Source organism: Mus musculus, chromosome 2, assembly GCF_000001635.26.
Source record: "Mus musculus strain C57BL/6J chromosome 2, GRCm38.p6 C57BL/6J".
Lineage (NCBI taxonomy): Eukaryota > Metazoa > Chordata > Mammalia > Rodentia > Muridae > Mus > Mus musculus.
The window spans coordinates 11702276-11846454 of NC_000068.7; the positions used below are offsets into that span (position 1 = coordinate 11702276).

The following is a 144179-nucleotide window of genomic DNA, read 5'->3' on the forward strand; positions in this document are numbered from 1 at the left end:
TCATTATATATACATGTAGAGGGAAGATCACTATAAAAAGATCTGAAAATGAAGCTGGTTCCCATGAGGAATTTATACTAGCTAGGTTCAGGAGTCCTATAAATGTTGATCCTGGAGTGCTATAACCTGACACCACACAGCTGTAGCCCTAAACCCGATTGACACATATCCTGTGAGGGAGTTTTCCTCTTCAATGGCCTCTTTGGTCCTGTGAGAGTGCTTCTCTCAGAAACATGTCTTTGTCACTGTACACTCTCAACCCCTGACAGTCTATACTAATTCTTGCTGACTTCTGCTCTGTGTCCTGTGTCTCCTCTGAATTCGTCCTGTAAGAATCACAAGATCCTGAGAACAATAACGGGAAAAACTCTACTTCATTGACTATAGAAAGAAGTCTTTTTGGCAGGGTGGAATGAGATAGGTGAGGGTGGCTTTGAACTCTAGATTCTCCTGCCTCCATTCCCAAGTGTTAGGACTGCAGGCATGTACCACTATGCTCAGCTCAGGAGTCATTATATTTTTCTTATGTGTTCAATAATTGTATTAGTTTTATTGGAGATGTTTGATGTTACTAAGACATATTGTTAATTATTTTCATTTTAATGTATCACCCGCACGTACATGCTTGAATATTTAGGGACAACATAAGATGGCATTCATGTTGGCCTCAGTTGGAGACATTGTTCTGTCCCTGCTTGGATAAAATAGTAGACTTCCTGTGGTCACCATCTGGATGGATGATGAGTGGGTGTGTTTAACTGTCTTGTTTTGTTTGTCTTCTTTTATTTTTGAGGCAGGGTGTCATGCAGTCCAGGCTGGCCTCCAATTCTCTGAATCTGAAGCTAACCTTGAACTCCTGATTCTCTCATCTCTAGCTCCCAGTGCTAAGCTCATGCGCATGTGCCACCATGCCAGGTTTATGCAGTATGGAGGATAAGAATTCGGGGACCCATACATGCTGGGCAAACATTCTACCAACTGAAGTATAACCACAGCCTTTTTTATTTTGTTTTAGATTTTTTTAGACAGAACTTGAGGCAGGTTAGAAAGACAAGCAAAATTAAGGGAACACAAGAAGGAGCCCCACACTGGTTAAAGCTTTACCATCTAGGAAGCAAGAATTCCAACCCAAATGAGATCTTATGTAAATGTTACTGACATAGAAATATCATTCCTTTCATGTATAGATATGTTATATTAAAGTAACAATGACCTTGGCTTAAGGCTTGAGAGAGTGTGTGTGTGTGAGTGACCTGGGGTGAGGACTCATTTCTGCCCTGGACATTGTGGGAGAATCCCCAAAAGACTGTTAGCATTGTGTAGTAAGGGTGTCTTGTCTTCCGATGGTCTAAACCATACTTATCAATAAGGTCCTCAACTTCTCTCGGAAGAACATAGCTTCAACATCCAATAAAACTCTCCATGTGACCATTGTAAAGGCAGTGAAATGTGACTCCCTCTTAGAGAACCCCACACCCATCCCTGTTCTAAGGTGTGCTTTAACTCTCTAAGCTCCTCCTCTGAACCCTGAATTTAAAATATCTTTATTATATTTAATCCTGTGCCACATTGTCCAGTCCTGGCACTTTTTCTACATTGAAGCCACAAATTTCAGTTTGGTTTCAAAAAATTAAGGGCACTTATTGAGTTGCTGAGGGTGACACTAGGAAACTATGTTGCTGTCCCCACACAGCACACACAGAACCTCATGTGACCCGAGCTGGCAATGAAGTTGCTGTGTAGTAAGTCTGGCTTCTAGTCCTCTCGACTCTGCCTCCTATGAGCTGGGACTCAGGAGTGTGTACCACCATGCCTGGCTACCTCTCCTTTTTTGATATTTGAAAATGTCCATCATAAAAGGAGTGTTTCTAAGTTTGAAGCACATAAAATGTTGGCATTCATTATACTTTTTAAAAAACGTGTGTGAATGCTGACTATACATTTGTCTGTGTACTGTGTGCATGCAATGCCCAAAGATGAGGGAGCTGGATCCCCTGAAACCAGAATTATGGACAGTGATGAGCACCATGTGAGTGTTGGAACCCAGTACCTTTGGAAGAGCATACAGTTCTCTCTCTCTCTCTCTCTCTCTCTCTCTCTCTCTCTCTCTCTCTCTCTCTCCATCCAGTACTCTTAACCGCTGAGCTATCTCTCCAGGTTTTTCATTGACTATAAGAGACTGGAATATGTGGTTTCTGATCCTCTCTCTGAATTTTTATTGTGTGTATTTCATATTTATTGTGCCAATCTTAAGACTCTTTAGGGAAGAGGGTCAAGTATAGAGCTCACTGTTGTCCACCATGCCTAGGGGATGGGTGACTTCAATCACACGTCATTCCATTCTTTCCAAACAGAATCAGCATGCGTTCTCTCAGTAGCTTCATTATGGTGCCAGATTGTATTTAGGGACCTATAGACTGAAAGGCAGGCGTGTCTGTCTTCTTACGCCACATCTACATATTTAAGGGCGTTTCTGACTGAGCACTCATGTCCGTCTGTCCCCCCACCCCTTCCCCAGATCTGGTCCTCCACAGTATGGGACTTAAAATTCCAGTAAAGTTTTTTTTGTTTGTTTGTTTTTTGTTTTTAATTAATCCACACACTTAGAAGGGGATGTCTTTCTTAGACTCTGAAGAGTTGTGTATTGACTAAAGAAATTATATGTGAGGTACAAAGATGAATAATGTACCTTCCTTCTTTCTTCCTCCTCCTCTTCCTTTCCTCTTCTTCTCTCCCCTCCCCCTCTCCTCCCTCCTCTTTCTCCTCTTCTCCTTTTCCTTCTCTATATCTTTTTCTCTCCCCCTCTTCCTCTTCCCTGTCTTTCCTCCTTTTTCTATTCTTTCCCCTCCCTCTCCTCTTCACCCCTTCTTCCATTTCAAACACTTGGCACTTTCTTGAGTTGGAAAGGTACAGCCGGAAGAAGGCAAAGTGTCCAAGGCCTGGCCACTGCCAGCACCACTGCAGGCAGGCAGCCAGGAGCAGCTGTGTGGAAGCCAGGAGCAGCTTGGAGCCCGAGTGCACCAGGAAAGTGACCCGGGTGTAGAATCGTCCGCCCAGAACTTCCCGTTGGCTGCACTGGGGCGACACCTATGCAGTCGCCCAAGGACACAGAGCACGGACAGTCAAGCTCAGGGCTACTTAGAGGGAAACTCTGAAAGTTGAAATCTGAAGGTCAGCAGCCAGGACAGATGACAAGTGAACAAGGCTGAAGTCAGGTGTGGGCGCAGAGTGGATTCAAAGGAGTTTGCCTCTGCAGGGAAGACAGCATTAAGGAATGAAAAGGGAGATCGCCGGCTTCTACGGGTGAGGGCCCCCGCGCGCGCTTCGGGGGACAGGAGCAGCCCAACTGGGGAGGGGGCGTCACTGCAGGCTGCCGGGGCTTCTTCCAAAGCAGGGGTGGGGATGCTGAGTCACAGATCTGTCACCACTTCGCACCTCTCTGCAATCCGGGGGCTAAAGCAAAAGCGAAAGCGAATACTCCTTAGCAGCGGTCTGGTCCTGGAGCTGAGCTCGCCACCTCCCAGGGACCCCAGCCTTGCGTCCCGTTGGGTCACTGCTGGGGACAATTGGCCATGGCCTCGCCGCAGCTCCGGGGCTATGGAGTCCAGGCCATTCCTGTGTTGCTGCTGCTGCTGTTGCTACTGTTGCTCCCGCTGAGGGTGACGCCGGGTAGGGAGCATCATGCGCCGGAACAGGGGAGCAGAGGGGGACCCCAACGCCCAGCTGAACTTGATTCGTGTGTGTGTGTGTGTGTGGGGGTCACATCTTCTGGGAACTGAGCCAGGAGTCCAGCTGAGAGGATCGCAGTGGGTCTGGGGGTGATGGAGGGAGCTGGGTGGGGGTGGGGGGACACGTGGAGGGAGCCTGGGAGAGCGCAGATAAGAGAGTGGCCCCTTGCCCTGCTCTAGACTGGCTCCCGGACCATACGTGCAAGGGAGTTGAGCGATCCCACCGGCGTTTCGGCGACTTAGGGAGAGCAGGTCTGACAAGTTCGATAAGACTTAAAGAACTTAGAGAAATGTGTGAGTGTGCCTCTGCCAGCCCACCTGGCGCAGCTGTGGGGTGTCGCGCCTGTGGGGTTCCAGGAGGGGCTTGAGGAAAAACCACCCTTCATGACTTTCAGGTCAAAGTAAATTAGATGGAAGGCACTGGGCAAAGTACTGCGCTCCGCGGGAGGAAAAACAAAACAAAACAAACAAACAAACAAACAAAAACCACGTGTGGAGCAGGCAGGTTGCGCATCTGAACGCTACAAAACAGGTCCAGGTTCTCAAGCGCACTGGCAACTTGGGGCCCGGACGATTGGAGAGGAGGAGAGACTGTTTTCCCATGGAAGAAGGGGTGTCACATGTTCCAGAATGTGTCGTCTAGATCTAATCTCGGGAAGAATGAATTGAGACTCCTAGTTTTGTTCCAATAGGTCTAGAAGGAAAGAGCGAGAACAGTTGGGTCTAGCAACGTCCGGACCCAGGATGTCGCATCTTTTTATAAACATGAAATTCTTCAGAGTCTGTTAAAAAAATCTACGTACTCCCTGCACAGAAATGTGTGTGAAAGCACATGCTTGCAAATGTGCACAGGATTTGGGGACCGAGGACAATGACGTCATCCATGGACTTTCCTGCAAGTTAGCAATTCCTTAGCCCTGAGTGTGTTTTAAAGCAAGATTTCCCAGTGATGGGCGTCTGACTCAGTCTCCTTGGAACTTGGTCATAGTTATCCCACACAGACTTGAGCCTGGGGTTGGCTCTGTAGGGGTGTTACGGGGCTTCATTTATTCTTGGGTCCCCACCCTCCATCTGTAAAGCTGGAGTGTGTTGGTAAATTCCTCTTAACTGGATAGCAAAGAATGGTCCTGAGATTTCAGAAATAGCCTGCAGATATTCCAAATAGTCTGAAAGTGAATGTGGTTTCAGTCCAGCTCAGCTTAGAGGAAGCACCTCCTTGCCTAAAGTTCGGGCTCCACTGGTGCCATCAACTGGCACCTGAATCTTGGTTTTAAGAACAGCCTTATTGGGTCATAACTGACTCCAGGAAAACTGCAAATATTTAAGTTGTATGTTTCTTTGTGTTTCAGGATGAAAGTTACACTCTTGAAACTATCACCAAACCAAAGCAGGGTTACACCCATAACTAAGAAGTTCCCTGTGTCCTCCAAAATTCTTATCTCCTGCTCAACTCAGCAACAATTTAACTTTTTTTCCTTTGGATTTGTTGCACTTTCTAGTATTTTCTATAAGTGGAGTTATAAAGCACGCTACTCTTTCTTGTGTGGCTTATTTAGCTCAATCATTATTCTTTGTTCATGTTGTAATTGCATCAACAGTGAACTAGCACCCAGTGTAATGGAGTATTTTTATAATCCCAGCACTCTGAAGGCTGAGGCAGGAGGATTTCTAGTTAAAAGATAGTCTGGGCTATGTACTAAGACCTAAAAGCATAAACAAACAAACAAACAAAGAGATGGGTGGCTACTGAGGAGATGGCTTAGAGGGTGAAAATTCTTGTCATCCAGATCTGAGGACCTGAATCCATGGGAGTGGATGGACAGCACAATATGTTGGGGTGAGAGAGAGGCAGGGCAAAGAGGGGAGAATTCCAGGGGTGTGTGTATGAGGGGGGTGGGGAGGGAGGGAGAAAGAGAGAGAGAGGCTCAAACAATATGGCAGGTGAAAAATGATTCCCTACTCCCTTCCCCCAGTGCTGGGATTATGGGATGTGTGTGCATCCATACCCAGCTAAACTATGACTTATTTTTAGATCTGTGAATCAGCATTAGTTGCCTCCTGATTGTTGGGTATTTAAGTTGTTTCAGTATGGTAGTATTTAAGAGGCAACATGTTGGGAATCTGTATTCTTTATCCTCCTCTCCCTCCTCCTCCTCCTCCTCTTCCTCCTCCCTCTCCTTCTTTCCTTGAGATAGGGTCTTACTGTGTAGCACTGGCTGGCTTGGAACTCTATGTAGACCAGGCTGTCCATGACAGATATCTGCCTCCCAAGTGTGTGCCTGGCCCTGGTGACTCTCTTTCTTATAGAATCCCTCCATGACCTTGGTGTCATTCATCACCTATGGTAGTAAATGTGAATGGAAGGCTTTCTCCTAGGGAGCCTTAATACTCTTTTGGGCAATACAGTAGGGGACTCTAGGGTCTGTGGAGGAAGTACATTGCTAGGCTGCATGGTGGACATGTGCTCCAGGCATGTAGGGAACAAACCAGTCAGGACAGCCTGACAGCTGCAAGTGAGATTGCAGCTTCTGCAATAGTTCAGTGGGTGACAAAGGAATCCTGAAGCAGAGCTGGTGTCTCTGGGAAACTGGAACCAAGAAGTCCTGCTGAGTCTCCAACTTGTGACCACCCAGCCTTCTGACCCTCGAAGCCGACTAGGCCCTCAACTTAAGGAACTGGAGGAAAGAGGAATGGATGAGTTCTCGGGGCAGTGAGCTGAGTGAGTACAGCCTGTACTTATTGCACCATGAGGAAGTGTGATAGGTTGGCTGGCGCTTCAGCCAGGAAGAAAAAATAGGTTACTGGAAGCCTAGATACCCTGACTGTTTGGGCATGGTGGAGTCAGAGTGAGCCTCTAGAAGGCAAGGGACACATTTTCTCTTCTCCGTGTCTTAGTACCTATCTGCTTTCAAATGGGAGGCTCAGGGAAAGAAAATGCTGAAATGCACACTGACCTCATATAAAGAATGGGAGGGGTGTGTTAACCTGACCACTCTTGAACTCCAGATATAAGAGTAGGCCAGGGATTCCTGCCCATCTTAGACTCTCAACTGACTTGATAAAGAAGCCTGATCCACAGGTTCTGAGAAACAGAAAGAGGTGTCGCCCCATGCTCCATGCTAATGATCATTAGGACTGGCGATGTGAGAACTTTGAAAGTGGCATAACTCTAAGTCCCAGTTTCTATAACTTCATCTGATATATGTATTCATAAGCTCGCAACGTATAAATACCTGCCCTGTATGTGTATGGGGCTTAGCACTGGGGAAGGAGCACTAGGGAACTATGCAATACACTTACAGTCTTCATGGTGCTTGTATTCTTCCAGACAAGATGAGACTTGCTTACATTAGATAGTTCCCATCCAAGTATCAACCAGACTCAACCTTGCTTAGCTTCCAAGACCAGACAAGCCCTATCAAGTTTAGTATGGTATAGCTGTAGACTTACATCGGATATCTAAGGAGATATATATCTCCTTAGATTGTAGTATTAAAAGATGTAACTAAGACTGAAGGAAATTAAAAGTTATCATTGCAATGAAATATATTGCTTCTAATGTAATTGTGAAACCATCTAGCTTTGTAAATTAAATAACTCACCACCACTTGGCAGTTTGGATTGGCTGCGGTATTTTTATAACCTCGTGCATTCAAATATCAACTATTCCTATGTTTATCTCTGAGGACCATTCACTATTGACAGACCTGATATAGGCTTCCTTTCTTAGACGAGACACAAAGTAGCTACTGCAAAGCCCTCTTAGTACAAAACACTCAGAGAATGATCAGAATAACATAAACACTTTAAATTGATTGGTGGCAAAAGATAATTTTGCTCTTCAAAACAAAAATAATAGTGATACATTGGTGTGCTACTGTGAATTTAAAAGGAAAAATGGCTGATAGCAATAACAGCACAAAGGCTGGGAAAGGATGTATAGAGAACAGTCATTAAGGGTGTGTGTGTGTGCGTGTGCATGTGTGTGTGCGTGTGTGTGCCTATGTGCTGCCCAATGGAGAACGTTTGCTGTCCTGTTCAATAACTCCTTGCCTCCCCACCTCCAGTTCTGGGGTTACAGATGCACACAACCATACCTAATATTCTTGCGTGAGTGCTGGGGATATGAACTCAGACCTTCACACTTGGGTGGCAAGAGCTCCTACTGGCTGAGCCATCTCTCTAGCCCTGTTTAAGGCTCTTATGCTGTAGGTGTGAGGTAATATGATATCACTCAGTGGTAAAGCAACCTCTAAAATAATACGATAATGAAGCTGGGTATGGTGGCTCATGCCTATGATCTCCACAAATGCGACCCCTGGTGGCTGCAGAGTCATTTCTATTTATTACTGTAGCCAGAAACTTAGAATACCCAAGATACAAGTTGCAAAACACATGAAACTCAAGATGAACGAAGACCAAAGTGTGGTCACTTTGCCCCTTCTTAGAATTGGGAACAAAACACCCATAGAAGGAGTTACAGAGACAAAGTTTGGAGCTGTGATGAAAGGATGGACCATCTAGAGACTGCTGCACCCAGGGATCCATCCCATAATCAGCCTCCAAATGCAGACACCATTGCATACGCCAGCTAGATTTTGCTGAAAGGACCTTGATATAGCTGTCTCTTGTGAGGTTATGCCGGTGCTGGCAAACACAGAAGTGGATGATCACAGTCAGCTATTGGATGGAACACAGGGCCCCCAATGGAGGAGCTAGAGAAAGTACCCAAGGAGCTAAAGCGGTCTACAACCCTATAGGTGGAACAACAATTTGAATTAGCCAGTACCCCGGAGCTCGTGTCTCTAGCTGCATATGTAGTAGAAGATGGCCTAGTTGGCCATCATTGGGAAGAGAGGCCCCTTTGTCTTGCAAACTTTATATGCCTCAGTACAGGGGAACACCAGGGCCATGAAGTGGGAGTGGGTGGATAGGGGAGTGGTGTGGGGAGCGTGTGGGGGACTTTTGGGATAGCATTTGAAATGTAAATGAAGAAAATACCTAATTAAAAAAATAAAAAAGACTTGCATGCTGGAAGCTCAAGGTGAGACAGCTCAGCTGGTAAAGATGCTTGTTGCTAAGACAGAAGACCTATAAACCCCTGGGGTGGAGAGAACCAAGTCCTGCAAGTTGTCCTCTGACTTACACACACACACACACACACACACACACACACACACACACACACACACACACACATACACACACACACACACATACACACACACACATACACACACACACACACACACACACACACACACACACACTACAATACAACATTTCAATGCTATAAAACACTTTATAGAAAGACATGAAAGACTTAAATCAAGGCAGATCCTAGGTTCCGGTTTTGAGAAGACTCACGGTTACTAAGTATCAGTTTTTCCTGAGCTGACCTATAATTATGACATTGTTGCTGTGGGATTCAGCATGGACTTGATGTTCTGGGTCTACAATTCAATAAAAGGCACAGAATCAAAGAGTCAACTTTGAAAGCAATTAACAAAGATTTACACACACACACAAATAAATAAACAATAAATGTTGAAAAAACCTTTAACAAAACGGAAGGGTTGGAAATGTTGATTTAGACTTAGATATGCTGCAAAATTAATATAGCACCTTCTTAGGAAACTACAGTAGTGAGTTCTTGGTAGGGGCAGGAAATTAAGATGGTCTCATGTAGCCCAGGCTAGCCTCCAATTGGCTATGTAGCTCAAGATACCCTTGGATTTCTGGTCCTCTTGTTTCTACCTCCTGAGTGCTGGGGTCTCGGGCATGCATCACCATACCTGGCGTTAAGGCCAGGCAGTAGTGGTGAACACCTTTAATCTCCCAGGAGAGGTAGGCAGACCTCTGTGAGTTAGAGGCCAGCCTGGTGTACATAGTGAGTTCCAGGATAGACAAAACTACACAGAGAAACCCTGTCTCAAAAACAAAACATACATACCTGGCTTTAATACAGCATTGGGATCAAACCTAGGGCTTTATGTGTGCTGGCCAAGCACTCTACTCATTGGGGGGGGGGGGGGGGGGAAGAATGTGTGATTAAAACCAAGTACAGGAGGAGACTGGAGAGATGGATGCTTGGATGAAGTCTGGGATGGCAACGGGAAGAAGGATTGCAGAGAGGCCATGCTGAGGGCAGGGGAGAAGATGAAGGAGCTACAGCAGACTGTGGTCATGGGCAGACTCTAGGTCCCATTCCCTTCTCTTTCTCTTAGCTCTTTGGCTTCCATCATTCGCTCATTTCTTTTTAAGATTTATGTGTCTCATATTTTATTTGTGTGTCGATAGATGTCTGTGTGAGTGTCTGCCGTGTGCTATGCGCATACTCGAGGCAGACAGAAGACGGTATTAGGTCTTCTGAAGCTGGAGTTACAGGTAGTCGGGTGCTCTGGAAAAACAGGATTTGCTCTGAAGCACTGAGCTATCTTTTCAGCTCTAACTTTAAATATATATATATTCCCATCCTATCAGGCAGGGTTCACAAGGTTCTGACAACGAGAGGAGCTCCTCTCCTTGCCAGCAATGAGCGTGCTCTGCAGAGCCACAGTGATTGAGTCCTCTCACAGGACCATTCTGGAAATGTATCGACTCCTGTTGACCAGACTAGACTGCTTGCTCTGCTTTTCCCTTGAATGTCTGGCTAATTCTTGCTCATCCTTGAACTTTTACACAATGGCACTTTTTTCAGGCATTGCAGTTAAACCACGTCTTATCACTCCCAGCTGTGTCCATCTGCTTCATCTTCTACACCCCGCACACCATGTTCCTGGAGCAGGAGTGCTCCAGATGTGTGGAAAGACCAAGTAGAATTTACAGCAGTGTCAGCCATCAGGAAAAGGATGTTCTGTGCAGAATGTGTTGCCTCTGCAATTGCAAGGCGGGAAATGCCCTGTGTGAGGAAGGGACTCTTAGGCTCCTTTACCTCCAAGGTTTCAAAATGACCCATTGGCAGGGCCTGCCAGTTCTCTGAGGGAAGCAAAATAAACTGTGATCTCATAAGATCCCTGCTGGCCCAAGAAAAGACAATAACAATAACGTTAAGAAGCAGGCTTGGGACAAACAAGAGAAAGGGTAGTTCTTTTAGATGTCTTCCTCTAGCCTTTTCCCTGAAGAGCTCACAAGTCTCTGGAGATACTGATCGATAGCTGGAAAATGTCCAGCCACAAATAATGTAATAGCTCACTCACAGGTCCAAAGGTCCAGGCTTTCTCAGACAGAGGGAACATTTTCTAAAAGGTCAGGCCTAGTATGTTTCACTGAATTCTCCATTCTGGTCTACTGCCAAGTGTCCTTAAGGTCATTTGAATTGGTTTTTATGACAGTTCCTTCCCACCCCACACCATTAATCCATCCCCAAGTATTTCCCAAGCAATGTAACATACGGCTAAGTACCCCAAATGAGGATTTAAAGATTTGGAAACACAGAGCTAAACACATGGGACTGGCAAGCCACACACACACACACACACACACACACACACACACACACACACACACACAAATAAAGAAATAAATAAATGTATTTTTTAAAGTTAAATGAGGCAGAACCTTCCCCTAATGAATAAAGATTTCAAGGGACCAATCACTGGGCAAGTAGGTGGGAATTTCCAGTCAGTGAGAGGAATAGGGAAGTCAGGAGAAAGATACTTCCTTTTGGACCAGAAAGAGCATGGAGACACAATGTGGGTAGCGAGAGGCCCACGATTTAGGTAGGGATCCTCTGGGATGCGCCACTGGAGGATTTATAACTTAAATAGCTAATAAAATTAGGATGTGTCTTAGTTAGAGTTTTACTGCTGTGAACAGACACCATGGCCAAGGCAAGTCTTATAAAAACAACATTTAATTGATGCTGGCTTGCAGGTTCAGAGGTTCAGTCCATTACCATCAAGGTGGGAGCATGGCAGCATTCAGGCAGGCATGGTGCAGGAGGAGCTGAGAGTTCTATGTCTTCATCCAAAGGCTGCTAGTGAAAGACTGACTTTCAGGCAACTAGGATGAGGATCTCAAGCCCACACCCACAGTGACACACCTACTCCAACCAGGTCACACCTATTCCAACAAGGCCACACCTCCAAATGGTGCCACTCCCTGGTCCAAGAATATACAAACCATCACAGGATGCTAGTTTCCGCACCCAGCAATTGTGTTACCTGTAGATTCTAAACTAAGATTGTGTGGTGTTTTCCTTTACTCGGTGACTCAACTGAGTTCCAGAGAAAAGTACGGTGGCAGGGCACCCCAGCCAGCCATGGGAATTTGGAAGTGTAGGGCATGTGTAGCAACACCCCGCCATGGGAACTTAGCGAGCCGGGTGGAGAGATTTTGAAGCTCTGAATCGGAGAGTCTGCTGGGCAGAGAACAGGCTGGGCTGTCCACTGGTGCCTTGCTGGTGGTAGTGTGGATTGCTTTTTTATATATTTCACGCAACAGTTAAAGCCCTAGAGTAGAAGTTTAGGTGATCTTATAAAGACAAATGTGTAAAAGAAATCTCCATTTATGGAGTCAATGCCATGATCTGGAAGATGGTGTGGACAGGCTGCTGTTCACACTTTTGTGTCATAAACAAAGCACCATTTGCTCTGCTGCACTTGTAGACAGCAGCAGTCCCCAAACCACAGTTCCTGGACCTGCAGAGCCTGTACCATCTGGAACTTGGAAATACAGGTTCCCGGGCTCTGCCTCAGATCCTCCAGCTCAGTAGTTCTGGGTTGGAGCCAGCTAGTTTTAACAAGCTCTACAGATGGATCCACACATAACTCCTGAGCATTACTGAAAACATGGACCTGAAGTGACAGGAGGCAGCAGAGGAAGGATGCCACTGCAGCAGTGATAAGCTCGCCCTGGGAGACAAAGCTACGGCTAAGACTCCAAACACAGACCAAGTGGAATTAACAGCACGGGACCCTGGTCTTGAAGGAAGGAGCTCTAAATGTTGTAAATAGGTGGTTAATAAGAAGAGGGAGTGGTGCCAAGTCAGGTATCAAAAGCCACAGCTAGAGGAGTAACTAAAGGAAACTGTCTTCTGCAACTCACAATCTTGGCTGAACTGTCAGTGCCTCTTAGAGGTTCCTTCAAGAAGGATCCTGGCAGAGCACTTGTATAGCATATGCAAGGCCCTGAGTTTGATCCATAGCACTGAAGAGGAGGAGGGGGGAAGAGAAAGAAGAAGAGGAGGAGGAAGAAGAGGAAGAGGAGGAGAAGGAGGTCTAAGAATAGTTAATTTTCTATTGCAATAATAGAATACCTGAGACTCTGTGGTTCATAGAGAGTCAAAATTTATTTAGCTCATGTTGCTACAACCTGGGAAATCCTGGCATGGGACCATCTCCACATATTCTAAATTATATAATGCATTTACAGTTATACGTGGGATAGCTATATAATGTTAAGTGGAATTATGACCTGGCTATTGTTTCCATTTGGAATAATAATAAGGGAATAATAATAAGGGAATGTGAACTGTGTGTCAAGTTGACAAGATTCGGACTTGTGATAAGATACTCTAGGTTGTCAACTTGATGACATCTGAGATTAACTAAAACCCATGCTGCTGGGCACACCTGTGAGGGAGTATCTTGGTTGGCTCTTCTGAGCTGCACCTCTGGGTGGCAGCCCACTTGAAAGAACATGAAGGAAGGAAGGAAGGAAGGAAGGAAGTGTTTGCTTTTTGTCTGCTTGCCCTCACTCTGGCTGGCAAGTTCATCCATTCTGTTTCTCAGTTCGTTTGCTGGTATCTTCAGGGTTCCGTTGTAGACTGAGGACCAGCACCTCTCTAGGACTTCCCTGGGACTCTAGTTCCACATGAGTATGCTGATAACGTTTGGTCTCGTGGACTGAACAACTACCTTTCTCTCAGGAGGTAGCCATTGTTGACTATGTTATAATTACTGCTAACACATTCTCCAGTTTACAGCCTCTCCAATGATAAATTCTGAATGCTTTTATCTGGACGTATGTGATGAGTGCTCAGAGTTGAAAGAATTCTGGAGAAAACTTCAATACTTAGAAGATGTGAAACAACTTGTTGATAAAAAAAAAAAAATCCCTGAGTCTGAAGGCAAAAGAGAAAGCAGTGGAGATGAAAAGGTGGTCCTGAAATCATGGGTGGATTCACACTCAAACTATTTCAAATTCAAACCTGTTGAACCTAAGTAAAAATGTTCTAAAAGGAAGTCAGGCTTGTTCTGTGCGATTGGAGACAAAGAGAAAAGAAAGCCCAAGATGGGCTGGAGAGATAGCTTAGCAGGTAACAGTACTTGCCTCTCTTACAGAGAACCCAGGCTCAGTTCCTTCCATCCACATGGTGGCTCACAGTCATTTCTGACTCTAGATTCCAAGTTCTAGAGCATCCAACACCCTCTTCTGACTTACTGGGCACAGTGCGCACATATAGCACACATACAAACATTCAGGTAAAACACTCAAACATATAAGGTAAAATTTAAAAATCCAAAAGGAATGCCTGGGTAGAGAAATGGCTTGGTGGTTAAGAACACTGGCCGCTTGTCCATAGGACCTGGATTTGATTCCCAGCATCCACAGAGCAGTTTTAAAAAATCATATGTAGCTCCAGCTCTAGGAGATCTGACAACCTCTTCTGGACTCCCTGGGCACCAAGGATACGTGTGGTCCACACGTATTCAGGCAAGGCACTAATGCACATAAAGGTTTTGGTTTTGTTTGTTTTGTTGTTGTTTTGAGACAGGGTCTTTCTGTGTAGTCCTGGCTGTCCTAGAGCTTGCTGTGTAGACCAGGCTAGCTTCTAACTCACAGAAATCCTCCTGCCTCTGCCTCTGGAGTTCTGGGGTTAAAAAGTCAAACACAACTCTGGCATAGAAATAGCCAACATTTTGGACCCCTCATCTATTTCTAGAACCCTCAGACATCATGTTCTAAAACTCCTCACCTCTACCACACAGAATTCTCCCATTGAAGCCAGTTTTAGCTGGAGTTTTGCAGTTTGAGAGCTGACCTATCTAGGCAGTTCATCTTTGGGACAGTTTGTCTCGTTCCTAGTTTCTTCTGAAAAAGTGAAATAATCAGAGAAACTGACTACGTATAGGAAATAAAACAAACCAGACTAAATCACAGCAGGGAGTCAAACTCCAGCTTGTTACTGAAGAAAAGTGTCTATCCATCATCCTTTCCATTGTTTGTTTTAAACAAGGCCTCACTATGTAGCCCTAGCTGGTCTGGAACTCACTAAGTAGACCAGGCTGGCCTCAAACTCACAGAGTTCTGCCTGCCTCTCTGCCTCTGCCTCTGCCTCTGCCTCTTCCTCTGCCTCTGCCTCTGCCTCTGCCTCTGCCTCTGCCTCTGCCTCTGCCTCTGCCTCTGCCTCTGCCTCTGCCTCTGCCTCTGCCGAGTGCTGAGATTAAAGCTTGAGCCTCCACACCAAGCCTAACTATAATTCTTTCCATACATATCTGCACATCTAGTATTTCCAGGTATTGTACTAGGATCAAAAATACAATGTTAAGCAAATTAGGACTGGGCCAAATATAGATGGGAAAGATCATAGAACCTTAGGACTCAGGTTACCAGTAAACAAATACAGGTTTTCTTAGAAGGTAAACATGGCAGTCAGCAAAGAAAGTTGGTGGGAGGTAGTCAGCGGAAAGTGTGGTGGGTTGTGAAAGAGGATCGGGGAGAAACAAAGGTCTTCGATTATGGGGAACCAAAGGGTAAAGACATCTGGAAGGGCAGATTCTGACAAAAACCTTGTAGGCTTCTTCATGAATTTGTGGTTGTATTTTTTTTTTTCCTGTGAGAGTAGCAGGCTCCGAAGGAAGAGTAAAGTCAAGTACACCTGGCTAACAATTATGCTGGTGGCTGGGTGGGGGGTGGCACACAAGGACACAGGTCTATAGACTCTTGCTATTGATCAAAAACAACAATGTGACATCCCTCAAAAAAGCTTGATCCAAATGGGGAAAGATGGATAGCTTCGAGAGCTATCTTGAGCTTGGAGGTGGGTGGGCAGTGGAGGGTAAAGGGAATGTTTGCTGATGGCTCTTGGGTATCCAGCCGCACTGAATGGATGGAATTTAAAGGAAACTCCTACAAGATTTTTGTATAGTGGTGTCCTTTCTCACCATACCCATGTGTTTTTGCCTGGCTTCTACACTCAGGGGCCCCTGGGATATGTTCAACCCTAGCTACAGAGCTGATACTTGGGCTCCCTTGAGGACACCCATGAGTAAACCCAGTCTTCTCGTCTCTCTCCCCTCTCATGCACTTTGCAGGCACCACGTGTCCACCTCCCGTATCTATTGAGCATGCTGACATCCGGGTCAAGAATTACAGTGTGAACTCCAGGGAGAGGTATGTCTGTAACTCTGGCTTTAAGCGGAAAGCTGGAACATCCACCCTGATTGAGTGTGTGATCAACAAGAACACAAATGTTGCCCACTGGACAACTCCCAGCCTCAAGTGCATCAGTAAGTAGCCAGTCTCCACACTGTCCCACACACTCCAGCCAAGGCTGAACAGGGAGCTGTGGGAGCCAGAGACATCTGTTCTGAGATCTGGAGCTAACTAAGCCAGTAGGACATGAAGCATCACGCCCTCCCCCCATGGGAATACATTGGTAGTGGGTTCTGTCACCCAACATTGGTTCATCTCCTATCTCTGCCATTTAGCCATTTTGTGTCCTTGGGCAAATCCCTTAGGCTCTTGGAACTCTGGTTGGTCACTCAAAATATGCACCTGATGTCAACAGTGGTTTGTAGAATTGGGTGGAACCTGGTAAATGTTAACTATTACAGCTGTCAGTGTTTGTTTTGGCATGACAGTAGCAGGAGGTTTGTCTATAGATGATGCTGGGTGTGCAAACTCACCACCCTGAGAGCTTTTTGGATCACTAACAACGCATAAGTCTGTGGGAGAACATAGACTGTTTTTGTTTGCTGGAACCCAGGAAGTTGGGTAAACCTAACAAACAGTATAGCTCTCGAGTACCCACTTCTAGTGTCCAGCAGATGCTCAAGTACAACAATAATAATAAAATAATCTAGGACGTGATGGTGCATGCCTTCAATCCCAGCACTCAGAAGGCAAATGGATCTCTAAGGTCCAGTCCCAGCCTGAACAATAAAGAGCAACAAAGCAATGAAGGTTATGAGAATCAACTTTAAAAAAAAATCACCATGGTTGGATGATGTTGGTTGGCCAACATTTTTGGAATGGAAGCCGCTTGGTGGTGTGCTTCCAAGTAACACTATCCCCCAGTCTGCTTCCTAGAAAAAATAAAAAGTGGCCCGAGTCTTCTAGGAGAGTAAGTACTGCTCAAGCAAGAATCCCATGAATGTGATCTATCTTAGGATGTCCTCCCCTGTCCTTCTCTATCCTGTTTTTTGACACAGGGCCTCTCACTGAATCCAGCACTTACTGACTGACTGAGTAGTGAGCTGTGCAGAGCTGCCTGCCTCCACTCCCTGCCAACAGCACTAAGGCTGCAGACTTGGGCCACCATGCTCAGAGTTTTACAAGTGTATTGAGGATCAGAACCCAGATCCTTATGTGTGTACCACAGCTATCACTCCAGCCTTGTCCTCAGGATCTCATAACCCAAAGACTGGAGGGATCTTTAAGTCAGCCTCATCTAATCCAAAGGTTTTGCTCCACAGTCATTTTACCACCAGCAGCTCTCTTCACTGTTTCCCCCTAGCTCCTGTGCACTCAATAATTTCCCCTAAATAAGTGAACTCCATTGAGTGATATTTTGTTTTTCCCCATGAAAAACTAATAAAACTGATGTTTCGTGTGTGATTCCCATACAAAAATATTTGATGACTGACCCGGGGGAAGATACTAGAAAAAGCAGTTTACAGGCTGTACATTTGAGTCGGGAAACCAGTATTCTTTCTAGCCTTGTCCCAGGAAGCCAGAAATGAATGTGCACCGATTCATTATTTTTATTTGTAGCTAGTTCTGAAACTGCCCAGATACTGCCCTCAGAAATCATAAATGCCATGTGACTATTCTCTCTCTAGGAGACCCCTCCCTAGCTCACTACAGTCCAGTGCCAACAGTAGTGACACCAAAGGTGACCTCACAGCCAGAGAGCCCCTCCCCCTCTGCAAAAGGTAGGAACCCTGGGAAAACGTGAAGAACTAATGCTTACCCCGCCAGCTCCCTTATCATAGATGCCATTGCTCACTGCTGATCACTGCAAACCTAGGCAACAGAACTTTATAAGATTCAGAACTTGTAGCTGGGTGGTGGTGGCATGCACCTTTAATCCCAGCACTGGGGAGGCAGAAACAGATGGATCTCTGAGTTCAAGGTCAGCCTGATCTACAGAGCAAGTTTCAGGAAATACAGCATTATACAGAGAAACCCCTTCTTCCAAAACCCAAAACCAAACCAAAGTAAATAAATAAATAAATAAATAAATAAATAAATAAATAAAAAAAATCAGAACTTATAGTGGCTTAGGGTTTTTCTAGTCAAAGTTATTTGATATCCAGAATTCACATGTGCATAATTTATAATGGCTTAGGATCGGCCATTAACATGTCAGAGCATAGGGAGCTGTAGATGCCCACCTTTATCGAGCACTGAGACTTGATCTCATTATGTTGTCTTCCCAAGGGAGGCTTTCCCACATGGCACAGGAAATCTGAAGCAGATGTATGTGTGTACCAATTCATATCTCTCTGGATTGTGCCAGGGCAGCCTAGGGTCATAGAGCCTGAATGTCTTATACTTGGTGGCAAAGGTGCCTGTGTTTGTTCCAGAGGGAGGTGTGGTGTCTGTCTTCCAAAGCTACCATGCATGTCCTGGGCAAGACAGACCACAGAAAGGGTAATGAGGATGGAGCCCTCTTTTGGCAAAATAAAGACAATGTGAGGGACTCATTGAAGAGCTTTTATTTATTTATTCTTAAGTGGAAGGGTTGGGGGTGGGTTGAGGCAGGGTCTCACTATGTAGCTCTAGCTGTCCTAGAACTCACTGTGTAGACCAGGCTGGCCTCAAAATTACAGAGATTCATCTGCCTCTGCCTCTTGAGCCCTGGGATTAAAGGTGTGAGCCATCAAGTCCAGCTCCCCAATCTTCTTCATTAACACATTAATCTGAATGCTTGTTCTAGTGTCTTTTTTAATGATAGGCTAAAATATCCCAACAGAGAGCAACTTAGGGGAGAAAGGGTTCATTTTATCTTACGTTTCCAGGTGGGAAGCCATCGCTGGGAAAGTCACAGAGGCAGGAGCTTGAAGAAGTCAGTCGCATCACACCCACAGTCAAGAGTGGAAAGAAATGAAAGTGTGCATGTTCATTTGCCTAATTGTGCCCTGCTTTAATTTCTCCACACGTTTTTTTTTTAATAGAATTATTTATTTATTTTATGTGTGTGAGTACACTGTAGCTGTCTTCAGACACACCAGAAGAGAGCATCAGATCCTGTTACCGACGGTAGTGAGCCACCATGTGGTTGCTGGGAATTGAACTCAGGACCTCTGGAAGAGCAGTCAGTGAGTGCTCTTAACCACTGAGCCATCTATCCAGCCTCAGTTTCTCCACTCTTAAGAGCACAGGAGCCCTTGCCTATGGAATGGAGCCACTGACGGGGGAGAGGAGGGTCTTCCCACATCAACTAACTTCGTCAAGACAATCCGCCATAGACATGCTGGACAGCCCAAACCAGTATAGACAATTTAAAGTGTCAAGTTAAAGCCAACCATCACAAGGCTGTCATACAGAAATACTGCATGACCATCACATCTCTCTCAGTCCCTGCCTTCTTTCTTTGCTTCCTTTCTGATAGGGTTTCAATAGGTATCCCAAGCTAGCTTCAAACTCATCCTCCAGAATGCTCAGATTATATGTGCCACTGAACCCAGCTCATTGTTTTGTCCTTCGCTTGAGTGTTGTGTAGGCTAGCTCAATGTCTTTAGCATTTGTCTCCATATTAACATTGGAAACCTGTGCGCTCTATCCTGTGATACTCTCGTTTCCCACTGAGTGCTTTGTTCTCCCTGTTACATGATCCCATTTGTGACTTCTCCTTGTTTCTTCCTTCTACTCCCAAATATGGAAACCTCTTTTTCAATCACCCTAACTCGCTCAACTGGTCAGACTATCCTGTATGCCCCATGTCAGTCTTCAATACACAAGGAACTTACTGTAATGCTCCCGTTTGTTTAGGGTAAGATCTGAGAATCAGCAACGCTGGAAGCTTCCCGGGTGGTTCAGAGGCGTCCCAGCGGAGGAAGTTTGTTCTAAGGAGGATGAGGGGTTTCTGAATTTCATGCCAGCGCACAGCATAGAAGGCTCCAGTTCAGAAGTTAATAGTAATAAAATCGGGCTGGCACTATAGGTCATTGATAGAATGTTTCCCTAGCATGCATGAGGCTCTCCCAGACATTTGGTCAGACATTCCTCTCTGAGACAAACATGTACAATCATAATCTTGGACACTAACTGGTATAGTCGCAGGTGCTTAGATGTGAGTGCTCTGCGGGGTTGGTAGTTGAGGGAGGGAGAGATACAAATGAGTAGTCCCAGTGGACTGAAGGGTCTGAGCATCTCTTACATGGAGAATGGCTAAGAGAGTATGGGAACAGGACACTCCATGCCTCTGGAGCACTAGGATGCCTACCAGGCTTTACTCAGGCTGAATTTCGCAAGTGAGATTTTGCCACAGTGCAAGACCCATTTTCAAGAGAAGGGAATAGAGAATAGGGAAGCGGTAGGCCCCTTTATAGTTTAGGGGCATCCGTTTGCTAATAACGAACAAGGAAGACAGGAACCTAAACCCAGGCATCCTCCATGCCAGCAGGAACTAATGCAGAACAGTCTCCTCAGATACCGCCTAGGGCATCTGGAGAGGCCGGAATAAAGCTGCAGCTTCTTATTTCATAATGTCGTGCCAACGTGTAGATAGTCGGCTGTGATGGAGCACACCTTTGATCTCAGCACTCAGGAGGCAGAGCCAGCTGTCAGAACCTTGTGAGTTTGAAGACATCCTGGTCTACACAACAAGTTCCGGGTCAGCCAGGGATACATAAAAGACTCTGTCTCAAGGAACAACAACAGAACTGGAAGAGAACACCAGCATTCCTGCTATCTTTTGCAAATATAGTTCCACTTGTGTCTTGGCATCGAGTCTTTAAGAATATAACATACCATCTCCAGAGAACAAGGATATCTGTCTGTCTCTCTGTCTCTCCTTCTCTCTCTCTGTCTTTCTCTCTCTCTCTCTCTCAGTGATTATATTATTTAGAGTTATCACAAGTACTATTGTCCAGGGGCTAGCTATGCCATCTACTTAGGGGACCGTTTTTTTTTTTTTTTGAAAGGGTGCTGGCCAGAACAAGCTCATTAAAGTAAGTCCTTGGGTCCCAGGCACTAGTCTGAATTTTTATGTCTCTGTCTTGGAATTTCCTGCAGAGCCAGAAGCTTTCTCTCCCAAATCAGATACCGCAATGACCACAGAGACAGCTATTATGCCTGGCTCCAGGCTGACACCATCCCAAACAACTTCTGCAGGAACTACAGGGACAGGCAGTCACAAGTCCTCCCGAGCCCCATCTCTTGCAGCAACAATGACCTTGGAGCCTACAGCCTCCACCTCCCTCAGGATAACAGGTTAGCCTGAGCTTTGCACAGGGACAGGCCAGTTTCCCACATACTGCTTCTGATACCTGGGTTGGGATCTTACAAGAAGATGTCTACATTAGCTTTGGTCCACTTATGCTCAATTTGGGACTGACTGAGAGGTCCAGTCGCCTGTTGTCAATGGTTAGTTGGTTATTGCAATCCCCACTGTAAGGATATCAGAAAGGAAACCCCTCCTCTCACATATGACATGGCTTATTGATGTGAATGCTAGAGAGTGGCAAACGTATCTGCCAGTGTGGAGCTGTGCTCTGTGGAGTAGAAAAACCACCATCAATTGCTCCTTTCTAAGGCATGGCCAATGCTTAGATGTGACCAAATACCTCAGCAAGTTAACCAGTTTGTTTTGCAAAGACCAATTTGGTTCTAAGATAGTAGCTAATCTCTCCAGCTTCATGAGACACTAATGATCTTGGGAGTCCAGTCCTGATTCATCTCTCCTCTCTCCTCTGCAGAGATTTCTCCCCACAGTTCCAAAATGACGAAAGGTGAGTATTTCTTTTGTTCCATGTGTTTATAACTGGGGCACTACAAAGCAGACCCTGCATGCTCAACAGCCTGATCCAGTACCACTCTACCACAGTAACTAGCACTAACCCGTTGCTTCTCTGAAATGTCTCCATTAGAGAATAATTTGTAGAATATCCTAGTTATTGAATTTGTCATTAGACATGATCATTTAAGATGAGTAGCTTCTAACTGTCACACTAGAGGCATACAAAGCAGGGAGTTAGTACACCACAAAGGAGCTTGATGGTTCAGCTACTCACAGTTAAGTCCCACTGGGATTCACTCACATTCAGGCATAGAAGGAAATCACAGGAGCCTGCCACTGCCACTAAGCTAACTCCATTCGGCCAGAAGCTGCAGGGACCTCACCCAGACTGGAGCATTGTGCATTGTATAGAAAGGTAGCCCAGATGGCTCCATTGTGAAGAAGACATAGTGCCTTACAGAAGAAAATGAAAGCCACATATAAGCCAGGCAGGAGGAAAACAAACAGTGCTTGTGAAAAGGTAGACGGAGATCTTTGAGAAGAAAGAGAAGAGCAGGAGAGAAGGGAGGGCTGGGGTGCAGATCAGTGCAGGGAGCTTGCTCAACAAGTCCAAGGCTCAAACTTAGATCAGGATACTTTGACTTCTTTTCCTATTCCTGTCCCTTTTTATTTCCATGTCTTGTCTTATTGTTCTGGCTATGGTTTCAAAAACTCAGTTGAACGGGAGTGAAGAGAATGGATCTTGATCAGAGAATTGTTTTTGGCCTCCAATGCTGTAAGAAAAAGACTGGGGTGTAAAGAGTATGACGTTAATACTTTAGTCAGACAAGCTTTAAAAGGAACAAAAGGCACTGCAGAGATGGTTCAGGGGTAAAGAGTATCTACTGCTCTTGCAGAGGACCAGCATTCAGTTCCCACCAGCCCAGAGGAATAGGTTACAACCACTTATAACTCCAGCTCCAGGGCATACAATAGCCTTTTCTGTGGGCACCTGCACACTCATGAGTATGTGTACATAGACACACACAGACACACACACACACACACACACACACACACAGAGAGAGACACAGACATACAGAGACACAGACACACAGACACACACACAGACACACATACACACAGACACACATACACACAGAGACACAGACACACACACAGACACACACAGACACACACAGACACACACACACACACACAGAGAGACACAGACACACACACACACAGACACAGACACACACACACACACACACACACACAGACACACACAGACACACACACACCCCACAAATAAATATGTGTAAAGGGATAAAATAATATGATTATAATTTAACATGGACAAAACTCTTTTCACTTTCTATTCATAAGTTTTCCTGCCTAAGAATGGCTCGCTGGCTTTTGTGGTCCTGTTTTTACCTGCACTAAGTAACATCTGAAAATCAAATGTTGCTTTAGATAGATTAGCAGTTTTGTTAGTTTTGTAAATGATCAAATGCAAAGCCAGGCCTGGTGGTGAAGGTTCGTACCCTCAGTTACTCAGGAGGCTGAGGCAAGAGGATTGCAAGTGCAAGACCAACCTGGACAACTCAGTGAAATCCTGTATTAAAGTTAAAATTACAAAAAAGGCTGTGAACTGGCTCAGTGATAGGGGAGTTGGTCAGTCCTCAGCACTGGGGGAAACAGGAGAGAGACAGACAGGCGGGGAATGGACAGATAGATGATAGATGGATGGATGGATGGATAGATAGATAGATAGATAGATAGATAGATAAGATGGATGGATAAAAGCAAGACAATTTAGAAAGACTCTTTGAAGAATATTTTCATGGAAAAATTCACTTACTGACAAGGACATGTAAATAAAACCACATTCATGATTTAAGATCACTACAAGAATTAGCCAAACTCATTTCCCCCTATGACACATAGCACATTACTCTTCCCATGTGGTTTTAGAATTTTTTCTTTGTTTTTCAAATTCTTAATAATTTGCACATGGTCTGAAACCATAAAAACATTAAGCTAAGCATGGAGGCATATGTCTGTAATCTCAGAACTCAGAAGGCCAAGGCAGGAGGATTACTGTCCATTTAAGATCCACCTAGCTACATAAAATGAATAAATCTTAAAATGGGGTGGGGGGGGGCTGGAGAGATGGCTTAGCAGTTAAGAGCACTGACTGCTCTTCCAGAGGACCTGGGTTCAATTCCCAGCAACCACATGGTGACTCACAACCATCTGTAATGGGATCTGATGCCCTCTTCTGGTACTTATATACATAAAATAAATAAATCTTTTTAAAAAAATCCACCTGGTTACATAGTATCAGGACCATCGTAGCTACACAGCAATACCATACCTCAAAAAAAAATTAAAATAAAAACAATCAAAAGTTGGCACAAATTGAACAATAAAAGCTGTTGCCTCTTACTCAAAGCATCCTGGGAGTCAGGAGCAGACTTTTCTGCCTCCTTTTAGATAGGCTGTGCAAAGCCAAGCACACACAGCAAGAGTGTAAGGACAGAGTTTGTCGTTCAAGCACACACAGCAAGAGTGTAAGGACAGAGTTTGTCGTTTCACGTCTCTTCACTTACTGGCTGTCCTGATTTCCTTTTTGTTGCTGTGATAAAAACAATCTAACCAAACTCAACTTGCGTAGGAAAGGGTTTATCTGGCCTATGATTCCAGATCACTGAGCATCACTGAGGCACGTCAGAGCAGAAGCTCGGGTGGAGCTTGAAGATGAAGCCAGAGAGGACTGCTGCTTGCTCATTTACCTTCTGCCTCATGCTTAGATAACTTTCTTAGATTTTTAAAAAATGTTTTTTGAAAGATTAATTTTTATTATGTTAATATTATATTATTTTATCACTTTATTGTTTATTATCTTATTATTTTTATTACTTTATTATTGCTCACACATGTGAGCAAGTGCTCTGGAAGTCCAGAGGCATAAAAACCTCCAGGACCTAGAGTTGCAGGAGATAGTGATGGTGGGATGCAGCCGATGTGGATGCTGGGAACCAAAATCAGATCCTGTACTAGAGCAGTATGTGCTCTTAATGATGAACTATTTATCTCCAATACAGCCAGGACCACAGCCAGGGAACAGCGTGTAACACAGTGGGCTGGGCCTTCTACATCAATCCAATAGTAATTGGAGACTTAGGTGCAAGTATATTCAGATGGAAGTATATTTGGATGAAACAGTCTACACGTACAATTTTTACAGAGAGTTTCAAGAAATTAATGAGCTAACACTCATCTTTCCAGATCATGCAAAGATCAAAAACTATTCTCTTCTCCTCTGAAATGCAAATCGATAAACATTATCTAAACCCCTACAAAGGACAAAGATAATTTTGTGCAAGAGACTGTGGGCAATACAAAGATTTTTAAACTTTAAACATGGCTTCATTTATGAATAAGGTTTTCTTCCTTAAATATAGTCATGAGAATGACTTACTATAAGAGAAGCCAAATTTTTAGCAAAGAAATGAAAATGTGATGTTGAGTTTTTATTGTCTGCTAACAACCCATATGTTGAACTTAAGATCAGTCTAGTTTTGTAAAAGCATTTGTTACAGTGCATTTAAAGTTTGCCATTTACACGCCTTCCATCCCAGCCAGCCAAGATCTGCGAGTACCCTGTCATCGGTTACACACAGCAGATGCTCATTGGCTCCTTAGACAGAAGGTGAGGATCTTTTTCTCCATGTATAAGCAATCATCTGAGCACATCTCTGTAAGGCAATAGCAACAAGGTTTAACCGTAGTTGTTGCTTAATCGTTTAACTGATAACCAATATCCTGGTATTTTGTTTTATTGTTTTTGTTGTTTTTCGCTAAAGACTGACCCAAAGGCATGCTAGACAAGTGCTCCACACTGAGGTATGTCCCCAGCCTATAGTGTTTAAAATGGGTCCTCACTGTTCTTTTAAATTTTTTATTTTTATGTTATGTATATGTACCTGCATGAATGCATGGTAGTGCACCTTGTGTGTACAGGAGCCTGCAGAGGTCAGAAGAGAGCATCACATAGATCTCTTGGAACTGGAGTTACAGGCAGTTGTGAACTACTGTGGGTGCTAAGAACTGAACCTGGAGCCGGGCGTGGTGGCACACACCTTTAATGCCAGCACTCGGGAGGCAGAGGCAGGCGGATTTCTGAGTTCGAGTCTAGCCTGGTCTACAGAGAGAGTTCCAGGATAGCCAGAGCTATACAGAGAAACCCTGTTTTTAAAAAACAAAACAAAAAACAAACAAACAAAAAACCTGAACCTGGGTCCTTGGCAGGAGCAGTGTGTGCTCCTACAAACGGAACCATCTCTCCAGCCCCAGTTATCACTATTTTAAAAAGTTGTTTCTTTTAATCTAACAGAAAACAGCCAATAGCTTATGTTCAATAAGTACTGAATGAATTAGCAAATGAATACCAGAACTTAAAAGACTTCAGTAATTTAATACATAGTAAGAAAATGTGGTTAATATTTTCATTGTCTTAACTATCAACTGGTTCACCTGACAGCCTTTCTTGTCAAAAACTTTATTCAGTTATCCCAGTATCTCTGAGCTTCACCTATGCTGCTATTGGAGACTCCTGACTTTATTTCTAAAATCTTTAGCTCAGAAGACAGTTTGCGGGAGTTGGTTCTCACCTTCCACCTTGTAGTTCCCAGGTACTGAACTCAGGATGTTGGTGACAGATGCCTTTACTCATTGAGCTAACTCTGAGCCCAAGACTTGATTACAAAATGCAAGCCCAACACTTCCACTGCTGTCCTCAGCTCACTAGGCATGAGAAGGTAATTCTTCAGATATGAGTTTGCTGTGGTCAGTGCGGTCTGCATTTGATGGTCACTGCACCACACACACACACACACACACACACACACACACACACACACCATCTTAAATTCATGAAAAATTTTAAGGCTGAGCTAAAACAATCCATTTCTGAGTGTCCAATTTGAACCCAACATCTCTTTAATTTATTTGTTTTTCAGAACCTAGGGTCTCATTGCATGGTAGGCAAATACTCTAACTACATCCTCAAGTCCTGAGCTCAACTCTTCTTAGCAATGTAGGACAATAAGGGAGAAAAAACCCTCAGCCCATGACTAACAAGTGGTCGCTCTCCCTTCAGCACCTTCCTCTGATGCAGACTCACAGCCCCTGCAAAACTGGCCTGGTTTGCCCGGGTCTGCTAAGAAATCTGCTCCCTCTGATTCACACACAGTGATTTCATCTTCCTCCTGGAACACTGGCCCTGGCTGTCTCTGCTGCCTTCGCCATCTTAACTCCAACCTATATTGTGGGCTGATGTGGAGGTGGGACAATGGCTCTGTGGCCCCCTGCACCATAGTCATCTGTTCTCTATCATCTCCTCCTTCTCCTTTCTTATATCAAACTTCTGTTTCTTCCTTTTCCCTTCAGAAACACAAAAGGGTGGAGAACTTGACATATGATCTGTTAATTCATTGTCTCCAGAAGTCTGGTTTCAATTTTTTGTCCAACACTGCGTGGATTAATTGAAACGAGGCTGGGGTTAAGTCTCGGAATTCAAATGGTTTTGTGATATCATCAGCCCAGGAGACTTCTTTCCTGACGATGACTCTGCACATGTCAACTCTTATTCCAAAAGCCATTGTGAAAGTACAGCCACTCCTCACTGCCAGTAACTCCTCTTTTCCAATAAGTCACTCCCCAGCAGTCAATGGGTGCTAAGCCAGCCAGTGTGGAGACAGTCTACATGCAACAAATTTGAAAGAAAAAAAAAGTCAATCTGAGACCTTGAAACATCTTTCATTAATGTATTGTTTCCTAATATTTTTGTAACAACTTTGTGCTGCTGAGTTTATTAACTTTCTGAAACAATGTCTTCCTCCTGTGATTTTACTGCTTCTAATACAGTATCATTACAAAACTCTGAGGGCAAATCCTCTTAATGAAAGTAAAGAGTATCTACAGTCTCATCATGACTTGATATTTTGTAACCAACCCCCATTAGACTCAAGAATTTTCTGTACATATGGTTGTGACTTGTTGGAAATTTCTTAAGTGTGTTTTCAACCAGCTTTCAATTTTTGGTCTATGACTTCTAGATTTATTTTTATTAAATAGGGATTGCATAGGGAGTACGGGGGATAGATATGTGTGTGTGAGAGTAGATAGCCACAGAAGCCAGAAGAGGGTATCCGATTCCCTGGAGCTGGGATTACAGATGGTTGTAATCTGTGTGTGTGGCGGGAAACAGTGTGGGCTCTTAATTGCTGCGCTTCTTTCCAGACCCAAGAAATGTTAATAATGACAAGCTGGCTAGAAGAACATCCGTCCTGGGCAAGAATGGAAATTACCAAGAATTTACTAATTCTTGGCCACGAATGCCTTCATGGCAGTCAAGCGGTTCTAGCTTTAGTTCTGTTCTTTTTCAGTGGCCATCTCTACATCGGTCCTCTTGGTTGGTGCAGGGGTTGTGATGGCTTTCCTGGCCTGGTACATCAAATCAAGGTGAGCAGAAGAACTGCAGGGCATAGTGCTTCCTTTCTACCAAAAAAGCTTGATCATAACGATTCCAAGAGGCCCTCCCGATAGAGGGGTCCCTTTCCTGACTATAAACGCTCTCACTCGGTCACTTCTGTAGCAGCGAGGAGGAGCTCTGTGAGACTGAGCTGGTGGCTATCCACTTCTCACACAGGTCTCAGACCACATGTCAGCAGGCACTGAGCCCTATGATACAGGGGTCAGACCAAAGGCAATATGTATCAGCTCCTTTTGTGGCCCACTCATGAATATACTCTCCAAACACTCATCACACGGGGTACACCTCCTTGAAGGCCTGTTCATGTCAGCCTTGATTCTGTATTTCTAATAGCAGAAATGACACAGCGCAGCTCACTCACCAGTTCCCTCCACTTCCTGACATTTCAGTTTATATCTTTCATTTTTCTCTGAAGTACGTTTATCATTCCTTCCTTTAAAAAAATATTCCTCACGTGACATATTGGCTTTGACCTTGCACTTTTATCATTTAGCAATGAACTGACATAGTTGTTAACTACTGACATAGTTTTTTAACTCTGTACCGTATACGTCTCTAGATCCTGCTTCCGGGTTCTTGCAGGAGTGACTATTAGCATTCTTGAAATGACTATTAGCATGCAGTCACTAGGACTAAAGTGTTAACTAACTATCCATGTAAAAGGATAGGACTTCATCTGGAGATGCAGTCAGTTGACAAAACACAACCTGGCCCTGGATTTTACCACCAGAACTTATATATATATAACTGTTTGAGCCTGGTTTTGTCTCTGTAACTCTCTGAAACATAGTGATGAATTCTGAAAGAAAGCTATTAATCAAAATTCACCATAAGAATTGACAGCTGTTAATGTAAGATCATTTGATACAAATACTGTAAGCCCCAGAAGTCATTAATAAATCACTAAACTAAGATTAGTATATAGTCAAGAATTTTCTTTCTTTCTTTTTTTTTTTTTTTTTTTTGGTTTTTCAAGACAGAGTTTCTCTGTGTAGTCCTGGCTGTCCTGGAACTCACTCTGACCAGGCTGGTCTTAAACTCAGAAATCCTCCTGCCTCTTCCTCGCAAGTGCTGGGATTAAAGGCATGCGCCACCACCGCCCAGCTAAGAATTTTCTTAAAAGGCATAAAAAAAAAATGGTGCTGGAGAGATGGCTCAATGGTTGAGAGCACTGACTGGGGTTCAATTCCCAGCACCCATGCGGCAGCTCACAACTGTCTGTAACTCCATTCCCAGTAATTCCAGTTCCAGAGGATCTGACACCCTCACACAGACATACATGCAGGCTAAACACCAATGCACATGAAATTAAAGTTAAAAATAAATCTTTTTTTTAAAAATCAAAAAAATGCTACATGCTAACGAACATAGAAAGTGATTTTAAAGCATTTTCAAAATATCTTTATAACAGAGTGGTTTTTAATCTAATATCCTGAATTTAGAGTTATAGCCTTGTGAGATAATAATTACTTAATATATCCAGAAATGTATGTGTCATCTTTTTAATAAATAATATATTATATTCTTAAATTAATTGGTAAATTTGGTATATACAGCCAATAAACATCACAATAGAATAATATTATAACAATATTTTAAAGTACATCTCGGTGCATTTTAAAGCAGTAATTGTAACATCTTTGTCATCTGCTGAATCAATTCTTTCCATTGACTGATTTTTTTTTTTTTAACAAATTGGTTGATGGGTAGATTTGCCATTCTACAGACAGGCTTTGGTGTACTCATCCATATTTCTGATTTCTGGTTTATCCATATTTCTGATTTCTGGTTTCTGTCTCACACAAAACTCTTTACTTAATCATGGCTTGAAAATTTATTTATCCATAAGAAAACATTATATGAGCCATGGTAGATATCACTGACCAAGATACTTAGGGCCTAAAAACCAAGGGAACTCCCAGACAGGTAGACACACAGACACAGCCAGACACACAGACACAGCCAGACACACAGACACAGAATACAGAGCCTCCCCCTGCTCTTGCTATCCGGGAGCTTTTCACTGTATTTAATGCTAAATACAAGAATGTTTTTTTAAAAAGCCTTGTGAGTATCTAGCAACCTTCATCCATACCATCAAGCCTGGTCCACCATGGTCCCCGTCTCCTCTCTCCATCCCTTGCTACCCATGCTGGTTTCTAGAGGATGATCAGCGGAGTTGGAGGGAGGGTGGGGTGGCATGGTCTGTTCCAGCAACCTTGCTAAAGCCCTGGTGGATGGATGGCAAGGTTGAAGATCTCTAAATAGGATTCAAACTCTTGCTATGTGCACATTCGGGAAGCCTAGGTTTTCCTAATCTCTAAACAGCACAGACCTCTGAGAGTGGGGGTGGAGGGTGACATTTGCTAATGTAACCCACTCAGTACCGGGCATACATGTTCAGTAAGAGATATGTTGACTGAAGGGTGGTCCTGTCCTCTTTTTAAAACCTGTGAATGAACTGCTTTATAGGCAGCCTTCTCAGCCGTGCCGTGTTGAGGTGGAAACCATGGAAACAGTACCAATGACTGTGAGGGCCAGCAGCAAGGAGGATGAAGACACAGGAGCCTAACCACACGATTTCAGAAACTCAGGGAGACCTGCCCAGCTGATCCTGAAGAGAAGATACAAGGGCAGTTAGTCCAGCTGCGCCTGGACACAGGAGAAAGCCCAATGTGATAATAGAGGTCTCTGGTATGATCTGTTTTACTGAGCCTGGGTGCCTCCCATATTCAGGCCTGGATCCCCGGAGTCCGGAAGGACACCACCTTTCTTCCTGGTTCATCACAGAGGCCAACTTCCCAGAGTACAAGCAGCCTGAGCTCTCCTGGGAGTCTCCATTAAAAGCCTCGAGTTCCACTCAGAGATTAACTCAAAGCAGCTGATCTGCTAGACTCTTTTTCTATTCCCTACTCTGACTTGCAGTTTACAGAGATTGACAAGGCTCCCATTGTCTTCCAAGGCTCCTCTGGCACAGGAGATGTCTGTAAAGAAGACAGCAACATTTGAGCTCCTGAAGACTTGGCCCTTTGCTGCTTTGCACCTATTGGAGGAGAGCAGAGAACAGAAGAAGAGATACTGAGCCAATGAACCCTTTCGTATAGGATTCATGACAAAACCAAACTCAGTGACTATATATGTATGTGTGTGTGTGTGTGTATGTAAAAGTGTATATTTACATATACATTTATATTTATACTTTCTTTTCTATTATATCTACATATTGTATATGATTTATATTTGAAAGTGCTTTGTGTAGACAAAATAAAATATCTATTTTCAGTACAAAAAGCATTAAAATTATCAACAAAAAAAAATGTTCCTCAAAGGAAAAAAGGAGAAAGAGGGGTGAAATGGTTCTAATGTGAAAGAGATCTCAGGTTCTCTTTCAAAAACAGAGTCACACCACCACTGCCCTGCTTTTGGTGGGATTTTTAACCAAATTTCCTAGTGAGTAGAAGCAACGTGAACTAAACAATGGCAAGTCTGAGCCCAGCTAGCATTAGACACATACCTTTCTCTCTCTCTCTCCCCACTCCCTCCCTTTCTCCTCCCTCCCTCCTTCCCACCTTCTTCATTTCTCCCCTTCCTACCCCTTTCCTGTTATCACAACCATTTATAAAATCATAAGACAAATTCCACTTCTTTGTTTTATTTATTTATTTATTATTATTATTTGTTGGAGAGCCGTGGATAAAAAGGGATTTGCCCCTAGTAGGCAAGTATTTCACCACTAAATCATATCCACATATCTACCTTTACAGACAAAATAATAGTAGCCTGGAGAAGTTGATCTGCCCAAAGTCACATAGCTCAACTAATGCTACCACTTGGACAAAACTGGGGTGGGAAGTTGGGTAGGAGAGGAGCTCTGGTCATGAGTCAGCTGCCAATGGGCCTCCTGCATCCCTGGGTAAAGGGGAACCACCATAAGTATTTGGGAGATGAGTTAAACACCTGGTGCACAAGCTACCATTCCTAACTGGCTTCTGCCAGACATCAGTGTATGTGGTTTCTTTCATCAAAACTAAAGGAAGTCTTTCCGCATAGGTCATGGGCTTCCTCAGAACATGGTAGACTAGTTAGGTTGTTTAAATGGTGACCACCCTGCTTTGATTTTCCATTAAGGATCTTTTACTTTTTCTATTGCCTAAGATTGCTCCATTCCCGAGGAATTCGGTTTTGTTTTGGTTTTTTTTTTTTGTTTTTTTTTTTGTTTTTTTGTTTTTTTTTATCTAACAGCCAGAATCTGCCTATAGCCCAGGTTGAATTCATTTCTGAATATCATACTGCCTTCTGGAGTTTGGAGAATTGGACTTTCTTTTGAACATGACACTGGAACCTGCACATTGTTGGAGTACCTCATTGTCCTCTAATATAAAAGCCAGCTGCTCCCTGGTCTATGGCACATAGAGTAGGTCTATCAGAGCATCTCACCTAGTACTTTGGGTTACTCTATATGGAATGAATGAAATACAACAGGCTGTGCCCAGCAATGGCCCTGCTACCAGGGAACTGGCTGGGGTTGTTTTTCTCTGTCAGATGTGGTGGTTTGAAAAGCAATGACCCCTAAAGGGTTCTATATTTGAAGGTAGTACCAAGAGTGGGGCAGTGCTGTGATACAGCTGACCATGTTTCATTTGTTGTTGATTTTGTTTGTTTCGTTGAAGAATATGGAAGGCTTTAGGACTTTGGACTAGGAAGACAGTTGAAAGGTAAACGTGGGTCTTAATGGGTCATTCTAGTAGGTTCTTGGAAGACAGCAGTGCTGGAAAGTGTCACCTATAGAGGTCCAGCTCAAGAGGTTTCAGAAGTTAACAATATTAGCAACTGGGCTAGAAGCCATTCTTGAGGCATTTTAAGGAAGAATGTAGCTGCTTTCTGCCCTTGTCCTATTAATCTGTTTGAGACTGAATTGAATTTTTTATCTAATTTCATTGTCAGATGATATTTCAAGACAGCCAAATACTGAATTTGTCACTTGGTTATTAGTTATGACTCTTATGCCGATCTATAAAGCAAAAGGAGCAAATGGGAAAGAACAAAATGTACAGCTTGGGGAGAAAAAAAAGAGTACTAGGGAACTTGGTGTTCAAGCCAGGATTTGGGCATGAAGAGATAAGAAAAAAAAGTGAATGTCCTTGGGATGAGAGTCCTGCAATAAAAAGAAAAGGCTGTAGGGACTACCGGCTCATAAAGAGCAAAAAGAAAGTTTATGCAAATGTAATCAAGGGTGGGGCTAGGCTCCAGGCCACACAGACAGCAAAACTTAGCAGTTTGGACTGTGTTCTAGGTTTAGAGTCTTGGCCATTTCAGGAAACGGTGAAAGTGAAACCTGAATTGTGTGGGAGATCCTCCGAGCTGTTGGAAGTGGCAGGGCTGTGGGATGCCTGCTAGAGAGAGCAGTGGACAGGAGTGGAACCAGCCTAGGAGAGAGAAGTACGTTGTTGGTATCCGAGGTGGGAAGGTGGAGTCATCTAAACCCTTTTAACATCAGAGATGTCAGGATGTGGCGTTTACCCTGCTAGGTTTTGGTCTTGCTTTTGCCCAGTATTTCATTACCATGTCCTCATTCCTCCCTCCTGGAATGGTAATGTATATTCTGTGCCATTGTAGGTTGGAAGAGAACAATTTGCTTTTTGATTTTGCCAGGGGTTACAATTAAGACATTGCCCTGAGTCTCAGAAGGGACTCTGGACTTCAAAACTATGTTGAGAGTAAAAGGCTATGGGAACTTTTAAAGTTGGGCTTGGCATCTTTTGCATTATGGCATAGTTACAAGTTTATGGAGACCAAGAAGTGGAGTCTGGTGGCTTGAATGAGAATGGCCTCCAAAGGCTCGTGTATTTGAAGGCTTGGTCACCAGTTGGTGGACCTACTTCAGAAGGATTAGTAAGTGTGGCTGTCTTAGTCAGGGTTTCTATTCCTGCATGAGCATCATGACCAAAAAGCAAATTGGGGAAGAAAGGGTTTATTCAGCTTACACTTCCATACTGCTGTTCATCACCAAAGGAAGTCAGGACTGGAACTCAAGCAAGTCAAGAAGCAGGAGCTGATGCAGAAGCCATGGAAGGATGTTATTGGCTTGCTTCCCCTGGCTTGCTTAGCTTGCTGTCTTTTAGGACCCAAGACTACCAGCCCAGTGATGGCACCACCCATAATGGGTCCTTCCACCCTTGATCACTAATTGAGAAAATGCTTTACAGCTGGATCTCATGGAAGCATTTCCTCAAGGGAGGCTCCTTTCTCTGTGATAACTCCAGTTTGTGTCAAGTTGACACACAAAGCCAGTCAGTACAGTGGCCTTGGAGGAGGTGTGTCACTAAGGAATGAGCTTTGAGATTTCAGATGCTCAAGCCAGACTCAAGCCAATGGTGCTCAGATCCCCAGCCTTTTGCAACATCTCGTCCTACAGCTCTTAGGATCAAAGTGTCTGATGCCCTTAGCCCTTAAGGCCTCTAGAGCGCTTCCAGTAACCAGGACACACATCCTGCCAATGGGTAACATCCTCAGAGGAGTAGCAATGATAGAGGTAAAGACAAACAGAAAGTAAATTATCACTATTCAAGAAAGAAAGGACAAAGTGGTTGTGATATTGGCTTTTAAGCATGATAGGCAAATTGGGTGGATTGCAGTTAACTAGGGCCCAACCAGCAGGTTCAGAGCCTTGGACTTCAGGCACACACAAGTGAATTATCCACTAGTTAACTGCAAATTCATTCTGGGTTCTTGACTACACTTGAATACTAGTCTTCACTATTAAAAACCTAGTAAATATTCCCTTCCACAAAAAAAAAAAAAAAAAGAAAGAAAGAAATGCACCCTGGGAACCACCTTGGGAACCAACCGAAGAACATACATGGACCTAGGTCCCCTGCACTTATGTAGCAGATGTGCAGCTTGGTCTTCACAAGAGTCTCCCAACAATTCTTGCCTGCATGTGGATCCTGTCCCCAAAACTGTGCTGCCTTGTCTGGCATCAATGGGAGAGGATGTGCCTAGTCTTGCAGTGACTTGATGTGGCAGGGAAGGTTGGAGTCCAGTGGGGTCCTCTCCCTTCTCAGTGCAGGGAATGGAGGGTAGGGTTTTGTGAGGGGGGGGGGGACTGGGAGGAGAGGAAGAGAGGGCTGTGATGTGTATGTAAAGTGAATAAATAAATAAATGACAGGAATGATCATTTGTGTGGCATACTAGCTCATACATCATTTGCTTCTTACCCTGTGTGTCATCCATCTCATAGATTATCAGACTATAATAACAAATACATGTGTGGTGATTTGAATCGAAATGGCCCCCAAACACTCATGTGTTTGAATGCTTGTCACATAGGGCATGGCACTATTAGGAGTTGTGGCCTTATGGGAGTAGGTGTGGCCTTGTTGGAAGAAGTGTGTCACTGTGGAGGCAGGCTTTGAGATGCTACATATGCTCAATCTATGCCCAGTGTTGCAGTTTCTCCTTGCTGCCTGTAGATGAAGATGTAGAACTCTTAGCTCCATCCCCAACACCATGTCTGTCTGGATGCTGCCATACTTTCTGCCATGACAATAATGGACTAAACCTCTGAAACTGTAAGCCACCCCCAATGAAATGTTTTCCTTTGTAAGAGTTGCCTTGGTCATGGTGTCTCTTCACAGCAATAAAACCCTAAGACAGCAATGTAAGGAAAAAAAATTTGCTTTGAAATTATGCAAACATTTGGTAGAATTAAAAGCTTAAGATTCTCATGAGTGTGGAGCAGGTGCACCATCTGATATAGCTGGAATTGTAACAAAGGAATGTGTTGTGTCACATCAAAGAGGCATCTGTAAAGACACATGTCACCCAGGTTTCAGATTCCCTTTGTATGGCCAGTCCATTTGTCACCGTTCTCTGGGATTCTCCAGATCAACACATTCAGTGTTAGAGTGGTGAGATTTTATCTTAGAACTGTTGCTATTACTCTACAGAGGAAACTGTCAGGGCTTCCCAACACCAAGGCAAGAGCTTGGGCATCAACAACTACTCAGCCTGGAGCCAAACCAGTACAATTCAATTCACACAATCTAGCTTTTATTTATGGATGTTACCTAATAAAAAGGACCCTCCACTGTGCTACTGAGTTGTATTTAAAACATTCTCATTTTGGAGCTGGTCCTAGTGGGGTAAGAGCGGGTGAGTTGGCCCTAACCCTCACCAGCTGTAGCACTAGAGAGAACAGACCCCACTCCTTACCAGGGCAGCAAGGTAGAGCTGGCCTTGGTGGTGTGGATTGGAAGTGTCAGCCCACAGGACTGTAAGAGTGGGAGAGCTGGCCCTGCCCTAGCAGGGCAGTGCTGGACAGCTGGACCTATTGTGGAGAGTGCTCAACAGCTGTCAGGCTGAACACCTCAGCCACTACCCAACCAGATCCCGGGCTTTGGGTTAGCCCAGCCCAACTGTAGCCCGTCTATGAACTGAAGGAGAATTTAATGGCTCATCCTATAGATCCAAAGCTGCAGGATTTCCAGGACACAGGGGAACAACAGGGTATCAGAGAGGAGTCCCTGTGAGGATCCAGTATTGGTGGTGTAGCAGAAGCCAGAGGCCTGGAACCAGATCAATGATTCACGAAGTGAACATTTGTCAAGTAAAGCTGGACAAAAGGGTACACTGTGTGATACACAGCGACACACTGCAGCTTCTGCAGCAAGATGCGTCTTTTGTTCTTTAATTAATTTTGTATTTTTATTTTTTGTTTTCTTTTGAGGGGAGGTTTGAAGGGCAGAGGGCAGATATGGAGGGATAGGGAGATGAGTGGGATTGGGGTATATGATGTGAAATTCACTAATAATTAATAAAAAGTGAGTTAAAAATCCCATTTAAAATGGTTCCATTACTTAATTAAAACAATGCTAAATAAAATGTTGCAAGGGGAGAAAAAAAAGAGGACTTGGAGTGTTACCCACCCATATTCCCAGCTCTTGGGGCAAAGAGAACCAAAAGCTCAAGGCCAGTCTACAGAGGGGGACCTGTGTCACATATGCGTACAATCAGGAAGTTATAAAGCAGAAGTAGTGTGTGCAGCTTAAGTTTCTTTTTAGTTAAGTTACTAGAAGGATTGCTCAATAACTGTTAAGGAAAACTGAAATAAAATCTTACAGGGCAAAGGTTCTGCAAGAATTGTGACCAATCAGCGGGACCTTGGGACAGCAGCTCCTCATCTCTGGCTTCACATGACCAGCTGCTCCCTCTGGTAGATCGCTGTCTTAGTTAGGGTTTTACTGCTGGGAACAGACACCATGACCAAGGCAACTCTTATAAGGACAGCATTTAATTGGGGCTGGCTTACAGGTTCAGAGGTTCAGTCCATTATCAAGGCCAGAGCACAGCAGCATCCTGGCAGGCCTGGCGCAGGGGGAGAGTTCTACACCTTCATCTGAAGACTGCTAGTAGAATACTGACTTCTAGGCAGCTAGGGCGAGGGTCTTAAGAGCACACCCACAGTGACACACCTGTTCCAACCAGGCCACACCTCCTAACAGTGCCACTCCCTGAGCCAAGCACATACAAACCATCACAATCGCCTTACAATGAATGTGGCTGCTAATTACACGAAAAGCACTAATTATAAGAATGTAGTCTTCAAATCCTCCTTTAAAATAGCCTCTGTGGATACTCAATTTTTCTAGGACAAAGTGGTTCCTGCACATGGCTGCTGCTGTTTTCAGTGTTCTATGACGTCTTGGAGATTACAGAGGCAAAAATTCTGAGGATTCTCCATACTGATTTCTACAGTGGTACACTAGGTTACATCCCACCATCCAGACTGTGATGATTAATGTGAATTTGAAGGGAACCGTCATTTAAACCTCCACAGCCACCAAAGGTCCTGAGATGGTAGCACTGTTGGCAGAGATTAAGGAACATTTTTTAAGAGATGGAGCCTTGCTGGAGAAAGTCAAGTCACTGGACTTAGAGAGCTCATAACCTCCCTCCACTTCCTGCTTGTTCTCCGCTTCCTCAGTGTAGACGGAAATGTGACCACCCAGCCTTCTGCAAGAGTTGCCTACTGTCATGTCTTCCTCATCATTATGGCCTCTCCCTCTGGAACTGTGAGCCAACAAGTAAGTAGCTCTTGGTCATGGTGTTTATCACAACTATAAAAGGTAAGATAGTAGCCCTACTCTCAAACTCTGGGACTTGCCTTTTTAAATACTATTTCTGTAGATTCCAGCCATCTCCTTGTATGCTGTTTAGGAATATCTGGTATTACCTTGGTACCCTGTCCTCCCCCTGCACAGTGATTTAATTCGGGATTCCCTCCCCAACCCTGGCTTGTCCCCTCTCTTGTGTCACTCACAGACTCCAGTGCTATTGGTTGCAAGGTGTAGGTGGTGAGGTAGATAAACGGAAGGGCTTCGGTGAACTCATCCGACAAGGCTGTGTAGAACAAGAAGAGCAGAAGTTCACCGCTGCTTAGTTTCCAGCATGAAAGAGTCCTCCATGTAGCCAAGGCTAGCTTGGAACTTGTGCTCATCTGGCCTCTACCTCCTGAATGCTGGGATTACAGGGAGCTGTGTACCCCAGCCTTGCTGGCCTGGTCAGCTGACATCACCACTGACATCTAGTCAGGGGACCTTGCTTCACTTTTCTTTCATGTGGTCTCTTTAAGATACTGATGTCCACTTATTCTCAAACTTCCTTCTCTTGAGCACAGTGACAACCCCACCATGATGCCATTCCCTGAAATCTGCTGTCACCACCTTTGTAGACCGCTTCAGCTCTCTGTACTCCAAGCCCTCCATCTCCCACCTTGCTTTAGACTTCGGCTCTTCTTCCTCATGCCTGGAGGTTGAGTTCACCGAGGCCCTTCAATTTATTTACCTCACCTACCACCTACGCTGCAACCCCCAAACCTCCATTTCTAGCTCGGGGTTCCTTAACAATGTAGAGCTCTTCATACAAATGCTTCCTGGGTGATGCTTCTTGGATTCCTCTGTGAGCCCCACAATCCTACTCAGCACTGCTTTTACGTGTCTCCCATTTTCCCTTTATCAGTGAAAGCTGCCGTCAGCTATCTGGAAAAGCAGGGGGCATGTTGAGACCCTATCACAGTTCCCATGTCCATCTAAGCACTAACAACTGGCTCTACCTTCTTAATAGCAAAAGAAGTTCTCAAAATTCAGTATCTCAGGGTCATTTGTAGGACTTGCTAAACACTGCCTGCTAGGACATGAGCTCAAAGTTCTGACTCTAGAGATCTGGAGTGGCTTAAAAACTAGGGGATGCCTATGGTGGTCACCTGAAAACTATCTGTGCTGTGATAACTAGCCCACTATGTTACCATGGGTTAGCCCATCAGCCGTCATATCCTGCTGACATTCTAACCTTCTCTGACTTCCCTAACATATCATCCAAACTATAACTGGAGGGAGCCCTAAGAGCTGATGCTGGAAGGCCTGAGTTGAGGCTAGCATGGTCAGCTCTCTGGGTGGCCACCAGCCACCAGCATCAGGAATTGCTAGCTGGCAAACATCTCAAACAGTACAGCAATGTACACCAATGTGCTCTGGTCTTTTTGCTGGTCGTTTCTGTATGAACTTACCTTTCTCACAGGTATCACCCCATACCACTGTGTACAGTAATGAGGGAACCAATTTTCCATCTCCCCCTTAGTGACTCCCTGTCCTCTTCTCACTGACTGCTGACCATACCTTTCCTGCAAGTGTTTTTAATCTCCAGCTGTACCAAAAAAAATTCAGAGAGCCAGCTACTGTCACTCTATACCTGTCTTCTGAACACATGCCACTTTCCTGTCTATTCCGTAAACTCTAAATAACAAAGACCCACTATGGCTTGCTCCTGTGTCACTCCTCAGCATGAAGACGATGTGAACAGTGACAGGAGAAAGCTTAAAAATGACAGTACTGAAGCTAGACTTCACAGTGGCACGCCACTGCTCAATACCTGTTTAATTGAAACCTTGTAATAAAAGTTTAAATACATAAAATGATTTTTTTATCAAAAGAACTTCTTCCAGTTCCCTGGCCTGAGGCATTTGGAGGACAGGCAAGTGGGAACTGGCTCTCTGTAAGGAACGGGGAAATGGCAGGTCCAACTCTGGTTGCTATCTTCCTCCTCAGAGATGCTGTGATTGAACTCAGAGTCTCCTGTGAGCAGAAATGCAGCCCAGAATGGCTCCTTTAGCACGTGGAGTCACAGCCTCAGAAGACAAGGAAGAGCAGGGCCTCCTGCCTGGGCAGCACTATGTCTTCCACAGTGCGTTCCATGGCACGCACCTGCTCTGGGGAGGCAGTCAGGAATGCCAAAGGCCCGATGCGCTGCTCTGCACATGAGTGGCAGAGGTAGCCACCCTTGTTTTCCTTCCTGTTGCTCTACAAGGATGGATAAGAAAAAGAGTAAGGGACAATCTAAGGATAAAAATTTTTCACCAAAAAGCGCCGAATTACTGTCACATCTGCTAACATGCTAATTCATTGTGGCTGTGCACACCCACTGATCACTGATCTAGACTCAACTCCATCCCAGTCCTTTAGAGGACTAACACAATCATCCCATCAGGAGATAAAGAACTAGGGACTGCTGAGCGCTGGAGTACACAACTAGCATGCTCAGTTTCTAGCACCAGAGAATAAGAAAGAGATAAAGAACAAAGAAAGATTGAACCAGGTCCTCCAGGCAAACAGCTCCCCTCTGAGGTCTCTCAGCACAGCTCAACCTCCCAGGCTGGAAGTCTTTAGCACACCCAGGAAATAGCAGTCATCCAACCCAACTCACTTTAGATCATTGGTTCCATCTCTGACAAAAAGGCAGAACTCACATCTGCCATGCTTCCATAGAAAACTCTTGGGGAAGGAAGCATTATAGAAACGACTCCATTACCTCCCTCATCCAGAACCTAGACAGACACATAACGCACAAGCAAGAAAAGGTGCTTGAGTGACTTAACTCCCACAGTGAACGTACATAAGTGATAGGCAGTTTCTTCATGGTAAGGATGGTGTCCACAGGGATGGTGTTGTTGCACTGCCCCACACAGCAGTGGACCACTCCTGTTTTCAAAACGTTACTTGTCAACTCTGCTTGCAAGAAATACTCCTGTGAAGGAGAAAGACAGAGAGATGAATGGCAATACTGCTGCCTTCTGCTTGAAACCTCTACCAATGGAGGACCTTCTACACCTTCAGACAGGCAGCAGCAGAGAGCCACTGTCTGTTTCCTCATTTTCTAATGCTCCCAACTCCAGTACTCCAGACAGTCCAATGGCTTTTTGGTAATATTGTTAGGTTTTTATAAAAGAGACTGATAAAACATGATATTTCAGGACTATTTTGGATTCACAGACCCGATTACCAACTGCAATATTATTATTTTGAGATAGAGTCTCACTGCGCAGTGCAGGTTGGGGTTAAACTCCCAATCCCCTGCCTTTCCCTTCCAAGGGCTAAAGTTGTAGGCACACTTATGCTTGACCCAGAGATTTATCTGCATAAATTAGAAACCAGGTGAGCAGAACCTCGGAACTGAAAGAAACACTGCCCCAGGGAAGAAGCAGTTCAGTTACAGCACTGTCTGGTCGCGTTCAAGGCTTGCTTCAATCCCCAGCACCAACGTCCAAACCGACCCAGTGTATTCCTGTCTCCACAGCGTATTCCTGTCTCCACTGCGTGTTCCTGTCTCCACTGCGTGTTCCTGTCTCCACTGCGTATTCCTGTCTCCACTGCGTATTCCTGTGTCCACTGCGTATTCCTGTCTCCACTGCGTATTCCTGTCTCCACTGCATATTCCTGTCTCCACTGCGTGTTCCTGTCTCCACTGCATATTCCAGTCTCCACTGCGTATTCCTGTGTCCACTGCGTATTCCTGTGTCCACTGCGTATTCCTGTCTCCACTGCATATTCCTGTCTCCACTGCGTATTCCTGTGTCCACTGCGTATTCCTGTGTCCACTGCGTATTCCTGTGTCCACTGCGTATTCCTGTCTCCACTGCATATTCCTGTGTCCACTGCGTATTCCTGTGTCCACTGCGTATTCCTGTCTCCACTGCGTATTCCTGTGTCCACTGCGTATTCCTGTGTCCACTGCGTATTCTTGTCTCTACTGCGTATTCCTGTCTCCACTGCGTGTTCCTGTCTCCACTGCATATTCCAGTCTCCACTGCGTATTCCTGTGTCCACTGCGTATTCCTGTGTCCACTGCGTATTCCTGTCTCCACTGCATATTCCTGTCTCCACTGCATATTCCTGTGTCCACTGCGTATTCCTGTGTCCACTGCGTATTCCTGTCTCCACTGCGTATTCCTGTGTCCACTGCGTATTCTTGTCTCCACTGCGTATTCCTGTCTCCACTGCGTATTCCTGTGTCCACTGCGTATTCTTGTCTCTACTGCGTACAGCAGAGAAGGTTCCTGCAGTTTTCTATCTGTACATTGTCTCCATAAAGAGGAAACACCACAGCACAGGGAGGGGTAGAGCCTGGCACACAGCAAGCAAACACCCAACACAACATTAGCCATCTCAAGTGTAGGTGCCACCAGGCCAGGGCCCTTCACCTCAGGTTGGGTGGCTCCAGAGGAGTTCTATACAGTATAGACATATTAGCAGACTGCACATGTTTTCTGACCACTAAAGTGGGACTCCACATTTGCTAGGTAACAACAAGCTACTTACTGAACTTTTCACTATCTGTGACCACTATTTGATTCATTTGGTTCTCTCTTGCAGGACTTTTCTATGTGTTACAGAGGAATAGAAGAAACAGAATCACTGTGATAGTCTTCAGTCTCAGGCTGACTGATAGAGAATCTATTCACTACAACTTAGTGAAGCATGCTGTTGCATGTGTCTGTGAGGGCAATTCTAAAGACAATCTGACCCTGTCTAATCAAAATAGACGGATCCATACTATGACATTCCTGGGGGTGGTGAGAAGTACGAGGTGGGAACCAGCTGGAGCAAGCAGGCCACATCTGGGGCTTACCCTGGCCCTGACCTTCCCTGTATAGCTCTTTCTCTGCTACCTCACTAACAAGGTATGAGCTGCACTGCGGCAATACACCTTTTCCACCATGATGAACCCTCTTAACTGTGAGCTGAAACACAATCACCTTTGGTTCTTTAGTGTATGTCAAGCATTCCATGAAGGCGACAACAACGCTGACACAAACCTTCCGGTTCCAACTGAGTCCTAACAACTGACAGCCTAAACTCCTTAAGTAACAGATTTTTGTCAAGTCCTCCCAGAGCAGCTACACAAATTCATTGTGTCTTTTCGCTTCATAACGATTCTACACACATAAAAGAATGTTAGACAACATTATTAGTGGTATCAGCTGACAGTTTTGGTTCCCTTCTAAGTTATTCACTCCTCCCAGGGCCAAGCTCTGTTACCCACTGAGCTTCCTCTCCAGTCTTCATGAAATCTTTTCTCAACTCTACCGTCTCAACACTTCCAAAGGTAAAATCCTACCTAACTCACAGTGTGAAATGATTATTCTGTTCCGTGAGACTTCTACTGGGAAGCTGTCATATGCCAGAATGGTTTATTAAAGGTCTAAACACTAATGTAACACTGAAGGCGAAAGCACCTCTGTCAGCTTTCACACTTACAGTTTAAACTCCCAACTTAAATCTCTTTGGTTCAGGAAGGATGCATCCTAGGAACTGTTAATACAAACTCAAGGGTGGTTGACTGAACTCATTTATCCTGTGCCTGTGAAAAGCAGGACAGAGACAGAGATAAGGCAGGCAAGGAAAGGAAGTTGTTAATGGCGGGTAAAGCTTGAGGATTACATAAAAGACTGGGTATGAACCAGCTCACTTTCCTCAGTCTCCATACGGGACTTGGCCTCAATGCCTAAAGACTAATGTTCCCCAGAAGGGTGAATTCTTCTTGGAAAGCCTACTGCAAGAAGCAGCTGCCATTTCAGAAGAAGCAGAAGGGAGAAGTGTAGCTTTAGAAAACAAACTTGCCAGTTTTCCCACAGGATACGTGAATTAGCTGAGCACATGCAGAGTTAAGAATGATATGAAAACCGCTGACATTTTAAGCAAGCCTATACAGTCTGGCACAGACCCCATTCTCATACCACTTGTTAGAGCCTACCTGCTTCAGGAACCTTGCCTCTGTACATCCGAGGAGCCGTTCCTTTCCACCCAGCATCCTTCGTTGTTGCTGTGAGACAGGGTTTCTCTGTGTAACAAGCCCTGCTGTCCTGGAACTCTATTTGTGGATCAGGCTGGCCTCAAATTCATAGAGATCAGTCTGTCTCTGTCCTGAGATTAAAGGCGTGCACTGCCACGACAGACTGTCTTAGGGACTCTTTAGGCCTAATGTTGATCCCTCAAATCACGTGTGGCTCAAACACAAGGAAAGTAACTCCTGTTTCCCAGTCCTCTTACCCCAGCCAGAGTCAGGATGTTCTCCAGGGATTTGGTCATTATGAGCCGCTTCTTGGCACGAGTAACAGCAACATACAGTAAATTCCATTCATCCTCAGAAAACGACTCTAAACAAAGGAGGGCAAACAATCAAAAGCCTGCCCGTAAACTCATCTGTCATCCAAATGCTTCTAACTCCCCACTAGCTTCCTTATAAACCTCTCACTGTTTGCTAGCTGTGTATACAAAGGTTTACTACACATGCCAAACGGAAAACAACAAGTCAAACCCGCAATAACTACTTATACAAACTATTTGTTTCTTTTTAGTCTTGCCACAGTAAATCTTAGTTAACTACTCAAAATCTGCAATGAACCCACTGGATACTAACGCGTGCAGTGGAGCCAATGGATACTAATGTTTGTTGTGCCCTTTTCTTCTTGTCTGTGAGGCAGATGGCAAGTCTGAGGTTGACAGAGGTTTTGTCACTCACCATGACCCCACTACTGACCACCGGCTGGAGCTGAACTGAGGTCTGTGCTCCTCCCACTTTCCCACAGTGTCTGTCTGGATGAGTTCACTCTGATCTGGAACTGACTCACATCATAGGATGATAATACACTTATATGCCCACCTCACACCTATCACCTCCAAGTCTCAATACCTAGCAAACTAGATGAGTCAATCTATGAACTGACTAGAAGCCACTGAGCTGTGTGTACACTCTGAATGGATGGACTATGCAATGTGTAAGCCATATCACAACACAGCAGGTGTCTAAAAAAGTATGTAAATACTAAGAGAGCTTTTTGGTTTGTAAACTCAAATGCTTTTATTCTGAGATTTAAAAATCAAAACAAAAGCACCACTGTACAGACTTTAACAATAAGCCTCAAGAATCCACTGAAGCCAGAAACTGAGAAGCAGGTACTCTGCAGGCTGGGATATTGTACCTGAACATGCAAGACTCTTCTTTCAACCACTAGCATTGCAAACAGTAACAAACACACAGAGGTTTTTGCATTGGTAAGTAAACTATTGTTTTGAGTTTGTACGAGGCTAGGACACCTCGTATATGATGCTGATGGGCCGTTGTGTCCACAGGGACATCAAAGTGACTTAATACCTATCAGCCTCCTGAAAGAAAGGCCCGGTGGAAGCCTGAATTCTCTAAAACCACAGTATTAAAAATCAGAAATTTAGGACTAGGCATTACATTTGTTCTAGAACAGGAGGCCATTCTATCCCATCGAAACCAAAGCGGTCACCTCCCAGCTACAAAGCAGGAACATCCCAGGAGCTGTGTCCCCTTCCAGTGTCCTTACCAACTCTGAAGTGAGGAAGCTGGGCAAGATTATGCCTGGCACAAGGCACTTTCACGAAATCATCCAAAACGTGCACAGTGTCAAACTCTAACCCTTTGGCTTTGTGCACGGTGCCCAAAATGTACTCTAAAAAACAAACACGGCAAGTTAGATGGGGGCCCCACAGGGGAAAATCCAAGAGGAGACTTAGCATCTGTGAAGGTGTGCCCAGCACAGGAAAAGAGCACAGGAAAAAGGACTGAGAAAGTAAAAATTTAGTCACAGGAATACCTCAAAGTATGCCATTCAAGTCTGCCCAAAGTAACTCTACCACACCCCATGCTCACTCTATACATAGAAAACGGCTTTCCAGCTTGTCCAAAGTTACACATGGCAGAGCCAGGTCTAGAAAATTCTATTCCAGTGGCTTGAAAGTGGAATAGAAATAAAAAGAGTCAGTGGGAAAAGAACTGCTCCGCTTCCTTATTTACTTATACTCTTAGAGCACAGCTTCTGGCAGGTACAGATGCAAAGATACTTCAAGAAACCATCTACTCCTCCTCTTGGAGGGAAGGTAACAGCCACTTTCCTTACCTGCAAAGTCCAAATCGTCTATGTGGCATCTCTCTATCCTTTCTACCAGTTCTGGAATCCTGATATTGTATTTTTCAACTACCGCAATCTTCGCTTCCAGTTCCTTGTCCTCGGCAGCAGTCACATACCTCTTGAAGCCACTGAAGCCTTCTTTATGCACCCATCTTCTGATGAACCTGTCTTTAATGATGAGGTCTCCTAAGGAGGAGACACATCAGGTGAAATGGTCACTCACTGTGTGTCCATGATCAAGTCAGTTCAGTGGCCTCTTTGTCCTCAATTGAGCATCACAAGCCATATGCTCGAGAATCTCATCAATTAAAAGATCTGAAACAGTACAGTCCAAGGAGGAAAAGTACCGCAGAGAAGATGGAGTGTACAGCTGCCCAGACAGGCAGACGCATGCAGGGGAAGTGGCTGAGAGGAACAACCCTGGCAACTAATGAGACCACCGAGGAGGAGCTGGAGAAACCTGGCATACTTCTAAACACAGGCCCAGGTGCCCCTGAAGGGAGAAGGTAAACTCTCTTCCTCAGAGGGAGATCCAGGCTCAGGCCCTGGCTGAGGGCTGCTCTCCACCCAGCCAGTACTCACGTTTCCTCCGTTCTTCCTCTGGCTGAAGAAGGGTCCAAATGTCAATGATTCTGTCCAATCCAAACGATTTAATCCCCTGAAAAAAATGTTCCAGTGGGATTTTTTGTTTTGTTTGCTTTTCACTAAAGTAAAACAAGTCCAGAGATGAGATCTTGAAATGAGAGAGAGACCACAGAGCATCAGGCTGCCGCCTCAGACTCTACCCCGTGCTTCAGAAAGGAAAGGCCAAGCTGTGCAGCTCTGTCATCAGTGCACAGGCAAGCTCAGCGTGCCCTTCACACTGCACAATGTGGAGACTACGGGCACAACTGAGAACAGAGCTACAGCAAGCCACTCACCGCTGTTTCTCACGATAAATTGCTGGAGCGTCTGCTGTTTTTTTCTGTAATCTAACATCAATTCTTGGAGGAAAGGTCCTGACTGTACCATGTTTGTTCCTGTTCTACCTAAGAAGCTCCTGTTGGATACTGACTGACGCTAGCACTCACAGAGACCCATGCCTGGCACAGGAGACAGCAGTGACAAGGACTCCATTCCTAACAAGCTCTCCTCCTTTGGTGAGGGTCACGGATCTAACACTAACAATGTACACTGTGATTTATATCAAGTGTGTGGTTTAGTGCCATGACACACATCACAGATAGGAGAGGAAGAACGACAAACTCCATTTCCAACATGGATGATATTCCAAAATGACTATCACCGTTCAACCATGAAATCAGCTAAACTGTGACTACTAGCAGAAATCTGAGAGGTGTAAGTACAACGACCAAATAAACTGACAAGCTGAGTGAAAACAACAGTACTTTTATGTATACAATACCAGCCATGATGTAAAAATACACTCTTATAAGGACAAAGACAAAAATAACTAGCAAAACTGAGATTTTTTAAAAGAAATACTGGAATTATATACTACAATATAATAATTATATTATATTATTATATTTTCCCCTTTCGGTGCCAAAATGTCTATGCAGTATTTACAACAAAAGACTGAATACTTTACTAAGAACGTAACACACAGCAGGCTCTGGGAAACATTCCCGGAACCCCCTTTCCTCATGTAGCTTCCTAGTTCATGCACCACAGTGTCACTTATTTGCAGCTGTGCATGAGGGACACAAAGGCGTGGCAGTGCTTCATCTGGAGGCAGAGATGAGCAAACAAAGATGACCTGCCCCCATCATACCAGTTAGCTATGGAGCCAGATGGAGTGCCAGGCAGGCAACTCTCTGTTTTCAGATAACTGGTGCTGCCCAACTGTGCTTATACTAACAGTCAACACACAGCCAGGAGACCCTGGGGCCAGAAGTCTCTAGGCACAGTCACATATAAAAAGAGTTCTCGGGCTGGAGAGATGGCTCCACGGTTAAGAGCACTGAGTGCTCTTCCGAAGGTCCTGAGCTCAAATCCCAGCAACCACATGGTGGCTCACAACCATCTGTAATGAGATCTGACGCCCTCTTCTGGTGTGTCTGAAGACAGCTACAGTGTACTTACACATAATACTAAATAAAGTATTGGGTTGGAATGAGCAGAGGTCCTGTGTTCAATTCCCAGCAACCACATGATAGCTCACAACCATCTGTACAGCTACACTGTACTCATATACATAAAAATAAATAAATAAATCTTAAAAAGATGGAAGCTGTTTGCTTTAAAGAAGAAGAAGAAGAAGAAGATAAAGAGGAGGAGGAGGAGGAGGAAGAAGAAGAAGATGAGAAGGAGGAGGAGGAGGAGGACGAGTTGTTGTTCTCTTTCCTCGCCAGGGGCTCACTCCACAGGACTGTCTCACTAGCACAGAGTGTCTGTCACAGTGTGGCTCAGGGAGAAAAATACAAAACCCAAATAGCTTCCTCTGCAGGAGACCCTAATGTGCATGAGGTTTATTTACGTTATCCACAAATTTACTCTTACCCCAATCAAATGTATCCTTGCAGGGGATTCTCCTTCTGTTACCCGGACAGCCTCGTCAAACACATTGGCATTGGTCCTGGACAGCAGAGCTACTTGTCCCTTTATGTCACCTCTTATGCCACCTTAGGAGAAATCACAAAGTCCATGCAAATCTATATATAGAGCACAAGGAACTTTGGTGGGAAATACAGAAAGACAATCAACAGAGAGCCTTACTCTGATGGTTCCCTCCAACCAACGTCTTCTTCCTGACTCTCTTGCAGACATCCAAAATGGTAGCTCCCACATAGGCTATTTCCACACCAAATCTAAAACTCTGTTGGAGAAACAAGACAACAAACGCACTCAGCCACCTGCCCAGTGATATGTGAGCTCACTTCTGTCACTGCCAATGCCTCCTGGGAAAAGGACGTGAGACTTCCAAAGACACTTGGACACAAACAGGAGCCTGACAAAGGAAAAATTACTGTTTCTATTAACAGCAGCATTTTCTCCTTTTAAGAAAAGACTTATTTTTACTATTTTTAATTAGGTATGTGTTTGTGGCTATGTGAGCAGGTGTGCGTATGTTAACACAGTGTCATCCACAGAAGAAAAGGCAGCAGACCCTCCTGGAGCTGGTGTTACAGGCGGCTGAGACCTAACATGGGTGCTGGAGTCGGAACTGGAGTTCCCTGCAAGAGCACCAAGCACTTGTTCTTCACCTCTGAGCCATCTTTCTAGCCCCACTCTTAGGATTTTCTACATTGGAACCCTGAACAGTTTATCACCCGGGTCGCCCCCCACCACACACCCACACACCCATCATTTCCCTTTCTTACCACTGTCTTCAGCTTCTTGTCTCACCTATGTGACCCGACTTCTGTCCTCACACTCAATTCTGTCTCCCTCTGTCACATTAATCTTGCCCAAACATTTTAATTAACTGCTCTCCTGCTGTGAAAGAGAAGTATAATACAGAGAGGAGGAAATGCCCTGCTCTAAGGATCCTCCACTCTCTGAATAGCGCTTCTCTGCAATGACACTCCAACAGCAACTGCTAACTTCTTTTAAGAAAATCTCCCCTCAGCCCTTTCTCAAGTCACATCTTGTGGGTTTTAAATTATGCAAACGTGAAGAGAGCGCAGAGATTTTGCCCTAGCCTCTAAGACCTCTTCCAACATCAATTTATCACCTGTTTGTCACATGAGGATTTTTAGGCTGGGGATCCAGAGCACACATAGAGTGCCTGTTTGACAAGCCTTGCTCAATCCCGAATAACACAAAAAGAAAAACAGGAACACTTTTAAGTCAGGTGTGGTGGTGCATGCCCACAATCCTTAGCAGTCAAGGTTGAGGCTGGAGGACTGTGGGTTCAAAGCCAGCGTGTGAGACAGACAGACAGACAGACAGACAGACACACACACACACACACACACACACACACAAACAGGGAGTTCCTTTCTGAAAACAAAAGCCACCATGGACAATCGCCATGTTTCTCTGCCTTGGCCCATGCTGTTCCCATCACTCTCTCATCTACCCGAATATGTTCCTATCCTTCAACACTCAGCCCAAGACCATATTTTCTTGACCACTGTACTGGCTGGGTTTGTGTGTCAACTTGACACAGCTGGAGTTATCACAGAAAAAGGAGCTTCAGTTGGGGAAATGCCTCCATGAGATCCAACTGTAAGGCATTTTCTCAATTAGTGATCAAGGGGGAAAGGCCCCTTGTGGGTGGGACCATCTCTGGGCTGGTAGTCTTGGTTCTATAAGAGAGCAGGCTGAGCAAGCCAGGGGAAGCAAGCCAGTAAAAAACATCCCTCCGTGGCCTCTGCATCAGCTCCTGCTTCCTGACCTGTTTGAGTTCCAGTCCTGACTTCCTTTGGTGATGAACAGCAGTATGGAATAGAAACCCTGACTAAGACAAATTGGTACCAGCATAGTTAGGTATTCCTGTGACAACCTGACCATGTTTTGGGGAGGACTGTGGAAGGACTTTGGAACTTTGGGCCAGAAGATCCATTCGTTGTTAAGAGCTCTGTCAGATGTTGTGTAGGAGCTTGGAAGATAATGTTGAGAACATTGCAGAAGATGGAGGCCCGGCTTGTGAAATTTCAGAGGGAAAATTAAAGACTCTTTTCAGGGCCATTGCTATTTTGGAGTCTGATTATTCTGTGGTTCTGGTTAGCTGGGGCTGAAGAATCAGGTGTGATTAACAAGATTCCAGAACTACTAAAGCAAAACCTTTGCATTACTGGGACTATTGATGCTGGTTAGCTGGGGCTAATAAATTAGTGGTGATTAAGAAGAGACCAGCATCATTGAGGTGACATCTTCTGGGAAGTGTTTTCTGAAAGCACAAAGAGGCTGTGTTCCAGAGATAGCCAAGGTTGTACTCCTGCTGCAGCGGGACTTGGTAATGTGGAAGAGTCACCCAGGTAGTACTGGTTTTGAGGGCATGAAGGGGTCACTCAGAGCAGCTGAGGCTCGGCACTGTGAGAGGCCATGGAAGGCCATTGGTGAAGGTGCAGCCTCAGTTGCAATCAACGGCCCAGGACTGAAGGGGTCATGCAGTGTTTTGGAGATGTCAGTACCATGAGATGACCACCAAGAGCAGCAGGGGGAGTGGAGTACAGGCAGAGGACTACACGTCCTAGAGGACTATACGTGTGATACAAAGGGCATGGCTGGAGAAGTGACCCAAGCCCTTGGAGGAGCCCAGAAGATCGTGAGTTGGATCCCAGACATTGGATGGTTGGAGACTGATTTTTGCTTTTGATTGTGACTCTGCCCTGATATTTCCCTCTTGAAGGAAAAAAAAAACTATTTTAGTGGAGCCCACAGTTAAGAGACTTTTAATTGTAACAAGACTTTGGATTTTAAAAGAGATGGATATTTTAAAGAGATTGAAAATTTAAGAATATGTAAAGACTGTGGGACGCTTAAAGTTATTTAGATCTTGGGGATGAATAAGACTGTAAGGGTTGAGGCTTACTAGTGATGTGTTTGTGTGTCAAGTTGACAAGGGGTCAATTATACTGGCTAGTTTCGTGTCAACTTGACACAGCTGGAGTTATCACAGAGAAAGGAGCTTCAGTTGGGGAAATGCCTCCATGAGATCCAACTGTAAGGCATTTTCATCAAGGGGGAAAAGCCCTTTGTGGGTGGGACCATCTCTGGGCTGGTAATCTTGGTTCTATAAGAGAGCAGATTGAGCAAGCCAGGGGAAGCAAGCCAGTAAAGAACATCCCTCCATGGCTTCTGCATCAGCTCCTGCTTTCTGACCTGCTTGAGTTCCAGTCCTGACTTCCTTTGGTGATGAACAGCAGTATGGAAGTGTAAGCCGAATAAACCCTTTCCTCCCATGCTTCTTGGTCATGATGTTTGTGCAGGAATAGAAACCCTGACTAAGACAACCACCTCTGCTGGAAAGATTCCAAACTTCCATTATCCATTTCTTTCCCCAAGCAAGGTATACTTTAGTGAATAGCAATAAAGTTGCCTATTTCATGAACAGCGCAGCTAGTTCATCAACGATGTCTATATCTAAATCATGAACTATGTCACACAGCTGCAACTAATAGGAGAAAAACATGACTTTCAACAGGACTTTGCTGCTATAATCTATTCAGAATGAACCATGATTAAATTATTTGTAAAATAATTCATACATGACTAAAAAGGAAGCAGCCTCAAGCTATCGTGTATGCAAGAGAAGAAATGAATCTCTTTTACATAACTCCAAATAATGTATACAGATGTTTGTAACACCTCTCCCCCACTCCCCAGTGTGTGTGTGGAGGGGGGCTTGGCAGTGGAGGACCCTGAGTGCATCCAGTCACACTGCATATTGATAACACATACCCTGGAAACCCTGAGACAGATGGCTCTTCCGTACTTGTCTAATTTGAGAAAAAGCACTTGACAAGTCTCAGCACACAGACATACCAGAACTACTTGACCAGTACTTCTAAAATTGTCACTGTCATTAAAATCAAGGTTAAGTCTGACAGTATACAATGCTAAGGCTGGAAAAACCAAAGCAACATGAATGACCTGTGGCTTTATCTGTGACCATCTGTGACTAAGCTGTTGTTTGTGGAGAACAAACTATATCTCCCACAGTGCTGGCACAGTAAGGACTAGGAAGGAGACAGAACGCTTGCTTATCTGCTCTGGGCCCGAGGAGGAGGACAGGCTCTTACCTGTGTGAGATAGAAGACGTGGGTGTGGGGAACTGTGAACAGAGCATTCACTGCACCTCGGAAGGTATAGATCTGCTGGTGGGGGTCCCCTACAAAGATCTTCCCACATGGCTGAGACAGAACTATGTTCATGATAGCTGCAACCAATAAGAGGAAAAGTGAGAAATCTGAATGGCAACAATCCATGCAGCGAAAATAAGCCATATCTAAGAAAGAAAACAAACATAAACTAAGCCAGCCCACGACAGACAATAATTTCTTTTCCACAGGGCAGGCTTTCTATTTTACCATGGGCACAGTAATGGTATCTGGTCCTAGGGACGCAGATTAATTTTATTCCTGGGTGAACTGATCATAAGAAAATATATAAGCAAATAAAAATTTCCATTCTAATAGCATAACATCTCCAAAATACCTAGAAAGTTAAAATTTTAATACTGTCTATATTCCCTATTAGTCATGCAGCATAAAATTTCAGTCTAAATTGACCACGTTTCTCACTCAGCATGAGGCTAGGTTCCTGTGACTGATGAGCCGGCTGCTCAGCAACTTAAGACCAACCTTAGTAAAGCATACGGAGGAAGAGGACAACTGTACTTCAGGCGAGGAACAGACAGCTGTGGGAACTTTGGGTCTAATTTCTGAAAGACTAAGAATCATTCACTCCTCTCCTCATCACAAATAAGAATGACTTATTCCATGTGTATGTCCTCTTACATAATCATAACGCTGTCTCTACGGATTTGAGACTACTGACGACCTGAATAGTTTATCACCTGGGGTACAGTCCTGGGCCTCATCCACAAAGATGGCGTCAAAAGAGGCAAGCAAAGGTTTGCTCAGCTGCCAGAGTTTCAAATAGCCTAGAAGAAGTAGGAACCAAGAGTCACAACTCCTAAGCAAAGCCGTTCCACCTAGCCGACCCAGGACATCTTCTACTGGACACAGGAAAGCTGCCCACCATCATGTGTCATTTGGTATGCCTCTTCTTTGCATTCCCCCAGCTTCCGCATGTTGTCCCAGAGTCGGCTTGCTTCAAGGACACCATTCTAAAAAGTAAGTGACACAGGAACCCAAAGTTTAGGACCCTGGAAGAGGCGGGACCCTGAGACCATACTTCTGCTTCCACACAGTGAGGTGGGAGCAAAGTGTCACCCCAGAACATAGAGGGGCCCACCCCTTTCAGCGCTCTCTAGAGTTTTAACCCTGAGATCTCAAGTGCTCGGAGGGCGAGAGGCTGAGGCCCCAGCAGGCACAGCAGAGCAAAGATCAAAGACCCAACTGTTTTTATAGACTTACTACTGACAATTCCTAAGTTAAGGAACACATTTTCTTTCACAAGCAAAATCTGTGAAAAACCATAACCAAAAAACTGAAAAGGGATTTCCAATCACTGCATGAAGTCTAAGCTCTTACAACCTCTGGGCAAGTCCTTTCACATCTGTCCTACATGATAATGGGAAAACTAAAGTACATGATACAATATGCACTTGTCTGTAATCGGAGCACAAGGAAGGGCAGCTGCTGACACAGGAGAGTCTTGAGTTGGAAGTTAGCCTGGGGCACAGAGACCCTTTCCCAAAAATAAAGAGACAAACAAAAACCCAGCGGGCATTATGAGAGTTAAGGGAGATAGATGCCTGTGAGTACTCCTCATAGAAGCAGATGCCACGAGACTCCCAGTTGTCATGACAGACACTTGACTCGCCTACTCCTGTTCGACTTGTAGAAGTGGTGCTGAGGAAATGAAAGAGAGCAATCACACCAGGTCCCTCCTTGTGAGTACACCGGAAACTCACCAGTTTCTCACTCTGCTCCACCATGACTCTCTGCCCGTGGCTATTCTTGCACCAAATGGGCACATGATCGATAGTTAGCTCTTCATCAGCTGATGCAAAGAAGTTTTCTAAAGTCTTACACACTAACTTGGCCCTTATAAATCCACCTTTTCCTTCAGCAAGGACGGAGTTAACCATAAAGGGTGTCAACTTGAAGAGATTCAACTTCTTCTTCAGCTGGTACCTATAATGAATGCATACCCCAAGTGAATGGTATTGAGCTTCACAGGCATTGTGCTATGGACCATATCTCTCATTCTCATAACCAACAAGATAATCCCAGGTATCATACACAGGGAAGGTGGTTTTAGAAGCCACATCTGAACTGGGATAGCCTGCCCTAAACCTTCATGCACTCACAAGTGACAAGCCAGAGTATACAACTAGTATTCAGTCAGTCACAACAGTTGCTACTGGGTTCAGTATGGGTCACTCTCCAGTCACTCCCTGACCCAGTAAGATACACTCAGCTCCTTCAGCTTTCATGGCCATAAAGACTCAGACACATGGGAGGTTTCCCCATTCACCCTCCCCAGGAATGCCTAAAACTCTTCAGAATTTTGACAATATTGAATTTCCATGCCTCAATTCCAGAGAAACAAGAATGCCTTCTCAGGGATAGCTATGTATAAACAAAGTGTTTTGGTGGTGTAGAAGTGTGGTCGTCTAAGCTCTTCCTCTATCTCCAGCTTGTACATGGAGCATGAAATTTTCTCAGTGTAGTGCAGTAAGTGTGATCATAATGACCATCACATGAAAACAGTAACCACGCGATGTGACAGCAGCACTTGAGATGCTCACTTCCGCCCGACGTGACTGTAGGCCATGGAATGGAAGGTCTTGCAGATGACGTTGCTGGGGAAGACAAGCTCTGCCTGCTTTGCGATGCTCTTGTTGAACGTGACATACAGAAACCTGCTCTGAGACCACTTCTCAGCATACTTGACCAGGGTAGAAGTCTTCCCGGTGCCTGTGGAAGCCAAGAGGAAAGACTGTGACCCTCTGATTAGGTAATTGTGCACCAGGACCCCCATTCAGGCCTTTCTAGGGCACATCCACCCTCTGACTAAAGATTAAGGCTGATTTCAAAATTGATTAAAGCTGTGTCTTGAAAGAGGTGGGAGACCAGAAGCAAGAACTAAGTCCCAGCTAGCTGTTGCTGCACTCATGGTTATCCATGCCTCTGAAGCATCATGCACAGGGGACTCAAGGAGTGCTGTGATCCAGCTAATCAACCTGTATTTCTCTAACAAACATTTCCTGAGTACTTTTCACATGGTCACCTATATGCCAAGCATTGAGAAATAATAAAAAGATTACAACCTAGTTAGAAATAAACACCAGTGCAGGGTAAAACTAGGCAACAAAATGACAATATAAAGATAGCACAGGGTATTTAAAAAAGGAGGAGGAGGAGGAAGAGGAGAAGAGTAGTAGTAGCAGTCATAGTACTCGTAACTAGAAACAAAAAAATCTCAAGTGTAAGTGAGAATCCGAGACCACGACTCCTCCTTCCCAGTCTAACAAGGCTGCTCTGAAGATTCTCAAGAACAGGCAGACTCACAGGCCTTCCAGAAAAGTACATGTGCTGGCTACTTCTACTGTACGGTAAATAGGTACAATCACCTACAGATTAGCTACACTAAGAATTCAGCAGTCTATTTGGGATTCAAATGGCTAAAAAAAGCCTTCATCAGGAAGAGACAGCTATGCTGAGAATTATCAACACAGCATGGAACAGGAAGAAAGGAGGAAAAACAGGACGGGGAGGACAAGAAGGCATCCTGGAGAGACAGCATCCAGCAGATTCTGGTCTGCTACTTTCTTACCTAACGTAAACCTCTCTGAACATCAATAAGGCCATCTAAGCAACCTTACGGAATGCTGTGGGGACTAACACTGCAGGCCACTGCAGGTGTTTAATAAATGTCACTAGCCAGAAACCAGAGTAGAAAAGCAGCAGGGAGGGATTACAGCTAGAAAATAACAGGAACAAAAGTTCAGATAAGACTCTAAAGTCTTTCTGGACACTCTAAGATCTGGGCACAAGTGACTCCATGTTTAGGAAAGCAGGCTGAACCAAAGACAGACCTTCAAGATATCACCTATAAACTAAGGAGCTACCGAACACAGTTGAGCAGATTAATATGACCTGCCTCTCCAGAAGACACTGCTGGATGAGAATATACAATGATAAATGAGGGACTCACCCTACTCTGACAGACTCCATAAAGCAATGCCTAGAAACAATCTGTCTAAATAGGAATCCAGTGCAAATACGCAGTGGTAATGGCTGGCTGCTCTGGGGACTGATTAAAGTCATTCTGTAACAGATCGAGGTCAGAGTGCTATGGCAGGGAGTGGGATGGGGGGACACAGAGAGCAGCAGAAGCAACTACATCATGAACCTGAAAATAGATACTCCAGGAACCTGACAGGAGCTCTCTTACCTGCAAATGCCATAATTTTTACCACCTGGAGAGGCTCCATCTTATGGTTCAGAATCAGCTGTTGTTCATGTGTTAGCTGGATAGATGTTTTCTTGCTATAATCATTACAGAAGAAAAATTAGAAAAACAGAAAAGAATTAAAAAGCCCAAGGGATGGCCAGTCCAAAACACCAAACAAGCAAACTGGACACACAACAGTTGACCCCCAATATGCCCTCCTAAGTGGGCTGAATGTTCTGAAACCAGATTTAGATGCTACTGAACAGCTAATAAATCTACTAAAACCACCAAATGCCAAATGGGTAAAATTTGCACAATATAAATCTTGCCTCAGTAAAGTGATCAAAGCAAGCACCTCTTGTCCTCACACATGAGAAGAGTCAAGAAAGGAAGACAAACCAGTGTATTCCTGTCTATAATCTCAACACTCAGAAGCCTGAGGCAGGAGGAATGTGAATTTTTTGAGTTCAAGACCAGCTTGGGCTGCACAGAGACACTGTCTCAAAAAGGAATAGAAGAGCAAGCACACCCCCACATATAGTCCATACGTACCCTGGCCAGACAGATGGCTCCTCTGTAACTTTGGTGGCCTGAGTACAGGAATTCTCCTGAAGATATAGGCAATAGAAAATGTTGTAGTGAATCCTAATGGGGGAAAAAGTAGATTTAGAGACTTCCAAATTTAAGTCATCATCTATCTCATTTTTCCTTGGATGCATTTCAACTCCTTAACATTTCCATCAAAGAATTTTCCTATTACATTTCATTGAAAAAAATGCAAAGAAAAGACTTCAGTCTCTGCAGCTGAGAAAAGCACTTCTGAAACATCCCAGTCCGGAGAAACATGCACTGTTGCTATGTGTAAGGTCACACAAAGGAGACCAGGACATGCTTTTGAGGGAACAAGAGTATACTGTCCGTGACCATAAGAAACACGCCATCAAAACAGCAGAAGCCGCTGGAAAGCAGGCATAAACACCGGTTCTGGTCATTTGAACCCTGCTTAAACAACCTCACTGCCAAATTAAGCCATCTTTCTGAGCCTCAGTTGCTCTTCTACTGAGTTCTTATGCGGTGACATTGGTTTAGAAGCATGAATAACATTCCTCTTTAAAGGTTCCAAAGGAAACTGTGGCTATTAAGAAAAGAACACCAAAGACAAGATGTCAGAAAACTCGGTCAATAGAGGCACAAGAGTCAGTCCACCACAGACAACTGCAAAACCACTCATGTGCATTCTGAGCTCACACTCAGCACCTACAACACTAATTCCCCAACAAGTGCTCTGCTCCACTCCAGAGTGAGGAGGGCTGATCTCAAAGCATTGCTCTTTTTGATGAAAAAGATGCATTTAGTAACATATCAAGGGCTGGACAACCAACCAGATCAGCATATCACACTACTATGAACGGAATTGGGCCCCTTACAATTCAATAGCTGAATCCCTAACTCGAAACAGGACAGTTGGAAGGAAGGAAGGAAGGAAGGAAGGAGAGAATTAAGATTCAATGCAGTGACAAAGCTATGGGTGTGGATCACCAGAACTACCGACTGTATAAGAAGAGACACAGGGCCAAGTGCTCTGCATCCCCTGCTCCCACCTCTCCCGTTGAGGTAGAGAAGGTGACTCACCAGAACCCAATCTTCCCCTACCTTGTTCTTGGATCTCCAGCCTCAAAAAGGACAAGAAAACAAATGTCTGTAGCTTAAGCCACCTGCTCTGTGGTATTTTTATGATGTATACATTTGCTTATGATAACATTGTTTTTCATTTGACCATTTGTCTTGGTGGAATCTTACCTAGAGCTTCTTGCCCAGGGTCTCAATGCCATGGAGTGGGCTACAACATACACCAGCTGAGAAACTGAACCCAGCTTGGGAATAAAGTAACAGGACCCTGCTGGAGAACCATGCTGCACTACCTTACTAAGGATGAAAGGGTCACTGCTATGTTACTCTCGGGGCTCACTAATCTCAGGGGCCAGTCTTTTCCTGGAGGAGAAACCCACTGGGTTTCTGCTTCTCTAGGACTGGCTGCAACATAACTGCCTACCATCCACACTTGGGATTTTAAAGATCTTCCCTCCCCTGGTCCCTAGACATCTTTATAGTCTTGCACTAGTCTCTCCCAAATTCAATGAATGCCTGCCACACTGGGCTCTTTTCTGGTATGTGTCAAATGCGTTACAACTCTGGGTCCTTATATTACCTATTCCGTCTCTTCAAACGCTTCTTCCCATAACTCCAAATAGAGGCTCCTCTGTGACTTTCAGACTTCTGCAAACTCTTTGCTCATGCCATCCAAAACACTGTCCCCACGTCCCTGCTTAGTACTCTGCTCCACTTCCACTATAGCACACGCCATCCCCTAAAGTGCCCCCTCTTGTGTTTGCTTACGCACTGCCTGTCATCTTGCACTAGACAAGTTCCTCGATTAGTATTTCCACAGCAGATTTTCTTATGCCTGGACAATTTCCAGCTCACTAGGTGCTAAACACATATCCCTCTGAAATCGGACTTCTGAATATGTTATCAATGTCAAGATAACTCTGATTTAGCAACCAATACTCTAGGCTTATCTCACATAAGATAGTTGGTAAGATTCCAAAAATCCTACAGTCTACTCCAAAAGTGAGCAAGGGAAAAAGAAAACGCTAATGTTTTCCTAGGAAAATGTAGTCAGGTGGGAATAAATTGAAGCATTTCACCTTCACCTATAGCTTCAATGATGACTCAAGAACATAGAAACTAGGTGAAGAAATCTTAGTCAACTGGCATAGTAGTCACAAAGCACTTGGAACTGCATTTCCACAGCCCAGTGCCCTGCGGGGAAGAGGAGGAGCTAGGACAAGTCTAGGCCTTGCCACGCTATCCTAGCATCTCCCATCCTCCAGGATGTTACCTATTGCTGATGTTAATCCCCTTCTCCCTCATGGCATAAAGGAGCACAGCTATGCAGTATAAGGTCTCGGTGACATCTGGCATGGTCACTGTGGAGCTGGGTCTCCTGAGGCAGAAGAGCAGATGCTGGATGTCGTTCACACAGCTGGAGAGGAGCACCATGGCTGCCACCAAGGCCCAGACGTTAATGCCCTTCAAAGAGAGGTACAGGATAGGAGGAGAAGACCAGACCCAGCCACAATCAGGACTAGGAAGGAAACCGAGGAACATTCCCAGCTTATTTTATTGGGCATCTGTAGTCAAGCCTTCAATTTCTCTGCCCCTTTCAAATTACCCAGTGTGTCAGCAAGAAGAGCCACGTTGAGGGCTAGAGAGATGGCTCAGTGGTTAAGAGCACTTGCTGTTCATGTAGAAGACCCTGTTCAGTTCCCAGCACCAACTTGGCAGCTCACAATTGCCTGTAACTTCAGTTCCATGGGATCTCTTCTGACCTCCACAAGCTCCTGCACATATGTGGTGTACAGATGGATTCTTAGATACACACCCACATTAAGATAATATAAATATATACGTTGGTTTTGGGGCTGGGGCGGGGTGGTGTTTTTGTTGCTGTTGAGAAAGGGTTTCTCTGTGTAGCCCTGATTGTCCTAAAACTCAATCTGTAGGCTGGCCTTGAACTCAGAGATCCACCCGCCTCTGACTTCTGAGTGCTGGGATTAAAGGTATGAACCACCACAGCCTGGTTTATAATTTTTAAAGGGCTATCTTATAAAGTAACCCTATCACTCAAGTGTTCAGAGGCTAGATAACTAGTGTTCAGGAAAACTTCGGAGGTTCCTCAACAGAATGGACTAAATGTTCCTTAAAATTCCTTCCAAATGAAAGAAGCTACAAATAAGTCCTCTGATTTCTCCATCATGCTACTCAGAGATTCAATCAAAAATTTGAAAATAATCTTCAACTAATCTCAATCACTAACACAGTGAAAAATGATGTCACCATTTCCCAGAGTATCCCTCACGGCCTCTCAGTTCACATACCCCAGCAGCTGCATAGAGGTCAGGTAGTTGTTGCCGCATGCACGCCTCAGCCTCCAAAAGTAGAGGATGATCCCTCAGGCTCCACAGCACCCTCTCAGGGTCAACACTTGGGGAGCATTTGGTGGTGGCCGTGTATCTGTAAAATACTCAAGAGATGAGTCCAGAAGGAAGACAATTGTGAGCAAGGATGTACGAGAAAAGACTTTGAAAATTGTTTCCGAAACAATACTCACCGTATGAGGTTCAGCACACATAGGTCCGAATCCTTTTCTATGCCATGGCTCGAGAGAATGCCATCCACTTTGCTGACAGCCTGCTCTTCATTGATCAAGTATCGATGATATAGCTTCTTCCAAGGAATGAACTATGTAGTTAAAAAACAAAATGAAATAACATACATGCCATGATTCTCAGAAGAGCGGGCCACCTATACAGAAAAGCTGCTACCAAGTGAAAAGCAAGTAGAGGAGGACTAACCCCCCAATCCAAAGCTGGACAGACCAAGGAGAGACACTGTGGGAACCTCAGCTGGAAGACAGGACAACTGGGCCTTGGTTTTGGCTCTAACACAAATGTTCCAGGAGCTGGGGAAAACTAGCTCTTTAGTTTCCTTATCTGAAGTGCCAGGTGAGCAAGATCCAAAAGCTGTACTGACCGTAAGTCAACAAATGTCACACGACAAAAGGAAGACATTATGGAATGATGATGCTACCCAGAGACATTTTCACCAAGATGTGATAGCAGGGCAGGTACCACCACACACCACACACATGTAGTTACACAAAGCAAAACTGAGAACAGAAGGAAGAAAGGCAGCAGGCATGTAAGGAGATGCTGGATTTAAATAGCACTACAGACTACTGAGCCTAACAGATCCACACAGATGCTCCATCCAACAGCAGCAAAATCCATACTCATCCCAAGCCACAATATGTTACATCATTTATTGGTTCACAAAGCCAGTCAATCGATTAAGATGGCTGAAGTTATGCCATGAGTCTTTTCAGTAAAATGAGGACACTCTAAGTTAAGGCAGCAGGAAAGCTGAGCTACCCACAACGTAAATCAGGCTTTCCTGTTCTAGAGATAAGGTGTCACCAAGTAGCTGAGGCTGGTCTTACACTCATGATACTCCTACCTCCACCTTCCTAGTACTGGGATACAGGCATGTATCGGTGCATCTGGCTACACAGTGCACCCTTAGAAGGGTCAAAGAAGCAATCATAGAGCACCTTAAGACAAGTAAGACGAAGACACAACACAACTTAACCGACACCGTGGAAACAGCGAGCAGCTAGCTTACAGGGAGGAGGCTTCTGTTTAGAACAGAAAGGGATCGCGCGCTCAGTAGAGCGTCTGTGGCCGAGTGTTTGCCTAGAACATGCAGGGCATAGGTTCAATCCCTAGCACTAAAAGAAAAGATCTAAAAACACCCAGACTACCTTCATACCTCAAAGAGGGAAAAAAAGGAACTAAGGTCAAAATTAGCAGAAGAAAGGAAATTACAAAGAGCAGAGCAGACGTGGGCATAGAAGTGCTTGTCTGTAACCAAGCGGAGCAGGCAGCAGCAGGAGGATGGACGATCTGAAGCTACTCTGGGATACGCAGTGAAACTGCACAAAAATAACAGTAACAGTAATAACAATAATTAAAAACCCTCGGCTAGATCAACTAAGAAAAATGAAAGGGACATTAAAATTAATGCCACAGAAGTAAAAGAACTACAAGGGGCAAAAATGGATAAATTCCTAGAAACCCACATCCCACCAAGTCTGCATAACAGAAACAGAATGACAGAAAGATAAAGAGTGAAGAGACAGAATCAAACAGCAAAACTTGCACCAGAGAAAAGCCCGGGACCAGATGGCTTCAGTGGGGAATCCTACAGAACATTTAACGAACAATCAACACCAGCATGCCTCAGACTCTGCCAAAAGACTGAAGAGGAGGGAAAGTGCCAAGTTCCTTTGGTGAGGCCAGCACTGCCATAACATGAGAGCAACTACTGAAAACACCCTGCTGTTGTCGATGACCAGAGTGACATCACTGTAACATTTTAAGAGAGAAAGACAAGCTTGGATATGGTCCCAAGAACTCTGTGTAACCCAGCCCCTCCCTATCCCCACCCCACAGCGCTCAGTGCATACAACAGCTTGCCATTTAGCTGACAGACACAGTGTCAGCAAGCAGGGCTCACATCTAAACTCATAGACATTGTTCTGAAATCAGCAACTAAGATGCCATGGTGGAAAGCTAGTGACATTTCTCCTGACCTCTTTCATAATTAGAAGAAAAATTTCGCTTTCCTCTTTTAGGCTGTATGAAGCTCAATGTATGGGTGCCTGAGATCTAAGATAGAGATCTAAGCTAGTGTGAAGACTGTACTTAGCAGCTGTCACTATGCTACAAAATAACGTACTAATTGTACCACAAATGCTACTGATAGTGTTTGGGTCACCACAAGGAAAAGAGAAAGACAATTCAAGAGTCATGGATGTGCTAAGAAAATGTCCAAAGGAGGGTCTCAGGCCTAAGCTTCCCATAAACAACGTTACATACGCTGAGAAAACACAAACTATAAAGATTATCAAGACCCAGATAAATAAGAGAATAATGCTTATTCTACAGGGAGCAGATACCTGCCTCCCTAACAGAGGAGAGTCTTTTCTAGAAAAGTACTGTTCTAGAACGATTAGGCAAAAAAGGAGAGAAGGCAGGAAAACAGGCAGTCACTCTGCCCAGTCTGAGCACAGAAAATGGAAGTATTAAGTTATCCAAAGAGGGAAATGAAAGAAGGCATAGAAGAGAACGGGTTATTAAGACCAAATGCAGAACCGTAATTACACTAACAGAGCTATAAAATGCTGAAATGGTAAAGAGGAAATAATGGACTTCAATGGGACAGGATGGGAAGGCACAGTTTGTACAATATGAAGTCTTGAAGAACATGCAAGATGGTAATGGACATACAGTGACCTTAATCTAAGTGGGTCGTGTGATTACACCACATGGTGCCAGACATACACAGTCTAAGGAAGGTCAGGGCACAGATAAAAGCAGATGTGAGAAGAAGGAAGGAAGGGTTCTAGAAGATTTGGTGGGGCATGCCTGGATGGCCCCAGATACCTGGGTAGTCTGTTCTTCATTCATGAGGCAAAGGGAAACCACCACTTTGAAAAGGTCCTCTCCTCAGAAATCCCCATTAAGTGAAGCTAATCTGTATGCTGTTTGAGGACTGAGCAATTAACTTACCAGCGGGTCATTGATTATTTCCCTCCACAGGTGGCACACCAGGCTGAGATTCCAGTAGAGGTCCTCCACTGGCAGGAAAGCAAAGATGTGTCTCAGCACTTCACTTGGCAGCCTGCAAATGTGGCTGGGCACTTCCTGACAAGGCAACATTCCAAGAAGCCCATAGTATGAGTCAGGCAAGGGATCAGGACCAATGTCCTCAATGTCTCGGCCAGCTTCCCCCGGCACTGGGGAGCACTGGGACAAACTGTCCTCTGCCCCTTGCCTGGCCTCCCTAAGCCTTGAACACGATGGGAACAAACGATGGCGCGGTGTCTTCTTAGTAACGCCATCCCACTGGCCGCTCTCTGTGGCTTCCTCAAAGCAGTGAGCCCGCTTCCTGGCAGGCTGTGCAGATCCTGATGAGCCCAGCCTCGCTTCTCCATTATCCACCTGAGGCAGAGTACAACTGCTCTCTGCAGTTAAAATCATGTCACCCTCAGCGTCCTGACAGCTGTCCTGGCCAACAGAATTGCTTTTGGCCATGTCATTGGTACAGTGCTGGTGGCCAGCTAGGAAGAACTCAGAAATATATCTCTGACATCCTCGACCTATAGAGAAAACCCAAAAAAGAAGAAAAAGAAAAAAATTCAGTGGCTGCTGACCCACTGAAGACCTGAGTAATACTATTTAATTTATCTATGCTAACGGAGAAAAGACACACCGGTGTGCTTATGGGTCAAGTGGTTGTATAAATAGCTAATATAAAATTAATCTGACCCATATTTAGCATGAGACAACTGTGTGCACTGGTCAACACTCTAGCCTGTAAGCACATATATGCATACGTTTAGATGCTGCACACTGGACACCTGAGTGGGCAGAGACACAAGAAATGGCTGCTCATAGTCACATGGCAGGCACAATGCAGCTCTCTCTTGGTCCCGCAACAGCAATTCTAAGTCTGTATAAGCAGAAAGAAACATGCTTTATCAGGTCCAGAGTATCTATTCTTCATCTGATCCTGCAAGTAAGTTTATTTTATTTTTATTTCCTATGGTGAATCTGTCATTTTTAAAACAAAGAGCTGAACTTTTCTCCCTTTATTAGCCTGATCCCATCTCTTCTTCACATGCACTCAGTCAGTGTTTTCTAAGGACAGTTACTTTTGAGAAGACTATGAAACGACATTCCCTGACCTCATCACCTTGAAGACAGAGCCCAAACAACTGCGATCTCAAACATCACTGCAGTATTTTCTTAAGAAAGTATCAATATACAACAATATATACAGTTCCTTTCTAAATAGTAAAGCCAAAATCCTTACTTTGAAAAGAAAGAATGGTCAAAGCCAGAATTAGCCTTTAAATGAATGAATGGACATGAAAACACTGTCACGCTGGGGAGAGGAAACATCAACTATAATTGCTCCACAGCAGTTTAAGAGACAGTGTCCTTTAGTCAGGCCTGGGTGAATCTGGACACTTCCTAGTTGGCGAAGCCAGCCACACAGCAGTGAAACAGTGCTGTGCACTCAGCCTCAGAGGCCTGAGGAACTTCTGCCTGCCAAAGGCAGGTAGAAGCTGGCTTATCCACAGACAAGCTAAGCATTAGAACTTGTAATTAGGTCTGAAACAGCCTCACGGAATGGTCACACTAGTCCCCAAATTGAGAAATATGGGTTATTTAAACTATATTGGATTCTGAAATTAGATGTATTAAGAAGAAAAGGCAATGTAAAATATGTTAAAATATGTGTTTGCATAAGAAATTTGTCTGATATAAAGAGGGTGACAAGAAAAATCAAACTGCTAGAAGCCGACTTTCATGTATTAATGATATCAAAATTGAAGATTAATTAATAACCTGTACTTGATCATTACACATTGCACACTATAAAACTATCATACTGTACTCCATTAATAAGGACAAATACTATGTGCCAATCAATCCTTTACAGTAACAGGGAAACACTTTAATAGGCTCTGAGAAATAGCTGTGACAAGATAGAGCGTCATGTTTAAGACCATTAGGTCAATAATACACATTCAGTTGATGGAGGAAAACTGAAGTCTTGTTACGGAGAAGGCTTATTGAGACAGCCTAGGTGCCACGAAGCATGGGAGAAGCGCAGGCCTGTAAGCACAGCCATCTGGAGGCTGAGGCAGGAGGATCTCAAGTTTACGTAATCCTCTCAGAAGCTTCATGAGCACTCCATCTCAAGATAAAAGCAGAGAGGGCTGGGAGCTGGGGTAAAGCTCCCAGTACAGTGGTAGCCGAGCGAGCACACAGGGCCAGGGTTCAATCCCCAGTCCTCAGTACAACACCAAAAGAAGCGAGTGCACTGTAGGAGGGAACATTTTAAAGGGAAATCACTATCCTGTGGCTCTCCTGACAGTAAGCCGTGGTGCCTGCAGACTGGATGACTGCAGAACACCGACTGACTGTGGGCCACGTCTTTTATTACTTTATAATTAGGTACGCTGACAGGCTTACTTGGGCTCTAACATTAGAGAAGGACAGAATTTCAATGGAAAACATACAAATAATGAATACAAGTGTCATCCTGTTGTAACAGGTCAGGAAAATCAAGCGGTGACATTTACAAACACTTATATGAAACCGGAAGACATTCAAAGGCACACTAACCACAGATTTTGAAACAGAAGCCATACCCCTATTCCGTCCTTTTGTTCTGGGTCTAGGATAGAGACCATGGTTAGGGTCTCTGTTTGTCCATCTCTGACTGAAGGGCTGAGTCACAGCCAAATGACTCCGGGCCAAATGATGGCAGTCGACCACTGTAAGATGCTTCCGCTTAAACCGTCTCACTGTTTTGGAACAGGAAGAAGAAATGGGAGTGCTTGTTAGTTCTTCCCAAACACTGGCCCGCCAGTGAGTTATACGCAAATTATAGAAAAATGCTGAGGACTGAATTTGAAGACCACTACAATGTCCAATGTTCAATGTCTTAAGTATCATCTCTTTTAGCATTTAAGAACATTTATGGCCACCACCCCCTTGAACAAACCCAACTTGTTGGGCTTGTTTAATACTTAGATAGGATTTAATCCCAGTACTTGGGAGGCAGAGGCAGGCAGATTTCTGAGTTTGAGGCCAGACTGGTCTACAGAGCGAGTTCTAGGACAGCCAGGGCTACACAGAGAAACCTTGTCTCAAAAAAAAAAAAAAAAAAAAAAAAAAAAAAGAGAAAGAAGACCTTAGGAGAATTTTTGTTGTTGTTGGGTATTTTTGGTTTGGGTTCTTTTGAGACAGAGTTTCCCTGGGTAGCCTTAGCTGTTCTAGAAATCACTCTGTAGACCAGGCTGGCCTCAAACTCATAGAGATCCACCTGCCTCTGCCTCTGTCTCTGCCTCCTGAGTACTGGGATTTAAGGCGTGTGGCACGACACCCCAGCAAGATAGGAGAGTTTAAAGCAGCCCTCCCAGATGACATTTTAAGATCCTAAATTTTTTTAATCTATTTGAAATGTTTAAACTTATACTTTATAGAAGCTTTGATCATGAACTATTCAAAAGAAGTTGTCCAGCCTATAAACACTGCATACTGCTCTCATATGTGGCTCCTCCATTTAAACCCTCAGAGCCTGTAGAGGTCAGGAAGATAGAAAGGGCCCAAGAGAGGAAACAGGGAAGAGACCATAAGGGGCAAAGGAATGTGATTAATAAATAATGGATAACAGACTTGGCAAGTTACAGCCTTCATTTAAGCCACATTCATACAATAATCATAGAAAATTAAGAGCTGGCTATAACTTCACTCTAAGAATAAAAACTTGTTATTTTCTGCTTGCTTGCTTTGTGTAGAAAATAGGATCTTATCATGTTGCCTTGGCTGGCCTGAACGCAGACATCCTCCTGTCTGCCAAAACGAAAATTTTTACAGCTTACTTTCTATCAATGGAATGAGTAAAACGACTTCTTTTATATCACAACTTTTCAAAAGACAAGCATGAGGACCTGAGCTCAAATCCCCAGAACCCATGTTGAGAGAGGTGGATGGAGCACAGCAGCCTAGGTCTGTGGTCCCAACCTGGGAAGCTGAAAATCAGCAAACTCTAGGTTCAGTGGAGACTGTATCACAAAGTAAGGTAGAGTGTGATATCTGCCATCAACATCTGGTTTATGTGAATGCCTGTGTGTGTGCACAACACACACACACACAAACACACACACACACACACACACACACAGCACTGAATACAGGGCAGAGAAAGGTAAAGCACTCTGCCTAGCATGCACATACTATAAGGCCCCAGGTTCAGGATGGACACACACACACACTAAGGCCCTAGGTTAGCATCAATATATAACACTGAGTATAACTACAGATTATGTAACTATTTCTGCTCAGTACCCAAGCAGTTGAGAAATAACCCATCTATTTTCAGCTAATTCTTTGAAGTTGGTTCTCCCCCTACCCCCCACAAGGTTTCTCTGTATAGCCCTGGCTGTCCTGGAATTCACTTTGTAGACCAGGCTGGCCTCCCGAGTGCTGGGATTAAAGGCATGCGCTACCACGCCTGGTTTCTCTGAAGTTTTAATCTGTCTTTAAAAATTAAAAGTCCATGACTAGTGTAACATTCCTAAAAAATTACTTGCATACACATTAATGCCTAAAAGGATACCGGAGACCTTATGGCCATCTCATTCAGAAGGCGCAGCACTACCATGTTAGGCACCACAACAGAATGTACACAGGGCTCCTAGGAAGGAAGGAAGCGCTGGGTAGCTCTGGGCAGTCAATTTGATCTTAGAGCTGACTATTGAGAAAACACAGAGAAATGTCAACATCCTATGCAAAGCTACTTCTCCTGTTTAGCAAAGCTTATCCAACTTGAGGAAAACATGGAACTATGAAGACAGGAAGTACACAGCAGGCCAACTGCAGCCAATCCTGTGTTCCCGTGTTCCTACAAACACTTTTATCACAGCAAGCAATAAATCTCATTCACATACTTAGAATGGAAAATCTAACATTTACTCCCAGTACTGAGAAGCAGAGGTTGGGGTTTGATGAATTAAAAACCAACCTAGTCTACGTACTGAGCCCAGGCTAGCCAGGGTTACATAGTAAACTCTGTCTCAAAAATACAAAGCAGCCGGCCAGTGGTGGCACACGCCTTTAATCCCAGTACTTGATTCATTTTTTACTTTTTATTAAAAATCAACTTGTAAAACAAGTCACAAAAGTGAAACTTTAGGGTTTTGTGGCTCAAGCTATTACTTCTCCTCCTTAGCACAAACCCTCTGCACTTCTTGGTTCTGATGCAATGGGTCTCGCTTTAAGCCTGGGCCCTTATCAATGCCGAGCACATAAAAGGATGTGCATCTTATGTGCTCTGTTTCCCCCCACAACCAAGTTAAACAGGCAGCTGATTCTCTTGGATGCTAATAGAACATTCTAGACTATGATGTGGCTTTGTGTTCTAAAGACACCCTGGGGAAGAATTCTCCTAGCAGCCTGAGTACTTAAGATTACTGCTTTAAAAAGAACCTCCTCCACCAAACACCCATGTGCATACACAAACACCCATGAGCTACCACCACCTGGAACCTTTTTAGATTGTTATGTAATTAAAAAAAAAAGTTCTACCATTCGGTCATTCTATGTTTGGAGCTATTGGTTATTGCAACAAACGTTATGCTAATTATTCCAGGATTACTTGAAATTGACACCAAATAATCTCTTTGTCCTTTAATCTTTACTAAATAAAACTCATGCTAAAAAATCCTCTAAAACTTACAGTTTATAGACCTACATAGACAAGATGAAGACTAATTTCTTAGAACTCCTAGAGAAGTTGATTAAATAACTGCTCTTAAAATTAGAAAACAAACAAACAAACAAGCCAGCTCCCTCCTACAAGGTTCCTCACTGGAGAGAATAATGCTCTGAAGCCAAATTTAACTTTGCTAATTAGATAATGTGCCACCCTCCTCACCTCCAAAGCTTTGAAGATGCACAAGCAGACGGGTGAGGTACTGTATGATAGAGACCATTATTACTATGACTCTGGCATTTGAACCGTCCAATGACAGCCAGTAAAACTGAGAGTCCAAATAAATATAGCCAAGTGTTATCCCTCAACTCTATCATTCTAAGTTGCCACTCAAGCCAGGAAGTACTTAGCTGTGATACAACCACTCTGCACATTTCTGAGACACTTACAATGCTTTCATAAATGTCTATTAAAGTATACCTTATAGATTATTGTCTTAATATATATTTGTTGTGTTGTATTAATAGTGATTATTTATATAATGATGATTTGTTTTGGCTCTGAGGCTAAATGTTTTCTGTAAGGTATATAGGAAAGAGAAATGAAGAACATATTTCTACCCAGTATTCTCTGTTTATAACTTCATAAATAACTGCTAATTAGATGAAAAGCTGCACAGCTATGGGGCTGCCTTTTAAAGTTGGGCTGTGGTGGCTTCAACTATCTCACAGTTCCTTAAGCTTCTTACAGCCCACAGCCTGCTTTACAGAGCAGTGCCTTTCCTAAGTTCTCATTTCATCTGCAAAATAACCCCATGATTATTCAATTAAAGTAGGGCTTAGAAAAGACCTGCTTCAAGCCACAACTTAGCTCCTAAGCAACAGCACCAGGGGCTGGAAAGATAGATCAGTGGTAAGAGCCCTTGCTGCTCTAGGAGACGACCAGGATTCAGTTCCCAGCATCCACGTGTGGGCAGCTCACAATAGCTTGTAACTCCAGCTCCAGGGGGATCAATGATTTTCTGGCCTCTGCAAGTACTTGCATACTCTGCTGTACACATGCACACATGAATTTCTTTCTTTTTTTTAAACTAATAACATCACCAGAAGAACTTGGCTTTTCTGACTACTTAGTCTGGTGTGTTTTCGACTTTAGGCCCAGAAAGCTTTACAGGAGGTTGGAAAAATCTCACATTAGTGGAACATAAAGATATATAACTAATCCCAGCACTCAGGGATTGTGGATCAGCCTGGATGCAAAACTTTATTAAAAACAAAACAAACATCCTCAAGTTGAATTCTTATACCAGTTTTAAAGAGCAGTTATATCTCACAAAGACAGTTAGTAGCAAATATTCAGAAAAAAATGAACTATAAGAGAAATGTCACTATACAGTCTACAGTATAGACTCAAAATGGGAAAAAAACTTTTAAATATTTTGTCCCATTTAACTCAAAGGAAAACAGACAGACAAACACCAAACACAAAGAGTGCACACTGGTTCTCATTCCTCTTTCTGTCACTCGGTCTTCATGGAAAGACCTACCAGCCACTCCCTGCTTCTCTAAGTCCACAGGTCTGCATCAGGTAGCCCAAACTTTGCTACGGGGAGTGTGATAGGAAAGGATACATGCATCAGGAGGCCAGGTCAAGCTCAGGTGTCATTTCTCAGAATCTGTCCTGTTTCTCTAACTGGGCCCCAGGGCTTACCCGATTCAGCTGCACTCGCTGGCTTGCGCTGGCAAGCTCAGGTAGCCGCCTTGCCTCCCAGTGCTGACATTACAAGGCTCGCATTCTCATGCGGGTGTTTTATGTGGTGCTAACTAAGGATCCTCATGCTTGACTGGCAAGCACTTGACCAATTGAGCCACCTTCCCTGCCCAGCAGCCCCAGTCTCTTGCGGTCACCTCATGCCCTAAAACACCGACTACTTCTGTAAGTACAGCCCCCATTTATTACTGCAAGAAAAGATGGGCTGAACGGCTCATTCTGTGTTCCTCAGACAGAATGACAGAAAACAAACAAACAAACAAACGAGAAATCACTACTTACTGTCCACAATATATCTTCATATATCTGATAACCATTTTCTATTATTTATTCACTCATTCCTCAACCTCTTCATTTTTCTCCATTTCCCAGATTTACTATGAACTCCATGAGGGCTTTCCTTATGGTATCCCTGTTGCTAATGCTATTTTAGACATTGGAGAGCATACAAAAATAAGTAAGCCTGACCATAAGGCAGCTACCAAAACAAACACAAATTGCTAAACACACAGCAATCCAAGCACTACATAAATATACACATAAGGGCCTACGGTAGTAAATATAATTAGGACTGTTACAAGAATCTCCATAAAGGGATGGGCCTTAAGTGATGAATGGGATTCAGTTAGGCACAAGAAAACAATATGAATGAAAAACAAAGGAATGGCACAATGTGTGACAGAAACGTTTCCTTTCTTCAGAACAAAACGCTAACTGACAGGCTGGAAAATGAATTTGGATCCAGAGACTACAACGGTCCTCTTACATACTGCTAAAGACACTGTCCTTTACTCATTGCATAGGCAATTCAGAGTAACGTGCTGTTTTTAAAAGCAAGGCCATTACACAGCCAAGGGTAGCTAGGCATGGAGATTGTCAGCAAAATAAGTCAGAAAGTCATGGTACCAGCTGGGCAAGAGTTGGAGAAGGCCGGAGAACAGAAGTTGGGTAGCAAGGACAGGTGAGTATCAACAAGGTGTGAAGACCAAGAGGAAAATGGAGGACAACTGACTCTGCTTGTGTAACATTAAGGGAGCTGATTTTAGCTATGTTAAAAAGCAAAGGAAGAAATGGCTGCTCTAATAATTTTTCATACACTGAAAGGCCTAAAGTTTCCATTTTAAAAATAATTTTCAGGGTTTCTTCTTGTGGTTTGGTTGTTGTTTTGATTGGTGGTTGGTCTGCTTTGTTTTGCTGAAGTAGGGTCTTAGGCCAACTAAATGCTAGGCTGATCAACTGTGTGCCATCATGTCCAGATTATTTTAAGAGGTTCTGTAGAACACCCAGTTAAAGCTCCCTCGAGTTCTATGAAACATCAAAAGTCTTCAAAGAGCATGCGAATAACTATTGACAATGTAAGAGCTGGCTTTGGTGATAATTTCTACAAGTTTTGTCAAAACCAGAACAGCAAAGAAAAAATCTAAATTTTTCTAAACTAAAGTCAGCCTGGGGGAACAGAGAAATATAAGATGGGCGTGTGTGTGTGTGTGTGTGTGTGTGTATGCGACAGTAACACATTTGAAATTAGAATTCAAATACTTTTATGTATTCATAAACCAGGAAACATGTTAAAGGACTGATCCCTTGATCCCTCAACGACATCTAAGTACCAAAGATCCATGAAACACAGCAAAAGTCAGATCGAATATCCCAATTCCATTGACAGTTAGTTACAAGGGAATTGAAGGCCTCCAAAGACCTTCACTGAAGAAATGGGCAGCTCAACCAGACAGAGAGAGAAGTACTAGCCCTACTCATAAACTTAAAGCATAAATACCCACCGCTCTCCAGAAAAATCACCAGGGCTATGGAGGCAGATTCACCAAAAATATCTAGTTTCCCAAAGGAAAACACAGAGCAAAGGAAATTCATAGAGCAGAGGAGAGGCAGAATCTAATTTAGAATACCAATTAAATAACCAATTTCATCTTTTTATAAACCAGGATTCTCGGTTTTGTTTAAAGGACCAGAAACTTAAGAGAGATAAGGCAAGACCACGTGAAATCATTTGTAAGGAAGGAGTAGGCAGCCCAGACTAGCCTCGAACCTCGAACTCAAGGTCCTCTTGCTTCAGTCTCCCAAACGTTGAGATTTAAAACCATGCAAAGTAGCAAAAAGTTTGAAACTATCAGATGCCTCAACTTTCCAATACGTGGCAAAAATCACTAACTTCATTTGGCCTTGACGTCCTTCCTCGTCTCTAAAACCTGAATGCTACCTATGGGCTGTTTATGGAATAGACAATGTCAGGCGCTTAGTGAACCAGAATGTACTGCCAAATGCAAAGAAATTGTTTTAAACCTGGCAGGAGCGACTTCCATTTTACTTCCCAAACGGAAACACCATTAGGTTAAATGTCTAGTTCCTCGAAAGGAAGCCAACAAAGCGGGCTCGGGTCTCAAAGAACCCTCCAAAAGCCCCCCAGGCCTTCTCGCGTCCCCTTAACCACCATCACCTGTTCAGGTGAGGGGGTGGGAGACTACCAAGGCGAACACCAACGTCAGGAGCTGCATACAATGACTCGCCCAAGGTCAAAAACATTACAGTGGAGACAAGCCAGGCTTGCCAGCGGCAGAGGATCTGTCTTCTCAGGTGCTGCCCCTTCCGGAGCCTCAGGGAGCGGCCAAGGGATGCGGGTCTGCAGAGAGCATCCGACCTCCTTCTGCAGGCCCACTCCTGACCACCGCGGGCGCGGCCAGCTCCTACGCCCACCCTCAGCTAGGGCCCCACCCCCGAGGCCAAGACCCCTGCGCGGGAGACCCCACAATAGGAAGTTTTCCCGGCTCGCACCCCACGCCAAGTCCACGGTCTCACGCACTATGGCGGCCCGGCCCAGGACCCCGGCGGCGACACCACCCAGGCGATGCCGCCGGACATTCAGCCTTTCCCCGACCAGCAAGCCCCTCCTTCGGCCCAGACAGCGAGCACAGACGACTGCAGACTTCCTCCGCGAGCTCCGCCTCTTCGCTGCCAAGACGCACCCTCCCACCGGAGACGACGGACAGGCCCGTGAACCAATCGAAGCACTCCGAACTGGAAGGGTCACGCGGACGGACAGACTCTGGAACCAATCCGTACGCGAAGCGGGAGGGGGCGTGGCTCAGTGTCTTGAGAGCCACGCCCCGTCTGTGCTTTCGCCACCGCGGAGGAGGCGAAGGAAACTTTCCCAGAGTTCCTTAGAGCTCCCTGGGTCCCCGCGGGGGCCCAGGAGACAGCAGCGGGCGGGGAGGGGGCTGGGGTCGGCTGCGGATTGGGTGAGGATCGGGCGGAGCACAAGGACACCGTTCCAGCTCTGAGAGGCCCCAGAAACCCTTGCTGTTGTGAGCCTGGTCAGCCGAAGGATGCGGCTGTCAGTCCGGCAGACATCCTCAGGCCAGGGGTGGGCCAGCTAGGTTCCAGGGTGGTGGGCAGCGTGCTCTCGACTGCCTGTGCAGCTACCACCGGAGCAGCCCAGCAAACATTCCCAGAAGCTGTCCGGTGGAGAGCAGACCACATCTGGGATGCGAGGCCAGAAGTCCCGCGTGCAGGACTTCGCGGTACACTGGCACCCTCCATTCTGATAGGTCTTCCGTTCCCAGTTCACTCGGGTGCAAGGGACAGCTCCAGGATGTCAGGTGCACACAGCCTTACCCCAAGCCCTGGGAGCCCGAGGCCCCACCCTGACGAGTACGCGTGTGTGATGCGCGGTAACCAGAATGACCTACGAGTGTGCATGTTGTCGCCTGAGGGGACACCATTCTACATTTGGAGACTGTGACTTCCAAACCAGGGCAAGAAGCATTAAAGACGCTAGCGGAGAGAATCTGGCTGGGGGCGGGCAGGGGGCGGTGCCGAGAGTCGGGGAAAAGGGTCACGTGGAGGAAGCGGAAGCGGAAGCGCCAGCCTTCTCTCACCTCCCAACCTATCATAGCACAGATCTGCTCTAAGACTGAACCTGGGTCTTCCTCCTACTTTTGTCCATCCTGGTCCAGGGCGATGGCTCTGCCTGGGGATCCGCGGCGCCTCTGCAGGCTGGTGCAAGAGGGCCGACTGCGTGACCTTCAGGAGGAACTGGCGGTAGCTAGAGGTTGCCGGGGGCCAGCCGGAGACACCCTTCTCCACTGTGCAGCACGCCACGGACGCCAGGATATCCTAGCGTACCTAGTGGAGGCTTGGAGTATGGACATCGAGGCTACCAACCGAGACTACAAGCGGCCTCTGCACGAAGCTGCCTCTATGGGCCACCGGGACTGCGTGCGCTACCTCCTGGGCCGAGGTGCAGTCGTGGACTCCTTGAAGAAGGCGGACTGGTAGGTGCCCAACCCACGGTCCAGAAAAGCTATATCGACACTCCCTGAAGAATCGCAGATTTTCATGTATTTTTCAGTGTGTTCGTTAGATTTATAACTTTTCTCAGCTTCTAATCTTCTCCCCGACCTCCCTTTCGTGTGGGTTTGGTTCTTTAGTTAGGGCAATCGTTTCCCGTCGAAAGAGTATGGAAATGTAATCAAGTGGAGTGAAACGGTTGAATTGTACTACTCGTGTGCCCAAGATGCGTTTTTCTGGAGACATCTTGCTAAAATTCCTGTTCACGATTACATAGTTTAATTTGCATGGCCACAGTGGATAAGTAGAGTTGATGAAATTCAGTTCGCCATGCACCGAATATTGAGTTCTTAGGCAGTTTTGTCACCTCTAGCCTTACAGAGCCACCAGCAGGGATGTTGGTGATACTCTCCCACCACTGAAAACAATTTCATTTCTTCCTAGATTGGCATCTTTTTTAGTTTCATGTCTAATTCCTAAGACCCTGTGAACTTCTTTAGGCTCATAACTTAATGAAATGCCCGCCTTCAAGTTATTTCAAGCTCTGTCAAAACATAGGGGCTGGAAAATATATCAGTTTCCCCTTGTTATTTCTCCACGGTCCTCAAAGAAGTCAGAGGCTGACAGTCTAAGGTGTTTTCCTGCCACGCCCCCCACCAGACTCCTCTAGGTTTTCCATCTGTACCAAAGACATAGGTAATGTGAAGGTTTGGCTTCTTCCAAGTGCCTCAGCTCCCTTCCATCTTGGTTGACCTTAGGACTCCTCTGATGATGGCGTGCACAAGGAAGAACCTTGATGTGATCCAGGACCTTGTAGAACACGGTGCCAATCCACTCCTGAAGAACAAGGATGGCTGGAACAGTTTCCACATTGCCAGTAGAGAAGGCCACCCTGTGATCCTCCGGTACTTGCTCACTGTCTGCCCTGATGCTTGGAAAACAGAGAGCAACATTAGAAGAACCCCTTTACACACTGCAGGTACCCCCTGCAAGCTCTGGAGTCTGTAGTGGCTTTGTGCAAGCACTGTCTACACTTTGTAGTTCAAGTTCCCTGCAGGGGAATGGAGGATTTGGGAAAGCAGAAGACAAGGCATCAGAGCATCTGTGCTCTCTTGGCGAACTATAAGTTTCTGAAGTGGCAGAACCTTTGGCTGATACATCATTGTGTTAGTCCACTTTTCCTGTGTGTCTATCTTGCCTGCCATTCCTGGTTCGTTAGACGATAAGCTTGTCTGTTCCTTCTAATGTCTGTGACCCTGGGTGAAGAACTTGGTCTGTATTTGAGCAAATATCCTTTGTAGCTTTTCATGATGGTAATGATTCCATGCTGTAGAGCCCTAGAGAAGAGCAAAACTAGAGTGGACTGTGTGGATAATAGTCTCAGGAGTCTAATAAAACAAGAAAGTTAAGAAGTAAGCCAGGCAGCATGGAAGCTGAGGCGGCAGTGCAATGCTGGGAGACCCTGCCTCATATTCCCTAATACCCACCTCCCAAAGAGAGACATCTGGGAACTAATTCTTAGTCTACGAGGCAGTTCATGGAGTCAGGGTCCTGAGCTCTTACTTTCTCTAGGCCAATGCCAGAGATATGATACAGTCTAGACGGCAAGCAGCTGGTGGTTCTCCAGCCACCGCTGTCCCTTCGGGATCAAGAAATTCTTTTTGAAACTTTTTGAATGATTAGGAAAAGATCCACATGGTTCATAAATTACTTGGCCAACTCTCCCATCACCCCACCTCCCACCCCCAAAGATTCCCTTGGAGAACCAGTCAGCAACCTGTCTGTCACTCACCAAAATACATGGAAGACAGAATCTTTCCTGTTGAGTGTAGGTGTCTTCAATAGGAGGAGTAACTTTCTGGATAATTTTATAGGTTCCTATTGAATAGATTACAGTCAAAATGTTTTTGCAGGTTTCTGGCGAGAGAGACCACGCTGCCCTTTGAACTGTATAGTGCTAAAGTGCAGAGATAAGTTTAAAATGAAAAGTTTGCCATGAAACTGCTCATAAAGATGAAATATCAGATGTGTAAAGTGGAAACATCATTCTTTACCATGTATTTAGTTGACTTTTCCCTTGCTGGGACAGTAATTTTTACCTACTCTAGGTGTTTGACCAGGGCAGATGTGGCTGAAGAGATGGCTCAACAGTTAAAAGCACTTACCACTCTTGCAGAGGACCTGAGTTCAGTTCCCCACACTCAATGGTAGCTGGCAACCGCCTCTAACTCTAGATCCCAAGTTTCAAGGGACCCATCACTCTCTTCTGACCTTAGTGGGTATAACCTCTACCCACACATACAAACGTGGTCCACATGCAAACGTGTAGGCAGAATAGTTACATACAGAAAATAGGATTAAAAAAACCTTTTAAAATAATGAGCAGAGTAAGTAAGAGGAGTAAGAGTTGTGCTTGTTTTAAACTATTTATTTGTTTATAGTACAGGATAAAACCCAAGGTTTTGCAAGCACTCATGTTTAGACAATGAGCTGCTTCCTCTGCCAAAGTTTCAATTATGCACTAAAATGTTGCGACTGTCTCCATTCTCTCCCCCCAGCAATGCACGGCTGTTTGGAAGCAGTCCAGGTGCTTCTTGAAAGGTAAGCACAAAACGGTAAGTTGGTGGAAAGTATTTCTTAGTTATAACAAGGAGCTAGTCTTCCTTTTATGTAGAGAGCTCAGAGCCCGCAAGCAACAAGGCCTGCGTACCAATGAGCGTTACAAGGAATTCAGTGTCCCCCATAGGAGTGTGTGGTAGGAGGACCCAGTATATATTAATAAAGACTCTAAAAGAGTAAATGTCTCTGCACCAGCCAAGCCAAGGCTGTTCACCTGAGGATAACGGCTGCAGATGAGGGGCAAGGGAGCTTTGTGCATGAAGACTGGAGGTAGTTCACAGTATGCGGAAGTCTAAGCATTAAAGAGAATACAGTAGCTGTAGACTGTTGTGAAGTTCGCGTTTTATTCTGAGCATGTGAAGTACCATTGAGGAGTTGAGTTGGTTGTTTGGTTTTGAGAAGGATCTTGCTATGTAGTCCTGGCTGCAGGAACTACAGAACTCAAAATGTAGACCAGGCTGGCCTCAGACATACAGAACGCTTATCTGCTTCTGCCTTCCCAATTCTGATATTAAAGGTATGCACCACCATGCCCAACCTTGTGGAAAGGGTGGGATTTTCTTTTTTTGTTTGTTTGTTTGTTTGTTTGTTTTTTAGATTTATTTATTTTCATTTTCTGTTTATGAATGTTTTGCTTGCATGCATGCCTGGTGCCTGTGGAGGCCAGAGATGATGTCAGAGGGACTCAAACCCCAGTCCTCTGAAAGAGCAACAGTATTATCACTGCTGAGTTATCTCTCTGGCCCCTTGTTGAAGGGTTTTTAAGGCAAGGGCCGTAAGAAACCAGCAATTTTCAAAGCTCACCTGGTTGTAAAACATAACTGAACCTGGGATGAGAACAGGTTTCTGTGGGACCGTCTCTTAGGTCGATGAAGTGAAGTAGAGAAATGACGGTGGCTGGATTGAAGGGCTGAGGGTGAACAGTGTGCTGGTTTGAATAAGAATGGCCCCATGTATTTGAATGCTTAGTCACCGGGAGTAGCACTATTTGAAAAGATTAGAAGGATTAAGATCAGTGGCCTTGTTAGAGGAAGTGTCACTGGGGGTGGGATTCGAGGTTCTGAAAGCCCATGCCAGGCCAAGAGGCTCTCTTGTCTGTGGATCAGGATGTAACTCTCCAGGGCCTGCCTGTATGCCACCATGCTCCCTACCATGACGACACTGGATTAAGCCTCTGAAACTGTAAGTAAGCTCCAAACTAAATGCTTTATTTCATAAAGAGTTACCTTTATAGCAAAAGAGCAGAGACTAAGGCCAGAAACAAGAGGTGGCTTGAGGGTATCTTTTAGAAGTCGAATCAATAGCAAAAGCTAAAGTAATTTGATAGAGGGACCTGAGAGGGCCTCAGGACGTGGCTCAGTGGTACAGGTAGCATGCTTGCCTAGCATATTTAAGGCCTTGGCTTCCATCCCTGGAACCATAGAAAGTAAATGAAGGAGGGGCAAGGGAACAAGAGTGACTTTTACAGTGTGGTTCATGTGCTACTTGCTGAGACACTGAGAGAGGAGCAGGGTTGAGGGAAGCATAAACATTTCACCTTGGGACAAGCAGAGTAGTTTTATCTCTGTGGGAGGAAGACGATGGCTAAATAGTTCCTTGGAACCCTGGAATTAAAAAAGCTACATGCAGTGGTCCACATCTGTAATTCCAGCCCTCCAGAGACTGAGGCAAGAAAAGCATGAGTTCCAGGCCAGGCTGGACGGCACAGCAGGATGACTCTGATTGCTTGGGAGGGGTGGGGGCATGACAGGGTGATGCTAAGAAGAACTTCAGGAGGCAGTAGACCTGTGCCTAAGTGTGAAAGCAGAGAGGGAGAGGAGGAGACATGTTAATAGTCTGGCTTCAGAGTTACGTTATGTAATTGGAAAAGAGACTTAGGTTAGGGTGACTATAGAAGCACCAAGCTGAGAAGCTGATGAAAGGAGGGCTCTTACAGACATGGTAGAGGTTGAAGAAGAAGGTCCCTAAGTCCCGGAGCTCGGTTCAGAGGCTGTCACAGATCATCCGTGAGGCACACAATCTGCCCATAGACCATCATGTCACCTGTCTTGGGTTTGAAGTGGTGACTGTTTACAGCTCTGTCGTTTTTGGATTTGGCTATAGGTGTCACTATGAACCAGACTGTCGAGACAACTGTGGTGTCACGCCCTTCATGGATGCAATTCAGTGTGGCCATGTTAGTATAGCCAAGCTGCTCCTTGAACAGCATAAGGTATAAGGTACTTTTGACTATTGCTTTATTTCTTCTTTAGAAATTTTAGATCTGGAGATAAACAATACATCATTATTCAGCTGCTGGCTTCAAATTCTGGCTCCTCTGAGTTTCCCTAGTGAGAGGACCTTTGGCCTTTGTAGGCAACCTTGTGTTAGGTTCCCATCTCTAAAATGATAACAAAATGTGCTTTCTTCAGAAGGCTCCTACAAAGGATAAATGATGCTGGGGATGGGGCTCAAAATAAAGTGCTAGCATAGCATAGCATAGCATGCTTAGGATCCTGGACATGATCCAGGGAGGATCCATTAATCCAGCATGCAGAATGCAGTTAGCAAACTAAGGATTGAGTAAGTGATGTCATTTAATAGTAATAGCAACAAAGAATCCTGACAGAGCTGAAGGTGCCGTAGCCAGAGCCTTGACTTGATCACATTTCCCTTGAAGTCCTTTGAGAACCAGACAGAAATGAATGTGCTCCACTATGGAAAAACGATGGGACCAGATTCCTCTGCCAAAGCTCCTCTTTCCTGCCTACCAGGCTTGCTCTTCAGCTGCAGATAGCATGGGGGCCCAGGCTCTACACCGCGCAGCAGTCACTGGGCAGGATGAAGCCATACGGTTCCTGGTATGCGGTCTTGGCATCGATGTAGATGTAAGAGCAAAGTCAAGCCAGCTCACAGCACTTCACTATGCAGCAAAGGTCAGTTGCTTTTTGTCTCAGCACTCCTTTAGGCATGCTTTGCTCCAGTGACTGACAGCTCTGGAGTTCTGGCATCTTTGACTCCATGTGTATTCTATATTCCTGAAATGCCTGTGATTCTCAGTCTTTTATCTCTTTAAACAGAAGCCTGACATTTTTTTATTTTTAAAAAATGGAGAGAGAGGGCCTGGGGAAATGACTCAGAGGTTAAGAGGCTCATAACCATCTATAATGAAATATGGTGTCCTCTTCTGGTGTATTGGCATACATGCATGGATAATACTATATACTAGACAAATAAATCTTTTCTTTAAAGTGGAGGGAGAACTGTTTGTTTGTTTGTTTGTTTCCAAGACAGGGTTTCTCTGTGTAGCCCTGGCTGTCCTGGAACTCACTCTGTAGACCAGGCTGATCTTGAACTCAGAGGTCCTGCCTGCCTCTGCATCGCAAGGGAACTCTTCAATTTAATACTTGGGCTTTATGTACCCTTTCCACTCTTTATTTCCAGGAATAATGTTATTTAAAGCCATAAAGACATTGTCTCTAAGTGTTGGAGAGCAAATTGTGAAATTCCACTTTAGTATAGTCGTGCTGAAACTTTTCTATTAAAAATAAGTAAGTAGGGTTGGAGAGATAGCCCAGTGCTCATATGCACTTGCTGCTCTTGCAGAGTTCCAACACCCACATCAGGCAACTCACAACTATCTATAACTCCAGCTCCAGAGGATCTGTGGTGTCACACCCTTCATGGATACACTTCAGTTCAGCCACGTTTGCATAGCGTAAGCTCTTCCTTGGAAAACATGAGGTATAAAGTAGTTTTGCTTATTCCTTTATTTCTTTAGACATTTTAGATCTTCTGGCCTCAATAAGCACCTGTATTACTGTGTTCACACCTCTCTCTCTCTCTCTCTCTCTCTCTCACACACACACACACACACACACACACATGCGCACGCGCGTGTGCGCGTGCACAAGTAAAATATCTTGCTAAAAATTAACAAATGAGCGAGGATTCATCATATGAAATTTGTAGGTCTTGCTTGTATTAAATTCAGAAGTTAAAATCTCTTTAACTGACACAAAGGAATTGCTTCTTTTAGAATGTATAAAACATTAAGGATGTGCATAAATATTTCCCTAGAGAAAAACTGTTCTAGGTGCCTCGCTTGTTATACCCTGCTGAGGAACCACATGCCTTTATTTGGCCTTTATTTAGAAGCAAAGGCACATATTTTCTGACCAACAACTCCTGAATTCAAGGGGTAGCTACCTGAATGGCCTGAGTCCCGTCCACAGACACAGGAAGAGAAGCTATTTCCTCTGCAGAAAGGTTGAACCTGCAGTCTTGACTTTAGCCCCCCACTGACTGGCTAGACAGTGTGTATAAATTATTGTATGGATGATGGTGGCTATGATAGGGATCGCTCTTCTGAGAGCCTCAGTCTTTCAACCCCTCTCTGCCTTAACAATATTAACAAAAGTTCTTATGATTAGGAAATTTCAGAATTGTGACTTCCATATAAACCACAATGTTTCATACTGCTGACCTTGGTGGAAATCTAATCGTATTATCCACCCTGATAGCTGAACGTTACCATTGTTGAACAATTCATGTTAGAATCACGAGTGATATAAACCTTCCTTAAAACAGGGAGACGCAGCGTTTGCAGTTGGCTATATCAGAATGAGTTTCTGGAGCACAGTAGAAGTTGTTTTTAAAGGTTTGGTTTTTGTCCTCATCACAGTGGTAATGAGTTTATTTCAACAGGAAGGACAGACGAATACAGTTCAAACTCTGTTGTCCTTGGGTGCCGACATCAACTCTACAGATGAAAGAAATCGCTCAGGTAGGAAATACAAATGATTCACAGACTTTTTAGCTCAAAGCATTGATATGGGCTACACACCTCATGTGCACACAGTCCTACATTCAGTCCCTAGCCCTGAAAATAATGTCTCTTCCTTTTCATTTGTAAAAGCTGTTGGCGCAATTGGTACTGACATCATGACTTTTGGTTTTGCTTTTTTGATGAAGATTTTACAGATAGATAGATAGATAGATAGATAGATGGATGGATGGATGGATGGATGAAGATTTTACAGATAGATAGATAGATAGATAGATGGATGGATGGATGGATGGATGGATGGATAGATGGATGGATGGATGGATGGATGGATGGATGGATAGATAGATAGATAGATAGATAGATAGATAGATGGATGGATGGATAGATAGATGGATAGACAGACAGATAGATAGATAGATAGATAGATAGATAGATGGATAGATGATAGATAGATAGATAGATAGATAGATAGACAGATAGATAGATAGACAGATAGATACCTTGTATTGGTGTTTTGCCTGCATGTATAGAAGTGCATCCTGTGCCTGTCCCTGTGGAGGCCAGAAGAGGGTGCTGAGTCACTTTGAACTAATTGTAGAATGTTGTAAATTACCATGTGGAGCCAAGCAATGATGGCACATGCCTTTAGTCCCAGCACTTAGGAAACAGGGGCAGTTGGATCTCTCTGAGTTTGAGGTCAGCCTGGTCAACAGAGTGAGTTCCAGGACAGCCAGGGCTACGCAGAGAAACCCTGTCTTGAAAAAATAAAAAACAAACAAACAAAAACAACAAAAGTAAATTACCATGTGGCTGCCGGAAATTGGATCCCTGGGTCCTCTAGAAGAGCAGCCAGTGCTCTTAACTGTTGAACCCTCTCTCCCTTATTCTTTGTTTTTGAGACAAGATCTCAGAAAAATTATGTAGATCTGGCTAGCCTCAATGCCAGGATTAAAGGTGTAGGCTACCACAACTGTCTGACATCATGACTATGGTGATGAACACTAACCACCAACCTGTGACTGTGGTTGTTTGGTTTCTGTGGATTTTTTTCCCCAGATTCATTTATTTATTCTTATGTGTATGTGTTTTTGTGAATGAGTGCCACATATGTGCAGATGCCCCAGTGGCCAGAAGAAGGCATCAGATCTGTTAGAACTGGAGGTGCTAGGAACTGAACTCTGGTCCTCCGTAAGGGTAAGAAGTGCTCTTCACTGCTGAGACATCTCTCCGACGACTGCTATTTGAAGCCATAACAATATATGTGAGGTGAAAGCATTTTCTATCTCATCTATGAGGGCTTTATATAGATTTAGGGTTCAGAGATAGAGTCTGACTGCTTTTCTCTCTGTGTGTATTGGGGACCGAGCCCAGGCCTAGGTAGACATGATCTAGCATTGAACTGCACCCCCGTTGCTGTGCAGAGCTGATCCTCTATACTTGACTTTAGAAGAAATCATTCAATTACTATGATTCTTTGAGCCAAGTGCCATCTCTTAGGGTTCAGTGGGCTCAGGCTTCAAAGACTCACAAACGACCCAATCTCACTTGCAGGTCATACAGGAGAGCTGCTGCTAGTTAGAACAGGCATTGGGACTGACTCCTCGAGACCAGGCAGCCTTTGGACTCTTAGCACACCTGGACCTTTTAGTGTTAATTTCTGCACATAGAGTAGAAAGATGGGTCAACAGATTTTTGTCACTACATCCTAATTCATGATAATTCAGTAGAATATTAAGGAATTTTTCTGTGCCATTAAAACCGTGATTAAATATCACATAAGAGTGAATGAACCTAGGTAACCCAATCACAGAAGAAGTCGTTAGATATGCACTCCCTGATAAGTGAGTCGTTAGATATGCACTCCCTGATAAGTGAGTCATTAGATATGCACTCACTGATAAGTGGATATTAACCCAGAAACATAGAACACCCAAGATACAATGTGCAAAACACAAGAAAATCAAGAAGAGGGAAGACCAGTGGGTGGATACTTCATTCCTCCTAAGAATAGAGAACAAAATACCAATGAAAGGAGTTACAGAGACAAAGTTTGGAGCTAAGAAGAAAGGATGGACCATCCAGAGACTACCCTACCTATGGGTATCCATCCCATAATCAGCCACCAAACCCAGACACTATTGCATATGCCAGAAAGATTTTGCTGAAGGGACCCTGTTATAGCTGTCTCTTTTGAGGCTATGCCAGTGCCTGGCAAATACAGAAGTGGATGCTCACAGTCATCTATAAGATAGAACATAGGGCCCCCAATGGAGAAGCTAGAGAAAGCACCCAAGGAGTTGAAGGAGTCTGCAACTCTATAGGTGGAACAACAATATGAATTAACTAGTACCCCCAGAGCTCGTGTCTCTAGCTGCATATGTAGCAGAAGATGGCCTAGTCGGCCATCACTGGGAAGAGAGGCCCCTTGGTCTTGCAAACTTAATATGCCCCAGTACAGGGGAACGCCAGGGCCAAGAAGCGGAGGGAGTGGGGGCAGGAAGGGTATAGGGAACTTTGGAGATAGCATTTGAAATGTATATAAAGAAAATACCTAATAAAAATAAATAAATTAAAAAAAAAAAGAAAAAGAAAAAGAAAAATTAAAAAGGGTGAACCTAGGGAGAAACAGTCTCCTCGTGCTCACCACTAACTAGAAAAGCTTCTTACATCTTCTGATTTATTTTTTTCTGAAAAATTTTTTAAAGAATTATTTGTTTATTTTATGTATGTGTGTACATTGTAGCTGTCTTCAGACACACCAGAAGAGAGCATCGGATCCCATTAGAGATGGTTGTGAGCCACCATGTGGTTGCTGGGAATTGAACTCTGGACCTCTGAAAGAGCAGTCAGTGCTCTTAACCTCTGAGCCATCTCTCTGCCCTGATTTATTTATTTATTTATTTTTGATAGTTTTTTTTTCTTTTTCTTTCTTCCTTTTTGGTTTTTGTTTGTTTGTTTGTTTGGTTTTTTTTGAGATAGATTTTCTGTATGTAGCTCTGGCTGTCCTGGAACTCACTACATAAAACAGGTAGACACCTCGAGCTCACAGAAATCTGCCTCTCATTTGCTGGAATTAAAGGTGCGTCCCACCGATCCTGGCAGGTTTGTTTTCTTTAGAAACAATTGTAACCCAGTCAGTTTAAAATTGCCCTCCAACATAGGCCACCATGGGTGGGTACGAAAGTGTAAAATGTGTGCAACTGGGGAGAGAGCACATGCAGCCAAGCCTGGTGGCCTGCACCAGGAAGAGAGGCGGCTCCTGTATGTTGTCCCCTGACTCCTCACGCCACAGGCACTGCGGCAAGTGCACATACACATGTATTCACGTCCAGAGTGCAGAAACGTAAGCTCAGTAGAACCGAATAATCCACTATTTGTTCCTGAGTGCAGTCCATGTTCTCAGCAGATTCCCCCATGTCTCCCTTTAGTCCTGCATCTGGCCTGCGCAGGTCAGCATGTGGCTTGCACCAGGCTCCTCCTACAGTCGGGACTGAAGGATTCCGAAGACCTCACAGGCACCTTGGCCCAGCAGCTCACGAGAAGCGTAGATATCCTTCAGGACTTTGACCATGACGTGAAATCGTAGGATGCTTGAAGAAGGAGGCGATGGAGTTCAAGGCCGTTCATATTCTGCTCCTTCTGTTGCTGAGAGACAGGGTATCGAGTTCCTTCTCGGCCAGCGTTTTCATCTCCTCCTGCTGCCTTTCCTTCTGCATGCTCTTCGGTCGAATGACCAGGAGTCTGGATTCCTGGCATGTTGTGTGATCTTGAACGTAGCCATTTGTTTTTTCATTTTTAAACTGTAATGAGGGTTAAACTGAGAACTTTCACACACTCAGCAAGTGCTATGCCACTGAAGCACATCACCAGCCCCGGATCTTGGCTTTTCTACGCTGCAAGGAGAATCAGGTTAAACATAGAGGTTTGTGTATCCTTAGGGAGTGAATGTAATATATGTGTCTTTAAATATATAAAAATCTAATAAAACAATATAAACTGATGTTTATTCAAGCTCTAAAACATAGTTGGCCTATTCAATTTTTTCCTTTGTAGCTTTCATGTGGCCCTTTGGTTTCATTGCCAGGAAGGGCGTGTTTTTGCCGTTTTTATCAAAGTTTATAAAGACACTTGATGGACAGACACTGTTTTATATATGTGAATGGATAGTTTGCCTGCATGTATGTTTGTGTGTCACATGCATGCTTAGTGCCTTTGAAGGCCAGAGGGGGCAGCAGATTCCCTGGAACTGGAGTTACAGTTGTGTGAGCCTCCGTGTGGATGCTGGGAATCCAACCCCAGGTCCTCTGAGGGAACAGTCAATGTGCTGCACCACAGAGCTGAGCCATCTCTCCAGCCCCAGGGAGAAGATTTTAAATGTGAAGGAGTTTTTGTCTGTTTCAGTAGACAAGTTCAGTCATGAGCAGGATTTGACCCTCACTAGTTTAATACTATTACCCACCTCCCTCACTCCATATTGTGCTTGCCCTGTCAAATAGCAAAGACCTCCAGCTTCTCTTAATTAGTCTCCTATGGAGTTTATAAACCCCTGTTCCTAACCACCGGGTAAATGTTACTGTAGAAACACGATCCTATCTAATAATCTTTCTCATACACTGTACATCTATACTCATCTCAGACGGGATTACCGCTCTCCCTCGCGTCAGAGATCGCCCTGTCCCCGTGCCTTATGGGTCTGAGACTGATACTGGTGTGTGGTACTTAATGTATGCATGTTGGGGCTTAAGGTCATCCTTACACACACAGGCATTCTCTCCATTCCTGTTCATATTCTCTCTCTCCCTTCCCCTCCCCCTCCTCCCCTCCCCAGCACAAGCCTCTTTCTGTGCCTGGTGCTAGCCTCAGATTTGCAAAACTTCCAAGCTCTGAGCACTGAGCTTTGAGGCCTGACTTGTAATGCCTGCTATCTCTTTCTTGTTTGCAATTCTTCACTCATAATTAATTCCCCTGTGTCCCTTTGCTTCTGCCCTTCCCAGTACTAGACTCTGTAAGCATTGACTACCACAGGCCACTGCTTAAATTACTCAGCAGCCAGAGACGGTAGTGGTTATCACAGCATTAATTGTAGCAGAGAAAGTAATAATGATAGATGATGACAATACACTGTGGGTGTAATACTAGATCAGAAATACTAATAGCAGTCCATGTGGTAATAAGTATTTCCCCCTAATTATGGTTACTTTCTTCATTTCCTTTGGGTCTCTCAATAGGTCACTCTCCCAGGACATCCTGCCTGAAATGCTCCTTACCCCTTTTTGCAGCATTTGCTCCCACCGTCTTCAGTGCTCACATAACCTAGAGTCACCTGAAAGGGGAAGCTTAATGATTCGCACTAAGTTGGCATTAAGTTCCCATTGGGTTAGCAGTCCGTGTGTCTGTGAGGGATTGTCTTAAAATTAAGTTAATTGATATGGGAAGACCCAGCCCAGTGTGGGCAGCGTCATTCCCTGCACAGTATGTCCTGAACCGTATAAGAGGGGAGAGATTGAGCTGAGCATCAGCGAGCAGACAAGTGGGCACGATACATTCATTTCTCTCTGCTTTTAACTCCAGGTGTGTCTTTGAGATCCCTTCCTGGACTGCTGCACAGTTAGGGAGTGAAATAAGCCTTTCTCTCCTGAGTTGCTTTTTTTTTTCAGAGTATTTTATCAGAGCAACAAAAATAGAACTAGACCCCCTCCCACTTGTTTTTTTCTTCTTGGTATTTACCACTAGCAAATATTCCATATAAACTGCAAGTAACTTTTTTATTATCTCTGTCTTCCATTGATATTTAACCTGCTTGGGTCAGGACTGAGGCCTAGAACAGTCTTGGTACAGAGTAAGTATATTGTAGTGTGGTTAGTGAATACATTAGAGATTTATATTTATTGAGTGCTTAATGTATGACAACTGGTGTGCTGAACACCTTACCCATGTTTGTTCATGTTGTTCTCTGGCTTTTACGCTTTGTAGATAGTTATTATTCCATCTCAAGCAGCCTTTTTCACACACACTCCCTTGAGAAGAGTCAACATTTCGAACCTCAGCTCACAGGCCCCATCTTGCTACGCTGCAGTCTGGCTTTGGCTTTACTGCTGATCCCCTGTGCAGACCACTCCCTGTGAAGTACCCGAGAACTTACTTCTTTTCTTTTCTTTTTTCTTTTTTCTTTTTCTTTTCTTTTTTTTTTTTTTTTCCGAGTGAGGGTTTCTCTGTGTAGCTCTGGCTGTCCTGGAACTCACTCTGTAGACCAGGCTGGCCTCGAACTCAGAAATCCGCCTGCCTCTGCCTCCCGAGTGCTGGGATTAAAGGTGTGTGCCACCACTGCCTGGCCCCAGGGACTTTCTAATTGTCTAGATAGGGTCTCACTATGTAGCCCTGGCTGTCCTGGAACCCACTATGTAGAAGACTGGCCCCAACTCACAGAGCCTCCTACTCCTGCCTCCTGGGTGCTGGGATTAAAGGCATGACAGGTTAAGAAAGGCTTCTTAACTCTGGGCTTATTAATGTCTTAGTCCCTTCTGCTTTCTGGACTTTGTACCAGAGATAACTCACTCCAGGTTTGTTCTTTTGCTTCTTTTTGATCTTCTCCCCTCACAGCCCTCCCCACCCCATTTTTTTCAAAGATAGGATCTCAGTGGGCATCCTGAGCTGGACTTTAGTGTGTGGTCCTCCTGCTTTGGCCCTCTTGAGTGCTGGGATCGAAGGCATGATCGTACATGCCTTCTGAGTTTCCTTTTCTTATTCTGTGTCCCTTGCACACTTCTCTCTTGGGGTCTGCCCCTTGAATACTGGTACACTCAGCTTCATGCCCAGCTTCTCCTCTTTGTTCTGCACTTGCTACTGAAGTAATCTCATTCGGTTTTCTGGTTTTGCCTCCCTACACGTATATGGCAGCCACCACTCTCTCCAAGCTTGTCTTCATCTGCCTGCTGAACATTTATTTTGGCATGGCTGTATGAGGCTGACATACCACTTCTTCAGACTCTGTTCCCCCCATCTTGTACTTGCTGCCTAGTTGAGGGCTCCTCAGATCACCAGGTCAATCAGGTTGGAAGCCTAGGGTCACCTGAAACGCAGTCATCTTGACTGAGCATGCAGGATCACTCCTCTCCAGGAAGCCCTGGCCTGTTCCAGCTGTTGGATAGCTGCCTGCCTTCTCTCAGGCTCTCGTACATCCTCACCTCAGACTCTCATTGCAGCAACCCTGTAACTATTCCTGCCTCTACCTGTGTTCTTAAGTCCACCTTCTGTGTAGCTGCTCTTGCTAATTCACATTGATTGCCAATGGTAGCTGACTGCCTGTCCTCCCAGAAAATAAACGAAAGACTTTATTAAGAGGTTCCTTCTTGCAAGATGTGTTCATCACTATTGATTGTCACCTTGCCAGGACCTAGAATTACCTGAGACACATCTCTGGGCACATGTGTGAGGGGATTTTATTTTAGATTCAGTTAATTGAGGTGGAAGACCCACAACTGCAGTTGAATTTTAGAAGAACATTATACCTGGCATTTATTCTGGAGTGATAGCTACTTAGGCCTTGAGGTCATCTCTTAGGAATAATTGGTTGTATCTGAAATCTATGGGATTGCTCTTTCTTGGGAATTTTAGAACCTTAGCATAATCTCAGTCATAAGACATTCCTGGCAAATCCGGAATTCTTATAGTAACTGTGTTTGCTTAGGTAAAGACTCCCCAAGACAACTTCTCTATCTGATAAGAGATTTTGGTATTCAGGAACTGACTTAGAAAGGTTGCCTTTATTGTAACAATCAATAAAAAGCACTTCTGTGAAGCTGCTAGGTGGTCAGTCCATCAGAGCTGTTCCACTGCCTGCTAGGAAGCCTTAATACACCCCACAGTGTCTGCCTCTGTCTTTGATCGACCTGGGCAGCAGCATTCCTTAGGTTGAAGGAGAAAGCGAGAGATGGAGTGAGGGACAGCATTCATCTTCTGTGTCCTGCCTGGGGATGCGGGTGACAGATTGTCTCCAGTTCCTGCTGCCTTGCTTTTCCTGCCATGACGGTCTGTACCCTGGGGTATTTCATTAGAACAAGAAAAGGAGCTACTACACTGATGACACAAGGCCCTACTACAGATCTGAGGCTACCCTAATTTGCTGAATAGCCCAGGCTGGCCTCAGATTGCTGATCCTCCTGCTTCACCCTCTTGAGTGCTGGGATTGCCACTTTGCCTGGCTCACTGGGGCTTCTGGCCCTTCCCCTAAGACCTGCTTCCACATGGCTATCTGTTCATCTGGATAGCATGCTTTCTCCATGTTAGGCACATCTTCAGCTCAGTCAGGACAGAAGTTGCCTGGGATAGAAATGGATAAAAACTACAATCAACTGAAAACAGATCTAATACATTGCTTCCCATGCAAAAGGAGATCTATGAGGCAATGTTTACAAAACAAAAGGAAAATCAACGGCGAGATTGGAAAGGAATACAACTCTGGCTTAAGAAATGAGAGAAGCTTGCAATGAGAGAGGGGCCTGGGGCCTAAAGAAAGCCACCACTGGACAAAATTTATGCTGGAACGTTGCTGCAGTTTACCAGAAGGTGGCAGACCAGGAAAAAAATGTCCCTTTTATTCTCACAAATGTCAAGGTAAAGGAGGAAACCAAAATCACCAGTAATTCCACTGCTCAGTTATAGCTAGTCTTTTTTTGTTTTGTTTTTGCTTTTGTTTTTTCGAGACAGGGTTTCTCTGTATAGCTCTGGCTGTCCTGGAACTCACTCTGGAGACCAAGCTGGCCTTGAACTCAGAAATCCACCTGCCTCTGCCTCCCAAGTGCTGGGATTAAAGGCATGCACCACGACTGCCCAGCTAGTCTTTTCTTAAAATAAGTATTTTATTAATGTTTTTGTGTGTTTGAAGTGTGTGTATACAGGCACTCGTGACTGGAGGTTATACAACAACTTTGAGGAACCACGTTTTCCCCTTTGGTGGTGGGATGCAGGGAATCTGTCTCAGATCCTCAGGCGCACATAGAGTGTAGTTGGCTATCCTGTTCCTGTAAGAAATACCATGAGCAAAGCAACCTGGAGAGGACGGTTCATCTTATACTTCACACCTTTCCCTCCTTGAGGGAAAGCAACGACAGAGCTCAGGGCAGAAGCTTGATGGAAAAACTGCAGAGGTTCGCTGCTTACTCCCCGATTCATGTTCAGCTACAGCCCTGGCCCACGTGCCTCAGTATCACCCACAGTGGGCTGGGCCCCCTCTCCCCCATCAATGAGCAATCAGTAAAATGCTCCCACAGATACGGTCACAGGTCCATCTACCCTAGGCAGATCTTCACTTGAGGTTCCCCTTTCCCAGGTGACAGTCGGTTTGTATGAAGTTGACAACTGCAGCTAACTATGACACGCCAAGTGCTTATACCCACTGGACCATCTCAATGGCACAGTATTCCACTCTTATTCCACCCAACCTATCATCAAAATAAGTGTGGTTGAGACAGTGCAGTCTATGCAATTTGCCCTAACTTTATACTGAGAACTTTGTGCACTTGGCTTTTAAATCTGTCAAGTACTTCATTTATCACGGTACTGTCTGCATTAATTATATTTTATAGAAAGGTTTGTTTGTCTGCTTGCTGTATTAAGGATCAAACTCAAGGCCTTGTGCATATCAGACAACCACTCTATCACTGAGATACATCCCAGGTATTGGTAAAGACTTGATAATCTATAAACTTTATCCAATTCCACCAAAGGAATGAGGTAAAGACAGGGGTGGGGGGTGGAAAGAAACTATTTGATTTGATCATCTGCAGGTTAAGGACTGAAAAACCACAGAGGGTTTCTTGAGCAAGCCTGTATTTCTTTGGATGTTGTGAGTGATAAGGAAAAGAAACAAAAACTGGGCTAGTGAGATGGTGCAGTGGACGCTCTTCCAGAGGATCCAATTCTAAGCATCCAAAGCTGGTTCACGACCAACCATCAGCAACTCCAGTTCCAACAAATCTGATTTCCTCTTCTGGCACCAGGCACACATGTGGTGCACAGACTTATATGCAGGCAAAGCATTCATACGTATTAAATAAAAATAAAATTTAAATCCTTTAAAGCTGGGATAGGGATGTAGGTTATTAAGAGTATTTACCTATCACACACAATATCTTGGGGTTGATCTTCAGCACACTGCAAATAAAAAATGAAACGGTTGAATTAGACACAAGACAAGCACAGCAAGTCTCTAAACAGAGGGACACAAAACAGTGAGAGAATCAGGCTCACTGATGGGAGCAAGGACCTTCACTGGGTCCTGAGAAACAAGAGTCAGCAGCCACGGGGAGGCTCAGTGTCAAACATGGTAGATGCATTTTCTGATTAGAGTCACTGACAAAGAAAGGAAGGCCTGGGGAAGATGAGAAAGCTTAGCAGAATATGTAGCCACAGCTTATTGATATGTCAGTGTCGTAGGAGATGGGGAGGTGTATAGGGGTAGGGTTGAAGGGCAACTTGTGATGTTTATATATAATACCAACTAGTATGAATTCCCGTCTTTATCCTTTTAAAAGTTGCTTTCAGTTAGGCTTTCTTAACTCAGAGGTCAAAATCAAAAATGTCAGAGGTCAAAATCTAGTTATAAAGGTGAGGCTTCTACAGCAAAGAAAACAAGGCCTTTGATCTTAGCTGGGATAGCAATGGGGCAGAGGGGGTTGGGTAAATAGGCAATTCCAGACTCCTAACTCCTTACACCAGTCCTGATGTTCCTAGGCATCCCCGAGAAAGCAGTAGGGAATAATTACACTTATTGGTTCCTCAGCTTAAGCCTTTCTGGGCTTTCTCGCCTCAACACATCCCGACATCAGCAGCAATGCTTGCTGAGAGCTGACCTTCCCTCTGCCGTCTTAAAGGCCCAGAACATCCTGAGACATTTGAGACAAGGTTTTAAACACTAGCAGTGGTCATTCTGCTTAAACAGCATGTTTACTGTTGGGGAGAGTTTTCATTAAGAGTTTCACAGCTTGGTTACCAGATTTAACCCAAGTTACTGGATTCAAACCCCAGCTCCTTCACGTGTTAATAGTGTTGCCCTGAAAAATGTACTCCATGTTCCTAAGCCTCGGCTTCCTTATCTCAAGAATAAAACTGCAGTAAGAGGTCTCTTTAGCACACGCCCGCTGTCAGCGCCTAAGCCAGCCTGGACCACATAACACAAGCCCACAAACTACATGCATAGATATAGCACTGCCTGTCCTAAGGACCAAACGGGATCATTAGTGTTCAGTTAGTCAGCCAGCGTACTGGGCACTTTACTTATTTACTGGGGTGGAATCTTCTGCCTCTACTTCCCAAGTGCTAGGATTAAAGGTATGGAGTGCCACTCCTAGCTGTTGTGAACAATTTATTGTGTGCCAGACATGTTCAGCACCACACAACCTAAATGAGCATTTCTGGTTGGTGTTTTATTTTTTGTTTTTTTTTTCTTGCACTGCTAGAGATAAAACCCAGGGCCTCAAACATTGCAAACACTCTACCAGTGACTATGCCTCCCTCCCTGTCTCTGTGGCTGCAACAATGGTGTTTATGGTGTGTATGTGTGTGTGCTTGCCACCCCCTATACCTATGAACATCTTTTTCTTTTTAACATAGACTCTCTCAGAGTTGTCCAGATGGGCCTTAAACTTGGTTACCCTGCTTGCTCGGCTATCCTAACAGCTAGGAATGCAGTCCTGTGCACTAAGCCCAGCTCCCAGATGACTATTTTAGGCATTGTAGTTGGGAGAGACAGTCTGTTAACCAAAAGCATGTGAAATCTGGAATATATCAGGTGAGTCAGCATTCTCCAAAGAAAAGAAAATAGTGAAGGGGGCGGGAAGTGTCAAGGGGTAGATTTGTCTGTTAAATCCATGACAACATTCTAGACAGAGCCGGCTGTGCCTGCCTAAGTCTTGAGGAAGCTGTGGGCTTCTGTGTCAGAGGACAGACCAGGAAACCAGGGTGACAGAAATGAGTAAGGAGGCAAAGAGAGAAGACGATGAGGTCAGAGCTCGTCACAGAGGTCAGAGGTCACAGAGGTCCCTATGGACCATCTCTGGTGAGGCAGAGGAAGCCATGGGGGTTCTTAGCAGAATACTGATTAAATCTGACCTGATTTTTAGGAAGGTGGTTCTGAACATTGGGTGGAAGGCCATACAGTAACCCTTGAGAGACAGGGTAGTAATGTAGGCCATGGTGATGGGTGAAGCATCAGAAGTTCTATGCTATATCTTAAAAGCAGAAGCAGCTGGTTCTGCTGTCAGCTGAATGTGGGAAGGAAAGATAGAAGGGTTGAGATGTTGGACTTAGCCGATGACAGGGCACATTTGCCACTCCCTGCACAGGGAAGAATGGAGTACAGAGACGGGGGTTGGATATGTGTCCGGTGTGTACTGCCCGAGTGGAGGGATCAAGCAGGCAGCTAGAGAAAAGGGGAACCCAGGGATGAGCCGGGAGGAGGGGCAGTACACGGGTTCCATGGAATGATGAGGTCACCTGAGGCCACATAAAGAGAAGCATCCCCAGAACTGAGCCCTGGGTACCAGAGGACACAGGCTGGAAGGTGAGAAAACCAGCAGAGACCTAGGAGATTGAAGGGAGCCAGCAGACAACCAGGAGAAGCCAGAACCAGGCCTCTTCCTAAAGGAGTATTCAGTGAGACTGATGCTGCACGAATCAGTGTCAGGCTGAGGCCCAGTGACGGGTGAGCCCCACCCGGTGATTTTAGTGAAATGACCAAAAACAGTGATTGGAGCAGCTTCAGGAAAGAATGATAGGGCCTGGGCAGATGCTTCAGGATGGGCATCAGAGAAAGCCCTGAGTTGGTCTTGAGTGAAATGTGCAGTGTTGATGTGGGCACAGCCATGACCAGGATTCCATAGCCTCAGACCCATGGGAAAATGGCAAGACACACATACACACACACACACACACACACACACACACACACACACACACACACACACATATCCACCAGATGAGTCTCAGGGAAATGGCAAGGCCTTCCTGGCCTTCCTGGGGTGGAGGGGTGTCTAAGCATGGATGTTAACAGTGTGTGCGGATAATATGTCCACCGTAGCTTTCTCTGCCAATACGTTTCCAGTCTGAAGACTGATTCCCCATAGAAACTGTCATACTGAGATTAGTTGAACCTGTCCCCTTGATCCAGCTATGCATCATACGCCAGCCTTGCCTCCTTGTTCAGCTGCATGCAATAAATAACTCACTTCGCTGTTCAAGTCTACATAATAAGCAAGCTGCATTTCCTAGGTTTCTGTCTGACACCTCAGGCCACCAGATCCCAGTCTTTCCATCCCTGTGTCTTCATTCTCTCTCTGCCTCGGTCTGCTCCAAGTCCTTGGAGCTGTGCAGGATGGGGGAAGTTCAGGAAGTAAGAGTACTTGCTCTGAAACAAGGGGACCTGGGTTCAAATCTCCAATACCCACATACTATTCAAGCATGCCTGTTCATGCCTATGACCCTAGCACTGCAGTTGCGGGAAGATGCAGGCAGATTCCAGGAGCTTGCCTAGTTGAAACAGCAAGCTTCAGGTTCAGCGAGAGACCCTGTCTCAAAAAACAAGGTGAAGACGAAAACAGTTGTCCTCCCTCCAAGTGCCACTCACAGGCACGCACACCTGCACACATGTGCACACTGGCACACATGCGCAGTGGAAAGGTGACCTGGGGCCAATAAATGAACAAATAAAACAAAGAACAGTGTGGGCGTATTGTCTTTAATAGATGAGTTTGCATTTACAGTTTGAATGGTGAGAAAAAGATCTACGAAGGTGGAAATATGTTGAAAAAGGAAAAAAAAAAACAAAGACAATGCAACAGACTACAACATGATTCTACAAGTCATCTGGATGATCTCAGATAGGCTGAGCCAGGGGCATCTTCAGTCAGCTGAGGTTATAGGATGGTGTTGCCCCATCATACTTGACTCTGGTCCTGGGAGACTCCATTGCCTGAGACTCAACACACAAAGTAGAGACTAGGATACTTCTTCCAGACCAGGCCAACAACAAAACCTTCATCTGCCACATAGATAGATAGATAGATAGATAGATAGATAGATAGATAATTAGATAGATATATAGATAGAGACACACATGCCAAACAAAAGAAGGGACTGGAGAGATAGTTAAGGTGCCTGGTTCCCAGCAACTCCATGCTAACTTCAGTTCCAGGGGATCTAAATCCTCTTCTCACCTCCCTGGGCGCCAGACACACAGTTGGTGAACATGTGTACATGCAGGCAAAACATTCATCCATGTAAATAAATCCTAAAAACCAAACAACAGATCAAATAGATAACAGAAACATACAGAAGCTAACTAAAGTGCTGGGAATGAATCAGCACAGATTTCTTAGATAACACATTCCTTAGGAGCCATCTCTGTTTTGATTACAGTCAATGGCACCAAATACAAACATCAGTGTTAACCCTGTGGTATGCCTGGTGTTAATTTTAGTCAGTTTTGTGGAAGACTTGCCAACCAGGATGTAAATGAACATAAAAATCATAGGAACAAATTCCACTTGTGGGTCTCCTTGCCCGTGTTGGTTAATTTTCATTGTCAACTTGATTGGCTCTAGACTCATCTAAGAGATGGGTGAGACATTCTTCTGGGGTGTCTTTGAGAACTTTTCCAGGGAAGATTAACTGGGGAAATTGAAGAGCCAGCCTGAGTGTGGCTGGCACCATCACAGGGACTGGCTCAGAGTGAATAGAGAAGGAAAAGGAGAAGCCCTGCTGGAGGTTCGCATTCCTGTTTCTCCGAGGTGGGTCTGAGTATGCTGCCTGCTTCTGTGGTAACCCAGAGATGGGAACATGAGCAAAGGAGAGATCATCTACCCCTTTGCACATCTGAAATGTCCAAACAACACTTTCTACTGGCTGGAGCCATGCCGCGACGTGATCACCAGAAGAGAACTGGCCATACATAATAGGAGTCTCTGAGAACAAGCCTTTATCAGAGCTGTCTTAATTAGGATTATTTGGGTGAGATTATTTTTGCCTCCCTTTCCTCTCATCCCTCATAGCCCTTTAAAGTCTAGGAGAGCAGAAAGCAATCCATTTATTTATAGACATATAAAGAATATCAGAATCGTTCTCTGAAGACAGTACTGGGGACTGAGAAAGAAGTCATGAACCCATAAAGATGGTGTTGATCTCCACACTACTGCCACCCAGTATGCAAGTTACACTTCCTGCCTCTGTTTCCTTCTTAACAACAGAGTAACAATGGGGCTTCTATCCTCAAATTATTATAAAGATTAGCTGAGCTAACATGTGGAATGCTGGCATGTAGCAAGTGCCCAACACGTATGCCTGTTGCTCACAGTGGATCCCAGCAGCAACAGTGGAGGCTCAGTGGATAAGTTAGGTTTTCAAAGACAAAACCATTGTGGTTAACAGCAGCCCCAAATTAAGAGCACAGGTTCAACTACAGGAAGTGGCTAGGAAAACACTATTTGCACTTAGTGTCCTAATTTGCCTTTTTAAATTTCTCTTTGGGAGGATATGTCATTAGCTTCCTTTTTTCTTTCTGTCATTTGAGGGTGGGGATCAAACATGGGAACTTGTACTTTTTAAAAATGTATTTATTTTTTATTTCATGTGTATTGATGTTTTGCCTGTGTGAGGGTGTCAGATCCCTTGGAATTGGAGTTATAGATGGTTGTGAGCTGCCATGTGAGTGCTCAGAATCAAACCCCAGTCCTCTGGAAGAGCAACAGTACTCATCACTGCTGAGCTATCTCTCTAGGACCCCTGTTGAAGGGTTTTTATGCCAAGGGTTGTAAGAAATCAGCAGTTGAGCTATCTCTCCAGCCCGGAACTACTTGTTAGACAAACTCTCTGTCATTGAACTACATTGAAAAGAAAATTCTGATTTCATTTTAAAATCCATCCTAGGGTGTTAAGGCACAAAAAGAAAATGAGTGAAAAAAAGATCAGTTATTTCTTTTTAAAAATGAATGAATCTCTTAAGAGAAAAAAACATATAAATTAAAAATAGAAGAAAAAAATTTTCAAAAATGTATTATAGGGCTGGAGAAATGGCTCAGTGGTTGAGAGCACTTGCTGACATTGCAGAGGACCAGAGTTCTGTTTCCAGCGCTCACATAGGGTAGCACCTATGACCTGTCACGCCTGTCTCAGGAGATCTGATGCCCCTCTTCTGGCTGGAAACAGAACTCTGGTATCAAGGCATTCTCCCGCTGACCTCTATCCCAGCCCTTGCTTGTGGAATTTTGAAAGGTCAAATCCATAGTGGCAGAGGATAAATGTTTATTTAGGGAGCTGAGGGGAATGTGGGGAAAGGGAGGACTCTGGTCAACAAGTACAGCATAGCATAGTGCCTGCAGTTACCACCAGGAATAGATGCTTAAAACTTGGTGAATCTGCTGTTAGGTGTTATGTGTTAGCTTGCTTGGATTGCTTTGGGGGAAATACAATAAACAGAGTGGCTTTTAAACAACAAGTGCTTCCCAGTATTGGAGGCCCAGGCCCAGCCTGCTCTTAGGGCCGCTTTCTGGCTTACAAATGGGGATCCCATGAGAGGCTTCACATCCACGCTAATCCCAGTTCTCAAAGGCTCCACTCTCATGACCCAGGCAGCTCCCAAAGGCCCCAACTCTCAGTGTCCTTGGGGACAGTATATAGACATTTAAGCCAGAACAGCATAGTTATGCACATAATAAGAAGGCTATAGAAATGTTTGAAGGTGCTGGACATGTTTACCATATGGGATGATTTTGTGAATTAGCCCCAAATTCAACAAGTTGTGTACACTAAATATGTGAAGCTTCTGTAGCTCCAATACGCCAATAAAACAGTTTTGCGGGTCATCCAGTTTGTATTTGAGTCATTTAATTAGAGTTTGAAATAAACGATTCATGATTTTTTTTGTTTTGTTTTTTAAGGCAGGGTGTTTCTGTATAGCCCTGGCTGTCCCAGAACCCACTTCTGTAAACCAGGCTGGCATCCAACATAGAGATCCATTTGCCTCTGCCTCCTGAGTGCTGGGTTAAAGATGCGCATCACCACCACCTGGCTTACAATAATGATTTTTAGTGTAAAACTGTCCCAAACATTTTGCAGAAAATATGTTGTGACGTGTTTATTAAACAAATTCAAATTCGAGTAGTAATCTCTTATTTTTATTCACTGAATTTAATGACTTTTTGTGAAATGTTAACTCACATGGCAACTTAGATTCTTTTGAAAATATTTCTGTGGGGACTGGGGAGATGACTCAGTGAGTAAGAGCATCGACTGCCCTTCCAAAGGTCCTGAGTTCAAATCCCCAGTAACCACATGGTGGCTCACAACCACCTGTAATTAGACCTGATGCTCTCTTCTTGTGTGTCTGAAGACAGCTACAGTGTACTTACATATAATTAATAAATAAATATTTTTAAAAATGAAAATATTTTTGTTTGTTTGCATGTTTGTGGCATTATGTATGAGGTAGGTGTGTGCAGGTGTCCTCAGAGGCAGAGGGATAGGGCATCAGGTCTCACTGAAACTGGAATTCAAGCAGTTGCAAGCTGCCCCATGTAGATGCTGGCATCTGAACATAGCTCCTCTGGAAGAGAGACATACACTCAATCTCTGAGCCATCTCTCCAGCCCCATGAGTTCTTTTTTAATGGCAGATATAAACTTGGTTTCTTAACAAAATATGAAAAAAATTGATTGGATTTGGAGTCCATTATCTCAACAGCTGCTAGATTCCTCACGGTCAAAGTCACAGGAACTTAGACCTGCTTCTCATTGATGAAATAGTTGGTAGGGTGTTGTCTTAGTCAGGGTTTCTATTCCTGCACAAAACATCAAAAAAGAAGCAAGTTGGGGAGGAAAGGGTTTATTCAGCTTACACTTCCATGTTGCTGTTCAACACCAAAGGAAGTCAGGACAGGAACTCAAGCAGATCAGGAAGCAGGAGCTGATGCAGAGGCCATGGAGGGATGTTACTTATTGGCTTGCTTCCCCTGGCTTGCTCAGCTTGTTTTCTTATAGAATCCAAGACTACCGGCCCACGGATGGCACCACCCACAATGGGCCCTCCCACTCTCCATCACTAATTGAGAAGATGCCTTACAGCTGGATCTCATGGAGGCATTTCCTCAAGGGAGGCTCCTTTCTCTGTGATAACTTCATCTTGTGTCAAGTTAACACACAAAACCAGCCAGTACAGATGCTGAGTTGGTGGCTCTCCTGAACAGTTTGCTAAAGCAGTAAACTACAGGACACCTGTGGTGCCATCACCTCAGAATCCTTGTTCCCTACCATATAAAAGAAACAGTGTGAGAGTTCGAATGGCCCTTGTATGGGGCTAAGTCCACTCTAGCCACATGCCATTAACAACAGTAGATATGTGTTTCCACCTACATACAAGAAGGAGCTGGGAATGGCATCTCACCGTGAACCCCAGAGTTCTCTGCTGTTGAGGACAAGTGTGAAAATGTGAAATACCAGCTTCCTCAGGGATGTGCACTGCCCTGGTGAGGGAATGTGCAAGTAGCTCTTTCTCTGCATTGAGCCTGCCACTGTCTTAGTGCAGCTTCACTTTCCTCTTGGAAGCACTAAAAAAAGACAAATACTCCATATACATGTCTCTTTTGTTTCCTAAATGAATTTAAAAGACTTTTCTTTTCAAATGGCCATATGAGTAAATGTAATATCCTATATAAGAACTTTCTTAACATTGAAATGTATCAGAGCATACTTTACCATTCACCAGCAGGGATGTGGATAAAAAAAAAAGTGTCAAAGGCAGTTTGACTGCAGATTACTTCAAGATAACTCTGAAGGTCACAGTCAGATTTAATTCACCCAGGAGCAGAGGAGAGGTGCTAGAACTGCCTGGGTTTATTTGTACTTGCCCCTCACATACTTGAACCTGTCAATATGTCTACTTAAGTGAATATTGCTAGGAAAAATTATAAAAAGAGGATTGTATTAATTAGAGAGCTATGCCTATACTTAGCTGATGTCTCTTTTTTTTCTGGGTTAATTTTTTTATTAGGTATTTTTCTCATTTACATTTCCAACGCTATCCCAAAAGTCCCCCATAACCTCCCCCCCCACTCCCCTACCCACCCACTCCCACTTTTTGGCACTGGCATTCCCCTGTACTGGGGCATATAAAGTTTGCGTGTCCAATGGGCCTCTCTTTCCAGTGATGGCCAACTAGGCCATCTTTTGATACATATGCAGCTAGAGTCAAGAGCTCTGGGGTACTACTGAGTTCATAATGTTGTTTCACCTATAGGGTTGCAGATCCCTTTAGCTGCTTGGGTACTTTCTCAAGCTCCTCCATTGGGGGCCCTGTGATCCATCCAATAGCTGACTGTGAGCATCCACTTATGTGTTTGCTAGGCCCCGGCATAGTCTCACAAGAGACAGCTATATCAGGGTCCTTTCAGCAAAATCTTGCTAGTGTATGCAATGGTGTCAGCGTTTGGAGGATGATTATTGGATGGATCACTGGATATGGCAGTCTCTAGATGGTCCATTCTTTTGTCTTGGCCCAAACCTTGTCTCTGTAACTCCTTCCATGGGTGTTTTGTTCCCAATTCTAAGAAGGGGCAAAGTGTCCACACTTTGGTCTTCGTTCTTCTTGAGTTTCATGTGTTTTGCAAATTGTAACCTATATCTTGGGAATTCTAAGTTTCTGGGCTAATATTCACTTATCAGTGAGTACATATCATTTGAGTTCTTTTGTGATTGGGTTACCTCACTCAGGATAATGCCCTCCAGGTCCAACCATTTGCCTAGGAATTTCATAAATTCGTTTTTTTAATAGCTGAGTAGTACTCCATTGTGTAAATGTACCACATTTTTTTTGTATCTATTCCTCTGTTGAGGGGCATCTGGGTTCTTTCCAGCTTCTCGCTATTATAAATAAGGCTGCTATGAACATAGTGGAGCATGTGTCTTTCTTACTAGTTGGAACATCTTCTGGATATATGCGCAGAAAAGGTATTGTGGGTTCCTCCAGTTGTACTATGTCAAATTTTCTGAGGAACTGCCAGACTGATTTCCAGAGTGGTTGTACAAGCTTGCAATCCCACCAACAATGGAGGAGTGTTCCTCTTGCTACACATCCTCATCAACATCTGCTGTCACCTGAATTTTTGATCTTAGCCATTCTGACTGGTGTGAGATGGAATCTCAGGGTTGTTTTGATTTGCATTTTCCTGATGATTAAGGATGCTGAACATTTTTTCAGGTGTTTCTCTGCCATTCGGTATTCCTCAGGTGAGAATTCTTTGTTTAGCTCTGAGCCCCATTTTTTAATGGGGTTATTTGATTTTCTGGAGTCTACCTTCTTGAGTTCTTTATATATATTGGATATTAGTCCCCTATCTGATTTAGGATAGGTTAAGATACTTTCCTAATTTGTTGGTGGCCTTTTTGTCTTATTGAAGGTGTCTTTTGCCTTACAGAAGCTTTGCAGTTTCATGAGGTCCCATTTGTCAATTCTCGATCTTACAGCACAAGTCATTGCTGTTCTATTCAGGAATTTTTCCCCTGTGCCCATATCTTCGAGGCTTTTCCCCACTTTCTCCTCTATAAGTTTCAGTGTCTCTGGTTTTATGTGGAGCTCCTTGATCCACTTAGATTTGACCTTACTACAAGGAGATAGGAATGGATCAATTCTCATTCTTCTACATGATAACCACCAGGTGTGCCAGCACCATTTGTTGAAAATGCTTTTTTCCACTGGATGGTTTTAGCTCCCTTGTCGAAGATCAAGTGACCATAGGTGTGTGGGTTCATTTCTGGGTCTTCAATTCTGTTCCATTGGTCTACTTGTCTGTCGCTATACCAGTACCATGCAGTTTTTATCACAATTGCTCTATAGTAAGGCTTTAGGTCAGGCATGGTGATTCCACCATAGGCTCTTTTATGCTTGAGAAGAGTTTTTGCCATCCTAGGTTTTTTGTTATTCCAGATGAATTTGCAGATTGCTCTTTCTAATTCGTTGAAGAATTGAGTTGGAATTTTGATGGGGATTGCATTGAATCTGTAGATTGCTTTTGGCAAGATAGCCATTTTTACAATGCTGATCCTGCCAATCAATGAGCATGAGAGATCTTTCCATCTTCTGAGATCTTCTTTAATTTCTTTCTTCAGAGACTTGAAGTTCTTATCACACAGATCTTTCACTTCCTTAGTTAGAGTCATGCCAAGGTATTTTATATTATTTGTGACTATTGAGAAGGGTGTTGTTTCCCTAATTTCTTTCTTGGCCTGTTTATTCTTGGTGTAGAAAAAGGCTATGGATTTGTTTGAGTTAATGTTTTATCCAGCTACTTCACCAAAGCTGTTTATCAGGTTTAGGAGTTCTCTGGTGGAATTTTTAGGGTCACTTATATATACTATAATATCATCTACAAAATGTGAAATTTTTACTTTTTCCTTTCCAATTTGTATCCCCTTGATCTTTTGTTGTTGAATTGCTCTGGCTAATACTTCAAGTACTACGTTGAATAGATAGGGAGACAGTGGGCAGCCTTGTCTAGTACCTGATTTTAGTAGGATTGCTTCCAGCTTCTCACCATTTACTTTGATGTTGGCTACTGGTTTGCTTTTATCATGTTTAGGTATGGGCCTTGAATTTCTGATCTTTTCAAGACTTTTATCATGAATGGGTGTTAGATTTTGTCAAATGCTTTCTCTGAGTCTAACGAGATGATCATGTGGTTTTTGTCTTTGAGTTTGTTTATATAATGGATTACATTGATGGATTTTCGTATATTAAACCATCCCTGCATCCCTGGGATAAAATCTACTTAGTCAGGATGATTGATTGTTTTAATGTGTTCTTGGATTCGGTTAGCAAGAATTTTATTGAGTATTTTTGAATCGATATAACATAAGGGAAATTGGTCTGAAGTTCTCTATCTTTGTTGATCTTTCTGTGATTTACTTCTCAGAGTAATTGTGGCTTCATAGAATGAGTTGGGTAGAGTACCTTCTACTTCTATTTTGTGGAATAGTTTGTGTAGAACTGCAATTAGATCTTCTTTGAAGGTCTGATAGAACTCTGCACTAAACCCATCTGGTCCTGGGCCTTTTTTGGTTGGGAGACTATTAAAGACTGCTTCTATTACTTTCAGGGATATGGGACTGTTTAGATCATTAACTTGATCCTGATTTAATTTTGGTACATGGTATTTGTCTAGAAATTTGTCCATTTCGTCCAGGTTTTCCAGTTTTGTTGAATATAGCCTTTTGTAGAAAGATCTGATGGTATTTTGGATTTCTTCAGGATCTGTTGTTATGTCTCCCTTTTCATTTCTGATTTTGTTAATTAGGATGCTGTCCCTGTGCCCTCTTGTGAGTCTGGCTAAGGGTTTATCTATCTTGTTGTTTTTCTCAAAGAACCACCTCCTCATTTGGTTGATTCTTTGAATAGTTCTTCTTGTTTCCACTTGGTTGATTTCACCCCTGAGTTTGATTATTTCCTGCCATCTACTCCTCTTGGGAGAATTTGCTTCCTTTTTTCTAGAGCTTTTAGGTGTGTTGTCAAGCTGCTAGTGTGTGCTCTCTCTAGTTTCTTTTTGGAGGCACTCAGAGCTATGAGTTTCCCTCTTAGAAATGCTTTCATTGTGTCCCAAAAGTTTGGGTATATTGTGGCTTCATTTTCATTAAACTCCAAAAAGTCTTTAATTTCTTTATTCCTTCCTTGACCAAGGTATCATTGAGAAGAGTGTTGTTCAGTTTCCACGTGAATGTTGGCTTTCCATTATTTATGTTGTTATTGAAAATCAGCCTTAGTCCATGGTGGTGTGATAGGATACATGGGACAATTTAAATATTTTTGTATCTGTTGAGGCCTGTTTTGTGACCAATTATATGGTCAATTTTGGAGAAGGTCCCGTGAGGTGCTGAGTAGAAGGTATTTCCTTTTGTTTTAGGCTAAAATGTTCTGTAGATATCTGTCAGGTCCATTTGTTTCATAACTTCTGTTAGTTTCACTGTGTCCCTGTTTAGTTTCTGTTTCCACGATCTGTCCATTGATGAAAGTGTTGTGTTGAAGTCTCCCACTATTATTGTGTGAGGTGCAATGTGTGCTTTGAGCTTTACTAAAGTTTCTTTAATGAATGTGGCTGCCCTTGCATTTGGAGCATAGATATTCATAATTGAGACTTCTACTTGGAGGATTTTACCTTTGATGAGAATGAAGTGTCCCTTCTTGTCTTTTTTGATAACTTTGGGTTGGAAGTCGATTTTATTAGATATTAGAATGGCTACTCCAGCTTGTTTCTTCATACCATTTGCTTGGAAAATTGTTTTCCAGCCTTTTACTCTGAGGCAGTGTCTGTCTTTTTCCCTGAGATGGGTTTCCTGTAAGCAGCAGAATGTTGAGTCCTCTTTGTGTAGCTAGTCTGTTAGTCTATGTCTTTTTATTGGGGAGTTGAGACCATTGATATTAAGAGATACTAAGGAAAAGTAGTTGTTGCTTCCTATTTTTTTTTTTTTTGTTAGAGTTGGCATTCTGTTCTTGTAGCTGTCTTCTTTTAGGTTTGTTGAGGGATTAATTTCTTGCCTTTTCTAGGGCATGGTTTCTATCCTTGTATTGTTTTTTTCCTGTTATTATCCTTTGAAGGGCTGGATTCATGGAAAGATAATGTGTGAATTTGGTTTTGTTGTGGAATACTTTGGTTTCTCCATCTATGGTAATAGAGAGTTTGGCTGGGTATAGTAGCCTAGGCTGGCATTTATGTTCTCTTAGTGTCTGTATAACATCTGTCCAGGATCTTCTGGCTTTCATAGTCTCTGGTGAAAAGTCTGGTGTAATTCTGATAGGTCTGCCTTTTATGTTACTTGACCTTTTTCCCTTACTGCTTTTAATATTCTATTTTTATTTAGTGCATTTGTTGTTCTGATTATTATGTGTCAAGAGGAATTTCTTTTCTGGTCCAGTCTATTTGGAGTTCTGTAGGCTTCTTGTATGTTCATGGGCATGTCATTCTTTAGGTTTGGGAAGTTTTCTTCAATAATTTTGTTGAAGATATTTGCTGGCCCTTTAAGTTGAAAATCTTCATTCTCATCTACTCCTATTATCCGTAGGTTTCATCTTCTCATTGTGTCCCAGATTTCCTGGATGTTTTGAGTTAGGATCTTTTTGCATTTTTTATTTTCTTTGATTGTTGTGCCGATGCTCTCTATGGAATCTTCTGCACCTGAGATTCTCTCTTCCATCTCTTGTATTCTGTTGCGGATGCTTGCATCTATGGTTCCAGATTTCTTTCCTAGGGTTTCTATCTCCATCGTTGTCTCACTTTGGGTTTTCTTTATTGTGTCTACTTCCCTTTTTAGGTCTTGGATGGTTTTATTCAATTCCATCACCTGATTGTTCGTATTTTCCTGCAATGCTTTAAGGGATTTTTGTGCTTCCTCTTTAAGGTCTTCTACCTGTTTAGCAGTGTTCTCCTGTATTTCTTTAAGTGAGTTATTAAAGTCCTTCTTGATGTCCTCTACCATCATCATGAGATATGCTTTTAAGTCAGGGACTATCTGATCGGGTGTGTTGGGGTGCCCAGGATTGGGTGGAGTGAGAGTGCTGCGTTCTGATGATGGTGACTGGTTTTGCTTTCTGTTAGTAAGATTCTTACTTTTGCCTTTCGCCATCTGGTAATCTCTTGAGTTAGTTGTATTTGTCTCTGGTTAGTGCTTATTCCTCAGGTGATTATGTTAGCCTCTATCAGCTGACCTGGGAGACGCTCTCTCCTGAGTTTCAGTGTTCAGAGTACTCTCTGCAGGCAAGCTCTCCTCTTGCAGGGAAGGTGCCCAGATATCCTGGCAGAAGTTGTGATCCACTCACCAGAGGTCTTAAGATCCCGTGTAGGGTCCTGTGAGTACCTTGAGGGTGTCTGCAGACACTATGCCCAAGGCACCCCGGTGCTGGCGTAGACTGGAAGGGACTTGTGACCCTATCTGGCCGGGTTTTTTGCTTCCCTAATTAATACAGTCTCAGATCCCGCACTCTAGGATTGGAGCAGAAGCTGTGTTCCACTCACCAGAGGTCTTAAGATCCCATGGGGGGTCCTGTGGGTACCTACGGGTGTCCGCAGACTCTGTGCCCAAGGTACGAAGGTGCTGGCGTGGACCAGAATGGACTTAGCTGATATCTTAACATGTCAGCTTTATTTTAAGGAAATATAAAGAGAAGAACACAACACTGCACCAAAAGAAGAAATGTTACTTGTTCATAATGTTTAATTTTTTAATGCAAGTTAATTTTTTCTGCAGCTATTTTCCAAAATTATGTAGAGTTGATTTTTACTTCCTATTGAATTCATGAAGATTATTTCACTAAATTTTGGTTACCATCAAATTTAAAAGTAACTTATTTTCTAGGACTCAGTTTGACTTTTTTTATTTGTTCAGATAGCGATGCTGTAACCTTTAGCTGGTCCTGGTGGCATTCCTTATATATTTCCATCATGATTCTGATAGAATGTTCATGAGCTTCCACTCTATAGAGCTTGGATTCCATGTCTTTGATTTTGCATTTCATGTCAGATATTTTCAAAGCAAATTCATTCTCTTTCCTCTGCTCTGATTCCTTATGAGTTTCAGAATGTTTCTAAAAAAAAAAAATCATAAGCTACATATTAAAACTCATGCTGGTAAGATGGGTAAAGTTACCTGATGCCAAGTCTAAGGGCCTGAATTTGAAACTTTGGATCAACGTGGTGGAAGGACATAATTAACTCCATCTGCATGTCCCCTGACTTCCTCATAACATGTAATTAAAGAAAAAACAAGAACAAAATCAAACAAACAAAAAAACTAGTGTATCCAGGATAGAAGCAGTTGCTCAGCACCTAACCAAACAGTATTCGCTGGCATTCTAAATAATCCAAGTTTGATTCTCAGCACATAAATAAATGTCTCAACTCCAGTTCAAAGAGACATTTCTTCCTCTGCTGGCTTCCCAAGACACAAGACATCCAGATGGCACACAGTCATATATACTGGCAAAATACCCATACACATCGAAAAGGTCATACACATCGAAAAAGTATAAATTAAAAAAATTACTATTTCCAATAATTATCATATAATTTTATCCTTATTTGAGTGAGTGACACAGGTAATTTTAAAATTTACCTGTTTACAAAAGGTGCTGGACTTGAAATATTTATCTCCCCCTTCCAGTGTTCCATCTTCCTTCAGGTCTAAACCTCTACCTACAGCCACAGATTAGCACCACACTCCCCAGCCCATCGCTCTGCCTGCCTTTGGGGTGGTCTGCTGCAATCAGGGAAAGCCAGGCCCAGAAGCTTGCTACTCTCACAGACTCAGGTCAGCCAACACCAGAGACAGCCAAGATGGCTAAAGTTACATACAAAAACATAATCAACAGAGATAGTACAATATGGCATCTTAAAAACCCAACTCTCCTAATGGGATACATCAAGCCCTGGATATTGTAGCATACCTGAAAAGAAAGACCATGACCCTAAATCTCATTATGAAGATGATTGAGGTCTTTAAGTAGAAACTTAAATAAGTTCCTTCAAGAAATATAGGAAAATTCTATCAAATATTAGAAGCCATGAAGAGGAAACAAATAAATCCCTAAAAGAAGTACGGGGAAATAAAACCTAACAAGTAAAGGAAATGAATCAAATAGTTCAAGACCTAAGATGGAAATTGAAACAATAAGAAACCACAAATGGAGACAAGCCTGGAGATTGAAAATGTAAGAAAGAGAAAAGGAGCTTTCATCACCAACAGAATATAAGAGATGGAAAAGAGAATCTCTGGCATAGAAGATAAAACAGAAGAAATTAATTCACCAGTCAAAGAAAAGCCTACTTTAAAAAGGTTTTCACTCGAAACATCTAGGAAATGTAGGACAATATGAAAGGACTAAAATGAAGAATACTAAGAATAGTTGAGGTTGATGGTTCCCAGAAGTAAATCCCAGGAAATATCTCCAATAAAATCATGAAAAAGAAATCCCCTACTTACCTACCTACCTACCTACCTACCTACCTACCTCCCAAAAACTAAGATGTCTATAAACAAACAGGAAGCCTACAGAACCCCAAGTAGATTAGACCAGAAAAGAAAATTTTTCTGCTGTATAATAATCAAAACAATGTATAGAACAAAGAAAGAATATTAAATGCTACAAGGGGAAAAGGCCAAGTAAAATATAAAGGCATACTTCTCAGAGTTGCACATAACTTCTGAACAGAGACTCTATAAAGCAGAAGATCATGGACAGATGTCCTAAAGATATTAAGCTACCCCAGGTGTCAGCCCAGAATGCTATACACAGCAAACCATTCAATCAACATACATGAAGAAACCAAGATACTTTATTACAAAACCAAATTTAAACAATATCTTTCTACTAATCCATAACTACAGAGGATACTAGAAGGAAAACTCCAACACAAGGAGGGAAACAAAATCCAAGGAAACAAAAGAAAGTAATCATCTAACAGAAAAATCAAACAAAGAGTATCACACTCACACACACACAGTAACACCATCAACATCAAAATAAGAAGAACAAACAATCATTGGTTATTAATATCTCTCAACATCCATTCACAAATAAACAGAGACAGGATAACAGAACGGGGTAGGATGTGTAAATTGGATCTATTACAGCTACATACACGAAACCCTCCTCAGCAACAAAAATAGAAACTACCTTAGAGTATATGCTGGAAAAAAGTTCTCCAAGCAAAAGACCCAAGAAACATGCTGGAGTAGCAATTTTAACATTTACTAAGATAGACTTTCACTTCAAAGCAACCAAAAAACATAGGGAAAAGCACTTCTTACTCACCAAAAGAAAAATCCACCAAGATGACGTCTCAGTTATAAACATCTATGCTCCAAATGCAAGGGCAACCACTTTCGTGAAAGAAAACATTATTAAAGTTCAAATCATACATCAAACCCTACACCATGAAATTGGGAGAGTACAAAATACCACTCCCACAAATGGACAGGTCATCAAGACAGAATGTGAAAAACAATGAAATTAACAGATGTTATGAACCAAATCGACATTATAGACATCTATAGTACCTTTCACCAAAATACTTCTCAGCACTGCATAGAGCCCTCTCCAAAATTGACCATATAATTGGACACAAAACAAGCCTTAACAGAACCAAGATATTTGCATCTTATCAGATTCCCATGGACTAAGTCTGGACTTCAACAACTACAGAAACAACAGAAAGCCCACATACTCATGGAAACTGTATAAATCTCTACTCAATGATAATTTGTCGGGAAAGAAAGAAATGAAAGACTTTCTAGAATTCAATAAAAATGAAGTTGTAACATACACAACTTATGGAACACAAAGAAAGCAGTTCTAAACGAAAACTTCCTAGCACTGAATGCCTTCATGAAGAAGTTAGAGATACACTAGCAACTTTTTTTCCCATTTTTTATTAGGTATTTAGCTCATTTACATTCCCAATGCTATACCAAAAGTCCCCCCATACACCCCCCCACTCCCCTACCCACCCACTCCCCCTTTTTGGCCCTGGCATTCTCCTGTACTGGGGCATATAAAGTTTGCAAGTCTAATGGGCCTCTCCATCTTTTGATACATATGCAGCAAGAGACAAGAGCTCCGGGGTACTGCTTAGTTCATATTGTTGTTCCACCTATAGGGTTGCAGTTCCCTTTAGTTCCTTGGGTGCTTTCTCTAGTTCCTCTATTGGGGGCCCTGTGGTCCATTCAATAGCTGACTGTGAGCATCCACTTCTGTGTTTGCTAGGCCCTGGCATAGTCTCACAAGAGACAGCTATATCTGGGTCCTTTCAGCAAAATCTTGCTAGTGTTTACAATGGTGTCAGCTTTTGGAAGCTGATCATGGGATGGATCTCTGGATATGGCAATCACTAGATGGTCCATCCTTTCGTCACATTTCCAGATTTTGTCTCTGTAACTCATTCCATGGGTGTTTTGTTTCCTATTCTAAGAAGGGGCAAAGTGTCCACACTTTGGTCTTCGTTCTCTTGAGTTTAATGTTTTTAGCAAATTATATCTTATATCTTGGGTATCCTAAGTTTCTGGGCTAATATCCACTTATCAGTGAGTACATATTGTGAGAGTTCCTTTGTGATTGGGTTACCTCACTCAGGATGATGCCATCCAGGTCCATCCATTTGGCTAGGAATTTCATAAGTTCATTCTTTTTAATAGCTGAGTAGTACTCCATTGTGTAAATGTACCACATTTTCTGTATCCATTCCTCTGTTGAGGGGCATCTGGGTTCTTTCCAGCTTTTGGCTATTATAAATAATGCTGATATGAACATAGTGGAGCATGTGTCCTTCTTATCAGTTGGGGCATCTTCTGGATATATGCCCAGGAGAGGTATTGCTGGATCTTCCGGTAGTACTATGTCCAATTTTCTGAGGAACCGCCAGACTGATTTCCAGAGTGGTTGTACAAGCTTGCAATCCTACCAACAATGGAGGAGTGTTCCTCTTTCTCCACATCCTCGCCAGCATCTGCTGTCACCTGAATTTTTCATCTTAGCCATTCTGACTGGTGTGAGGTGGAATCTCAGGGTTGTTTTGATTTGCATTTCCCTGATGATTAAAGATGTTGAACATTTTTTCAGGTGCTTCTCTGCCATTCAGTATTCCTCGGGTGAGAAATCTTTGTTCAGTTCTGAGCCCCATTTTTTAATGGGGTTATTTGATTTTATGGAGTCTACCTTCTTGAGTTCTTTATATATATTGGATATTCTTGCGCGCTCTTGACTGGCCAGGAAGAACGACGCTGCAACAGGATCCTTCTGCACACGTTTATTGGGAGAGCTTGATTGTAGAGGCGAAAAGACCTTGAGCCCCGAACTGGTGCTGCTTACATAGGCCTAGGAGAGGCGTGTCTCACATCTGATTGGTTAACTTGTCTTGGCAAAAGAACCTTCACTGCCTATGTATGTGTGGTGGCCAGCAGTAGCCAACTGCCACTCTGCAACTGCCACTCTGCAATGGCTTCCCACAGGATATTAGTCCCCTGTCCGATTTGGGATAGGTAAAGATCCTTTCCCAATCTGTTGGTGGTCTTTTTGTCTTATTGACAGTGTCTTTTGCCTTGCAGAAGCTTTGCAATTTTATGAGGTCCCATTTATTGATTCTCGATCTTACAGCACAAGCCATTGCTGTTCTATTCAGGAATTTTTCCCCTGTACCCATATCTTTGAGGCTTTTCCCTACTTTCTCCTCTATAAGTTTCAGTGTCTCTGGTTTTATGTGGAGTTCCTTAATCCACTTAGATTTGACCTTAGTACAAGGAGATAGTACTGGATCAATTCGAAATCTTCTACATGATAACAGCGAGTTGTGCCAGCACCATTTGTTGAAAATGCTGTCTTTTTTCCACTGAATGGTTTTAGCTCCCTTGTCAAAGATCAAGTGACCATAGGTGTGTGGGTTCATCTCTGGGTCTTCAATTCTGTTCCATTGGTCTACTTGTCTGTCACTATACCAGTACCATGCAGTTTTGATCACAATTGCTCTGTAGTACATCTTTAGTTCAGGCATGGTGATTCCACCAGAGGTTCTTTTATCCTTGAGAAGAGTTTTTGCTATCCTAGGTTTTTTGTTATTCCAGATGAATCTGCCGATTGCCCTTTCTAATTTGTTGAAGAATTGAGTTGGAATTTTGATGGGGATTGCATTGAATCTGTAGATTGCTTTTGGCAAGATCGCCATTTTTACTATATTGATCCTGCCGATCCATGAGCATGGGAGATCTTTCCATCTTCTGAGACCTTCTTTAATTTCTTTCTTCAGAGACTTGAAGTTCTTGTCATAGAGATCTTTCACTTCCTTAGTTAGAGTCACGCCTAGTTATTTTATATTATTTGTGGCTGTTGAGAAGGGTGTTGTTTCCCTAATTTCTTTCTCAGCCTGTTTGTCCTTTGTGTAGAGAAAGGCCATTGACTTGTTTGAGTTAATTTTATATCCAGGTACTTCACTGGAGCTGTTTATCAGGCTTAGGAGTTCTCTGGTGGAATTGTTAGGGTCACTTATATATACACTATCATATCATCTGCAAAAAGTGATATTTTGACTTCTTCCTTTCCAATTTGTATCCCCTTGATCTCCTTTTGTTGTCTAATTGCTCTGGCTAGGACTTCAAGTACAATGTTGAATAGGTAGGGAGAGAGTGGACAGCCTTGTCTGGTCCCTGATTTTAGTGGGATTGCTTCAAGCTTCTCACCATTTACTTTGATGCTGGCTAGTGGTTTGCTGTAGATTGCTTTTATCATGTTTAGGTATGGGCCTTGAATTCCTGATCTTTCCAAGACTTTTATCATGAATGGGTGTTGGATTTTGTCAAATGCTTTCTCAGCATCTAACGAGATGATCATGTGGTTTTTGTCTTTGAGTTTGTTTATATAGTGGATTACGTTGATGGATTTCCGTATATTGAACCATCCCTGCATCCCTGGGATGAAACCTACTTGGTCAGGATGGATGATTGTTTTGATGTGTTCTTGGATTCGGTTAGCAAGAACTTTATTGATTTTTGCATCAATATTCATAAGGGATATTGGTCTGAAGTTCTCTATCTTTGTGGGGTCTTTTTGTGGTTTAGGTATCAGAGTAATTGTGGCTTCATAGAATGAGTTGGGTAGAGTACCTTCTGTTTCTAGTTTGTGGAATAGTTTGTGGAGAACTGGGATTAGATCTTCTTTGAAGGTCTGATAGAACTCTGCACTAAACCCATCTGGTCCTGGGCTTTTTTTTTGGTTGGGAGACTATTAATGACTGCTTCTATTTTTTGGGGGATATCGGGCTGTTTAGATCATTAACCTGATCTTGATTCAACTTTGGTACCTGGTATCTGTCTAGAAACTTCTCCATTTCATCCAGGTTCTTCAGTTTTGTTGAGTATAGCCTTTTGTAGAAGGATCTGATGGTGTTTTGGGTTTCTTCAGGATCTGTTGTTATGTCTCCCTTTTCATTTCTGATTTTGTTAATTAGGATTTTGTCCCTGTGCCCTTTAGTGAGTCTAGCTAAGGGTTTATCTATCTTGTTGTTTTTCTCAAAGAACCAACTCCTCGTTTGGTTAATTCTTTGAATAGTTCTTCTTGTTTCCACTTGGTTGATTTCACCCCTGAGTTTGATTATTTCCTGCCTTCTACTCCTCTTGGGTGAATTTGCTTCCTTTTCTTCTAGACCTTTTAGGTGTGTTGTCAAGCTGCTAATGTATGCTCTCTCTAGTTTCTTTTTGGAGGCACTCAGAGCTATGAGTTTTCCTCTTAGAAATGCTTTCATTGTGTCCCATAAGTTTGGGTATGAAGTGGCTTCATTTTCATTGAACTCTAAGAAGTCCTTAATTTCTTTCTTTATTCCTTCCTTGACCAAGGTATCATTGAGAAGAGTGTTGTTCAGTTTCTACGTGAATGTTGGCTTTCTGTTATTTATTTTGTTATTGAAGATCAGCCTTAGTGCATTGTGGGAAGCCGTTGCAGAGTGGCAGTTATAGAGTGGCAGTTGCAGAGTGGCAGTTGGCTACAGCTGGCCACCACACATACATAGCCAGTAAAGGTTCTTTTGCCAAGGTGAGGTTTTGAGACTTGACAAAATTTAACCAATCAGATGAGAGACAAGTTAACCAATCAGATGAGAGAGAACGCCTGTCCTAGGCCTATAAAAGCAGCACCAGTTCTGGGCTCGAGGTCTTTTCGTCTCTACAATCAAGCTCTCCCAATAAACGTGTGCAGAAGGACCCTGTTGCAGTGTCGTTCTTCCTGGCAAGTCGAGCGCACGCAAGAGTACATGGTGATCTGATAGGATACATGGGACAATTTCAATATTTTTGAATCTGTTGAGGCCTGTTTTGTGACCTATTATGTGGTCAATTTTGGAGAAGGTACCATGAGGTGCTTGGAAGAAGGTATATCCTTTTGTTTTAGGATAAAATGTTCTGTAGATATCTATCAGATCCATTTGTTTCATCACTTCTGTTAGTTTCAGTGTGTCCCTGTTTAGTTTCTGTTTCCATGATCTGTCCATTGGTGAAAGTGGTGTGTTGAAGTCTCCCACTATTATTATGTGAGGTGCAATGTGTGCTTTGAGCTTACTAAAGTTTCTTTAATGAATGTGGCTGCCCTTGTATTTGGAGCATAGATATTCAGAATTGAGAGTTCCTCTTGGAGGATTTTACCTTTGATGAGAATGAAGTGCCCCTCCTTGTCTTTTTTGATGACTTTGGGTTGGAAGTCAATCTTATCAGATATTAGGATGGCTACTCCAGCTTGTTTCTTCATACCATTTGCTTGAAAAATTGTTTTCCAGCCTTTCATTCTGAGGTAGTGTCTATCTTTTTCTGTGAGATGAGTTTCCTGTAAGCAGCAAAATGTTGGGTCTTGTTTGTGTAGCCAGTTTGTTACTCTATGTCTTTTTATTGGGGAGTTGAGACCATTGATGTTAAGAGATATTAAGGAAAAGTAATTGTTGCTTCCTGTTATTTTTGTTGTTAAAGTTGGCATTCTGTTCTTGTGGCTGTCTTCTTTTAGGTTAGTTGAGGGATTACCTTCTTGTTTTTTCTAGGGCGTTGTTCCCGTTCTTGTATTGGTTTTTTTCTGTTATTATCCTTTGAAGGGCTGGATTCATGGAGAGATAATGTGTGAATTTGGTTTTGTCGTGGAATACTTTGGTTTCTCCATCTATGGTAATTGAGAGTTTGGCTGGGTATAGTAGCCTGGGCTGGAATTTGTGTTCTCTTAGTGTCTGTATAACATCTGTCCAGGCTCTCCCGGCTTTCATAGTCTCTGGTGAAAAATCTGGTGTAATTCTGATAGGCTTGCCTTTATATGTTACTTGACCTTTTTCCCTTACTGCTTTTAGTATTCTATCTTTATTTAGTGCGTTTGTTGTTCTGATTATTATGTGTCGGGAGGAATTTCTTTTCTGGTCCAGTCTATTTGGAGTTCTGTAGGCTTCTTGTATGTCCATAGGCATCTCTTTCTTTAGATTTGGGAAGTTTTCTTCTATAATTTTGTTAAAGATGTTTGCTGGTCCTTTGAGTTGAAAATCTTCATTCTCATCCACTCCTATTATCCCTATGTTTGGTCTTCTTATTGTGTCCTGGATTTCCTGGATATTTTGAGTTAGGATCTTTTTGCCCTTTCCATTTTCTTTGATTTTTGTGCCAATGTTCTCTATGGAATCTTCTGCACCTGAGATTCTCTCTTCCATCTCGTGTATTCTGTTGCTGATGCTCAAATCTATGGTTCCAGATTTCTTTCCTAGGGTTTCTATCTCCAGTGTTGTCTCACTTTGAGTTTTCTTTATTGTGTCTACTTACCTTTTTAGGTCTAGTATGGTTTTGTTCATTTCCATCACCTGTTTGTATGTTTTTTCCTCTTTTTCTGTAAGGACTTCTACCTGTTTGATTGTGTTTTCCTGTTTTTCTTTAAGGACTTGTAACTCTTTAGCAGTGTTCTCCTGTATTTCTTTAAATGAGTTATTAAAGTCCTTCTTGATGTCCTCTACCATCATCATGAGATATGCTTTTAAATCTGGGTCTAGGTTTTCGGGTGTGTTGGGATGCCCTGGACTGGGCGAAGTGGGAGTGCTGGGTTCTGATGATGGTGAGTGGTCTTGGTTCCTGTTAGTAAGATTCCTACGTTTACCTTTCGCCATCTGGTAATCTGTGGAGTTAGTAGTTATAGTTGACTCTGTTTAGAGATTGTTCTTCTGGTGATTCTGTTACTGTCTATCAGCAGACCTGGGAGACAGATTCTCTCCTCTGAGTTTCAGTGCTCAGAGCACTCTCTGCTGGCAAGCTCTCTTTCAGGGAAGGTGCGCAGATATCTTGTGTTTGGACCTCCTCCTGGCCGAAGAATAAGGCCCAAAACAGGACCTTTCTCAGAAGCTGTGTTGCTTTGGCAGGTCCCAGAAGCTTTCAGCTTCTGTGGTGCAGACTCTCACCTGTTCAGATTAATTTCCTAAGTTCTGCGGAGTCCCGGAACCAAGATGGCGACCGCTGCTCCTGAGGCTGAGGCTGCCTCCTGAGCCAGGCGGACACCTGTCCCGTGGCCAGATGGTAGCCGGCTGTCTGCGGCCCGCAAAGGGTGCTGCCTCAGCGGCTCTGTGCCTCCGCCTGTCCCAGAAGCTGTCCGGTTCTCTGGTGCACCCTCTCACCTCTGCAGACTAAATTCCTAAGTTCTGCGGAGTCCTACACTAGCAACTTAACATAACACCTGAATGTTCTAGAACAAAAAGAAGCAAACACACAAAAGAGGCAAGAAATAGTCAAACTTGGGGCTGAAATCAATCAATTATATACAAATGGAATACTACAAAGAATCAACAAACCAAGGCATGTTTCATGGAGAAAAATCCACAAAATGACAAACCTCTAGCAAAATTAATAAAAAGGCAGAGAGACAGTACCCACATTTACAAATTCAGAAATGAAAGCAGAGATATAACAACAGAAACTGAAGATATTATAGAAAATCGTTCTGGCTATTTCAAAAGCCTATACACCTCAAAACTCAAAAAATTACAATTAATGGATAATTTTCTAGAGCGATACCACATACTAAAGATCAAGATCAGGTAAACCATCTAGACAGTTCTATAACCCTTAAGGAAATAGAAGCAATCATTAAAAGTCTCCCAACAAAAACATCCCAGAGACAGAAGGTTTTTGTAAAAAACCCTACACAACTTTCAAAGAAGAGCTAAGATCAATATTCTTAATAATAGAAATGAAAGGAACACAGAAAAATTCATTCTATGAGGCCACAGTTATAAAAATACCTAAACCAAATAATGCTTGGAAAGGGGAACGCTCTTACACCACTGGAAGGACTGCAAACTTATACAACCACTTTGTGAAACAATCTGAAGTTCTATCAGAAAATTGGAAATATTTCTTCCTGAAGACTCAGCTATACCATTCCTGGGCATATACACAAAATATGCTCCAGCATACTACAAGGACACTTGCTAAACTATGTTCATTGCAGCTATATTAGTAATAGTCATAAACAACCCAGATAGATGTCCCTCAACTGAAGAATGGATACAAAAAATATGGTACAATTACCTAATGGAATACTTTTCAGGTATCAAAAACGAGGACATAATAAAATTTTGCAGGCAAGTGGATAGAACTAGAAAATATCATCCTGAGTGAATTAACCCAGACTCAAAAGGACATGCATGGAATATACTCATTTTTATTAGCCATAAAAGTCAGGATGTTAAACGACAAATACTGAAATATGCTAAACAAGAAGGAAGGCCCAAGTGAGGATGCTTGAATCTCACTTAGAGGAGGGAAATAGTAACAGGAGGGAGATAGAGGGAGGTAACTGGGTGAGAAAAGGGAGGGGGAGGATAATGGGAGATTCAGGATCAGGTTTCAGGAGGGACAGTAGAGAAGTCCTGAGTTCCAGGGAAATAAATAGAAATCTGCAGCTGGCAGAAGCTAGGGGTCAGGTTGGGGGAATGTCTAGGATGTGCCAGAGACATGGGGTGGGGGAGCCTACCAGGAGACAATGTGGATAATCTTAGCCTGTAGCTGCTTGCATTCTATTGCTAACTGGTTAACCCAAAACTGTTTACACATTAGGGTCTGCACACAGTTTCTGGGAACCTGCCTCCACTTAATTATGATTGGTAAATAAAGATGCCAGCAGACAATAGCTGAGGAGGATAAACATAGGCAGGGTTTGGGGTCGCATACATGGGATCATGAGGAAGGACGAAGAGAGAGGCTTCCACGGAAGGGTAATAACATGCAGGAGGAAGAAACAGCTGCCATGCCAAGAGGCTAAGAAAATGTAGATAAGTGGGCTATTTAATTTGAACAAGAACAGCCAAATTGGAATATAGAAATTATTAAGTAGCAACTTGGAGTTATCTGTGGGTGGTAGATACTAACAGCATGGAGGGCAGGCAGTTGCCCAGCTATTGTACTGCTTAAGGCATACTTAAATATAAGGTGTGTGTGTGTGTGTGTGTGTGTGTGTGTGTGTACACCTTTCATTCTGGTACTTGGTCTAAGGTGGGGAGAAACCCTGCAACAGGAGTCATTAAAATATCTATACTACAATAGCCTACAGTGGGGATATGGAATCTGAAAAGAAAATATTCTACAGACAGGCGGGAATCTCAGTGGAGGAATAAGGACATCAACCCACCCACAGACTTTGGACTCAAAATTTGTCCTGTCTAAAGGAAATTCAGGGACAAAGGATAAAGCAAAAACTAAGAGAATGGCCCAACTTAAGACCTACCCCCTGTGCAATCACCTGTCCCTGACACTATTAGTGACACTCTGTTGTTCTTGCAGACAGGAGCCCAGCATAACTGTCCACTGAGAGGTTCTGCCCAGCAGTGGAATGAAATAGAAGCAGACACCCACAACCAAACATTGGATGAAGTTCCAGGACTCTTATGGAAAAGTTGGGGGAAGAATTGAGGGCCCTAAAGGGGATAGGAATGCCACAGGAACTCAACTAACCTGGACCCATGGGAGCGCAGAGACTGAGTCATCAACAAAAGAGCATACATTGGCTGGACTGAGGCCCTTGGTACATATGAACCTGTGCAGTTCAGTCTCCAGGGAGTCACTCAAAAATTAGAACAGAGAATGTTGCCTAAAGCTGTTGTCTGTCTGTGAAATCCATTCCACAACAGGGCTGCCTTGCCTAGCCTCAGTGGAAGAGGATGCACCTAACCCTCTGGAGACTTGAAGTTCCAGGATAAAGGAATATGCCCAGCGCCCCACACTCTCAGAGAAGAAGGGGAAGTAAGATAATGGGATTGATTCTGTTAGTGGGCACCTGGAGGGGCAGCGGTTGAGATATAAATAAATTAATAAGACTCCTGAAAAAAAATCATGATCAAATACAAACATCATGTAAATGTAAAGAAATGGAGTAATATCTATCATCAATATCATATGCAATAAATAATTACTTTTGTATTGAAACAGGCTTTCTCTTTGTGTCCTGGCTATCATATGACTATTTTTGTAGACCAAGTTGTCCTCAAACTCACAGAGATCTGCATGCCTCTGTTTCCTGGGTGCTGGAATAAAAGGTGTGAACCACCATTGGCAGCTCAGAATTATTTTTAAATGCAAATTATATTCTACAGATGAAGAATAAGGCCTTGTACATACTAAGAAATTACTTAACCATGAAAGTAATCATATGAATGCAAAAGTTTCTACTAAATAATGAATTTTATGAACTATGTAATAACATAATTATAATTTCTATTACAATTTAATTTTCTGCAATGAGCTATATTTTGTCAATTAATCCTAAAAAAAATCAGATGATTCTTTAAAACATTTTCTTAAGAGGTATGTTTACTTAATAGTGTAAACAATGTGTAAACAAAGAAGTAGATGACTTATTTTGACAAGTCTATAAAACTAATTGCTATAAAGGAAGAAAAAATTTCATGGAAAATGTACATTGAAAATACTGCTTGCAATGAAAAAAGCACACTGAAAGATAATTATACTAACCTGTAAAGCTTGAGAGATTTCTTCCAAAGTTTCCTCTACTTGCAGTCTGGACCTTTCCTCAATCTCTTGCTTTAACATTTCTGCCTGTCTACAATCTATCATATTCTTTGCCATGTGAGTTTCAAGGATTAAGCGTTCTTGTTTGAGCTTCTCCTCTCGGTCTTCAAGCATTTTGCATTTCTCCTGGATGGTTGTCATAGGTAAGACCTTCTGACGCAGAGACTGGTTTTCCTTTTCAAGTTGCTGACTGTTAAATAACACTTGGTTTTTGCCTTCCTGTGGCAAGATCAATCTGTATCAAAACATGAATGTTGTTTATAGATAAAGTTGGCAGGAAATCAATTTAAGACTTAAACCATGATCAGGAGAGAAAGTGAACTGCACAGGTGAAGAAGGTACTTGCCTCCAAACCTGGCAACTTAAGTTTGATTCCTAGAACCTACAGGGTAAGAAAGAGGGAACTGGCTCCCACAAATTGTCCTCTCCTTTCACATGCAAACCATTATACATGCATACCTTAGCATGTGTATGCAAACCTGTACACCCTGAGAGAATAATGAATTCACTATTCGTTTTAAAATAAGCTTTGATATAAACACAATCTAGTCAAATACTATGACACTGAACTCTGCCCTACTTCATTTTCAGTCTTCTCCTGGGTAAAATAAATGTGTCTTTGAATATAAAGAATTTGAGAACAGGTTCTTCTCTTTTTGATATACTTAATACAGCTTATTATTTTTATTTCTAGCTCATTTATTTACAAAGGTCATAACATGTTATGTTGGACCACATAATTTTACATATCATACAAAACTACTTTTAATTTTGGAAACTCAGACTACTGCCTTGACTGTCTTTGACATGTTACCTCAACTTTGTGACTTTCAAAGAATCTACCCTAGACTATGCCTTCTTCAGGTAAGTTAAACAGTTTTTTCTGTGATCATTGTGTTGACCTATCAAGTGTATTGTGCTTCCATATTTGGGGTCTATAAGCTAGCAAATGCAGAAAACTCATTTAAGAAAGTGGAGAATCTATAGCTTGATAGTTGTGATTTAGGGGCGATTCAAGTGTATATAAGCAGGTTTAATTTACTGTTGTTGAAAAAGGATCTCACTATGTAGCTTTGGCTGGCTAGAACTTGACAGGCAGACCAAGCTGGCCTCAAGCTCACAAACATCCCCCTGAACCTGGCTTCTTAGTCTGGAATCAAAGGGATATGCCACCATTGCACGGACCTGGCATTAAGTCACAGCCAAGTGTAAAGAGTATAGGATATAGTATAAATGTATAGCATATATTTGTGAATAGAAAAAGTAAAAATTTCAATGACTTCTGGTTATAACCTTTTTATAATTCTGTTACATGGATAAAATAATTGAATGAGAGGTATTAACTAAGTTTTCACTCTGAAAAAAATTAAAACATACCTTTTGTTTTAGCATATTAATCTCATCTGTTTCATATTGATTAGTATTTAAATCTTCAGGACGAGTAAACTTTCTATTTTCTTGTTCATTTGAGTTCTTTTGTCTCATTTTAAAATTTTTCCTGGGAGAAATGATCATAGAGAGTAAGTGAAGTATTTAAAATGTATTTAAAGATAGAGCTTCATTTTGCCCATGCTGTCTCCAAGCTAGCTATGTGGCTGAAGATAACAGTGGACTCTAGTTCTTCTTGCATCTACTTCCCAAGAGCTGAGGTTACAGGCATATATCACCATGCCCATCTCCTAAAAAATAATTATTTAATTATTTTACAGCAGAGGATAGATTTATTATATAAAGGAAGTACAAGTATAAAATTTTCAATCCTTCAAATCACAGGGGAACATGATTTTTCATTTATTTTTGATTTTAAGAAACAGAAAATAACATGAAGATTGGTTTCCATGGAAGGGAGGATCTGGGAGGAGTTGGTTGAGGGAAAAGAAAGTGAACAAAATATGTTGTATGAAATTTTTATATTATCTGGTTGTTTTGATAGTTCTTACTATTTTATTGATAGAAAGAAAGGAGAAAATCCATCTAATTCTTGTTTATAAGAAACATCAGGGCCGGGCGTGGTGGTGCATGCCTTTAATCCCAGCACTTGGGATTCAGAGGCAGGCGAATTTCTGAGTTTGAGGCCAGCCTGGTATACACAGTGAGTTCCAGGACAGCCAGGGCTACACAGAGAAACCCTGTCTTGAAAAAACCAATAATAATAATAATAATAATAATAATAATAATAATAATAATAATAATAAAGAAACATCATAGCTGAAAGATAGATACCACAGTAAGGTAAGATGTTTCAGACAGTATTCCATTCAAATAGTATTAAAATACAAACAAGAGTCACTACCCTAATATCTGATAAAAATAGACTTCAAACAAAAATTGACAAGAAGAGATAAAGAGATAAAGAACTCTTTCTGAGCTCAAAGCACTGGCTGGATCAATAATGTAAGCACCGTATGTTTAGTGATTAAATTTTGGAAAGAAGTCAAACTATTGCTTTGGGAAAATGACATGATACGATACATAAGAGTTACAATTTCACTGGATAAATTCTACCAATAAAAAACAAATTCAGAAATGTGGCAGGATCCAGAATAAACTTGCACAAATCAATAGATTCTCTATACACCAACAACAAATGTAGAGAAAAAGAGATCATGGATACATTCCTATTCACAGTAGCCTCAAAGAAAATGAATTGTCTCAGAATAAGCCTAAGCAGGTAGAATGACATTTACACTTAAGTCCTTAAAACTCTGAAGAAATAGACAGAAAAGACATTTGGAAATGGAATGACATCTCATGGCCATTACTTGGTAGAATTAATATCGTGAAAATTACTGTTCTACCAAAAGTTGTTTAAGTATTCAATACAGTCCCCATCAAGATATTCATCTCCTTCTTTACCAAAAGAGAAAAGGAAAGTCATATGATACCAAAAACATTTGAACAAAAAAGCACAATGCTGGAGGAATTGCTTTCCAGATCTCAAGATAAATTACCAAACCATAGTAATACAACTAATATGGTTCAACCACAAAAATTGACACATGGAACAAATCTGAGAGTTGAACATATGTACGTGTAACTGCAGCCACTCAATCTTTGACAAAGATACCAAAACCATAAACTGGAGAAAAGAAAGCATTTTCGAGAAATTATGCTGGGAAAATGAGATATCCACATGTAGAAGAATAAAATTAGCCCCTTATCTATGCCAATGCACAAGGATTAACTCTAAATGGATCAAAGACTTAAATGTTAAATCTGAAACACACACAGTTTCTTACAGGATATAGGTTTAGGAGAAGGCTTTCTGCATTGGATTTCATTGTGGAAGGTGGTTTGAAAGAAATTTGAAAGCCAGAGTAATAGGGGGCTTGTTTTAAGATACTGTCTTATAGCTAAAAAGGAGTTATGTTGCACTCTCTAAGTCCAGGGACCATGACATAAGAGTCAAAAAGAATGTAGGAAGAGAAAGAGGAGATCTATTTACTGTCACCATTTGGTCACTTCAATCGTTACAATCAGGGATGAAGAGACACAAGATTGGCACAGTCAATGAATGATCATGGACAGGGAAAAAGCTTACGGAGTTTGACCCTTCCTTTTTGAACTACTAGCCAGGAATGCATGCTGGGAGAGAAGGAGTCATATCTTCAGCTGTATATCCAGGGGTGAGCCTGCAAGGCTGCCAATGTATGGCCATAATTAAATTCAGTGGGTCACAAAACAAAACAAGAAAATGAAAATGTAAGGAAGAAATTTGTTGGAAGGAGTGGGGATTAACAAGAGGTAGAAGGAAAACAACAGAGAATGGAAGGGTTAACAGTAATAAGAATCAATTATATACATTTATGAAATTGTCAAAAAAAATACAACCTTTTCAGCAGAACACACAGAGTCAGCACGAATAGATGTGAAATGGGATCTGAGTTGTGCTCAACCTTACTCAGAGACAGCAACTGGTGAACATATGCATAGCTATTCAAAGTCCTGAGAATGAGAGATGGATACTCAGCTCCACATGGGAAAGTTACAAAAACAAACTGCATAAATACATCTGAGGCTCAGACAGTATCACAGAGAGAAGTCAGAAGTGAAGACAGCAGAGGGTGAGGAAGAGTACTGTGAAATGTTGTCTTCTGAGCATGGCTATTACACTCATGAACTGCCGATAGCCACATAAGACCTGCACACAAAAACAATAGCCAAAATTTCAGCATCAATTTGGTAGATGACCTCCAGGCCCCAACTTTTACTGAATTGTTATTAGAAGCTGATAATGGCTGGAGTAAGATCATCTTTTCTTTCTGATTTTCTTTGCTTCATTTTTTATTTATTTTGTCAGGATAGGATCACTGATAGAATTACTATGTGTGCTGGTTTGCACCTCCACCTGGGAGCTGAGCCTGTGCTCTGGATCTCCACTTACTTAACCCACACCCAGAGGTACCTGGGGACCCCAGGAGTTCTGATACATCCAAAGAATTGAACAAAACCTTGCTGGGTCTAAAAATGGAAATAGAAACATTGAAGAAAACACAAAGGGAGACAACCATGAACTCACAGATGTAAGCATCATCAACAGAATAAGAAAGATAGAAGAGAGAATATCAGGTGTAGAAGATATCATAGTAGACATTGACACAAGAGTCAAGGAAAATAGAAAAAGCAAAAAGCCCCTAGCTCAAGATATTCAAGATATCCAGTTCACAATGAAAAGAGCAAACCTAAGAGTAATAAGTATAGAAGAGAGTGAAGATCCCAAACTCAAACTCTTCTCACAACAAGCCCAAAAGAAAAGAATCACACAACCATAATTCCACATCTAACAAGAAAAAATAACAGAAAACAATAAATATTTGTCCTTAATATCTCTCCACATCAATGGACTCAATTGTCCAATAAAAAAAGCATAGGCTAACAGACTGGGTACCTAAACAGGGCCCAGAATTTCGCTGCATACAGGAAAAACACATCAGTGACAAAGACAAGCACTACTTCAGAGTAAATCATTGGAGAAAATTTTCCAAGCACATGGGCCAAAGAAACAAGCTGGAGTAGCCATTCAAATATCCAATAAAATAAACTTTCAACCAAAAGTTATCAAAAAAGATAGGGAAGCACACTACATACTTATCAAAGGAAAAATCCACCAAGATGAACTCTCAATTCTAAATATCTATGCCCCAAATTTAAGGGCACCCACGTTTGTAAACTAAACAGACACAGTGAAACTAAGAGAAGTTATGAACCAAATTTATTTAACAGATATCTATAAAACATCTCACCCTGAAACAAAAGAATAGGCATTCCTTCCAGCACATCATGGTACCGTCTTCAAAATTTACCATATAATCAGACACAAAACAAGCCTCAACAAATACAAGAACATTGAATTAATCCCATGTAATCTATTCAGCCACCACAGACTAAGGCTAGTCTTCAATAACAACAATAACAAAAAGAAAGCACACACGTGGGTGCTGAACAACTATTTATGCAATGTTAACTTGATCTGGGAATAAATAAGGAAAGAAATTAAACATACTTTAGAAGTTCATAAAAATGAAGGCACAACGTATACCCAAAATTATGGGACACAATGAAAGCAGTGCTAAGAGGAAAACTGATAGCTTTGAATGTATTCATAAAGAAAATGGAGAGATCTTATACTAGTAGCTTAACAGCACATTTGAAAGCTCTAGAACAAAAAGAACACACACCCAAGAGGAGTAGACTGCAGGAAATAATCAAACTCAGTGCTGAAATCAACTAAGTACAAACAAAGAGTAGATACAACTAAGTAGATACAAAGTATCAACAAAACTAGAAGCTGGTTCTTTGAGGAAATCAACAAGATAGATAAACTCTTATCCATACTAACTAAAGGGCACAGAGACACTGTCCAAGTTAACAAAATCAAAAATGAAAAATGAGACGTAAGAACAGAAACTGAGGAAATCCAAGAAATAGTAAGATACTACTACAAAAGCATATAACCAACAAAACGGGAAAGTCTAGATAAAGTGGATGATTTTCTAGACAGATACCAGGTACCAAAGTTAAATCAGGATCAGATAAACTACCTAAACTGTCCCATAACCCCAAATAAATAGAAGCAGTCATTAATAGTCTCCCAACCAAAAATAGCCCATGAACTAGATGGGTTTAGTGCAAATTCTATCAGAACTTCAATGAAGATTTATTACCAATACTTCTCAAACTATTCCACAAAATAGAAACAGAAGAAACACTACTCTGTTCTTTGTATGAATCCACAGTTATGCTGATACCTAAACCAACACAAAAACCAACAAGAAAGGGAATTTCAGACCAATTTTCTCCATGAATATTGATGCAAAATACTCAATAAAATTCTTGCAAACAGAATCCTAGAACACATCAAAACAGTCATTCACTATGATCAAGTAGACTTCATCCCAGGGATGCAGAGATGATGCAATATAAGGAAATCCATTTACATAATCAACTGTATAAACAAACACAAAGAAAAAACACACGATCATCTTACTAGATGCTGAAAAAGCCTTTGATAAAATGCAATACCCCTTCATTTAAAATTATTGGAGAGATCTGGAATTCCAGGCCCATACCTGAACTTAATAAAAGTAATGTACAGCAAAACAATAGCCAACATCATACTAAAAGGAGAGAAAATTGAAGCAATCCCACTAAAACCAGGAACAAGACTAGGTTGTCCACTCTCCCCCCATCTATTAAATGTAGTACTCAAAATCTAGCCAGAGCAATTAGAAAACAAAAGGACATCAGAGGGATACAAATTGGGAAGGAAGAAGTCAAGATTTCACTATTCGCAGATGATATGATAGTACATATAAGCAACCACAAAAATTCTACCAGAGAACTCCTACAGTTCATAAATAACTTCAGCAATGTAGCTGGATATAAAATTAACTCTAACAAACTTGTAGCCTCCCTCTACTTGAAGGAAAAGTGGGCTGGGAAAGAAATTAAGGAAACAACACCCTTCACAGTAGTCACAAATAAAATAAAATATTTTGATGTGACATTAACTATGCAAGTGAAAATCTGTTTGTTTGTTGTTTTGTTTTGTTTGTTTGTTTGTTTTCGAGACAGGGTTTCTCTGTATCACCCTGGCTGTCCTGGAACTCACTCTGTAGACCAGGCTGGCCTCGAACTCAGAAATCCACCTGCCTCTGCCTCCGAAGTGCTGGGATTAAAGGCATGCACCACCACACCCGGTTGCTAGTGAAAATCTGTATGACAAGAACCTCAAGACTCTGAAGAAAATGAAGATGGCCTCTGAAGATGGAAAGATCTCCCACTCTCATGGATCAGTATGATTTACATAATAAAAATGGCCTTTGTACCAAAAGCAATCTACAGATTCATTGAAATCTCTCATCAAAATTCCAACTCAACTCTTCATAAAGATAGAAAGAGCAATTCTCTAATTCATCTGGAATAACAAAAACAGCAGGACAGTAAAAACAATTCTCAAGAATAAAAGAACTTCTGGGGGAATCACCATCTCTGACCTCTAATTATACTACAGAGGAATTGTGATTAAAAAACAAAACACATAGTATTGGTACAGAATCAGGCAGGTAGATAAATGGCATAGAACTGAAAACCCAGAAATAAACTTACACACCTATTGATCCTTGACAAAGAAGCCAAAACCATACAGTGGGAAGAGGATTTTTTTTCTTTTTTTTTTTTATTAGGTATTTTCCTCGTTTACATTTTCAATGCTATCCCAAAGGTCCCCCATACCCACCCCTCCAATCCCCTACCCACCCACTGCCCCTTTTTGGCCCTGGTGTTCCCCTGTACTGGGGCATATAAAGTTTGCAAGTCCAATGGGCCTCTCTTTGCAGTGATAACCGACTAGGACATCTTTTGATACATATGCAGCTAAAGACAAGAGCTCCCGGGTACTGGTTAGTTCATATTGTTGTTCCACCTATAGGGTTGCAGTTCCCTTTAGCTCCTTGGGTAATTTCTCTAGCTCCTCCATAAGGGGCCGTGTGACCCATCCAATAACTGACTGTGATCATCCACTTATGTGTTTGCTAGGCCCCGGCATAGTCTCACAAGAGAGAGCTATATCTGGGTCCTTTCAGCAAAATATTGCTAGTGTATGCAATGGTGTGAGCATTTGGAAGCTGATTATGGGATGGATCCCTGCATATGGCAATCACTAGATGGTCCATCCTTTCGTCACAGCTCCAAATTTTGTCTCTGTAACTCCTTCTATGGGTGTTTTGTTCCCATTTCTAAGAAAGGGTAGAGTGTCCACACTTTGGTCTTCGTTCTTCTTGAATTTCATGCGTTTGGCAAGTTGTATCTTATATATTGGGTATCCTAAGTTTCTGGGCTAATTTCCACTTATCAGTGAATACATATTGTGCGAGTTCCTTTGTGATTGGGTTACTTCACTCAGGATGATACCCTCCAGGTCCATCCATTTGCCTAGGAATTTCATAAATTCATTTTTTTTTAATTGCTGAGAAGTATTCCATTGTGTAAATGTACCACATTTTCTGTATCCACTCCTCTGTTGAGGGGCATCTGGGTTCTTTCCAGCTTCTGGCTATTATAAATAAGGCTGCTATGAACATAGTGGAGCATGTGTTCTTCTTACCGGTTGGGACATCTTCTGGATATATGCCCAGGAGAGGTATTGCGGGATCCTCTGGTAGTACTATGTCCAATTTTCTGAGGAACCGCCAGACTGATTTCCAGAGTGGTTGTACAAGCTTGCAATCCCACCAACAAGGGGAGTGTTCCCCTTTCTCCACATCCTCGCCAGCATCTGCTGTCACCTGAGTTTTTGATCTTAGCCATTCTGACTGGAGTGAAGTGGAATCTCAGTGTTGTTTTGATTTGCATTTCCCTGATGATTAAGGATGTTGAACATTTTTTCAGGTGCTTCTCTGCCATTCGGTATTCCTCAGGTGAGAATTCTTTGTTCAGCTCTGAGCCCCATTTTTTAATGGGGTTATTTGATTTTCTGGAGTCCACCTTCTTGAGTTCTTTATATGTATTGGATATTAGTCCCCTATCCGATTTGGGATAGGTAAAGATCCTTTCCCAATCTGTTGGTGGCCTTTTTGTCTTATTGACGGTGTCTTTTGCTTTGCAAATTTATGAGGTCCCATTTATCGATTCTTGATCTTACAGCACAAGCCATTGCTGTTCTATTCAGGAATTTTTCCCCTGTACCCATATCTTCAAGGCTTTTCCCTACTTTCTCCTCTATAAGTTTCAGTGTCTCTGGTTTTATGTGGAGTTCCTTAATCCACTTAGATTTGACGTTAGTACAAGGAGATAGAAATGGATCAATTCGCATTCTTCTACATGATAACCGCCAGTTGTGCCAGCACCATTTGTTGAAAATGCTGTCTTTTTTCCACTGGATGGTTTTAGCTCCCTTGTCAAAGATCAAGTGACCATAGGTGTGTGGATTCATCTCTGAGTCTTCAATTCTGTTCCATTGGTCTACTTGTCTGTCACTATACCAGTACCATGCAGTTTTGATCACAATTGCTCTGTAGTACAGTTTTAGGTCCGGCATGGAGATTGCACCAGAGGTTCTTTTATCCTTGAGAAGAGTTTTTGCTATCCTTGGTTTTTTGTTATTCCAGATGAATCTGCCGATTGCCCTTTCTAATTCATTGAAGAATTGAGTTGGAATTTTGATGGGGATTGCATTGAATCTGTAGATTGCTTTTGGCAAGATGGCCATTTTTACAATGTTGATCCTGCCAATCCATGAGCATGGGAGATCTTTCCATCTTCTGAGATCTTTTTTAATTTCTTTCTTTAGAGACTTGAAGTTCTTATCATACAGATCTTTCACTTCCTTAGTTAGAGTCACGCCAAGGTATTTTATATTATTTGTGACTATTGAGAAGGGTGTTGTTTCCCTAATTTCTTTCTCAGCCTGTTTATTCTTTGTGTACAGAAAGACCATTGACTTGTTTGAGTTTATTTTATATCCAGCTACTTCACCTAAGCTGTTTATCAGGCTTAGGAGTTCTCTGGTGGAATTGTTAGGGTCACTTATATATATTATCATATCATCTGCAAAAAGTGATATTTTGACTTCTTCCTTTCCAATTTGTATCCCCTTGATCTCCTTTTGTTGTCTAATTGCTCTGGCTAGGACTTCAAGTACAATGTTGAATAGGTAGGGAGAGAGTGGACAGCCTTGTCTGGTCCCTGATTTTAGTGGGATTGCTTCCAGCTTCTCTCCATTTACTTTGATGTTGGCTACTGGTTTGCTGTAGATTGCTTTTATCATGTTTAGGTATGGGCCTTGAATTCCTGATCTTTCCAAGACTTTTATCATGAATGGATGTTGGATTTTGTCAAATGCTTTCTCAGCATCTAACGAGACGATCATGTGGTTTTTGTCTTTGAGTTTGTTTATATAGTGGATTACATTGATGGATTTCCGTATATTGAACCATCCCTGCATCCCTGGGATGAAACCTACTTGGTCAGGATGGATGATTATTTTGATGTGTTCTTGGATTCGGTTAGCAAGAACTTTATTGAGGATTTTTGCATCGATATTCATAAGGGAAATTGGTCTGAAGTTCTCTATCTTTGTTGGGTTTTTTTGTGGTCTAGGTATCAGAGTAATAGTGGCTTTATAAAATGAGTTGGGTAGAGTACCTTCTGTTTCTATTTTGTGGAATAGTTTGTGAAGAACTGGAATTAGGTGTTCTTTGAAGATCTGATAGAACTCTGCACTAAACCCATCTGGTCCTGGGCTTTTTTTGGCTGGGAGACTATTAATAACTTCTTCTATTTCTTTAGGTGATATGGGACTGTTTAGATGGTCAACTTGATCCTGATTCAACTTTGGTACCTGGTATCTGTCCAGAAATTTGTCCATTTCGTCCAGGTTTTCCAGTTTTGTTGAGTATAGCCTTTTGTAGAAGGACCTGATGGTGTTTTGGATTTCTTCAGGATCTGTTGTTATGTCTCCCTTTTCATTTCTGATTCTGTTAATTAGGATTTTGTCCCTGTGCCCTCTAGTGAGTCTAGCTAAGGGTTTATCTATCTTGTTGATTTTCTCAAAGAACCAACTCCTCGTTTGGTTAATTCTTTGAATAGTTCTTGTTTCCACTTGGTTGATTTCACCCGAGTTTGATTATTTCCTGCCTTCTACTCCTCTTGGGTGAATTTGCCTCCTTTTCTTCTAGACCTTTTAGGTGTGTTGTCAAGCTGCTAATGTGTGCTCTCTCTAGTTTCTTTTTGGAGGCACTCAGAGCTATGAGTTTTCCTCTTAGGAATGCTTTCATTGTGTCCCATAAGTTTGGGTATGTTGTGGCTTCATTTTCATTAAACTCCAAAAAGTCCTTAATTTCTTTCTTTATTCCTTCCTTGACCAAGGTATCATTGAGAAGAGTGTTGTTCAGTTTCCACGTAAATGTTGGCTTTCTATTATTTATTTTGTTATTGAGGATCAGCCTTAGTCCATGGTGATCTGATAGGATGCATGGGACAATTTCAATATTTTTGTATATGTTGAGGCTTGTTTTGTGACCAATTATGTGGTCAATTTTAGAGAAGGTACCATGAGGTGCTGAGAAGAAGGTATATCCTTTTGTTTTAGGATAAAATGTTCTGTAGATATCTGTTAAATCCATTTGTTTCATCACTTCTGTTAGTTTCACTGTGTCCCTGTTTAGTTTCTGTTTCCATGATCTGTCCATTGGTGAAAGTGGTGTGTTGAAGTTTCCTACTATTATTGTGTGAGGTGCAATGTGTGCTTTGAGCTTTACTAAAGTTTCTTTAATGAATGTGGCTGCCCTTGTATTTGGAGCATAGATATTCAGAATTGAGAGTTCCTCTTGGAGGATTTTACCTTTGATGAGTATGAAGTGCCCCTCCTTGTCTTTTTTGATTATTTTGGGTTGGAGTCGATTTTGTTAGATATTAGAATGGCTACTCCAGCTTGTTTCTTCATACCATTTGCTTGGAAAATTGTTTTCCAGCCTTTCATTCGGAGGTAGTGTCTATCTTTTTCTGTGAGATGAGTTTCCTGTAAGCAGCAAAATGTTGGGTCTTGTTTGTGTAGCCAGTTTGTTACTCTATGTCTTTTTATTGGGGAGTTGAGTCCATTGATATTAAGAGATATTAAGGAAAAGTAATTGTTGCTTCCTGTTATTTTTGTTGTAAAGTTGGCATTCTGTTTTTGTGGCTGTCTTCTTTTAGTTTTGTTGAGGGATTATCTTCTTGTTTTTTCTAGGGCGTGGTTCCCGTCCTTGTATTGGTTTTTTTCTGTTATTATCCTTTGAAGGGCTGGATTCGTGGAGAGATAATGGGTGAATTTAGTTTTGTCATGGAATACTTTGGTTTCTCCATCTATGGTAATTGAGAGTTTGGCTGGGTATAGTAGCCTGGGCTGGAATTTGTGTTCTCTTAGTGTCTGTATAACATCTGTCCAGGCTCTCCCGGCTTTCATAGTCTCTGGTGAAAAATCTGGTGTAATTCTGATAGGCTTGCCTTTATATGTTACTTGACTTTTTTCCCTTACTGCTTTTAGTATTCTATCTTTATTTAGTGCATTTGATGTTCTGATTATTATGTGTCGGGAGGAATTTCTTTTCTGGTCCAGTCTATTTGGAGTTCTCTAGGCTTCTTGTATGTTCATGGGCATCTCTTTCTTTAGATTTGGGAAGTTTTCTTCAATAATTTTGTTGAAGATGTTTGCTGGTCCTTTGAGTTGAAAATCTTCATTCTCATCCACTCCTATTATCCGTAGGTTTGGTCTTCTCATTGTGTCCTGGATTTCCTGGATGTTTTGAGTTAGGATCTTTTTGCATTTTCCATTTTCTTTGATTGTTGTGCCGATGTTCTCTATGGAATCTTCTGCACCTGAGATTCTCTCTTCCATCTCTTGTATTCTGTTGCTGATGCTGGCATCTATGGTTCCAGATTTCTTTCCTAGGGTTTCTATCTCCAGCGTTGCCTCACTTTGGGTTATCTTTATTGTGTCTACTTCCCTTTTTAGGTCTAGTATGGTTTTGTTCATTTCCATCACCTGTTTGGATGTGCTTTCCTGTTTTTCTATAAGGACTTCTACCTGTTTGGTTGTGTTTTCCTGTTTTTCTTTAAGGACTTGTAACTCTTTAGCAGTGTTCTCCTGTATTTCTTTAAGTGAGTTATTAAATTCCTTCTTTATGTCCTCTACCATCATCATGAGATATGCTTTTAAATCCAGGTCTACCTTTTCAGGTGTGTTAGGGTGCTCTGGACTGGGCGAAGTGGGCCTTCTGGGTTCTGATGATGGTGAGTGGTCCTGGTTTCTGTTAGTAGGATTCTTACGTTTACCTTTCGCCATCTGGCAATCTCTGGAGTTCGTTGTTATAGTTGTCTTTGTTTAGAGATTGTTCCTCTGTTGCTTTTGTTACCCTCTATCAGCAGACGTGGGAGACTAGCTCTCTCCTCTGAGTTTCAGTGGTCAGAGCAGTCTCTGCAGGCAAGCTCTCCTCTTTTAGGGAAGGTGCATAGTTATCTGGTGTTTGGACCTCCTCCTGGCTGAAGATGAAGGCCCAAAACAGGATCTTTCCCAGAAGCTGTGTTGCTTTGGCCAGGAAGGTGGCGGGTTGTCTGGAGCCGAAGATGGCGCCGCCTCAGAAGTTCTGTGGCTCTCGCCTGTCCCAGAAAAGGCTGGCCTCTGTATTCCACACCGTCACCCGTGCAGCCTGCCCTCCGCGGAGTCCCGGAGCCAAGGAGGCTCCCGCCGGGGCCCGAGGCACAAACCTCTCGGGCGGGGCAGACCCCTGTGCTCTCACCAGGAAGGTGGCCGGTTGTCTCGCCAGTTGAGTTTTCAAACTGCTGATATTCATAAGTGGACTTCCATAATCATCTGGTGTTTATCAAGCACAATGAGAGGTAAATGGCCATCTTGTCCAAAATGTTCCAACATGCAAATGCACACAACTTCATAAAGCTCATAGCTATTCTCTTGTGCCCATATGTATATTTTCCTGAAATCATAAAGCCACTTTTGACTTTTCTGTTAATACCTCTGGTTTTCCCTTCACCTCATCTCTAACCTAAGTTTTTGCTTCATCCTGTTCTGGGAGGTGCCACTATATATGATTACTGTCTCAGATTTAAATAACTTCTTTCTTTTGACAGTTGACAAAAGTAATGAGCAATTTAAGATAGCTTTTCAGTTTGAAGTCATTTTCCTTCTCCCTATTATGACTGCATTCATTATTGCTGCTCTTGAAGGAAAATTTGTATAAATGGAAAGAAAACCTGTATTTTAGATAAATATACTCAAAATATTATTTTCAAGAAACTCCAACTAAAATGATATCTAATTATTCATGTGAAATGAACCTGTAAATATACAATAACATGATAGCATAATAAGCTTTCAGCTTCACTGCTGTATATATGATTGTTCTTTGTTGCTATGTTATGACCTCATGTTAGCAAAATACGAAATTCTGTGAAGAAAAAGCCTTTGCTCTTACGAAACAAAAAGTACCCTATTTTCATAGCATGAATCAAATTGCTTGTCCTTGAGGACTTTTCCATCAGGAAATTAGAATGAGGTCTCTTCTGTCACTTTGATCTTTGGTGACTTTTCCAGCACACTTAGAATCAGTTGACTTTCTGGCACTACTAATACTCTTCATCACTTAGTGATCACAATACAATGGAACTGCCTCCACTATGCCCTGCCTGCAGGAACTAAGCAAGATATTGCTGTAAGTTGAAGAAAGTTCTGCCCTAATGGAAGGACTGTGAAAAATGAACCACTATGTCTAGTTGTGGACAAACTGTGTTGCAGTGGGCCCAGTGCCTATGAAATGAAACATATAATTCATCATAAAATATCTTTATTCTAAAAAAAATAACTAAAAAAAAACCCCATGGAGATACACTGTGCTCTGTTCCATTAGCTCCATCCTCTGGCCCAGACTCTGCCTGCCTTTAGATGTTGGCTTTCTGGGTTCCAGGAACATCCAGGTGAGACACCTACCCCATAATCCTCTTCATGTTAGTTACAACTGAGGCACAACCAGCAAGCCCCTTCATGCTAAATGTCTTAAAGAGATGGATAGAAGGTGCATGTCTGAATAAAATAAAGGAAACATACACTAAGACAATAAGAAACATTAAATTAAAGGAGAGACACTTAAAATAATCTGACAAAAATCAGGGACAAGATAAGGCAGTCCACTCTCTCCCTTTCTATTCAATGTAGTTCTTGAAGTTATAGCTAGAGCATTAAGGCAACTGAAGGAGATTAAAGGGATAAACTTGGAAAGGAAGAAGTCCAAGTATTGCTATTCACAGATGATATGATAGTATAAAAAGTGACACCAAAAATTATACCAGAGACCTGCCAGAGCTGATAAACATAGTCAATAATGTGGCAAGATAAGAAGTTAACTCAAATTAGTAGCAGTGCTTTATAGGAAAAATAAGTTGGCTGGAAAGAAATTAGGGAAGCAACAGTCTTCAAAATATCCACAAAAATATAAGATACCTTGATGTACCTCTAAGCAAACAAGATAAATACCTGTATGACAAGAGCTTCAAGTCTCTGAAGTCATATATTGAGAAAGATATCAGAAGATGGCAAGATCTCCATGCTCATGAATCTAAAACATTAGCCTAGTAAATATGGCCACCTTACAAAAAGCAGTCTACAGATTCAATGCAATACCCATTATAATTCCAATACAATCCTTTACCTTGAAAGAAAAGTACTCACCTATACATAAGAAATTACACAGGGTAGCTAAAGCAATCCTGTACAATAAAAGAACTCCTGGAAGTACCATCCCTGATTTCAATCTATACTACAAAGAAATTAATAATAATAATAATAATAATAATAATAATAATAATAATATGCATAATATTTGCTTAAGGGCAGACAGGTTGGTCAAAGAAACTGACTTAAAGACCCAGAAAAAATCCTCACTTCTACTGACACTGGATTTGTGACAAAGAAGCCTAAACTCTAGAATGGGGTATTATTATAATATTTTTTGACAGTAAAAGCAAAAAGGGGAAATATGCATTGTGTTACAGAAACAAATGCACAAGGATTTCTATTGTCATTTTCATCAAATCAACTTTTGTGGCCAGTAAAACTCATTTTCAACCAATGCTTTACTCCTTATATGTGGGGAACACTTTGTGACAGGATGTAAGAGTTTCCTCTCAGGGATGATGACCCAGTTGTTACTCAGGGTTCTAAGAATTAAACCTATGTTAAACTTACTGTTTTCCTCACAGATTATCAGGTATTGTATAAAGGTGGAACACACAGGCTGGCTGGGTTGCCATGGGCTACATGCTAAGACCATAGTTTCCAGAAGCCTGAGATTCAGCTAGAAAATGATTCCAAAGGGTAAAATAGGCATTGCAAGAGTCCATGTTGGTTCTTCACATAGGTGTACTCAGACTCCAAATTGAAAGGGTGCTTACTATTTCAAAGTGAGTACTTTGGGGGATTGAAGGAATAAAATTTAATGGCACGTGGATGAAAATGAGGTCAACCTACTACTATAGTGCCTGGAAGAAAAGCAGGTACATCATCAGACAGTCACAGAAAAGAGAGCTGGATATCAAAATATTAAGAAATTCAAGAACCAAGGCAGTTGCGTGGTGAAGAGCTCTAGGTCAGCGGCGCCCCGCCCCCCACCGTTCACTGCACAGTAGAATAACTGCCAGGCACAGAGATGGATTTCATTTCCAAGACATCTTAATGACAAAGGTTAACATACTAGTCACCAGCAGTGAAAGCAAGGCAGGTCCCTCCTCGCGCTAGTTTTCTGGGGAAAAAAGGAAAAGCTTAGGAAAGCTGATACATCTTTTGCCACATAACTCCCAACCTGCTCCTCGGCCCTGTCGCCCAGTCCCAGTTACCTGTTATTTCTGTCTCTGTCATTCGTGACATCATCTGCAAATCTGACCCTTTTCTGAACCGTGGCAATACCATCTCTGCTAGGAGCCTTGTGGATCTTTCTAAAAGCTCTGATGCTTTTGAGTTCTGAAAGAACTGAGGCTAGGAGCATCCCAGCACTGCCCTCTAGGGCGCTGAAGGACCCCCTCTGGCTGGTGGAGGGGCCAGAGGAACCTTGGATTCCTGTTGCCAAAGAACTTCTCCATAGTGGAGTTCCCCACCCACCCACCCCGAGTCACCCTAGCCCTGCCCTCCCCCTTGGTTTTCGGCCACCCTCAGAATCAACAAACTGTTATATATCAGAAAGGAAGCCAAGTGAGATTTGTCACCACCACCAGCACCACCACGACAAAGCTCCCACAATCAGGCTCAGTAGGAGAGAGTGCAGGCAGCACAGGTACTCCTGTCAACTGAAATCCATCCGACTGTTGCCAAGCAACGCATCACAACACAGGCATGGGCACTCCAACCAATTAGAAAGCCTAGATCAAACTACTATGATAGGAGTTCTCAGAAATCTTTGTTTATGCTCATGGCCTGATCTGGGAAATTGGGTTACTAGCTCAATCTAGCCTTGGATCAGAGAGACCCCGTGTTTGCTGGGCACTGCTGGACCCTTCTGGGGCCTGCTGGAGCATGCTGGGACCTGCTGGAGCATGCTGAAGCCTGTACCAGTTTAGTCTCCAAGAGAAGTTTCCTAAAACCCTGTCAGTCACACTGCCCTTTCTTTGACTTCCTTCCCAAGGCAAAATGCCACTGTGCCCCCACTGGTCTGTCTGAGGATTTAGTAGGAGCCACTAGGCCAGGAAGAAGACTTTGGTGACTCCAAAAGCAGTGACATTATGTTGGTTTTCTTGGTTTGTTGGTTGGTTGGTTTGGTTTGGTTTGGTTTTGGAGGGTTTGATTTTTGTTTTTTTGTTTTTTTTTGTATTTTTTTGTAGTTTGGGGTGGTGTTTTTTATTCCAAGATGGACTTTCACTAATGGATAGCAGGCTAGACTTACCTCCAAAAAAAACCATCCTGGCCCAGAACTCACAGAAATCTGCCTGCCTCCACCTCAAATATGCCAGGATTAAGAAAATGTACCACCACACCCAGTCATCTTTGCAATTTTTTTTTCAGTAGAAACATGTACCACTAATTGTGATGAATGAAAAGTCATCCTGTCCCGTGATGCCTGTCTTTTCTGCCCCTTGGAGCAGTCTTGCCTTCATTGTATTCCTGCTGCTGGATGTGTCTGCTTGAGTTAGGGACATTTTCAACATTTTAATTATTTACTCCTTTACTTATCATGAGCCCCATAATTTCTTTTTCTCATGGTAATTATGTAAGTGTGATATATGAGTGAACATGAGCCTGGAAACAACAAAGGAAAGAGTGTTAGTCTGCAGTACACTATTTTTGAGTTTCTGCATCCAATATCCTGCCTCCAGCTCAAGCCTTGGCTTCCATGATAAGCAGACAGGAACACTTTCCTCCTCTGATCTGGTTATCATCAGGGTTGTATTATAGCAGCCTTGGGACACTCAGATATTAAGGTTTTAGTCTCCCATGTGTGGACAGCTTTCCTGAGCTAGGTGCAAAATGGAGGACTGTCTTGTCTAAGTGGGAATTCCTCTTCTCTGCCTGATTTGGGGAACCTGACCCCAACATTCTCTTCTTAAAGAATGTCACATAGCCTTGTTGAGATTACAGGTTCAACTTCCTTTCTCCTGATAAGAACCTGTACAGCAAGCACTAGGGATTCCTGCTATGCCTCTCCATGCAAATGAGGCATTCCCAGTACCTTAAGCTCCAGCCAATAATACATATTCAACCTGGAAATACCCACCCTCTTCCCCAAAACTAGATAGCCATTCCTCACCCCAAATAAAGCAGAGCTGCCTCACTGAGGCTGATCCTGGAAGTCAGTCATTCTGTCACAATCATACTCTCTGCTACCCAAACACTGCCCACCTAACTTCAGCTCCCCCAGCACTCGTGGATTAGTAGCCAATGACCCATGGAGAAGGAGGACACACACAGCAACAGAGCCATGAACTGGGACAGGAAACTGGCTAAAAGCACTCTCCTTATGATATCCACAGGTTAGAAGCCCCCTCCCACATTTACATGACTTACATTGGAGTTTCCCTTGGGAGTCTCTAAACATCTGCATTTTGGTCAAGCATCATCAACATGTGGGTCAAATAAACATCTCACCAGGATCTCACTGGAAAGCTGATTTTCTCCCCACTGTTTTTCTCACAGTCGTCAATCTTAATGGGTGCCATGATCATTCTTCCACTTCCTAACAGTCAACAGTTCAGCTCAAAAGAAAGGCTTCATTAGAACTACTAGTTGAGCTAAATCTGCATTGTTCACAATTTAGAGTGTGAGTTAGTGCTGCACCTGTCATTGGAGTCTCTTTCATTGTTACAGTATGGGTGCCACTTGTAAATCAAAAGTACTAATGACCAGATAAGAGTTCTATACATAGTGTTAATTCCAGTTGGTCATTAGCTGGTGTTGCTCTAACCTTACTGCTTTGTGATTGTTGACCTTTGCTGCATATATATTACACTCTCCCAAATTATCTTCACTGCTGTATATATGATTGTTCTTTGTTGCTATGTTATGTCCTCATGTTAGCAAAATATGAAAAAGCCTTGCTCTTAAGAAACAAAAAGTACCCTATTTGCATAGCATGAATCAAATTGCTTGTCCTTGAGGACTTTCCATCAGGAAATTAGAATGAAGTCTCTTCTGTCACCTTGATCTTTGGTCAGTTTTCCAGCACACTTAGAATCAGTTGACTTTCTGGCACTACTAATACTCTTCATCACTTAGTGATCAGAATACGATGGAACTGCCTCCACTATGCCCTGCCTGCAGGAACTAAGCAAGATATTGCTGTAAGTTGAAGAAAGTTCTGCCCTAATGGAAGGACTGTGAAAAATGAACCACTATGTCTAGTTGTGGACAAACTGTGTTGCAGTGGGCCCAGTGCCTATGAAATGAAACATATAATTCATCATAAAATATCTTTATTCTAAAAAAAATAACTAAAAAAAAAACCCCATGGAGATACACTGTTCTCTGTTCCATTAGCTCCATCCTCTGGCCCAGACTCTGCCTGCCTTTAGATGTTGGCTTTCTGGGTTCCAGGAACATCCAGGTGAGACATCTACCCCATAATCCTCTTCATGTTAGTTACAACTGAGGCACAACCAGCAAGCCCCTTCATGCTAAATGTCTTAAAGAGATGGATAGAAGGTGCATGTCTGAATATAATAAAGGAAACATACACTAAGACAATAAGAAACATTAAATTAAAGGAGAGACACTTAAAATAATCTGACAAAAATCAGGGACAAGATAAGGCCTCTCTCCCTTTCTATTCAATGTAGTTCTTGAAGTTATAGCTAGAGCATTAAGGCAACTGAAGGAGATTAAAGGGATAAACTTGGAAAGGAAGAAGTCCAAGTATTGCTATTCACAGATGATATGATAGTATAAAAAGTGACACCAAAAATTATACCAGAGACCTGCCAGAGCTGATATACATAGTCAACAATGTGGCAAGATAAGAAGTTAACTCAAATTAGTAGCAGTGCTTTATAGGAAAAATAAGTTGGCTGGAAAGAAATTAGGGAAGCAACAGTCTTCAAAATATCCACAAAAATATAAAATACCTTGATGTAACTCTAAGCAAGCAAGACAAATACCTGTATGACAAGAGCTTCAAGTCTCTGAAGTCATATATTGAGAAAGATATCAGAAGATGGAAAGATCTCCATGCTCATGAATCTAAAACATTAGCCTAGTAAAAATTGCCATCTTACAAAAAGCATTCTACAGATTCAATGCAATACCCACTATAATTCCAATACAATCCTTTATCTCTAGTGGCCTATGAGCACTTAATGAACTGTTTAATGTCCTTAGTCACTGCTAACATGCAAATCAAAATGACTCTGATATTCCATCTTACAATCAATCAATGTGTAAATTTAATATTTCAAGTGACATTCCCACACCATTGGTGAGCATGAATCCCTGACAGTATTAATGATACTCTGTTATGCTTGCAGATCAGATTCTAGCATGGCTCTCATCTGAGAGGTTCACCCAGCAGCTGACTAAGACAAATGTGGAAACCCACAGGCAAACAGTGGATGGAGTTTGGGAACTCTTAAGGAAGAATGGCAGGAAGGTTACAAACTCCTCAGGAAGACCAACAGTATCAACTAAACTGGAGCCTTCAGAATCTCAGAGACTGAACCAAGAAGCAAAAAACATACATGGGCTAAACACCGGCTACCCCAGAATAAGTAGTAGTTGTAAATCTAGGCCTTAACGTGAGTTTCAAACAACTGGAGAAGGGGCTATTCCAACAGCTGTTGCCTCTACTTGGGATATGTTCTTCCACCTGGGATGCTTAATTGACCTCAGTAGGTAAGGATGTGTCCGGCCTCAAGAGATTTGATATACTTGGGTAGGGGGATATTAAGGAGGCCCCCAACCACTCAGAAGAGAAGAGGAGGTGGGATGGAGAAGGATTGTGGGAAGGGGTGTCTGGGAGGTACGCAATTAACAACATGTAACGTAAATAATTAACAAAACCAGTAATAATGAATTAAATTTATCTTTTAATT

General features: G+C 42.9%; 4 protein-coding genes across 45 annotated transcripts; 2 read left to right on the top strand and 2 right to left on the bottom strand.

The window, feature by feature from the left end:
• Positions 1–2896: 2896 nt before the first annotated feature.
• Il15ra (interleukin 15 receptor, alpha chain) lies at positions 2897–31710 on the top strand. Of its 23 annotated transcripts, none has more exons than XR_865924.3 (8): positions 3368–3669; positions 15989–16183; positions 17738–17830; positions 21138–21335; positions 21821–21853; positions 25488–25558; positions 26534–26666; positions 28296–28372. XR_865924.3 is itself a non-coding variant. In XM_006497358.4 (8 exons), the coding sequence occupies exons 1-7, from the start codon at positions 3573–3575 to the stop codon at positions 28338–28340; spliced, it is 732 nt and encodes a 243-aa protein (XP_006497421.1). In that variant the 5' UTR covers positions 3372–3572; the 3' UTR covers positions 28341–28371; positions 30875–31687. The 23 variants fall into 23 exon arrangements, 17 of the variants coding, with proteins under 17 accessions (XP_030103503.1, XP_006497427.1, XP_030103506.1 ...); XM_006497358.4 differs by lacking the exon at positions 26534–26666 and adding an exon at positions 30875–31687 and having other exon boundaries at positions 3372–3669; positions 28296–28371; XM_030247643.1 differs by lacking the exons at positions 3368–3669; positions 25488–25558; positions 26534–26666 and adding exons at positions 2897–3303; positions 30875–31687 and having other exon boundaries at positions 17108–17830; positions 28296–28371.
• An 8587-nt stretch (positions 31711–40297) lies between these two features.
• Positions 40298–75310, bottom strand: Fbh1 (F-box DNA helicase 1). Of its 7 annotated transcripts, none has more exons than NM_015792.2 (21): positions 75157–75310; positions 67501–67656; positions 64847–65436; positions 61828–61958; positions 61595–61730; positions 60556–60746; positions 58206–58298; positions 57654–57748; positions 56005–56173; positions 55165–55387; positions 54327–54414; positions 54142–54228; positions 53366–53502; positions 49392–49491; positions 49176–49297; positions 47256–47331; positions 46662–46859; positions 46089–46214; positions 44785–44891; positions 41351–41482; positions 40298–40758 (listed from the first exon to the last, which is right to left on the bottom strand). In NM_015792.2, coding segments are annotated over exons 1-21 (3129 nt in total). In that variant the 5' UTR covers positions 75158–75310; the 3' UTR covers positions 40298–40587. The 7 variants fall into 7 exon arrangements, with proteins under 7 accessions (NP_056607.1, NP_001335164.1, NP_001335166.1 ...); NM_001348235.1 differs by having other exon boundaries at positions 67475–67656; NM_001348237.1 differs by having other exon boundaries at positions 75129–75310.
• Gm46731 (predicted gene, 46731) lies at positions 41503–42923 on the bottom strand. Its single transcript, XM_017319366.2, has 2 exons — positions 42742–42923; positions 41503–42684 (listed from the first exon to the last, which is right to left on the bottom strand). Exons 1-2 carry the CDS (start codon positions 42897–42899, stop codon positions 41979–41981), a joined length of 864 nt encoding a protein of 287 aa, XP_017174855.1. The 5' UTR covers positions 42900–42923; the 3' UTR covers positions 41503–41978.
• A 167-nt stretch (positions 75311–75477) lies between the features above and the next one.
• Ankrd16 (ankyrin repeat domain 16) lies at positions 75478–88052 on the top strand. 14 transcript variants are annotated; one of them, NR_156442.1, is made up of 8 exons: positions 75478–76627; positions 77402–77548; positions 79202–80444; positions 81366–81474; positions 82016–82177; positions 82848–82985; positions 83949–84027; positions 87459–88050. NR_156442.1 is itself a non-coding variant. In XM_011238978.2 (8 exons), the coding sequence occupies exons 1-7, from the start codon at positions 76314–76316 to the stop codon at positions 85246–85248; spliced, it is 1047 nt and encodes a 348-aa protein (XP_011237280.1). In that variant the 5' UTR covers positions 75483–76313; the 3' UTR covers positions 85249–85296; positions 87459–88052. The 14 variants fall into 14 exon arrangements, 4 of the variants coding, with proteins under 4 accessions (NP_796242.2, NP_001350011.1, XP_011237280.1 ...); XR_373941.2 differs by having other exon boundaries at positions 75483–76627; positions 77402–77809; positions 79202–79258; positions 81366–81481; positions 87459–88052; XR_003953498.1 differs by having other exon boundaries at positions 75483–76627; positions 77402–77622; positions 79202–79244; positions 81366–81481; positions 87459–88052.
• Positions 88053–144179: the final 56127 nt, after the last annotated feature.

Excerpts from the sequence above, each read along its gene's own strand:
- Il15ra (NM_008358.2), top strand. The coding sequence starts at position 3,573 with ATGGCCTCGCCGCAGCTCCGGGGCTATGGAGTCCAGGCCATTCCTGTG. Across the intron at positions 21,336-21,820 it reads CACCTCCCTCAGGATAACAG|AGATTTCTCCCCACAGTTCC; the intron begins GTTAGCCTGAGC and ends TCTCCTCTGCAG. Across the intron at positions 21,854-28,295 it reads CAGTTCCAAAATGACGAAAG|TGGCCATCTCTACATCGGTC; the intron begins GTGAGTATTTCT and ends GTTCTTTTTCAG.
- Gm46731 (XM_017319366.2), bottom strand. The coding sequence starts at position 42,899 with ATGGCTAATGTTGTGTTGGGTGTTTGCTTGCTGTGTGCCAGGCTCTAC. Across the intron at positions 42,685-42,741 it reads AGAATACGCAGTGGACACAG|GAATACGCAGTGGAGACAGG; the intron begins GAATACGCAGTG and ends CAGTGGACACAG.
- Fbh1 (NM_015792.2), bottom strand. Across the intron at positions 54,415-55,164 it reads TGGAGCAGAGTGAGAAACTG|AATGGTGTCCTTGAAGCAAG; the intron begins GTGAGTTTCCGG and ends CTTACTTTTTAG. Across the intron at positions 46,215-46,661 it reads AGACGATTTGGACTTTGCAG|AGTACATTTTGGGCACCGTG; the intron begins GTAAGGAAAGTG and ends TTTGTTTTTTAG.
- Ankrd16 (NM_177268.4), top strand. The coding sequence starts at position 76,314 with ATGGCTCTGCCTGGGGATCCGCGGCGCCTCTGCAGGCTGGTGCAAGAG. Across the intron at positions 77,623-79,201 it reads AACCCCTTTACACACTGCAG|CAATGCACGGCTGTTTGGAA; the intron begins GTACCCCCTGCA and ends CTCTCCCCCCAG. Across the intron at positions 79,245-81,365 it reads GTCCAGGTGCTTCTTGAAAG|GTGTCACTATGAACCAGACT; the intron begins GTAAGCACAAAA and ends ATTTGGCTATAG.